Source organism: Eubalaena glacialis, chromosome 19 (genome assembly GCF_028564815.1).
Source record: "Eubalaena glacialis isolate mEubGla1 chromosome 19, mEubGla1.1.hap2.+ XY, whole genome shotgun sequence".
NCBI classification, from domain to species: Eukaryota; Metazoa; Chordata; class Mammalia; order Artiodactyla; family Balaenidae; genus Eubalaena; species Eubalaena glacialis.
The window spans coordinates 56,662,308-56,800,354 of record NC_083734.1 but is presented as its reverse complement, the minus strand read 5'-3'; the positions used below and the strand labels follow the sequence as shown (position 1 = coordinate 56,800,354).

At 47.2% G+C, this 138,047-nt stretch overlaps 9 protein-coding genes, 1 non-coding gene and 1 pseudogene across 26 annotated transcripts in view; 3 read left to right on the top strand and 8 right to left on the bottom strand.

Annotated features, from left to right (window-relative positions):
- ARMC7 (armadillo repeat containing 7) overlaps positions 1–1,434 on the top strand; it is a 16,664-nt gene extending 15,230 nt beyond the window's left edge. The window contains exon 4 of the mRNA XM_061176446.1: positions 213–1,434. Within this exon, the coding sequence (XP_061032429.1) occupies positions 213–574 (362 nt within the window). The 3' untranslated portion in view covers positions 575–1,434. The remainder of the gene's footprint in view (positions 1–212) is intronic.
- Positions 1,435–2,716: 1,282 nt separating this feature from the next.
- Positions 2,717–4,371, bottom strand: NT5C (5', 3'-nucleotidase, cytosolic). Its single transcript, XM_061175762.1, has 5 exons — positions 4,146–4,371; positions 3,692–3,792; positions 3,553–3,613; positions 3,218–3,332; positions 2,717–3,098 (listed from the first exon to the last, which is right to left on the bottom strand). The coding sequence occupies exons 1-5, from the start codon at positions 4,341–4,343 to the stop codon at positions 2,917–2,919; spliced, it is 657 nt and encodes a 218-aa protein (XP_061031745.1). The 5' UTR covers positions 4,344–4,371; the 3' UTR covers positions 2,717–2,916.
- A 2,929-nt stretch (positions 4,372–7,300) lies between these two features.
- Positions 7,301–19,043, bottom strand: JPT1 (Jupiter microtubule associated homolog 1). The gene is made up of 5 exons (XM_061175398.1): positions 18,863–19,043; positions 12,350–12,492; positions 11,558–11,655; positions 10,623–10,641; positions 7,301–7,568 (listed from the first exon to the last, which is right to left on the bottom strand). Exons 1-5 carry the CDS (start codon positions 18,916–18,918, stop codon positions 7,420–7,422), a joined length of 465 nt encoding a protein of 154 aa, XP_061031381.1. The 5' UTR covers positions 18,919–19,043; the 3' UTR covers positions 7,301–7,419.
- Positions 19,044–29,311: 10,268 nt separating this feature from the next.
- Positions 29,312–39,481, bottom strand: SUMO2 (small ubiquitin like modifier 2). Of its 2 annotated transcripts, XM_061174731.1 has the most exons (4): positions 39,285–39,481; positions 37,530–37,661; positions 31,958–32,029; positions 29,312–29,556 (listed from the first exon to the last, which is right to left on the bottom strand). In XM_061174731.1, exons 1-4 carry the CDS (start codon positions 39,303–39,305, stop codon positions 29,494–29,496), a joined length of 288 nt encoding a protein of 95 aa, XP_061030714.1. In that variant the 5' UTR covers positions 39,306–39,481; the 3' UTR covers positions 29,312–29,493. The 2 variants fall into 2 exon arrangements, with proteins under 2 accessions (XP_061030714.1, XP_061030713.1); XM_061174730.1 differs by lacking the exon at positions 31,958–32,029 and having other exon boundaries at positions 39,285–39,395.
- Positions 39,482–45,817: 6,336 nt separating this feature from the next.
- Positions 45,818–45,890, bottom strand: TRNAG-CCC (transfer RNA glycine (anticodon CCC)). The gene has a single exon. It is a non-coding gene; the product is annotated as a tRNA-Gly (tRNA).
- A 1,695-nt stretch (positions 45,891–47,585) lies between these two features.
- On the top strand, positions 47,586–76,271 carry NUP85 (nucleoporin 85). 2 transcript variants are annotated; one of them, XM_061175136.1, is made up of 19 exons: positions 47,586–47,700; positions 50,112–50,205; positions 52,107–52,269; positions 56,404–56,474; positions 57,011–57,054; positions 58,187–58,256; positions 59,431–59,552; positions 63,409–63,543; positions 63,648–63,770; positions 63,981–64,112; positions 64,359–64,465; positions 72,228–72,311; positions 72,468–72,533; positions 72,723–72,874; positions 73,625–73,742; positions 73,847–73,947; positions 75,100–75,251; positions 75,584–75,685; positions 76,090–76,271. In XM_061175136.1, the coding sequence occupies exons 1-19, from the start codon at positions 47,668–47,670 to the stop codon at positions 76,189–76,191; spliced, it is 1,971 nt and encodes a 656-aa protein (XP_061031119.1). In that variant the 5' UTR covers positions 47,586–47,667; the 3' UTR covers positions 76,192–76,271. The 2 variants fall into 2 exon arrangements, with proteins under 2 accessions (XP_061031119.1, XP_061031120.1); XM_061175137.1 differs by having other exon boundaries at positions 76,075–76,099.
- Positions 76,272–76,659: 388 nt separating this feature from the next.
- On the bottom strand, positions 76,660–92,314 carry GGA3 (golgi associated, gamma adaptin ear containing, ARF binding protein 3). 4 transcript variants are annotated; one of them, XM_061175132.1, is made up of 17 exons: positions 92,250–92,314; positions 86,333–86,417; positions 86,128–86,203; positions 84,635–84,733; positions 83,806–83,929; positions 83,483–83,586; positions 83,269–83,349; positions 82,312–82,449; positions 81,651–81,732; positions 81,433–81,549; positions 80,886–81,125; positions 80,428–80,498; positions 79,847–80,142; positions 79,408–79,631; positions 78,924–79,093; positions 78,685–78,795; positions 76,660–78,444 (listed from the first exon to the last, which is right to left on the bottom strand). In XM_061175132.1, the coding sequence occupies exons 1-17, from the start codon at positions 92,287–92,289 to the stop codon at positions 78,334–78,336; spliced, it is 2,169 nt and encodes a 722-aa protein (XP_061031115.1). In that variant the 5' UTR covers positions 92,290–92,314; the 3' UTR covers positions 76,660–78,333. The 4 variants fall into 4 exon arrangements, with proteins under 4 accessions (XP_061031115.1, XP_061031116.1, XP_061031117.1 ...); XM_061175133.1 differs by having other exon boundaries at positions 79,847–80,139; XM_061175134.1 differs by having other exon boundaries at positions 83,278–83,349.
- A 163-nt stretch (positions 92,315–92,477) lies between these two features.
- MRPS7 (mitochondrial ribosomal protein S7) lies at positions 92,478–95,673 on the top strand. The gene is made up of 5 exons (XM_061175151.1): positions 92,478–92,684; positions 93,245–93,436; positions 93,552–93,615; positions 93,979–94,146; positions 95,023–95,673. The coding sequence occupies exons 1-5, from the start codon at positions 92,506–92,508 to the stop codon at positions 95,242–95,244; spliced, it is 825 nt and encodes a 274-aa protein (XP_061031134.1). The 5' UTR covers positions 92,478–92,505; the 3' UTR covers positions 95,245–95,673.
- MIF4GD (MIF4G domain containing) lies at positions 95,561–99,919 on the bottom strand. Of its 5 annotated transcripts, none has more exons than XM_061175147.1 (6): positions 99,753–99,919; positions 98,459–98,590; positions 97,462–97,571; positions 97,105–97,260; positions 96,921–97,013; positions 95,561–96,226 (listed from the first exon to the last, which is right to left on the bottom strand). In XM_061175147.1, the coding sequence occupies exons 2-6, from the start codon at positions 98,544–98,546 to the stop codon at positions 95,840–95,842; spliced, it is 834 nt and encodes a 277-aa protein (XP_061031130.1). In that variant the 5' UTR covers positions 98,547–98,590; positions 99,753–99,919; the 3' UTR covers positions 95,561–95,839. The 5 variants fall into 5 exon arrangements, with proteins under 5 accessions (XP_061031130.1, XP_061031129.1, XP_061031132.1 ...); XM_061175146.1 differs by lacking the exon at positions 99,753–99,919 and adding an exon at positions 99,475–99,580; XM_061175149.1 differs by lacking the exon at positions 99,753–99,919 and adding an exon at positions 99,475–99,580 and having other exon boundaries at positions 96,032–96,226; positions 96,890–97,013.
- A 1,291-nt stretch (positions 99,920–101,210) lies between these two features.
- On the bottom strand, positions 101,211–118,150 carry SLC25A19 (solute carrier family 25 member 19). Of its 8 annotated transcripts, none has more exons than XM_061175141.1 (9): positions 118,064–118,150; positions 117,495–117,547; positions 113,368–113,537; positions 113,030–113,185; positions 112,325–112,353; positions 111,189–111,348; positions 104,899–105,082; positions 103,794–103,924; positions 101,211–102,207 (listed from the first exon to the last, which is right to left on the bottom strand). In XM_061175141.1, exons 3-9 carry the CDS (start codon positions 113,497–113,499, stop codon positions 102,025–102,027), a joined length of 975 nt encoding a protein of 324 aa, XP_061031124.1. In that variant the 5' UTR covers positions 113,500–113,537; positions 117,495–117,547; positions 118,064–118,150; the 3' UTR covers positions 101,211–102,024. The 8 variants fall into 8 exon arrangements, with proteins under 8 accessions (XP_061031124.1, XP_061031126.1, XP_061031128.1 ...); XM_061175138.1 differs by having other exon boundaries at positions 102,026–102,323; XM_061175143.1 differs by lacking the exon at positions 112,325–112,353 and having other exon boundaries at positions 111,178–111,348.
- Positions 118,151–131,792: 13,642 nt separating this feature from the next.
- Positions 131,793–132,149, bottom strand: LOC133080345 (ATP synthase subunit g, mitochondrial-like; annotated as a pseudogene).
- Between the last annotated feature and the right edge of the window lie 5,898 nt (positions 132,150–138,047).

Here is a 138,047-nt window from a genome sequence, read left to right as displayed (position 1 = left end):
ATCGGTGCCCACTTCCAGAAGGTTGGGCAGTGGAGGGCAGGCAGGCCTTTCTGGAATCTTGAAAAGGAGGGCTGAAGATCAGAATAGACTTCGGATCCCTTGTCCCTGGGCCACCTTCTCAGGCCTGGACCGTCCCTGGGACTCAGTGGGCAGAGGAAAGACGGGAGGAGGCCCAGGGCTGAGGCATCCAGACTCACTTTGCTCTTCCCCAGGAGGCCTCTGCAACCTGTGCTCAGACAGGGCCAACAAGGAGCACATCCTGCAGACTGGGGGTGTCCCACTCATCATCAACTGCCTGTCCAGTCCCAACGAGGAGACCGTGCTGTCCGCCGTCACCACGATCATGTACCTGAGCTCGCCAGGCTCCGGCTCCCACCCTGAGCTGACTGCTATGCCCGTGGTCCAGTGCATGCTGCGCTTCTCCCTCTCAGCCAACGCGAGGCTCCGGAACCTGGCCCAGATCTTCCTGGAAGACTTCTGTTCCCCCAGCCAGCTGGCTGAAGCCCGCAGCTGGCGGGCTCACTCTGCCCTGGGGATCCCACTGCCAAGGACTGAGGCCCCACAGCAGCCCTGATCCAAGGAGCCCTCAGGCCGCGGCACCCGCACTGCCAGAGACAAGACCAAAATCCCAGTGGGGACTCAGGAAGTGGGAGTAGCGAAGCTCCCACTGTGCACGTTCTCCCCAAATGGTGCTTTTCCAGCCACTTTAAAGGCGAGTTTTCTCAGTGTGACAGGTGTTTACACTGTGATGAAAGGCACCAGGAGATGAGTGAGGAAGCCAGACTTGGAGACACGTGGAGAAGGAAATCGAAGGGTGCCGTTTTGACAGGCTGCCGCTCTCAGCCAGCTAGAGGTGAAGGTCCTGCCTCCTGGCCCACCCCGCCACCAAGCTGTCACCCTCGTGTGAGAAGCAACAGGTCCCTAGACCCAGAGGCGCTGCAGATGGTGTTTCTCCTGAGGAACAGCTGGGCCTGGGGCTTAGGAGAATTGCCTGAGCTTGAGCAAATAGGCATCATCCCTTAACAGAAGTGTCGGGAGTAATTCTGAGAAATAGAAATGAGAAGCCGTGTTGTTAAAAGTATTTCGGGGCCCTGGGAAGCTGGGGAAGTGTTGTGTCCCCTGCTGGGTACCTGTCCTGCAAGCTCTCCAGGCTGGGTGTTGGGCATGGTGGATGCTGGCCTGGAGAACTCTGTGGCCCAGGATTAACTGTTTATCCACACAGGCCTGTCAGCCAGGCACCATGTTAGGGCTTCAAAGACGAAGATGTGAAACAAATACAGTATGCTAACACATATATATGGAATCTAAGGGAAAAAAAAAAAAAAAGAGGTCATGAAGAACCCAGTGGCAAGATGGGAATAAAGACACAGACCTACTAGAGAATGGACTTGAGGATATGGGGAGGGGGAGGGGTGAGATGTGACAGGGTGAGAGAGTGTCATGGACATATATACACTACCAAATGTAAAATAGATAACTAGTGGGAAGCAGCCGCATAGCACAGGGAGATCAGCTCGGTGCTTTGTGACCACCTAGAGGGGTGGGATAGGGAGGGTGGGAGGGAGGGAGATGCAAGAGGGAAGAGATATGGCAACATATGTATATGTGTAACTGATTCACTTTGTTGTAAAGCAGAAGCTAGCACACCATTGTAAAGCAATTATACTTCAATAAAGATGTTTAAAAGAAGTAAAAAAAAAAAATAAATAAGAAACTTAAAAAAAAAAAAAAAAAAAAAAAAAAAAAAAAGACGAAGATGTGGTCCCTGATCTTGAGTGTCGCAGCCCAGTGACTGTTAACATGGCCGTCAGGCGTTAAGACGGAGGCCATGAGGGTGATGACACATTAGAATACACGCACAAACTCTTCGAGCTGTTGTCTTTTCCCTTCACCACCCCATGGTCCCTGCCTGGAAGCCCTGGCCTGCCTTCTCTGCCATCAGGGTTAGTGAGGGGGTGGGTCCCTGTCCCTGGAAGTCTGTCTCAGGCTGGCTTCAGGGATGCAAGTAAGAGAGGTGCTCGAGGGAGATGGGACCAGATACTGACAGCAAGTGAATGGCTCAGAATCTAGTGTCAGCTGCTCAGCACGGGGGAAGGGGTGTGGGCCCCCTTGGAAAGGTGGGGTTCAGGAGCAGTGGAAGGTCCTGGCCTCCCTTAAGGATGACCTCTTTTTTTTTCTTTTTTTAAATTTTATTTATTTTTGGCTGCGTTGGGTCTTTGTTGCTGCGCACGGGCTTTCTCTGGTTGCAGCGAGCGGGGGCTACTCTTCATTGCGGTGCGTGGGCTTCTCATTGCAGTGGCTTCTCTTGTTGCAGAGCACGGGCTGTAGGGCGCGCAGGCTTCAGTAGTTGTGGCACGTGGGCTCGCGGGCTCTAGAGCACAGGCTCAGTAGTTGTGGCGCACGGGCTTAGTTGCTCTGTGGCATGTGGGATCTTCCCGGACCAGGGATCGAACCCGTGTCCCCTGCACTGGCAGGCAGATTCTTCACCACTGCGCCACCAGGGAAGCCCAAGGATGGCCTCTTACATGGCCAAGGAAAGGCAGATTCGAGAGGAATGGTTTCCAGGTGGACGTGGAGGTGGGCAGACTATGGAACTAATGGACTAAGGAGATGAGAGGGAGGGAGGCGAAGGCCTCCTCATCGGCCTCTGTCCCAGCTGCCCCCGTGGGGCTCCTGTCCCTTCGCTTCCCCCAAATAAAAGGCCTTAAGAGAGCAGTGAGCCAAAGTGTTTTATTAAAAAGGTTCCTGATTTTCCCACCATGTTTCCATGCCAGCTCTGCCAGGAGGGTTCAGGTGGCTGGCACAGTGCTGAGGGGTCATTGCCATGATGCTGCCCTGTCGCTCAGTTCTGCCCGGGTTCCCTGCTGGTCTGCCTTCCCTTCCTTCAGCTACTGTCCACGGCCATGGCCCCTCGCCTTATTCCTGGGGCAGCCCCAGGCCGGTTCGGTCCCGCTGCAGGGCTCCCCGCTTGCTGTCTATAATCTCCTTCCAGTTGTCCCTCCAGGAGAGCAGCCGTCTCCGTGGGGGGGGCAGGGCCAGGTGCTGGTTGTGGCAGCAGGTGAACAAGATGTGCTCCCAGCTTGGGGTCTCCTCTTGGCCTGGGACAGGACACGGGGGGAAGGCCAGGGATACACTCTGTAATCTGGTTATTTTTACTTCCTCTCCCTAATCCCAGCAGGCTAGATGCCTGGAGGTTGCTAGGCAAAAGGGCTCCCACCTTGAATGGTGTCCTTGTCATCAATGAGCAGGTCCCCCAAGACCACCGTCTTGTCCCTCGTCAAGATAATGCGCTCCACAAACTGGGGCCCCAGGTGCTTCTCCACCCAGCGGTACTGTGAGGTGGGCATAGGTGGGTCAGCAGGGCCTGATGTGCCCCTGAATTCAGGGCTAGTGAGCAAGTAGGTGTGAGGGAGGGTCTACAGCAGCTCATGAGAGAGATGGCTCCCCTCTACCCGCCCCCCCCCCCCCGACTTTCTCTGTTTTTGCTGCTTTCTTTAAAAGATCAGGACTTAGGAACCTAAGTCTTCGGGTGAAGTGCTGGGGCAGCCGCACCTTCTCGTGTACACAGTTGTCATACTTCATCAGAGGGCTGGTGCAGATGAAGACCTCGGTGCTGCAGGGAGGGGGGGGGCGCGGTTAGACAGGGTGGTGCCAGCCCCTGCTCCCCACCCCCCTCCCTCCCCTTCCTTACTCCTGCATGTCATTCATCTCCCGCATTGCTTCCAAGGCTCCAGGGATGGGCTCCAAGTCTAGGAAAAAGCCTGGGGCTTCATACACACTGGCCACTTTGTCCTGAAAGGTAAGTGTTCCTGTCCCGGCTCTGATCCCAGCAGACCTCTCCAGCCCCAGCGAGGACTCTCAAAGTGAGGTTCCTGGGGGACTTGGGTCCTCAAATCGGTCTCAGGTAGAGGACTTTGTCCAGGGGTAAGTACTCCCCGGGACTGTCTAGTCCCGGGGTGAACTGTGGATATTGAAGTGAGAGCTTTGTTAAACAGGAAGGTGTCACTGGACTTGGAGCAGAGACAGTCCTGACCCAAGGGGAGGTCTCCCCGCTCCCGGGTGTCCTGTGGGGTCGGGGCTCCCCGCTCCAGGGCGGCCCCGCGCTGCACCCCTCCCATCCCCCCCGCCCCCCACACACTCCCTACCGCCAGGTCTGGGCGCAGGGCTCGGTACTGCTCGCAGGCGAAGAAGCCGCGGCGCTCCTGCAGCGGCACGTGCGGCTCCCCGGGGAAGCTTCGGCGGAAGCCTCGCAGGAGGCCGGCCTCGAAATCCGCCAGAACGCCGTCCATGTCCACCAGCACCCGCACGGGCCGCCCGCGCCGCGCAGCCATCCGCATGGCCATCGCCCTCGCCCGGGAGCCGCCGCGCGGAGCTGGGCGAGGCGACTGCAGCTTCCGGAGCCGTGGGGTGGGCGGGCCCGACCGCGGCTGATTTGCATGGGCGCCGGGGAGCCCCGCCCCGCGGAAGCGCGAGGCCTTCCCCCGTTTCGCGGGGGACCGGCGCGTGGCGATGGCTTGGGCTGCTTTTCTGGTGTGTGAGGACGCACCTACGTGCACATCAGCCGCCTTCCACGCTGTAGCAGACGTCCTCGCTCACCCCGAACGTTACTCGGGGCAGAACTTCCAGGGGCCCGACAGAGGGACTACCCTAAATATTGGGAAGCGTCGTCTAACAAGGAGTCAAGCCTCCTTAAACCTGAGACTCCATACCTGCTCACCTTGCTTGTGGGGACCCGGAGCAGAGCTTCCACCCCGTCAAGGCAGCACCAACCCAAGGCCCGAATCACGGGGACTCCCAGTAACGGTCTGAAGTGAATGAATCTGCTGAAGACAGCTGGTTCGTGTGAGCAGAGCTCCTCAGAGACGAATTCATAAACCAGAGTTGGTTTGAAACATGGGAGCATCTGCTTTAAACATCCAGTTCCACCTGGAAAGAGGCGATTTTCCACCAGGCTCAGGTAATCGGGACTATCCGTTTTGTGGAACTGACAGGTCTCTAGAATCGGCAGTTCCATCCTCCTCTAGAAAATGCTGAGCATTGCTAAGTTTTGTTGACTCTCCTTTTTGTAGATTTCATGCAATTTCCTGACTACATGTAAATATATTTACCTACAAACTAGATTCAGATTTGAGTAAGTGACCCATCTTCCTGTAGTTCCCCACCTCAGCACCCCAATACTTCTAAACCCAATGGAACAGAGCATTAGGAAGGGGAGCCTGGCGATCTAATTTTAAAATGCTCAAGAGGTAGAATGGACATTAGCAGTAAACACCAAGCCACTTAAAGACACATAACTGTGTAAAAAGTCCACACTGTCAACAAAATGCTGATTCTTCTGCCATCATCATCATTTTAAGATCATTCAACTTCATCTTCTAAACCCTAAGCTTTCTAAGTGGAGAATTCAACACCCTTAGCAAACATGTTTACATAGAATTTTCTAAAATCTGTAATAGTACCAAAATGACTGGTAGAACACCTTTAGGCTAGGCACTTACCTTCACAGAATAAAAAACTAAAGCCAAGTTACAAGTTGTGACACAAATCAGGGACCTCTCTTGCCCAGGAGCTCCACCATTACTGAGAGAGAAGGGTGCAGGTTCCCTCTCTCTGAAGTCATGACAGAAACCGTAACTCAGGTGATTGGTAGGGCTAACCTGTTTTAGTGAACCTGGAAAGACTGCGTAGCACAGCTGTTGATTCTCCATTTTGCAAATACTTTACACAGTAAGGGAGAAACACTTAACACCTCCACAACCTATGGTCGCCCTTATTCTTCCCAAAGATATGCCCAGTAAGTCAGAATAGCTGGTGGTTACACACTAGGTTTGAGTCATTTCAGTCATGGGAAGGTTTTTAGAGGTGACCTCATTCAAAAGTCTTACTTTTAAGTTAGGAAACTGAGCTCCCAAATGACAAGCCCAAGGAACACAGCTGGTCAGTAGCACAGCTAGACCTAAAAAGCCGATTTACAGTGCCCAATTTGGACATTTAATGTAGCATGTTGATCTGAAACTTTCTGCCTAGAACCCAATGAGCTTTCTCCCATCTTCTGTCTCCTGTATCACTTGAGAGGACTCAGATGACCCTGTCCCCTTCTATCTGCGTGGACCCTTCCTTTCGTTGGAGCCTTCTTCTCTGACCACCCACCGTTGAGAAGCACCCTACAGGCATGAGAGGACTTGAAATTTTGAATGTTATCACACAGCACAGGAGGGTAGGTGGTAGAAGAGTGTAAAGTGTATTGGCTCATAATTATTTTGGATACCAATTATCCGTATTATTCCTGTATTTTGTTACCAGATAGCCATTAATTTTCATTTTGGCATTCTGAACTCATGCTCTCTGACTTTAAACCTGCTTTCTTTAGAGAGAAGCCCACTTCTCTCTGGGCCTTCCTTAGTGTGTTTTAACTTTAATGGCTCATCAAATCATTGGGCAACAAGGTTGATAGTAACAAAGAAAAAAGCAACTAAGCAGGTAGAACTCCTGAAACAATCTCAAAAAGATGACACAGGACACAGTGTTTCAAAATTTGTACATTGTTTACTTTAAGCAACAGTCCAGGATTGTGAAGTACAACACACGTTTTAAGGATGAGACTTTCTTTCATGGTCAAGCACCAGCATCATGCACACAGCTTCAAGTTATCTAAGAAGAGCACTGCCCCCGGGGGGCGGGGGGGGGTCCCTTCACCAGGAAGTCCCACTTCCATGCGGTCCCCACCCCTGCTTCACCACCTGGAATTCGTCAGTCTGAGTGCACAGCGAAGCCTTCCTCTGCGTGGAAGCAGCAGGCTTTGCTCAGCCAGTCAAGTTAGTATCTGGCTTCAATATTTCTTAAGGTTCAGAAATAAAAGGCAGTTGTTTTTTTGTTTTTTTGCTTTGCAGGCAGCAAGGCATGGGGCACAGGCCTCTGTCGCTCCATATGGCACAGGAAGATGCTTTTCGCAAAGGGCACTGACAAGTTAGGGCAACACCAGGTAGGTTCAGCATCAAGACAACCTTGTTTGGGGGCCTGAAGGGACAGCGCCTGTGGACTGTTTACTGGTCTGTCCGATCCAGGCTTGGTAAACCCTAGTAGAGCTGACAAGAAAAGGGTTTTAAAAACCTCAGTACAAAAGATCCTCTAACACATTTGAAACCAAGTTATCTGTTCTTAAAAACACGGTACTAAGTGTCACAAAGCTTTCCCTCCAATCTACTACTAGAAAACACTCATGCCAAGGCCTATAGACCCAGAGGAATCAGGACAGACAGAGAACCTGTTCTTCCAAAAAAAAAAAAAAGACAGCAGTACATAAAGTGCTTCTTTTTTAATGAAACAAATCCAAAACATGTACAGTCAGGCTCAAGTTGTGCAGTTCACAAGCATGGAGAAAACAAAGAAACGAAACGACAGAGTTCAGGGCAGACGGAGCTAACCCAGGACGAGGCTGGACTTGCCACCAGGGGGGTTTCTCCGGGATGGCACGGGCGCCGGTGCCACTGGGCTGGGCACAGGGGCAGCGGGCACAGGCTTCTCCTCGCTCTGCCCCAGGCTGGCCTGCAAGTCTGTGTCTACGTTTTCTAGGAAAATAGAATGAAATTAAGGCTAATAACTATTCCCAGTGAAGATGAAGAGTCTAAGTTTTTTGGCTTTTGGGGTTTTTTTTGAGGATGGTTCAGACCATACCTAGAGCTATAAAGAAGAAACCAACAATTACCAACCATCTGGCAGCCACTATCCAGAATTCACCACTGTTAATGTTTTGCCATATTTGTCCCCAGCTCTTTTTCTGTGTACGTTCTTTTCTAAATTACAGAAATATATGAAGACATAAATATTTTAAATGAGAACATTAGAGATAAGCTCTAGGTCCATCTTCCCAGGTGGCCCAGTGGTTAAGACTCCACGTCCCCAATGCAGGGGGCCCGTCACACTCTCTGGTCAGGGAACTGGATCCCACACTCATGCCGCAACTACGAGCTCTAGGTCCCTGACCACCGCCCCACCTCCACGTGGGTCTCCTCCCCCTACACACAGAGGCCCTGCTACTAGCTGTGTGTGGTCCTCTAGTCCATTTGTTTCGTGCATATTTTGTGGATTTTATTTCCAGCAAATTACATAGAAGAGTGTTTTTGTTGTATAACATAAATAATATCAATTTCTTTTTTTTTAACTTTTGGACATTTACCCCCACTTACACACGTGGTCATGATTCACCTTGCTTACTTAATTGCTTTATATTATATACAGAGTATACATGATTAAGCCTCTACCGACAGCAAAAAATGGAAACCAATCCAACCATTCCAAAACTGTAACGCGTACACTCTGGAACGTGTGCCCACGGGGACGCGAGCTGTCATCTTCAACTTGAACAGATTGCACACCACCTTCCCCAGTGGCTGTACAAGTTCTTCCCCACTGCCCGTGTCAAAGTACGCTCTCCCTACATCTTTCCATTTCCACCACTTGCTAACCATCTCACCTTAATATTTGCCGAACTGATGGGTGAAAAATATTTTTAAATTCCTGTTATATGTTACATTTTCATGATTAATGGGTGAGGTTGATTTTTTTTTTTAAACCATACAATATCCAGCTGTACAGACATTTATTAAAGAATCTACCTCCCCGCTACTGATCTGTAATATATTAACCCAGTCACTCCCATCATGTTAACCCGGCACTTTCCACATTAAAGTCTTAAGAATTAGTGTATTATTATCCAACATCCTAGATATTGCTTGATTGATTCCCTGACTGATTTGTGAAATTCCCAACAAGCATATATCCTTAACCAGGTAGTTTCCATTGATTCAAAGTCAAGAGTCACTGCAAAAGAAAAAACGCTAGGGACTTCCCCAGTGGCGCAGTGGTTAAGAATCCGTCTGCCAATGCAGGGGGACACAGGTTCGAGCCCTGGTCCGGGAAGATCCCACATGCTACGGAGCAACTAAGCCCGTGTGCCACAGCTACTGAAGCCCGCGCACCTAGAGCCCGTGCTCTGCAACAAGAGAAGACACTGCACTGAGAAGCCCGCGCGCCGCAACTAGAGAAAGCCCATGCGCAGCAACGAAGACCCAACACAGCCAAAAATAAATAAATAAATGAATAAACTTTAAAAAAAAAAATAAATAAACTTCCTGGACCTTCTCCCTCTTTCTTCAAGATTTCCAAAGTCCTCCCTGTAGCCATTCCTGTGTTTAATTACCCAAAAGATGATGGCAATATAGCCAAACAAAATATGTTTGATTTCAGCTGAGCAGGACAGCTTGGCTTTGCAGTGAAACTGCCAACAGAACTGGGGTCGACCTTTACTCACCAGACCTGTCCTGAATGATTATGCCCTTGTCATTTTATGACAAATGAGCTGAAAGTAGCAGCAGTCAGGAACACAGAATAATCAGGTGGCAAAATTGATGATCATTTAAAAAAAAAGGAAGGACGTACACTACACAACTGCATGTGCTATTCACCTGAAGGATCTATAACACTGAGCCGGGGGTGGGGGAGAGAATTAATTATTAGCAAATGACTTATCTTTTCCTAACGTCAGGGCTCTCACTTCTCTCGGCTCCCCAAATTTCTAATTATATCCATTGGCCAAAATTAGTGAAAGATCAGCTGATTCTTGCTAAACAAGGTGTGACATTGGAAGTATTTCAGAATACGAAAAGCAGCAGAATCAAAAAGCCTAGATTTTCTTTGCCTCTGGAACAATCTTTTTAAATGGAACAAGTTGGACAGGAACAATAACTAATACACCTTCAGTCCAGTGAGAACCTCACCTGCCCGTGGAGGGAAAACCCAGGTACCGCTCACAGTGGTTCAGAAGATGCTCCTCCCATCACGCCCAACAAGAAACAATGAGAGGACAGAAGAGGAATGTGATTCTTGTTAAGCATTTCTGTTTCCCTGGAAGACTGACTCGCAAAACGTAATGGCAGAAAAAGGCCTTGAGGAAGCGGCTTCATCCTCCTAGATCAGAGCGCCCTGTGACGGCTGCATGTCACTGAGTCAACTTTAACCTGATTGCTACGGGCCGACATGCGTAAACCTCTCGTCACACGCACCGGCAATTCTCTGGCACTTGTTGAAGAAGTGCCAATGAGTACTTTAAAGGTTTTAAATAAATAAATGATTACAGCTCATTTCCACATGTAATTGGTGATATGGGTGCTAAATGAAAACTTCACCGGCCCGCTAAGTCATCATTCACGAGATCACAGGGTTACCAGTGTCGTGCTGAGTCAGTATAAAATCAAACACATTTTCTAAATTAAATGCTGAGGGCTGACTTGAAATGCTAGAGACATTTACTAAAAAGCTCTCATTGAGTGTAACAAATACCAACCTGATTAACGTCCGTCTGTTCTTAAAGGATTTTCCAGTAGTTTTCCTTTCTAGTACGTTTCTAGCATCGCTCTCACTGCTGGCCGATACCAAATGTGGCCACGCTTGCTAGCTTTCCAGTTTCATTTTGCTTTCCTCTCCACCCTGAGGGTGCTGGCAGTCGGGGCAAAGCCAGGTTCACTCCCCAGTCTCCTTCCCCAAGACATGACTTGAATACAAATTCCAGTCTATTCTAACATTTACAGAACCAGAAATTGTGATACTTTTTCAGAAGTACTCACCATGAACATCACCTTCTCCCTGGAAAAGAAAAAAATTAACAATTTACTTCAGATTTTAATTTTGCCACACACAAAACAGAGTTCAGAGAAGCTACTGTCTATTTGAAGCCAAATGTGAAGTTTTGTTTTGATGTAGTCAAGTTCAGGGTCACGCTGCCATTACAATAAACAACCTTTATTCAACCTGGGACAATGCTACACAGAAATGCTGCTGGACAAATTGTCCCAGTGCCAGTAACATGCCCAAAACACCAAAAAACCTTAACATTTACGCTGATGACCTAATATCAATTAGCATTTCAGAGGATCTTTTATCAGAACAGGAAATTGGTAAACCTATCCTTCCACTCCCCCCTCCTTTCTCCTAATCTAGCTTTTGAAGGGCCTCCATCAATTCCAAAGCCTTTCTACAGGTCTCCCCACACCCAGATGGCTGATGCCTCCATGTGCTCTGAGGTCCCTACTCAGGGGGACATCCTACCAGGCTTTCCAAACACACACCTGGGGCTCACGGGCCTGCAGACAAAGAATGGTAACACCATGGTATACAGCCTCCTGGAGTTGAGCTCAAAACAACTGGGCAACATTTGCCAACAACTAAAACAGTCCTTGAGCTCAGATATGCTACTATGTGTGAGATACACAGGAAGTACGAGTGAGCCAGTTTCAAAAATCAGTACTGAAGGACGGAGACTAATCCTAATGGTAGCAGAGACATACGAACAGACCAAGATCCCATTAACTCACCTTTCTGACTGTCAATCTTCCATCACCAGTATGGTTAGTCCCTTTCCTAATTACCTCTACGTAAAACTCCAGTGGCAGGCCTCAGTACAATGGGGGTGGCGCAGGGCACCACCAGAAATTAATTAGAATTAATTTCTAAACTGTATAAACCTCAAAGCCTGTCTTTCCCCCCATATTGTCACACTGACCTTCAGATCTAAGAAGTCTCCAGGGTTTGCTTCGGAAGAGTTCCTTCTCTGGGGTCCAGATGACTCAGAATCTTCCCGGCCACCACAAGACTTGGCACCTGAATCAAAATATACTTTCTTAAGGAATACAATGGAAAGACCTAAAGCAAAACACTATTTAATTAGGTAGTCTCATACTACAACATGAGCTAACAGTGTTAGGGAGTGACAGCTTAAAATTCTACAGCGGGGGCTTCCCTGGTGGCGCAGTGGTTGAGAATCTGCCTGCTAATGCACGGGACACGGGTTCGAGCCCTGGTCTGGGAAGATCCCACATGCCGCGGAGCAACTAAGCCCGTGTGCCACAACTACTGAGCCTGCGCGTCTGGAGCCTGTGCTCCGCAACAAGAGAGGCCGCGATAGTGAGAGGCCCGCGCACCGTGATGAAGAGTGGCCCCCACTTGCCGCAACTAGAGAAAGCCCTCGCACAGAAATGAAGACCCAACACAGCCAAAAATAAATAAATAAACAAAAACAAAAAACAAAAATAAAAAATGAAGCCCATACTTTAAAAAAAAAAAAAAAAAATTCCACAGCGGGGCTAAATAACCCAGTCTGACGGTTGTCCGTGTTCTGATCCGTTACACAGACTCCCAGCGTTTCCCATTTCTTAGTCCCCGTCTCTCCTCCCATGACAAGCTTTCATTGTTGTCTCTCATGATTAAGCTAGATTTTACTCATCAGCACAAAACCAGCTGTGGTGGTTCTGCTGGGTCCGTCCCTTTGACCAGGGATCACGGATACTGGCAGTACCTGCCGACTTGGCCCAGGAAGGGGGATTTTCCTCAGGTGTCCCAAAGATGCTAGAGGCCATTTTGTTCCGCCTCACAGGTTGTTCTGCTGGTTCATCAAAACCTAATGAAAAATTGGATCCACCACCTGGAGGCCGCAAAACCCTAGGAATGATGGCAAAACAACGATTTCAGATCAGATCAAAACATTTCTTGGCACACGTTTTCAAACACCTTTCATTTCTCTCAACCACTCGTTCCACCTACCGCCCCCCCCTACACACACACAAAAGAGAGCTGCTAATGGGAAAATTAGGAATTGATTTCATCGTGGTATAAATTCAGCGTTGGATGTTAAGGTATGAAATCCCGCTTTGTAGTATCTGTGGCGAGGTTGTGCATCACACAAGGCAGCTGAAATGGCCTGAAAGCACCCATAGCAGGCTGGTCGGCATCCCATTTTAGGAAAAGGCAGAAACCTAATGGATGTTGTCTACTAGGCTCAGCTGGACACATTTGCAAAGAAGTTTAGAAGCACATCTTGTTATTTATTTAAAAAAAAAACTGTTCGGGGGACTTCCCCGGCGGTCCAGTGGTAAAGAACCCACCTTCCAATGCAGGGGACTCGGGTTCAATCCCTGGTCAGGGAACTAAGATCCCATATGCCCCATAGCATAGCCAAAAAAAAAAAAAGGGTTCCATTTTTGTTTTCAACGAAATTTTTAAAATGGAAGAATATACATATAAAAGTTGACCAATTTAGAAGCCCAAGGAAAGCTGGTAATAGTCTCTCCCGTCTCAGCATGACTCACAAGCCCTGTTTATACACTTGTACCTCACTATTCTCACTAATCATCATGACTGATCAGCCACAAGGAGAAAGTCAATGAGAAATTAAGTTTAGGGCTCCACGGCATGCTGTATATCCATGCACCTTTAGATACCATCTACAGCTTTTTTGTTTGACAAGGAAATACAGCACATTCACATTTCCAAATCTTCTTGACACAGGTTGACCAGTTCGTCCCCTCTGTGGAAAAACTCAATTGAATTTGTCTTGTCACCACTCAAAACATAGAAAATGGAGATGGTTTCATGGAAAGATTTTCTAACTACAGATTCACTTCCTTTATTGGTGATCAGAGTGGTCTGTTTTTCTATTAAACCATTTTGAGTAAGAAACATTTTTCTAGGAAGGTGTCCATTTCATTCAAGTTTCCAAATAAATACGATTGTCATTTGTAAACTCAGCTCTGCAAGTTTGCAAACATAAGGTCTTTCTAGTTCACTGATTTCCAGCTTATCATTACAACACAGACAACAAAGTCTGTGTGACATGTTCCTTTGAAATTTGATAAGATGTGCTTTATGGCTTGATATGTGGTCAATTTTGTAAATCTTCTATATGTGCTTGAAAAGAATGTGTATCTGCCAATATTCTATCTGTCTACCAGATAAAGCCTGTTAACTGAGTTGTTCAAATCTACTGATTATTAAATATGGTTTATCAATTACTGAGATTTCTGTTATCAACTTCTACTACAATGGGGGTTTTGTCAGTTTCTCCTCAGGACTCTGTCAAGACAGCGTTCTCTCTCAAAAAGACCACCACTGGGGAACCGCACTTCCACTGCAGGGGGCATGGGTTCGATCCCTGATCGGGGAACTAAGATCCTGCAAGCCACACGGTGCAGGGGGGAAAAAAAAAGACCACCACTGCAGTATTTTATTTAGTTCGGTAGGGAGAACTGCGTTGGGTTAACTGGCTAGTCATTTTGATTAAAGAAACAAAATATATATTCTTAACTCACTTCATTTACCAAAATAAATTCCAGCTAGGTCAAATATTTCAATTTAAAGCCTAAGACAAAAATATTGGAAGAAAACATGTACAAATATAGTCCTAGTCTTGAAGAAAAGGGCTTTCCTTCTAAGCACAACATGAAAGCCAGAAACCATGAAAAATGGAGAGATTAAACTTGGCAAAAATACACATTTGACAAAGGGTAATATAAATGCTTTAAAAAATAATTTTAAAAATCGAGAGAAAAATGGACAAAAGGTAAACAGACAATTAAAAAATATGGATCACGTCTAAACATTGAAAATTCAAATTCACAAGCAAATAAATGAAATTTAAAACAAAAGGATATATTTTTTGCTTATTATTAGGCTGGTAAAGATGAAAAAAATGCCAATTTCCAGCATGAATTAAAGTGTGAGAATATAAATTTGCACAAACTTTCTAAAGAACATTTTGATAAAACGTATCAAATGTTTAAGTTTGCATCTTATATGAACCAGCGTTTCTACTTCCAGAAGTTATCCTAAGTAGATAATTAGACATATGTACAAGAATACTTTCCGACGTAGGCTTGGTTACACCTAAGCAGAACACAAGGAAATCGGGATAAACTTCGCCTCTCCACCATATCTAGTTCTTACCATCTTCTCCAACCCAGTCAGGCCACTTTCTTCACTGTTCTGTGAACTGTTCTGGCTTATCTCCACCTTGGAGTATTTACTCCCATATTTCCTCCTGCCCAGAGCACTCTCCACCCTTTCCTCGGCGACTATTTCAAAATCCAGCCCATTTCTTAAACCTCCACCTCCTCCATGAAGCCCTCCATGACCTTGAAGAATGACAGGACACTGAGAGGAAAGCATGTTAGACACCCTCCTTGTCACCAGCTCTTTCTGTAAAGGGCCAAATAGTAAATATTTTTGGCTTGTGGGTCATTTGGTCTTTTGCAACTATTTAGCTCCATCACGTAGCACAAAGGCAGCCACAGACAACACAGAAACGAATGAGTGCAGCTATGTTCCAATAAAACTTTAGTTCTGGGGCTTCCCTGGTGGCGCAGTGGTTGAGAATCTGCCTGCCAATGCAGAGGACACGGGTTCGAGCCCTGGTCTGGGAGGATCCCACATGCCGCGGAGCAACTAGGCCCGTGAGCCACAACTACTGAGCCTGCGCGTCTGGAGCTTGTGCTCCGCAACAAGAGAGGCCGCGATAATGAGAGGCCCGCGCACCGCGATGAAGAGTGGCCCCCGCTCGCCGCAACTGGAGAAAGCCCTCGCACAGAAACGAAGACCCAACACAGCCAAAATAAATAAATAAATAAATAGCGTTCCCTTTAAAAAAAAAAAAAAAAAAAAACTTTAATTCTGGACACTGAAATTTGACTTTCATGTCCTTTTCACAAGTCATGAAAGATTCTTCTTCTTGCCTTTTTCAACCATTTATCAATGTAAAAATCAGGTGCCAGCTGGGCTTGGCTCTCCTCTATCTAGTACAGCAAATAGCCTCATTTTTTAAGAGAACGAAGTCAGGCCCTGAGAAGTTCTAAATAAATTGCCCAGCATTAGTTAAATGACAGAGATGGGGCCAAACCCCAAATCCCCTCTCCCTGACAGGCACATAAGACGTGCTCAAAGTGCTGAAATAGGGGAACCACTCTAATGCCATTTTTCTCTTTAAACTACATACCTATGTGGTTGGTGCTTTGATTGCTTTTCTTGTTTTCCAGCCTTAGGCTGAAGCTATTTCTTATATACGTCCTCTAGCATCCTCCCCTAAATCTAATATTCGTGTCTGTGTCCATAGTAAAATTCAGTACTCAATTTATACTAAATTAAAATTTCATTATTTTCCCCGTGGGGGCGGGGAAGACCTGCTTTTATAACATGTAAAACATTAAAAACCCCACTGCTTCTAAGTCTCAAATATTAAATATCCACTTAGATTAAATTCATTATATGAATTAAGATAAATGTGTTCAGGCATACCTCTTATAAAGATAATTTTAGGTTTGCTAACTAAATTGTTTAAATCATAATTAAAGGTATGTTATAAATTCTTAATAGTCATTCTCTTATGTTAAAGTTGGAAGCGACTAGGTTTTTATCATTTGTACCTCAAATCAACAGACACTTGAAATACTATAATCAAAATTAACTTGCTTCAGGGAATAACCAGGTGGTCCAGTGGTTAGGGCTCCACGCTTCCACAGGACGAGGCATGGTTTGGGGAACTAAGATCCCAAAACAAAAAACAACATTAACTTGCTTCACTGTCATCCCCTTCGTTCCCTAGAGATTAGAATGATTTTCCTTACTATCATAATTAAATTCTCATGAATTATTTCAGCCAGATGAAAATCTTCAGAACCCTAATGGGCCAGGAAAATTTTGGGGGGCCTTAAAAAAAAAAAGACACTAGAACCCAATCACCAGCTTAAAAAGAAAGTCAAAGCTTTGACCGGCCCAACTTTTTAAAGGTCTGTGTTCCTCTTGCAATAGCAGGTACTACCTACTCCGATGACGTCAGTGTTGGAGAGCCCATTTGTAACAGCGAGACATCCCCAAACAAAGGATTTAGATCATAAGACAGAAATTATTTCAATTTTATTTTTTAAGATCCTGCTGTTTTTTCTGAACTATGCATATGACTAGATCAGGATTACACATCTGAGGCTCAACAAAAATGTGTCCATGTACTGCAGATAGCAATTTTCAAAAAATTACTTTTTCTTTCTTCTCTCTTTAAGTCTCAGAGTTCCTCTATGATCTTTGCAGGTCATTCCCTCAATTTATCAAACTAAATTTATAATGTGTTTATGGAGCCAGGAAAATGTTACTGGAGAAAAGAAGTTTAAGAGAATTAGGTGAGATTTTACAAGAAGGAAAGGTAGGAAGTAAATAAAAGGACAATGCTACAGTCTTCAGATTACAATACTGGAGGGAAATTGATGACAACAGGCGAATTAAAACATTTATTTTGCAGACCCAAAAGTCATTTATGTCTCACATTTCAAAGATACAAATCAAAAAGCTAGTGTGAGGATTCATTTGACCTGGTTACTTAAATTCTTTATGAAGCACTAAACTGCACTCAACCCCAAAGGATAAAACCTCAGATTTTTTAATGTAATGTGTAAATTTTCACATTCCAATCACTACAGTATGACCAGCATAAAGTTGGCCTCATGGCACAAAATGAAAAACCAAGGTTCAATTTGTTCCAGTGTCCTCTGAAAAAAAATTATCTCACTGGAAGGATGACAACAGAAGAGGGAGTGACCAGTGTTTTCGTAGGTCTATCCTACTCAAGTTCCCCTTCCTCCCAGTAACACACTAATTTAGTTTTTTAAATCTTTCCCATTCTTTTCTACATTTTGAAACGGAAAGGAATGAGTTGAAAAGGAATGTCATTTCCAACACTCCCTCCTAAGACTCACTGCTGAGGCCTGCTTTTTGTCCCCAAAGACTCCAACCCTTGTGAGACACTGCTATTTCACGGCTGTCTTCTTAGCCCCACAAAATGGCTCCCTTTGTGCCACTTGCCCAGGACCCCAAGGCTGGCCACACATGACTTCAGGTCATGATCAATGAAGAAGAGATGCTCAGAAAAAGTGGAATCTAAGCTTCCTCCACGCCTTGAGCAGGATCCCTGAGATGCCTGTATCCCACCTTAAAAGAACAGCGTGCATGCACTTAGCCGAGACAATGTAGACATCTACCACCGCATCCAAACCCTTCCACCAAGTTAGGCAAGGGCTTGGAAAAGGGACCCTCCCAGTCCAAACACCGTGCCCAGGGCCCCCTTCCCCAAATGCAGTGGCATGAGTGGCCAGAAAGGCCCCGGCTACGCAGGTGGAGATAGTACGGAAGAGACAATGGATGTCTCCGGCCCCGCCCAAGAACAGGAAACCTCCTCCGGCATGGGAATCTCGGCCAGAGGTGAACTCATTTTGCATACGTCAAAGGGGGAAGCGAAAGAGGTGGGTTGCAAACACCGAGGTCCGAAGGTCTGAGCGCAGAAAACCCACTCGGAACGACTCGCTCCCCCTCCCGTTCGGAGGTGGGCGCGGGAGGGGAAGGAGCAGGGGTCTTTCCTTTGTTAGCAGAGGGGAGGCACTGCGCGGAGGGCTGACGGCTGGGTCCTGAACGGGGGTGAGGGTCGCGACGACCAGCCCCGCCCGAACACAAATGCCACCTGCCGGGCGGACCCGAGTGGGTAGGAGCCCGCCGGACCGATCGCTGCGGCTGCAGGATCTGACCGCCACGCCGGGCGCGGGGCCACCACCTGCCCCGGGCCAGAGGCACGAGCGCGTGGGCGGGGGTGGGACAATGGGGCCGGATCAAGGTGCCCCGCGGGCTGCCCGGGCACCCGGGGCCCAAGACCACCGCCCTGGGGCCGAGCCGGTCGAGCCAGCCACGCCGCAAAAGGGAGAAAGCGAACCCTCTCGGCACATCCCGATTAACGAAAACCCGCCGCGCTGCGAGCGCGAGCGGCCACGGCCCTCCCCAGCCCCTAGCTCCGGGGAAGGAATGAATGGAAGAGGAGCAGGAATCGGGCGGGGCCGGCGCGTCAGGTTCGCCGGCGGCACAAAGGCGGAGCCGGTGGCCGAGCCCCACCGCCCGGCCAAGCGCGAGAGCAGCGCCCCGGGCACGTTACCGCCAACGACCGGCAGACAGACCCGCCTGGCGCCCTGGGCAGCGGCCCTCCCGTCCCCGAGCCCCCGAGCCTCACCGGGAGCTATTCCTGCTGTTGGGGTCGACGCCCTTGAAGGTGGTGGTGGTGGTCATGGCGCCGAGGAGCGAGGTAGGCTGGCGCGGGAGCGGAGTGCTGAAAGGGTCAGGTCTGAGGAGCGTCGAGTACCCCCCGCACCCCAGAGCCGGCGACCGCTGCAAGACCCTCCACCGCTGTTTGCCAGCCGGACCGCAGCCTTTATAGGGCTCACAAATCCCGCCCCCGCCCCGGCGGCATTGGCCAATTCAAACGAGCCTCTTCACTCCTATTGGCTTCCTGGAGTGCCAAGCATCCTGCGGCTTTAGGACGGGCTGAGGCGGCCCCTGCTCAGCCTAAACCCACCCTCTTCCTGGTCAGGGAAGGTCTAGGGAAGTTTCCCCTCCCCCACCCTCAAATCTCGGAGATGATTGGACAAAGGACAAACCTGCCCCGCGCTCGGTACAAGTTGTGCTCGCTGTCACTTAAAAAAGTTACCTTGATAGAAGGAAAAGCTCGCTCTGGGCGAGTTGGAATCCGCAAGCCGAGGGCACGTTTATCTTTACCATTCATTTATTTGCTTTACTCATGGAGGGCAGCAAGGGCATGCTCCTCAAGGGATGAAAATTACTGCTACAAATTGACGTTTATTGAATACCTACTATGTGTCCTGTTTGGAAACCTGACGGTCCCAAAGCAGTAGCACTATGAATCAGCAACAGAAAGCACACAAAGATGATCCCTTCTAAAAGGACTGGAAATCCTTTACATTTTAATGTTACTATTTAGCTGTAACGTGTGGTGCATGCACTAGACCAAAATTACTGTCGTTCCGATTTGAGGGCCTGTTCTTGAGGCTGGTTAATGCCCGGCAGCGGGGAATGGCCACATCCCTTGCTACTAAGACCATGGGAGTAGCCCAGGCCTCTGCAGCTGTTATAACCATTAAGTCATGACTCTTCCACCTGTCTGGGTAAATCTATCCCTGCAACAAATGCAGACACACTTGGAGGGCTCAGGAATGACTGTTTAAAAGACCGTAATAGCAAAGTCTTGGGCAAACAAGAGGGAAGGCCTTCCCTGTCATGCTGTTTCCTCAAGGCAGATCTCTTTTTCAGTATTTCCATAACAAGTGAACTACACTCCTCTTTGTGTGGCCTCCTCCTTCCAGGCAGTTTGTGTTGGTCAACCACTCTCCTGGGCTTTCAGGAAAAGCCAGAGACAAGCTCTTCTCTTCTAGAAGGCCTGGATCATGTCTTTATGTACTTACCACAAAAGCATGAAGCACACTACTTGTTTGGATTAAAATCTTCCCTTTCCTAAAGGCTGAGCTTAAATTTCCAAAACCTTAAAACAAAAACAAAAACAAAAAACTCTTCAGGCCAACCTTAGCTAGTGAGCATGCATCTCCTCCTGAAAAGTCATATAATTAGGAGGTAGTGGAATATGGTGGTTGCTAGCTCAGGGTCTCAAAGGAGAAATCCAGGTTTGAATCTTGACTCTTACCTTTTTCTGAGCACTAGTTTCATTTGTAAAATAAGGATAGACTAGTATCTAGATTCCATAGAGTTGTGAGGACTGGATGAGGTAATGGATGTAAAGTACCTGTCCTGACATAAGTCACCAAAGTGACAGACATTTTTATTATCAGACTTGGAAAGTAGCCACATACTTTTTTTTTTAAACAATCTGCAATTGTTTTTTGTTAAGTTAAATGAGGGGTTTAGACTTGACTCTTAGGGTCCATTTTGGCCTAAACTTTTGAGTTTGTACTGACTTGCCTTATTTCCTCTGGAAACCAAAAAGCCTAGGTTCTGGTTCTGCTCTCTCCCAATTTAAGACACTTCTAGGTCATTTATATCCTTGAGCCCAGTTTCCTCATCTGTAAAATGGGGTTAACAGCACCTATTCTGCTAGCTTGGGAACGAGATAATTGCAAGAATGTTTTACTCTGTAAATGAAAGCTTTCTATTAGAGGTACCACACCTGGCTGCACATCAGAATAATCTATGAGCTTTTTTTTTTTTTTAACCTATGAGCTTTTAAGAAGTACAAATGAACGCAAGGCTCCAGAGATCTACTGAATTGGAATTTCTGCATATAGGGTCCAGTCATGGATGTCTATAATAAGTTAAACAGCCAATTGTCACATATAGCTTGGGCTGAGAATCTTTGCTTCAAAGGTAAGTAATCAGTTCCAGAACGCTTTTTAATTTAATCTGATTTATGAAGAACAGTAAATTTATATAAAACAGACATCTGATTAAGGCCATCTTAGGCAGGCCTGTTTGGAACATTCTTTGTATTTTAAAGTAAATACTGCCAGAAATTTCCAGAATAACTAGCCCTCCTATTTACTTGTTCATGTACTTAATAGTTTTGACCAAATCACTGTACTCCACTTTCTGCTGCAAGATGGAGATTTGGGGTAAAAGATATGATATGTAGCTCTGCTATAACCTTTGCTCCAGATGACCAACTAAGTTGAAAATGGGATATTAATAAAATTATATTTTTCCCAAAACAGTAACACAGATCAGGATCAAAAGATGCAAAAGGATGGGGCAATGTGAACATCTGCTTATAAAATCATGAAGGCCCATCATTATGATTTTTAAAATACACACTAGGGTCTGTATCAATAAGCAATTTGCTTCAAATTCCCAGGTTAACCTAAAAATCTAAAGAAACAGAAGACAGATGAAATCTTATAACAAGGAATGGTCTAACAGCTATTTCATGACCTACAGCAGTGGTTTTATTTATTTATTTATGGCTGTGTTGGGTCTTCGTTGCTGCTCACAGGCTTTGCGGAGAGCAGGGGCTACTCTTCGATGCAGTGCGCGGGCTTCTCATTGCAGTGGCTTCTCTTGTTGTGGAGCACGGGATCTAGGCGTGCAGGCTTCAGCAGTTGTGGCATGCAGGCTCAGTAGTTGTGGTGCACAGGCTTAGTTGCTCCACGGCATGTGGGATCTTCCCAGACCAGGGATCGAACCTGTGTCCCCTGCACTGGCAGGCAGATTCTTAACCACTGCGCCACCAGGGAAGTCCACAGCAGTGTTTTTTAAACTTTTATAAAGCAGAATCCAAATATATAAAACAGATTAACAGAGCAGCTTTGATTGAATCCTGGCCCTCTCTGCTTCCCCCTGTCCTTTGCCACTCTCCACTCGGTCCTCCTCTTTTTGCACAACCTCAGGGTTCCGTGAAATTTTAAAACCACTGCCCTATATGCATGTCCATTTTCACCTGCTTTTTAAATATAGTTAACAGGAAGAGAATGAGCAGTTGCTTCCACTTCCTTAACTTTGTCTTTAAGCAGTTAAGTGCTCTTTAACTTCTCTTAGTCCCACGCTGCCACCTCCCTACTATATCCAAAGTACTATTCTTCCATTTGTAATTCAATTCAGAAAGCCTAGTAGTAATGGCCTTTCCCAATAGGTTTTTTTTTGGGGGTGTGGCGGGGGGGGAACTTCCCCAACCAGGGATCGAACCTGTGGCCCCTGCAGTGGAAGCACAGAGTCTTAACCACTGGACCACCGGAGAAGTCCAATAGGTTTATTGGGTTTTTTTTGGCTGCGTTGGGTCTTCGTTGGCTGCGCATGGGCTTTCTCTAGTTGAGGCCAGCGGGGATTACTCTTCGTAGCAGTGCGTGGGCTTCTCATTGCAGTGGCTTCTCTTGTTGCAGAACATGGGCTCTAAGGGCGCGGGCTTCAGTAGTTGCAGCATGAGGGCTCAGTAGCTGCGGCACACGGGCCCTAGAGCGTGCGGGCTTCAGCAGTTGTGGTGTGTGGGCTCAGTAGCTCCTCAGCATGTGGGATCTACCCAGACCAGGCAGGGATCGAACCCATGTCCCCTGCATTGGCAGGCGGATTCTTAACCACTATGCCACCAGGGAAGTCCCCCAATAGGTTTTTGTAAACCCAATATTCTCAGAATTTCCTTAGAACACAATCTATTGTTCTGAAGCAGGTGGCAAAAAAATCATTATTTAAAAGATGTCAGAAAATGATGAAGGCCCTAATAATTTTTACTTTAATATAGACAGGACTCCTGTTGGTTTTTACATTTGTTGCTGAGTGTGTGGACAGTTTTATTCAAGAATGCAATGTATAACTTAAAATAGAACAATCTGCTAGTTGTTCTTCACTATTTGTGCCTACTAAGGATAATAAATAAATTTTGACCAAACACAAAAAAATGCACTAACATATCAGCTCTTCATTCTCAAGCATGTGTTTGTCTTGAATGTTACCAGCTTTCCACTGCCAGGCAAAGTGTTCTGAGTCCCCCATAATTTCAACCTGCCCCTATTTATTCCAAAATGCCAGAGGAAATGGGCAATCTACATGGCATCCTTATTGGAATTTGCTCTACCTAGAGTCTGCAATCAGGTTTGAACCAACCTCTTAGAACAGTGTCTTTCGCTGTGATCCAATACACACATATTAGGTTGACCCATATGACATGGCAGATATCTGACTATTTTTGACCTACATGTATAGCAGTTACTTATGTTCAACCACAGTTTAATACAGACTCTTAATGTTTTCTATTCCTTATTATTAAAAGAAAATACTGGTCATGTGCTTCTGAACTTGGGTAAGTGACTTAATTAACGAACGGCCCAACAACAAGTATTTCTAACAAGTTTCACTTCTCAACCCCAGTATTGCAGGGTGCCCCGTAAGTACATCACTCACACATACATTCTGCATCCATCACTCTTAGAGCCAAATTTAGTATGCATCTGTCCATTCTTTTCTTAGCTGCATCCTCACCACAAAAAAAAAAAAAAAAGGCAGATCAATGCCACCAAGAGAAAAACAACGCAAGGAGTCTGTTTTCTCTAAAAATTCATTTGCCATTAAATAAATCAAATGAACCAACCTAGATGTCTCAAATATGGAAAATGGCTTTGTCATATTCTTGCCTTCTCTTTATCCAAAGTTAAGATAAACAAAATGGCACATACACTGTACTAAGGTCTGATATGCCCCTCTAGTCACTCTGAACTGCAGAGAGGGAGAGCACGATTCATATTTCCCCATTATTTCCTCCTCCTCTCAGACTAAGACCTGAATGAGATTATGTGATTTAAATTTGTCTTCTTTCCTCAATTCCAAGCTACTTCTCTAATAAACAAGTTAAAAAACAAAAACAAAAAAAACCATCTAACAAATCTGTCCTGTTCTCCTAAGATGAATTTATAACTCTTTTGCAAAAATAGTTACTAAAATTGCAAACATTGGGACTTCCCTAGTGGTCCAGTGGGTAACACTCTGTGCTCCCAATGCAGGGGGCCGGGGTTCGATCCCTGGTCAGGGAACTAGATCCCACATGCATGCCGCAACTAAGGAGTCCGCATGCCGCAACTAAAAAAAAGAGCCTGCATGCCGCAATGAAGATCCTGTGTGGGCTTCCCTGGTGGCGCAGTGGTTGAGAATCCGCCTGCTAATGCAGGGGACACGGGTTCGAGCCCTGGTCTGGGAAGATCCCACATGCCGCGGAGCAACTAGGCCCGTGAGCCACAATTACTGAGCCTGCGCGTCTGGAGCCTGTGCTCCGCAACAAGAGAGGCCGCGATAGTGAGAGGCCCGCGCACCGCGATGAAGAGTGGCCCCCACTTGCCGCAACTAGAGAAAGCCCTCGCACAGAAACTAAGACCCAACACAGCCAAAAATAAATAAATAAATAAATAAATAAATAATTCCCATTAAAAAAAAAAAAAAAAGATCCTGTGTGCTGCAACTAAGACCTTAAATAAATAAATAAATAATTTAAAAAAAAAAAAAGATCTTTAAAATTACAAACATCAAATAACTTTAAAGGGTATGCCCAGAAAAGAATGGGAAAATTCTTAGTATTCCAAATTCTGTAACTTGTTGCAAAATTAGCCACATAATCCGTCTTATAGTATCAAGTGCAAAGAAAAACAAATATTACATGAAAATTCTTGGACTTTAAACTGTTTCACAAAGGCCCTAAGGGTGTAGGAAATCCTAAAATGATCTCATACATAGTCACATGTCACTGCTTACAGGGAAATAACACTCCACATTCCAAATAATAGATTAAATTCCTAACCTGTTTATATACTCTGTTCTAATTATGTTCCACTCTGCGGCACTCTTTTCATTAGTTAACCACTACACACACCAAAGTCTCATTATAAAACACATATATTTCTTACTACATCCAGGACTAACCCTCAAATCATCACCTAGATAATCAAAATGTTGAAGCATCTTGTGGATGGGTCCTTTGCTTCTTAAAGTATTGGAGAATCATTAAAATCCTGAGGCTTGTTTTTCCTTAAAAAGGAAAAAAAGACCTTTCCTTTTTGTTTCTCCTTAAAAAGATTCGTTAGAGCACAATTTAGTATTAAGCATTTATTTAAAAACCTAGGGACTTCCCTGGTGGCTCAGTGGTTAAGAATCCACCTGCCAATGCAGGGGACACGGGTTCAAGCCCTGGTCCAGGAAGATCCCACATGCCGCCGAGCAATTAAGCCCGTGCGCCACAACTACTGAGCCTGCACTCTAGAGCCTGCGAGCCACAACTACTGAAGCCCATGCGCTACAACTACTGAAGCCCATGCGCCTAAATCCTGTGCTCCGCAACAAGAGAAGCCGCCGCAATAAGAAGCCCGCACACCGCCACAAAGAGTAGCCCCCGCTCGCCGCAACTAGAGAAAGCCCGCGTGCCGCAACGAAGACCCAACGCAGCCAAAAATAAATTTAATTAATTAATTAATAAAAACCTAATGAGGGACTTCCCTGGTGGTCCAGTGGTTAAGACTCTGCACTTCTAATGCAAGGAGCATGGGTTTGATCCTTGGTCAGGGAACCAAGATCCCACATGCTGTGCAGTGTGGCCAAAAAAATATAAAACAAACAAACCAAAAAGTTAAAAAAAACCTGAGACGAAGATTGTATTCAGTTTTTAAAATGAATAGAAAATGCAGGCCACTTGGTAGGGATTATGGTATTCAGTTGAAGCCTCGGCATCCTACGGCAGAGCCCTTACTTCATGCTGAAAATAAGTTTTATTTAAAATTAAATAAATTTAAAGAGTTCAGGGCTTCCCTGGTGGCGCAGTGGTTGAGAATCTGCCTGCCAATGCAGGGGACACGGGTTCGAGCCCTAGTCTGGGAAGATCCCACATGCCGTGGGGCAACTAGGCCCGTGAGCCACAACTACTGAGCCTGCGCGTCTGGAGCCTGTGCTCCGCAGCAAGAGAGGCCGCGACAGTGAGAAGCCCGCGCACCGCGATGAAGAGTGGCCCCCGCTCGCCGCAACTAGAGAAAGCCCTCGCACAGAAACGAAGACCCAACACAGCCATAAATAAATAAATAAATAAATAAATAAACTCTAATCTCTTAAAAAAAAAGGTTTAAAAAAAAAAAAAGAGTTCAGTATGTGGCAGCTAGAACATATATTATCTCATTTACTCTTCACCATAACGTGCTTAACTCTTAAGAGTTGTGAGAATGCCTCGCAGAGCTGCTTCTCAATTCCATATTGCTCTGAAAATACATTTCTGGGGGTAAGGCCCAGGCACTGGTATTTTTAAAAAGCTCACCAGGGGGATTCTCATGCAAAACCATGATCCAGAATCACTATTAGTCATACTTAAAAGCAGCAGCACCCTAACTCAGAAATAACCCTCAGTGGCACAGCTGGCCCTCTCCAATACCCTATGGCCCCCACAAAGACCTTGGAAAAACTTTCCAACAGGCTGCCCTCAAATGCTGGGATTCCATTATCTTACTGACCTCCTGGTGTCAATGTCCTACATAATTACACACTTTGACTCAAGTCTCCAATATCTCCTCAAACTATGTTTACTTCTTCCCATGTTCCATTCAACATCATCCCCTTTAGATAGAATGTAATCTGATCATCCAATTAATTTCTATGAGAACATAAACAAGGAAAACAATGAGCCAAATAACCTGACACTCCTATTTCTGGAAAGCTGCTAATACCTTTTGTTTTGGCCTCTAGCAGCTTGGATGACTATGAGAGGTGCTTGAGAATAAAATTTATCTCCCTATACAGATTGGGTTCACTTAGGTACTATTTGCTGCTTTTAAGATACAAACATGTCCGATATGTAAGCACAAACTGAGTTTAGCTAAATTGTCCTAACAGTTAACCAAAAGAGCAGTGTAACTCCCATCATTTGAACCTCCCCTCTCAAGCCAAAAAAATTAAAATGCTACAATTACTTTCAGCATTTTCAACGATCCGCTTATTTTCAAAGCGTTTTTAAAAAAGTTCTCCATAAGCTTTCCCATAAAATATTTGCCTTTTTGGTGGTAATTTATGTGAAATAGGCAAGGGCAACAATCAAAAGTTCACTTAAGAATAAGGTAAATCTTAATTATACACTGACCCAAATATCAATAAGCTACAACATACTATATTATGAAACAGTGCCTTTTCCACACATTTCCCTATGGCTTTTAAAATTCTACTGAAAGTTTTTCTAGTATGAAAGAATTTAAAAGTTCCCCCAACATGGCGAAAGCTCAGATATGACATTAGTTCCCTCTGGTTAAACAAGAACCCAGTTCAAGAATCCTTTCTTAATAAAGTTCTCTGGCTTGAATTTCAATCCTAACTTTAATTTTGGGGACAACAAAATTCCACTACTTAATAGTACCTAGAGCAAGAGAAATGTACTTACCTGATCTCTAAGAATTCTTGGGGGCAGGCTTCTCACACTATTTCACAATATAAATTGTAAAAACAGGTTGGCAGCACTACACATACAGGAAAATAAAACTTCAGTTGACTTAAGATTAACTCACATATACAGAGCCAAAAACCTACGTAATTCCTGCTGTCTCTGGGGAAGCTTCTTCACTACAGAAATGGGGAATGTAAAAAAGACTATATTGCAACAGACGTAGAGTGAATTAAGTGAATGACAAGGCATGATAGTTCATGGGGACCTGATCCAAAAAGGCCACATTGTTAGGCAGTAAGGGTGGGAATTCAGTCTCTTGAAAACCATTACTGGAAAATTCAATTAACAGGCATCAGAAAACCTAACCTCTAAGTTCCAGTTTCATAGCCATCTAACTATGTGACGAATAACCCTCTAGACCTCAGCCTTGTCATTTTTAAAACAGGGGTTAGGGCCTTCCTGGTGGCGCAGTGGTTGAGAATCTGCCTGCCAATGCAGGGGACACGGGTTCGAGCCCTGGTCTGGGAAGATCCCACATGCTGCGGAGCAACTGGGCCCGTGAGCCACAATTACTGAGCCTGCGCGTCTGGAGCCTGTGCTCCGCAACAAAAGAGGCCGCGATAGTGAGAGGCCCCCGCTTGCCACAACTAGAGAAAGCCCTTGCACAGAAACGAAGACCCAACACAGCCATAAATAAATAAATAAAAACATCTGATTGTCTTTTAAAAAAAAACAAAAAAAAAAACGGGTTAGAATTAGATAATCTTTACATATCTTTCCAGCTCCAATATTGTTTATTGGTTCTGTAGTTGTTATCTTTCCCCATACATTTGAATTTAAAAACTGTAGTGATCTGCATATTTAAGGCTGTAAGAATGGGTATATGTAGGTAAATATTTTCTGTCCCTCAACATCCTCAAATAAGGAACAAAAACTCTGTTTTAGGTTAGGGAGTATTTACCATCAGACAAAATGAGGACTAGAATGGTGAAGTGATTTATCAGCAGAGTCAGCAAAATTAGAACTTTTTCTGACCTGCATGTACTAACCCACTCTGCCTCAGGTAGGGGTTACAAAAAAAGAATACATGGGAGTAAATCCACAAGATTATGACCCAATTTTTTTGCTAGTAAAGTTGCATATTTGGAACTGCCTAAACTTTTTGAACAAAGAGGAGGCTGAAACATTCCTTGCTAGTCATTTATATAACTTTGTTATTCTCTGTTTTGCATTAGTCTGTCAAAAATGCAAAGTAGCTTTATTTCTTCCTTGAAATGTTACTTCTAGTAGGCCTATTCAGGTCATGTTTTTCTCTAAGCTTCAACTTTCTATTTAATATTCCTCAGAATAAAGAAAACAGCTCATTTTAAACAAGAAGTTTATTTAAACAACAAGACGCTTGACTTGAAGGGAAAACTATCTAGGATTCATTTCTTTTAGAGTAATTTATCCCTACTTAAAGACAGATTGCCCTACATGTAACAGCTACGTACAAAAAAGTTATAAAATTGTCCTTGGTTTTACAATGATAAATGAAAAACATTAAAATTCTCCAATCGAACAAGGTATGCAAGAATTTTTATGTTGTTCTTTTTTTGTTAAACAGTGAGAGCAAAATAACTTACTGGAATATAAAGATAAGAGCGGATGAGCATGCCACTAATGGAGAAAAGGGGGTATCTTCACAGAACCAGTATTTTTCCCCATTCCATCTCCATTTGATGTCGATCAAAACATACCGTTGGCCATTTAGTTAAAAAAAAAAAATGCAATATGCTTGTGCACATACACCAGTTACTTTATGTACAATAAAGGAATGGGGAAGGGGAAAATGAAAGAATAGAGAAACTATACTGTAGTAGTCAGGATGTGGTGGAACCAAATTGCGGTTTTCTAATTGAGAATGTCTTCTTGGTCTGGAGGAACAGAATTCTGGAGTAAAGTAGCAGGTTCCCTTTTTAGTAGACACCTCCTGTCTGCTGCTGGAACACATCAATTGTATCTTCATCCTCCATTTCCAACTAGCATAAATGAGAAAAAAAACAATCGGCCATTGGTTATTTAGCTCTTAAAATTTATAACTATCAGACTTAAATAGCCTGAAAATCTGCACGAGTTCCACCCAGTTCCAGTGTTCATTATTTTAGATGTCCCACAGCTTAAAGTAGCATCAGACTTAGGTTTAAATAATTTTTCACTTGGTCTTTTTTATGAAGATTACAGAAAATTGAGTTTTTAAGTTAAAAAGCTGAGTATGTCCATAAGTTAAATCATCTCACCTTTAATTACTGAAAATAAAACTGATGTGTATAAAGGCTCTCACTGCAATGTTGTTTAGATGAGCAAAAAACTGAAAATAACCAAAATATCAAAACCTAAAAAAATATGGTACATGCATACATGAAATACCATGTACCTGTTATTAAAGAATAAGTAGATTTACACATGCAGAAATGGAAATATCCCTTAGATACGGTATTAGGCTAAAAAAATTTAAAAACTAGGCAGCAAACAGCTTATAGTATTATATTTGTATGTATATCTTTAAGTTTGTGTGTATGTGTATAATAGGAATATATCTTTGTCTATGCACAAAACAGTGGTTACCACTATGTAGTAAGAAGAGGAGCATGAGCAAAAACAGACTTGTTAAAAACAAAATCAAAATTCAAAATGCTATTAAGGTTGCAAGGTTTACTACCCACACATTATACATAAAACCATATTGATAGCAGGAAGGTCTCGCTACATATGGCAACACTGTAAGGTAAACAAGCTTTGGAACAGTTTATAATGCTGATAATTACCCAAGAAAAATTTTCTAAAAACTGGTAATTTTGAAGATAAAACAACAACCTTGGGCATCTAAAGACAAAGGGAACTGTTTCTAATGAAGTTCAAATACAGTAAAAGTAGGACTAAAGCATTAAAATATTAATGACTAAGTCTCAATTCTCTGTTTGTAAAATGGAATATCATTCAGTTATGAGAACTAAATGAGTCAAAGAAAGTGAAGTACTTAAGAGAATATGAGTATATAACAATTATATTGCTATTAAAATTGGCTGCTAAGATGTTCTAATTTATACAATTCTGCTATTTACTGGAAGAACAATTCTAAAATGAATCAATTTCACTCTAAAATAAATTCAATTCCAAATACTAAAATGAGGTCAATTCCAAATTCAGTTTGAAGATTTTATAAATGCAGTACTGAACAAATCCTTCTCAGGTTTAATTATTTGCAGCTAGCATAATAGACAAGTCCCAGAACTTTTTTTTGGTGGTGGGTGAGGGCTTCAAAAAACAGAAAATACATTACCATCAGAGTTTAGCATAATGGGTTCTTTTTATTCTTTAAAAACCATCAAAACTGGTCTTCAGCCTATCCACTGAAATGAAACTACTGGAATGTTTTTCAATTTTATAGTGAAACTTCAAATGCCTTCAAAGGATACAAGAGCGCTTTTTCTCTCTCTCATTCATCAAGAGAATTCAGCTCCTCCTTGTGGCTACATACTATAATTGCTTCTTAGAGACTCATCAACAGAAATCTCTTCAAAATAGTCTTCCCTCAAGTACAACTCATAGACATTTCAAATTTTTGAAGATTATCAACAAAACCACAATCTGGATTTTCTGCTTCACTCATACCATATTTATCACTTTCTAGTTTTTATGGGGTGATAAAACAAATTCAAAAGGACAAGGGCTCCAATTTAAAATTTCTGCTATCAAAGTTTTTTTCCCCAAAACTGAATGTCTTAAATGGAATTTCAGAAGGTAAAAAGAAACAAAAAGTTTCTGCTAAAGAAGATAGCCCAGCCGATCCCCTACAAAGTGACAGAACAACTGAAGTAATAAGTAAAGAGATTAAGGGATCAGACAACACCTTTTGTAGTAAGGGTTTGGAAAGCCACCTACTATCAACAGCCCTGTGAAACATAAGCTATCAAGAGACTTGCAGTTAGAGCCACTAGATTCTCTTCAGTTCAGAAGTATAGGTAAAGAGAATTCATGAGGGGCTAAAATGGTTAGGATAAACAGCCAACCAATCGCTTATGGGGAACCCTGGGTATGATTTAGAGCTGCAGAAATGAAAACAAAAGGAAAACAACATTCTGAAGTAACAAACAGGAATTTTATTTATTTTTTTCCAAATAATGCTGGCAAGAGGAAAAATATGGATTAAAGTAAAACGACCTACTAGTTTTACTAAGTGATAACTGAATATTTAAAAACCATTGGCACTTCCTGAATCTATTTTTTCATTCTGTTCCCTTTTGGCCATATTTTACACAGCTTTGAACTCTGGTAAAGAACTATATTCCAATGACTAGAAGTTCACAAATTAATAAACAAAGCTGTTGAGAAAATTATAAAAAACATTGGTTTTTCTAGTTAGCACAAAGACATTTTTACCTGTGCAGGTGTGTCTGTTTCATTGATTGGCTGCCCGTCAAATCGGAATCTGATCTGCCTCATTGACAAACCCTGGACAAAGAGTTTAAAAGCAATAAGAATGCAAAGAAACAGTAAGAACTAAAACTACATGCATATTTGGCCATGAATATATTTAAAAGAGAGACCTAAATAAGTGATCAATATGTTAACATTTCTATATTGGTTAAATGATTTGGGGTGATCTTCACTTTCTTTAAACTATACTATGTTTGATTTTCATTGGAAAAATGATTTTTCTTAAAAAGGACTGAAAAAAAAAAAAAAAAAGGCTGTTTTATGCTTTTGAGACCATAGCTACTTCAAGCTTGAATAGATCATACCTTGAGTCAAACAGTGCATTTAAATGAGTTAGATACTGAAAGGAAATTTGAAGCAACAGATGCACACGTCAACATTGCTCAACGCACATTAAAAAGCGCTCCAAAAACAAACACATAAACAAAACCCATTAATAATATGAAAACTGAAGTCACCTAAAAAAGGTGTAATGATTAAAATAAAACTTTGCCTAAAAGCTACCTTCCCTTCATGTCTATCCAAACAATTCCTACCACTATGTAAGAGTAACCTAAGCCCCAGCCCAGCACAATACCAGGCACACCACAGGCATATTCAAGTTCTTATCCTTGGACAGTGAGGACATTTCCAACAGAACACAAGGCAATAACTGGTCCCTAAAACCATCTATAAGACCACAATCCACATACAAGAAAATCCTGGAACAGCTCTAAAGAAGCACCTGCTTTTTTTCTCCTTAGGACTTATCCAAGCCTGCAATTATTAGTCAACCTTGTACTAGAAAATAAGCTCCAGTAGGAATAGAAATCGAGACTTAGTTACATACTGTATATCTTGCACATGGTAGGTGCTAAATACTGATGGAATAAAATGGATGAAAAGCAGTATCTATCTAAGTATGCTTCATTTTCTGTTTTTACTCGAAAATAAACCTAAAGCTAAGTTGAGGAGAAGCTTTATTACAAAAAGGGAGTGTCAAGAAATTTTTATGTGCATTTAAGGAGATAAATGAGCTTAAATACGCCCCTTTCTGCAAAGGGGACTCCATTATTAAGAATTACCTACCTGACATAGGGGTGGGGAGAAGGGGAAAGGAGCAAAATAGTACAGTTGCTGGTAACTGCAACCAAATGAGGACAAGATTTCTTTGGAGGTATGCTGTGAATATTTTAACTCGAAAAATACCTTTCTTGGAAGCATCTTACACAAAGTCATTCCTGTATCATGCTCAAATTACAAACTATAATTCTCGTTACAAAAACTCCTTGTTTTAATAGATATTTAAGAGAAAATTAAACTGAGTTCCTAGGACTAAAAATATTGAAATAAAGTGTTCAATAAACACTTGTTTAACAACTGTATTCCCTTATTTAACAAGGATTCACTGAATTGGTCTTTAAAACTACCTGTCACGTGAAAATCATACTGCTTTCCTTTAAAACTCTCGTCTTTGGGACTTCCCTGGTGATCCAGCGGTTAAGACTCCACGCTCCCAATGCTGGGGGCCCAGGCTCAATCCCTGGTCTGGGAACTAGATCCCGCATGCCATAACTAAAAAGATCCCACACGCCGCAACAAAAATCCCACATGCTGCAACTAAGACCCGGTGCAGATAGATACATACATAGGTAAATAAATAAATATTAAACAAGACAAAACACAACACTCTGGTCTTTGACACATACCACTTCCAGACTAGCTCTTGTCTTAAGGAATACAAGCAATCCCCCACCAGGTAGGTGACAGCCATAACCTAATTCATTCCTCATGACTTTCAAATTTAGTTTGCAATTACACAAAGTAACCAAGAATTCAATGCCAAGCCATTAATACTAAGTATTATCTATTTACAAACACTCCATTGGAGACTCTGCTTCAACAAAACTCTTGGCATCTTCTATATGCTGGGCTCTTCCTTCACTACATCCAATGGTGTGGCCATTCAAAATAAGGGCAAAGGGAAGGCAGGGCCAGTAGAACACAAGCAAATTGTATTCCTTTATTGCCACCTGTTTTTACGCTTTTCCTTATCAATAAAAGCTCTTTTATTTTGCTAGAGATCAAAAGTCCAAAATTCAGGAAACTTGCCTTTAAGATTCCATAAACCATGTAAATTCAAACAATGAATTTGCATTAAACCAGTATTTGGTTTCCTCTTCTGTATAAATCTCATCCCTGAGCTTTAGAGTTGTGTTCCAGAAGAGCTGTGTGAGGTTCTCTCTTCGGGTCCCCATTTCTTCATTTCACAAAAATGAACTGGACTAAACCAATTACTCTGTGCTCTCTGGAACCACTTGACAATCTAGTAAACAATGTTGGGGTAGATTTACACTAGAATGGAATAGTATGCTCTCAACCAGTTGCCTGAAGGATATGTGGCTGATATAAAGTGGGCTAAGTCTAACTCTACATGTGAATGAAAAACTTACTTAGAAACCAACCTACAGAAATACTAGGTTTGAATGTTCTCTATTCTTTTACAAGCATTTGAACACATTCTATATGCCGAGCACTGGTCTAGGCTCCAGAAAAATAGTCAATAAAACAGCCCTATGCTCATGAAGCTTACATTTTAGTGCAGAGACAGATAAATACAGACAATAATCAATGCAAAACAAATCAAAACAAACAAACAAAAAAGAGTGAGAGGACTCAGTGATGGCAATAGGGGCACTTTGAATTAATCAGAGAAGTCCCTGAGGTAGTAGTTAATCAGGAATAGAATAAAAATGATTGAGGGCTCAGCACTATCCAATGTAAACATAATGTCAGCCACATATGGTATTTTAAGTTTTCTAGTTGCCACATTAATAAGGTAAAAGTTTAATAAAAATGTTTTAATTCAACATATTTAAAAATACTACCACTTCAACATATAATCAACATTTAAAAAATTGAGATATTTAACTTTTTTCATACCAAGTTTTCAAAATCTGGCATTCATTTTACACTTTACCGCACATCTCAATTTGGACTAGCCACACTTCAAGTGGTAAACACTCACACGTGGCTTGTGGCTACTGTGCTGGACCAAGTTTAGAGAGAACAGAATTCACTGATGGATTTTATTTGTTATGATGCATCATCAAGGAGGACCCTAAGGTTTGGACAACTAGATGCAGAATGGTGCTATTTACTGAGTGGGGACAACAGAGAAAGATTTCTAGTAGAATCAAGAGTCCTGCTTTGCATATTTAGTTTTAGATGCCTATTAGGCATTCACTGGAACTCCTCCAGAAATCCAATACCAAATGAGTTCATTAGAAAGTAAATATGAGTATTCAATTAATCTTGATAGGAAATCTTTGGTCAAGAAGTCTCACTTGCCAAAAAAACTTTAGCTATGCAAATTCGATCGGATAAATATTTTGGTTTTTTTAATAACCTGTAACTACACTTAAAAAGCAGGGAATCAGCCCAATTAGATGATACTTCAACCCCCTCTTCCTTAGAACCAGAGAAACCACTTGAAAAGTAAACAGGGATCTTGTTTCACTCAAAACTCTGAGGTTATCCCCAATTTAAGAGGAAAATGGGAATAAACATCTTTCCAAATTCTTCCTGGATAATATTTTCATATTTGCATTCCAACAGATATGCAGTGGAATTATATTTTTTATGGATTACCAACGTTCTTTTTCCTCTAGTGCAAGTTAAGAGTGGCCCCAACAAGTTTAGTCAAATATAATCCCAATCTTATGCCTAATAACTGAAAAAAATCAAGGAAAACTTTATTTACACTGGGTAATATAGTAGACTTACTTTAACATAGCAGGAAAACTAAAAAATTCTTGATTGACCCACTAACTAGATCTTATAAGACAATTTCCTATAAGGATAATCTAGAATACACAGGATGTGCTTTACTTTTTCTGGCACACAGTATAATGCCCCAGCACATAGGCATCTGGTGAAAAGAAAAAAAAAAAAAGATAAAAAGCTCCTTTGGGGGCCCTACAAGAAATATGGGAAGTCTTAAATATGACCATTTTAGGATGGACAGAGAGTATCAATAGATGTATATAGTAAATTGGTAACAGTTAATCTAGGCAGTAGACTCATGGGTATTCAATGTAAACTTCTTTCTCTAAGTTCGAAAATTTTCATAGTCAGTGTTGAAAAATATGACCATTTAAAAGCTAAAATTTAATAGTAATTAGAGAAAAGTTAGGTAAGATATGCAGAGAATTTTGTTGAAAGTCACCAAATCTAAACATGAATTTCTATGTTGTATAAGGTTTTGCTACATAAACATTCTACAAAATGATTACCTTTTAAAATTCCCTTGGAACCTGAAGGAGTACTAGTATTCAAATATGGTAGATACCAGTGCAAAAATTCTTTAGCACAATTAATAAGTACATATTTACTAACTGTTAGGGGATTTCACCAGAATTCTTTAAATGAAAGTACACTGAAGGGCGTATCTTTGTAAGGAACTATGAAAAAGTTTATGCAGATAAAAAATTATAACCACAGTACTCTCTTATTATGTTATAAATAAACTAGGCATAAAATAAAGCTTCAAACTCAAAAAGAAGTTTAAATCTTCAGTTTAAGAAGCCCTTCAGTCTCATGGAGAAGGCCCAAGTGTCAACTCAAACTCAATTTCCCAACTTGTAGAGGTTTTAACCTTACTCTGTTTTGAACCTATTTTTAGGAGGTGAATTTGCAATGTAGATAAGTTGTTTTGGTCTAATAAAATAATTTTCCAAACTTTTATATATTATACATCCAGGATTGAACAAGAAAAATACTTCTGCCAGGCTACTGTTGGATTAACTGATCTACCAGAGTTTCTGTTGTACTTGCAAAAGTCATCTTTAAAATTACCTTTGCATTGTTACAGACTCAACATCACAAAAGGAAGCTTCTTTGTCTTAAAGCTTACATTTACCTCCCAGCATCTGTTCATTTCTACTTCCTCTTCTGATGTAAAAAATTTACTATTTTCTGAGTAAAATTCAAATATCCTTATAATACAGGAATGTGTATGCTTGGCTCAGGAGGTTAAATCTCTTTACCTCTACTATTAGTGTAAAAAGAAAATATTACAGTTTTACACCCTTCAGGAAAATTGCAATGTCCTTCTACTCACATTTAATTTTATTTCCAAATTGGTTAAAACACCCAAAATATTGTTTTGACACAAGACAAATTTTAAATTGTTAAAAAAGAGCCTGACAAGAAATTTTACCAAGTTCGTTCTTATTTTCTTATAAAAGTAAAATTGCATCCCCTTGGGAACAAACCACATGTTGTGAAAATAATTTGATGCATTTCTGGCATAGAACTAGAATCATATGTGATATTAACCACCCTAAGGGGTTTTATGAAGAATCAACAAACCAAGTGTATGATAAAACTGTGATATATCAAGTATATAAGTGCATATTCATTCTACCAAAGATAATCTATTGTCATATTATGCTGGTTTCTATTCTCAAGAAAATAAGGTTTGTTTTTTTAAAATACGTTTTATTCAGTGGAAGTATACAAGTCAGTTCCTCACCTGTCGTTCACAATAGGCTTTCATTAGTTTACTAAGTGGTGTATGCCTCTTAATCTTAAACTGCACCACAGAACCATCCTGCCCCGCCACCTTCAAATTAATATGATCGTTGTTCTCAGTCTTGACTCCTTCCTGTTGAAAGAAAAATAAAAGTATAATTTGGAAAATGTGAAGAACAAACACCTTTCAAAGCAGCAGCAGCCCAAGTTGCTTCAGAAATCAACAGGTTTCTCATTCTTATAACAGAGCATACAGCTGTTTGCAGCTGCTGAAATCAATCTGAAACATAAGAAACTCTGAAGCAACAATATTAAATAGCTGTCACAGAAACAAAAAAGCAGCCTACACCCAATACTATCAGTGTCGACAATTGGTTTTTAAAGATGGATCTCCCTCAATTTACTGCAATGCCCTTTGAATCTGAGTTTTTTAAAATGACATCTATTGGATCACTCTCAAAATATGTCTTTCCTCTAAAAAGATTAAAAATAAGCATCCTTTCTCTTTCCAAAGTGCTTTGAGTACAGAATGCAAGAAAAAAATCTAGAGCTTGAAATTCAAAATTCATTACAAATCTCTTGTTAAAAAGTTACCAAATTCAGCTTAATAACAATTCTCAAGCTACATTAAAAAAAACAAAACACCTAATTGAGGAATATCCTTTGATTCTCTCCCAAGCAGCGGTATAACTCAGGACCACTATTATTGTTCGCCTCTATGAGCAGCTTCGTTTTTGTTTATTTTTAGTTATGAGCTTATTCTCCCCTCCCCTTTGTTGTCATGAGTCAAATGCACAGTTTTATTCCTTGTAGACTTATTCCACAAGTCTTCCTTGTAGATTTTGACCCAATCTGAAGTTCATCAAAATCAAGTGTAGAAGGAATTCTGTAGCCCCTAAATCACTTCAGAATGGAAAGAGGGGAGGGTGCCACAAAACAAACCAAAAGGAAGTCCCGTGTGCCAGAAAGAAGTGTGTGCCCGAGTCCTCCAGGGAAAAGCCTCCTGGAGCCTCAAAACCCGCGTTGAAAAGTTAAGCCTTACGAAGTCTCTCTGCTCGTACATCTGCCTCCAACTTCTCGAAACCACATGGTCTCGGCAGGTTAGGGGTTATGTGGCACCCAGGGAAAAGCCCCTGCCCATTCCGACAAAAACTGTGGGAAATACTCCCCGGGAATCCCCCAACCCCGGCCCCTCACGACGGCCGACGGGCATCCGTCTTCCAACCCATCAGTAGCCCATTGATTCGCCCCGAGCCCTCAGCCGGCCAGTGCGGCCCGGGGCAGGGGTCCCCAGACGCCCGCGGCCCCCACCCCGGAGGGGGGAAGCCCGGGGAGGAGGGAACTCCTCGCCACCGCCAAGGCGGCAACACCCGCCGCGGCCCGGCGCGGGGTCCGCCGAGGGTGGGGACACCGCGCGCCCTAACGCCCCTCGTCACGCGCGCCCGGCCGGCAGGGCCCAAGAAGCCCAGCTCGCGGCCGGTGGGCCCGCGGGTGTCCGCGATTTGCCCGCCCAACTCGCGCCCGGCGCGCACTCCGAGGCGGCCGGGGGCGGGGGAGGGCGGCGGGGCCTCCTCCCGCGCGGGAGGGAGGAAGAGGGGAGGGAGGAAAATGGCGCGGAGCGCCGGGGCCTGAGCCGCGGCCGCCCCGTGGGGGGCCCGGGAAGGCGCGGGGAGCCCGCGGCGGGCTCGGGCCGGACCCCGGCCCGCGCCGTGACCCCGGCCGCGCGGCGAGGCGCGGAGGCCGGCGCCGAGCTCACCTTGGGCTTTTCGTCGGCCATGGCGAGCGCCGGAGTCTCCTCAGCTGCCGCTTCACAAAAGAGGTACCAGGTCCGCACCGAACGAGCACACAAGCAGCACCAGGAGCGGCAGAAGAAGGAGGCGGCAGCGGTGGAGGAGGGAGAGGGCGCGCGCACGTCGTGCGCTCCCTCCCCCCATCCTGCGTGCGCGAGCCCGAGCCGCCGGGGCTCCTCATTGGTTGCCGCCTCGCGGGAGCGCGCAACGCTTACATAACCACCGCCACCCCCCGCCCCGCACCGGCCCAGCGTGGGCCCGGCGCCCGCCAGGCCGGCGGGAAGAGGCGCGGACACGCGCACCCGGGCCGTCGCGGGGGCGCGCCTGGCTCTGGGCGGGGCTGTATTGTCCTCCTTCTGTGGTGGAGCTTAATCAAAATGGCTTCCAGCTGGTCCTCGGTGGGGACGAGGAGGCTTGAGGCCTAGACGTGACACACAAGCCGGGGAAGGCCGACTGACTAGACGAGGAAGGGGGAGCCTAAATCAAAGACCCAGCACGAGGTTCTGGGAGAATAACCTCTCATCCGGTGGCCCATATGCAGCTTTCCTCAGGGTCAGAGGAACATCACACTTCCTCTCAGTCAGCCTCTCTTCCCTCGGATTTTAAAGCTTCAGCCTCATCCCGCTTCCCACCAGGCTCTTGCCTTAGTGCCGTGACTACTTCCGTCCTGCTGGAAACCCTGTACTTTGACTAGCTGAGGGAAAAGGTTCATCCTACAAACTCCTTACTCATTGCCTGGCTCCCAACCTCCAAGAGGAAGCAGAATCCATCAGAGAGAAGCACCCGACATCTAGCTTCCAAACCAATCGATCACTTCCTCCTTACATCCGTTCAGAAATAGAAGTAGGTCCCTCTTGTCTTAAGAACAATCCTGACATCTGTGCCGTGGATGTCTCCCACTCCTCTCGGGAGGTTTTATTGATTATGTCCTTTGTCCTTCATTTTCTTCCACTTGCACGTTAGCCGTTACCGTAGAAAAAGACTCTCAATTCTAGTTCGTTCTGAAGTTACCACCGTATCTCTCTCCATTCTTGGCCAAATATCTTGAAAAAAATGTGCACGCCAGCTGTCTCCACTCCCTCACCTCCCACTTACTCCTCAACGCGCTGCAATCTGGTGCACGGTTCCACTAAAACTGCTCTCTACAAGGTCACCGCAGACTTCTTTGCTGAGTCCAGGATGCTTCCCAGTTCGTCACTCCTCTTGAACTCCCTCCCTGTGACTTTGGGCTATGACTCTGGCCTGTCCTTGATCCCTTTGCAATTTCTTTCTCAGCCCTTCCCTTAAATGTTCCTTGGGTTTTGTTCTGGACCGGCTTCTCTTCCCACTCTATTCCCTCTCCTGAGATGACTTCACCCCACTTCTATTACCATCTATTTGCTAATGATTCTCAAGTCTAGATTTCTAGTCCAGATCTTTCTCTGAATTTCCAGCCTATAAATCCAACTGACTTCTGAACATCTCCACTTGGATGTCCTAGAGGCACCTCAAATTCAGCAAATCTCAACTAAAATTCCTCAATTTACTTCTCAGACCTGCCCCTCTCTTTCAAGTTGCCGGGTCACTGTGTGACACACCATTATAACATTGCTCCAGGGACTTCCCTGGTGGTCCAGTGGTTAAGACTCCACGCTTCCACTGCAGGACTGAGATCCTACATGCTGTGCTGCGCAGCTCAAAAAACAAACAAAAAACCAAAACAACAACAACAAATTGCTCCAAGCCAAAAAGCCAGGGGGCATCCTTGACCCCTTCACACACTCCCCATACCGTCAATCTCCAAGTCTGCTCGATTCCACCTTTTAAATACCTATCAAATCTGTCTACTTCTCTGCAGCCTCTGGCCAGTCTTTGGGCTCTGCTCCATTTGCTGGGCTTCCAGCTGGTCCGCCATGGGGAAGAGGAGGCTTAAGGCCTAATTGTAGGACAGGCCAAGAAAGGCAGATTGATCAGGGGAGGCAGTGGAAGCCTAAATTCAAGTCAGGTTTCCCCAGAGCTATTGATCTTTTGGTTTTAAGGTATGTCCCAACTGTGTCTTAATATTTAAGTGAATCAGAATCATCTAAGGTGCTGGGTTTTTTGTTTGTTTTTGTTTTTGGCGATGCCACACGTCATGTGGGATCTTAGTTCCCTGACCAGAGATCGAACCTGTGCCCCCTGCAGTGGAAGCAGGGAGTCTTAACCACTGGCCCCCGAAGGAAGTCCCTAAGGTGCTGGTTTAAATGCATATTCTCATGCAGTGTGGCTCTGAGATCCCTCTTTTTTAACAAGCTTCCTTGGTGATTCTTAAACACACTAAAGCCCGAGAACCACAAACCATTCTAAAATAAAAACAAAATAGAAGAAGTTTCTGGGAATACCCTGGTGGTCCAGTGGTTAGGACTGTGTGCTTCCACTGCAGGGGGCAAGGGTTCGATCCCTGGTCAGGGAACTAAGATCCCACATGCCACGTGGCGAGGCCAAAAAAAAAAAAAAACTTTCTGCCACTCCTTGGTTCAGTGGCAATCCTCTGCCTTACAGGATAAAGTCCAAAATTCATATAAGACCTACAAAGCTCTTTGAGAGCTAATCTGGGCTAACTATTCTAGCTCTTTCTCATCATTTTCTCCTCGAAGCCTCTGCTTCAGTCATAATCAATTACTTGGGGTTCCTGAATGTACCTGCTCTCTCTCAACTTTAAGCTTTTGTGCACTTCTGATGTGTAAAGATTCACTGAATGACTGAATAAATTGAGGCTATTGCTATGCATAAGATCCTGTGCTAGGACTTCCCTGGTGGCACAGTGGTTAAGAATCCGCCAGCCAATGCAGGGGACACGGGTTCAAGCCCTGGTCTGGGAAGATCCCACACGCTGCGGAGCAAGTAAGCCCGTGCACCACAACTACTGAGCCTGTGCTCTAGAGCTTGCGAGCCACAACTACTGAGCTGGCGTGCCACAACTACTGAAGCCCACACAACAAGAGAAGCCACAACAATGAGAAGCCCACACACCGCAACTAAGAGTAGCCCCACTCGCCACAACTAGAGAAAGTCCGCACGAAGGTACGAAGACCCAACGCAGCCAAAAAAAAAAAAAAAAAAGATCCCGTGCTAGGCATTGGGCAGACAAAGTCCCTGTCTCAAATTTGGCGGGGGTGGGTAGGAAGGGTAGGAAATATACAAGAAGTGAAAGGGGAAGAGAACCAACTGCCATGTGTCAGGCACTGAGTGGGGCTTTACTAATTAGTTCTTTTTCTCCTTATACAAACCCTCCAAGTGGATTAGTATTTATTTACTATTGAGGCTCAAAGAGTTAAGTAACTTGCCCATCATCACACATCTGCCAAGTAGTGTTGATTGAGCTTCTATTACATGCCAGGGAACGAACGTGCTGGGTGCTGTGCCAGGTACTGTAGAGAAAGCAAAAGAGATGCTATCCTTGCTCTCCTGAACCCAGGTCTTATGTTGACATCACACATCTTCCCAGGCTTGTAGGACCACAGAACCATCAAAGAGGAATATTGTCATGTTAAATTTACCATCAGTAAAATGTGCGGGCCTCCAATAATCAAATGATTGTTTAGTTGTTAGCTTCTAGGTGACAGGTGTGTCCTACCGTACCCCTGCCCTAAAGTTATGCTAAACTACAAAACCACCTTCGGGCAAAGGAGGAGTTCTATAAAAAGTAGTTAAGTGTATTCAAACGTGTGAACAATATATGTTCCAATGACAAACTGGAATTCTGTGAGCTGAGCCTAGGGAATCTACTGAGAGTCTCTCCAATTTCCAGGAAAAAAATTGTGGAAAAATAGAAATTTCCCAACATTAAGTTTCTCCCGCTATCATTTTCATAGGAGTGGGAAAGGGGGTGGCTGTGCACTGGAAAAGGGTGCTTTGGGAAAAAAAGTGCAAGGAGTAGTATATACAGAAAAGAAGAACAGTGGCAAACATTAACGAGTGATTATTATGTGGGGATTCTGTACTAAGCCTTTAATCCTCACAAAATGTCTATTATTATTATTATCCCCATTTTACAAATGAAGAAATTGAGACATAGAAAGGTCAGGCAACTTGGTCACCCAGCTTGAAGTGGTAGAGCCAGTAGACCTGAGACTTTTTTTTTTTTTAATATAAATTTATTTATTTATTTTTGGCTGCATTGGGTCTTCCTTGCTCTGCAAGGGGCTTTCTCTAGTTGCCGAGAGCGGGGGCTTCTCATTGCCGGGAGCTTCTCTTGTTGCGGAGCACGGGCTCTAGGCCCGCGGGCTTCATTAGTTGTGGCTCGCGGGCCCTAGAGCACAGGCTCAGTAGTTGTGGCGCACGGGCTTAGTTGCTCCGTGGCACGTGGGATCTTCCCGGACCAGGGCTCGAACCCGTGTTCTCTGCATTGGCAGGCGGATTCTTAACCACTGCGCCACCAGGGAAGTCCGACCTGAGACTTTCTGACTCAGAGCCCAGACAGAGCTTAATTACTGTAGGACTGCATCCAGGTTCCTATGGAAGTCCTCAGAGAGAAAACATGCAAAAAAATATCTTAGAATAGTGGTGGAAACACCAGTCAAGTTGTTTTGACTTAATTTTTGTTTGGCTGTCTCTCTGAGCAGAATGGCAGTTCAATTAAAGGAGAGACCTGCCTTGTTTACAGTTTTGTTCGGAGCACCTAGCTCAGTTCCTGGATCATAATGGGAATGAATGAAGGAGTTGTGCATTGAGCTGTTTTCGCCATTAGGGGTTACCTAGGACAAGAAAGGCCTACTTCCTCTAGAAACCTAATTAAATATCAGTATTTGAATAATTAAATATCAATAGAAGTAGAGGGTAAGAATGGGGGAACCAGCAAGAATGTACTCTTCAGGGTCAGGTGCCAAAGAAAAAACATCATTCCTAAAAAGGGCAGGAAAATAAGAATCACAGAGAGAGTCTGTTTAGAGCTTGAAATCCTTGCCAAAAACCCTGAGAAACACATAACTGAATTTATAACACAGACGACTAAACGGTGCAGAGTTTATACCATCAAATTTCCTTCAGTTCTAACAGAGGTTAGTTGAGTACTTGAGCTATCTCTGTGAATACTGCAGGAATACTGAATACTCAATTCCTGAATACTGCAGGAAATCTGGAGACAATCACAGAATCTGTGATGTTCTGGAAAACTTCCAGCTTTCTATCCTTGGGTCATGGCAAAGAAAATGGGACCCAAACTTGCACCAGCAGTCAAACCCAAGAAGCTAGTACATTTCACTTTAAATGTATCAGCTGCGGTATTAAATGTAGGGAAATATCGTTCCATTTCACAATACATTCACTGAACTTTTTTTTATTGAAGTATAGTTAATTTACAGTGTTGTGTTAGTTTCAAGTGTACAGCAAAGTGATTGTTATACATATATATATTCTTTTTTAGATTTTCTATTATAGGTTATTACAAGATATCAAGTATAGTTCCCTGTGCTATACAGTAGGTCCTTGTTGTTTACCTATTTTATATATACATTTTTAGTGTGTATGTTAATCCCAAACTCCAATTTATCTCCGCCCCCCCACACCTCGCCCCCCGCCATGGCCGCTCCTACTATCCTCTTTGGTAACCATAAGTTTATTTTCTATGTCTGTGAGTCTACTTCTGTTTTGTAAATAAGTTCATTTGTATCATTAAAAAAAATTTTTTTATTCTTATTTTTCATTTTTTAAAAACTTTTTTGGCTGCACTGCACAGCTTCTGGAATCTTAGTTCTCTGACCAGGGATAGAACACGGGCCCCGGCAGTGAAAGCGCCGAGTCCTAACCACTGGACCACCAGGGAGTTCCCTGTATCATTTTTTTTAGATTCCACATGTAAGTGATATCATATGATATTTGTCTTTCTCTAACTGACTTAATATGATCATCTCTAGGTCCATCCATGTTGCTGGAAATGGCATTATTTCACTGCTTTTTATAGCTGACTAGTATTACATCACTGAACAGGGAAGTACAATTATGGGTACCAAAAGGTGTACACTTTAAAACTTCTTGAAAAACTTTTCCATTTTCTTACCAGTCTTTGTGATTCTTCTAAATAGGTGGATATCTCATTGATAATATATTTACTTGGTTGTTCCTCTCTTCCTCTGTGGTTGAATATCTATGCCAGTAGCTCTTAAAAGAGGTGATTTTGTCCCCTAGGGGACACTGGGAATATCTTGAGACATTTTTTTTTCTTCCAGTTTTACTGAGATATAATTGACACAACACCACTACATAAATTTAAAGTATACAGAATGATGATTTGACTTACCTACCTCATGAAATAACGGCCACAGTAGGTTTACGGAACATCCGTCATCTTTTTTTTTAAATTTATTTACCTAATTAATTTTAATCTAGTCTTTTAAAAAATATTTATTTATTTGGCTGCGCTGGTTCTTCGTCGAGGCACATGGAATCTTCGTTGCTGCGTGCGGGATCCTTTTTTTAGTTGCAGCATGCAGAATCTTTAGTTGTGGCATGTGAACTGTCAGTTGCAGCATGTGGGTTCTAGTTCCCTGACCAGGGATCGAACCTGGGCCCCCTGCATTGGGAGTGCAGAGTCTTAGCCACTGGACCACCAGGGAAGTCCCCAAACTGGAAATTTGTATCTTTTGACTGCCTTCATCCAATCCTCACAACCCCACCTTCTAGAGACTTTTTTGGCTGTCACAACTGTTGAGGGGTATATTATTGGCATCTACTGGATAGAGGCCACGGGGCATGTTCTGCTCTACACCCTGCAGTGAACAGGAGAGCTCTCTTTTGCAGTTAAATTTATTTATTTTTCTCAGGTTTTCTTTTGAGAAAAATGGTTTTCCTTGCTGGTCTTTCATCCTGTTCCCCAGAATAATTTTTTCTGAAGGAAATTAGGCATGATTTCTATCAATGTCTTACTAAGTTTGGCTTTAACTTCTGCTGCTTGAAGAAGTTTGAATAGTCAGAGCAGATACAATAACCAGTTTTTAAAAACTGATTTATCTGCTACTGAATGTTTATTTTACATTCTGAAAAACATTAGGACTCTTTTTACCCACTAGAAAATGGACACGAATGCATAATTTCTCGTAGCCACACCACTGGTATCAGAAACACTCAGATCAGTAAAACTCTGTGAAACATTTGGAAAATGCAGCCAGACACAGATGGTTGAACAGTGTGGAATTTTGCGCAAAACTACATTAAATTTTATCCTATAGATGGCTGTCTTCAGAGGAATTTGGATGAAATTGTGATAGCCACAGGATTTTTCTTCCTTTACTAAACAGTGTGTAACTCAAAAGAACAAACTATTGGGGTGATAGGATTTTCCTAACCACTCCAACTCATCTTATTTTCACCATTCAAATAGGTCGTTCAGAATCATCTCAGGGAAAGAAGGCTTCCCCAAGAAAATTACTGAAATTTTGTCTTGTTTTCAGATCAAATTTCTTTCCTAAATAATAAAAGCTGCTACATTTTCAGGCACTGTTTCCTAAGGTTTATTTTAAGATTTCGAATTACCTTCCGTTCGTTAAAAAAGAAGAAAAAAACTCGCTTATCTGGGAATTTAGAACCAGTACTATTCTATTCCTTATACGTGCATGTATTTGTAAATATGGCATTTGCAAAATAAATAACTCCTTTAGGTTATTGGAGCACTTCTGTTGAGGTTTTCCATAATAAGACCTGGGATTCCCTAATTTGAGTGTCTTTTCCTGCGTTTCTTTTGTGAGATAACAACCGGTATTTGTGTTCAATTGAACCCAGTGGTCTCAATTTCACAGCTGTTTCAGTTGCATCAATTTTGTCCCCATGACTTTTGAAGCCTTTTGGGGTGGGAGTGGCGGCGAATACCTTCGTACACAAGCCCGAAGAACCGACAGGGCTCTCTTGCCACGGACACTGCTCAGAGAAGCAGCGGCGACGACGCTAACCTGCAGACCAAGAAGCTGAGTGGAAAGCCAGGCTCGGGACAGGTCGTGCGCTCACTCACACCTCGGCCGAGCCCAGCGCTCGCCCCGCCCCGCGCACGCGCAGCCGCATCACCGCCGCTCCCGCCGTCTCCGGGACCTTCTCCCTGCCGGGCTCGGGGTTGTCCGTGGCGGCGCCGGATCTGGCGAGAGCGGTACTGTGTGGATAGGCTGCCGCTGGCGCTGTTTTCCCTGTCGTATTGTCGAGGCCAGGAAGGAGGGACACGTGTGGAGTGCCGCAGAGGGGTGGTCGTGGCCAAGAGGAGAGACCCCTGTGGCGTTGGAGGTTTGGACCTGCAGGCAGTTCAGGAGGTGCTCGGACGGGGTCCTCTCTCGCAGCCGGCTCTGAGAGGGAGGCCCGAGCTGGGAGCGTTGGCTGCCCCACGAGTTCCGGGCGGTGAGGTGCTGCGCTATGGAGGAGCTAGATAGCGAGCCGACAGTCACTGTAAGGGTGCCCCGAACAGTATTGTTTGCCTTCTAGGTCCGAGGATTGGGTCCACTTCGTCCCTGCAGGCTTGTCTATCTCTCTGCCGCCTGCGAGGTGCTCGTCCCCTTCCCTCAGTACAATTGCCATCGTCCAGAAGTCACGTTAACTAGGTGCCCGTGTTTGGGTCGCAGTGGTCGCTGGGTTTCTGCCCCTTTGTATACTTAGAATACCTGGTCCTGGAGGCCCCATTCCATCCCTTTCCGTCCCTTGTCTTCCCGACCTTCCTACTTCTCTGGCTTTTCCTGTTGGGCTAATGCTTTAATGAGCGGGCTTGAACCAAGCACAGGAATTGGGGCTTTTTTCTCCCAGCCGAGCTAAGCTTCACATCGCAACTCCGTGAGCTTGGCTTTGCTTGAGCTGGCCCAAGGTTTACTAAATATAATTATTATTTCGGGCGACTATTCTTGCTTTTATTGCTCTGTTTCCTTTCAGTTGTATTTGAACTCTCAAGAGAGTATGTCAGGTGTGGATGATCTACGATGCTTATAAAGAGATTCAGGGTTGTTAGATAAGAGACACCTACCGTTCCCCCTGCCTGGGATCTCTTCTCTCTTAGGTTTATATCCTGCTCATTTTTTACATACAAGCTCCAGCAGCCTCTTTGTCAGGAAAGCCTTTCCTGACTAGGTCAAATATTTCTGTCCGTTTAGGCTTGTTCTTCATCTCTTAGCTCTTGGTAACCTATAAGCCCCACTAAACTGCAAGTTGCCTGACCTTGTATTTTTGCTTTTTAGAAGGTTAAGATGCCTTCAGTTTTCAGCTAAAGCCATCAGATTGCAAAGCAGTATCTGACAGAACCAAAAACTGAAAATAGAAGTCATTTCAAAGCTAACTGGACAAAAAGAGACATGAGATCTCAAATAGCAGTTAACGTGGGTTGTTACTCTCTATAAAGCTTACTCCTATATGCTATAGATTGTTAACTTTTAATGCATATATAAAGTATGTTAAATATTAAATGTCTATCAAGGACCATGTCAGTGTTTCCAGGGTGAAAAATTAGGCTATCGGAATCACTGGAACTTTTACAGACGACGTGTTACCTTGCTTTTCCCTCCTTCACTTATGTCTGAATCTTTGGATGGGGAAACCTTCCCAGTACCCTGTGCAGCCCAGGAGAGCCACTTTGTTATTGAACCATGACAATGAGTCATGCATTTACAAATGGAATGAAAATGATCTGAGCTTAATTTTGCCCCCAGTAGTGATGGTTGACCTGTGATAACCCAGCTTTACATTGGTGTTGGGGAGACCAGGTAGGAAACTGGTTGGCCTTGTGGACACAGCCTCTCAGGGGGGCATGATCTTGGCAGAACTGCATAGTCTAGAATCTGAACCTCAACTCTGCAAGTTCGAACTCAGTCACGTGGGTATTTGAGAGTTAGTCTGCTCTTTGGGCTTACGCTGAACGCACCCTCAAGAGGCTGATGAATAACCCTGAAAACCATTGTCACCCTGTGTAGCAGTTGTTGTGCCTGCTCTTCATGCAGCTGCTTCCTCTTATCGAGGCACATGAAGGCCAGTTAGTAATTAGCAGATTCAGGCATGTTTAAGTGTAGATTCAGAGAGAGAATAATCTTGAGCAGTTGTTCTAGACCAGTGGTCTTTTTAGGTCAAGGGCTCTTAAGAAATATAAGTTACAGTTCTTGTCTTTCTTTGGTTGTTTCTTTCCAGATAAATACCTAGAAATGGAATTGCTGGGGTATAGGACAGATGCATATTTAGCTAAAATAAACTCAGTGGGTGATGAGGGAAAGCGGGGGATTACAAGGATTGTTCCTAACAGTTGGGAAAGGCTTGGTCCCACTGGGGGAGTGGAATGAGGTTCGGGAATGAGCATCAAGTGTTCCTTTTTTGGTTCTTGACGTTATGGATATAGCTCTAGAGGTTAGATAACTCATAAAGGTGTGGATTAGGCAGTTGGATTTATGAAGCTGAGACTTAGAGGGATTGGTCTGAGTTGGAGTAAAAAAATCAAGTCATAAAAGATGTGACACAGAAGCCATGGGATTGGAGGTCTCTGTCTTTTTAGTGACTAACAAACAGTTCAATTCCTTTTTAATTTTTTTAACTTCCCTTTTTCTGAACTACAGATCACTGAATTACCATACAGTAATTGATTGGGGTGTAGCTTTCCTTTTTATCAACACTTCAGAAGTGACAGGCTGGGTTGAGGTGCCTAGCAAAACTCACTTGTTCATTTAGGGTCTAACAGACAGGGCTGATCTCAGTCACACTCAGCTGTGTTCATAGATTAGCACTTAATAACCTTCACGACCACTGGCTTCTAGGATTATACCTGCAAGTCATTTGAAAGCAAAGCCTTTAGGAAGAATAACAATTTCTGTGCCTTATTTTTTTTTTACTAGTTGATTCCGGGAGTGAATTCCCAGGAGAAGCAAATGTGTTTTGACTGGGGTCCAGGGGAGATGCTGGTGTGTGAAACCTCTTTCAACAAAAAAGGTAGTTTTTTTTTTTTTTTTTCTTTTAGATTATCTATCTTGGCACTTTTTTTGTTTTTCTTTATGCTCTCAGATTTGACTAGCTGAAATATGAAACAGTTTAACTTATTTTGTACCATGTTCATTTTTGGAACTATTTAGCTATTTAAGATTTTCATTGATTTATGAGATCTGGCAGATGTTGAGTCCAGGAAAAAAAGTTAACAATGGTCTTCCAGTGTTAAAGAAAGGTTTTCTTTATATTTAAAAATGTGAAGCTCTTTTTCCTTTTTGTCCAGAGTAACTAATTCTCTTTGTAGTAGTCCCCTCATTGTGAATTTTTGCAAATGTCATAGCCCTTACCTTTATGTTATCATTGTGAACTTGATTGAATTTCGTAGGCTATTAATACATAGCACAAATAAGCTGGAGAGCAAAATGATTTGTCCTTGGCTTTGTTCTCTAAGCTCCATTAGGTATCGGACATGGATCTTACCTTTCCAATACAGATTTCTTCTAGTAGCAAGGTAAAACTGAAATCTTGATATTTGATTTTCCTTTCTCCTTTTCAAGAGAGAAATCTCGGAAAATGCTGAAGGGATTTTCTTGCAATATTTGCAACATTCTTTATACAAATGTGGAGGTTTTCCTCTTACAAGGAGCATTTTGAGCTAATGAAGTTCATATAATTTTGGCAAATTACATGGTATGAAATTCATGTAATTTTTAAGCAATGTAGTTTTTCTTGATTTTATAGTTAAAAATTATCCCTAACGTGGACTTCCCTGGTGGTCCAGTGGTTAAGAATCCTCCTTCCAATGCAGGGGACACGGGTCCAATCCCTGGTCAGGGGACTAAGATCCCACATGCTGCGGGGCAACTAAGCCTTTGCGCTCTAGAGCCTGCGCACCGCAACTAGAGAGCCCGCACACTGCAACTACTGAGCCCGCGCTCTAGAGCCCGTGCCGCAACTAAGCTGCAACTAAGACCCGACACAGCCAAATAAGTAAATAAATAAATAAAAAATTATCCCTAATGTTGTTAAATATTTATGGGATATGTTGGTATTGAAGATCTCAAGTTTGGCAGAGCTGTAGAAGTTGCTCAGAAGAGAAACTTCTGTGACTAGGTCTGGATGGCCTCTTTTCCTACTTAATAGGAAAGCTTATCAACATTTCTGGCTTGTCCTCGATTGTTGGAAACTCAAGGTTTTCTTTCTTTTTTTGTTTATATCTATTGAAATCACTTTCAAGACAAGCCATTGAACATTATCACAACTTATTTGAGAAGCTGTTATATAAGAAATTTCCACAAGTTGGTGGTTAATAATTTATCATTATAGAGCCTTTTCATCACTGTTGCAAAATAGTTTAGTCAGTTCTTGATTCTTTGTTTTAGGAGTAGTGGCAGTAAAAAAGTAATGTAAAAATAATATTTACTTTGATGTTATATAAAACTTCAGCTGTAGGTTTATCTTATTTACTGAATTTTACATAGGCTAATATTAAGTGAGTTTACTTTTTTTTTCTAGTATATTCCAGTTGGTGGAGGTGAAAGGTCATTACAAAATATGCTAGTGAATTGAGGAGTAAAGTCTGAGAGTAAACCTTTGTGTTTAAAAATTCATGTGTGGGGACTTCCCTGGCGGTCCAGTGGTTAGGACTCCATGCTCCCACTGCAGGGGGTACAGGTTCGAGCCCTGGTCGGGGAACTAAGACCCCATATGCCGCGTGGCACGGCCAAAAAAAAAAAAAAAGTAAAAATTCACGTGTGGATAAATGATAATTCATATCATTTTTAATAAATGAAATCAGTAGCAAAGAAGCTGAAGCTTTTGTAATTAGATACTCAAAGTTTTTAGAGTGGGTTCTTTTATGAGGATGATGGTGATAGGTGTTAAATTTTTCTTCTGTTTTGTTTCAGAAAAATCAGACATGGTGCCAGGTTGCCCCTTTATCCATATAATCCGAAAGAATGAAGATGTTTACTCTCAAATCCTGAGAAAACTCTTCAATGAATCCCATGGGATCTTTGTGGGCCTCCAGAGAATTGAAGAAGAGTTGACTGGAAAATCCAGAAAAACTCAGTAAGTAGGCTGCTGATAGGTGCTGCAGCCCACAGCTGAATTGTGGGAAACCGAATGAAATGCATCCTTATCCTTTTGCGTGACGGATGGCTCTCCTGGGGAAATAAGGGACCCCTGGTTCTAGTTTGTGTTCTCTTTACTGGACAGTGTAAGTGGTCATGGATGGAAATGTCTTACAGAGAATGTGCAAATGGCTGCTGATTGACTTACTGGCTGCTTCTTTGTTTCTATTCCTACTTCACTTACCCTCCAAAGAATAAAATTTAAGCCAAATAAGCACCTGAGAGTCATTGAATGAGGCTCCGCTCTTGGGAGTTTTGTTTTGTCTTTGAAGAATTATTTTTAAAGCATTTTTTTTGTGAAGAGACCAGAAAACTTGTATTATTTATAGACTAGAATTGTTTGGAGTGTGGTTCATGAGTTAACTGCATCAGTGTCAGGTACTTGTTCAGGCCTCACCTCATATCACCAAAATTTCTAGGGGTGTATCCTAAAATCTCTAGGTGAGTCTTAAGTACAGTGGATTTTGAGAACCCCTGTGTTAGGTTTTTCTTAGAGTCCATTCATACGGTTAGGGAATGGACAATGTTGGTATCTGTATTGAAAAAACAAAACAAAACAAAACAAAAACAGTTTTTTCCCTCCTGTATTTTACTCACAACACTTCTGACACCAGATGTCTGGGAGTTTTCCCCCACTAAGCAATTCTCTGAAACAAGCTGGGTATCCTACAATTCAACTCAATTCTAACACTGTCTACTTGGAGATAACATCAGATCCCATAAATTAAGGGCTCAGTCCCACAAAACTGTCCCCCATTCAGATGCCAATCACAAATAGTGGGTCCCCAGGTTACCCACAGCTTCTCTCCAACTTGGCTATAAATCAGAGGTTCCCATGACCACCTCAGGTTTGATTAATTTGCTAGAGCAGCTCACAGAACTCAAGGAAACACATTTACCAGTTCGTTAAAGGATATGAGAAAGGACACAGAAAAACAGCCAGATGATGTACGTGGGGCATGGTCTGGAAGGGTCCCAAGTGCAGGAACCTCTGTCTCTCTGGAGCTGGGTTGTGTCACCATCCTGGTACATGGATGTGTTAACCTACCTGGAAGCTCTCCAAACCCCACGCTATTGAGATTTTATGGAATCTTCCTCATGTAGGCGTGATCAATTATTATCTCCATTTCCAGCCCTCTTCCCTCTCTAGAGAAGTCAGGGACAGGGCTGAAAATTTCAAGTTTCTAATTATGACTTGGTCTTTCTTGTGACCAGCCCTCATCCAGGAGCCACCCAGAGTTGGAACAAAAGATGCTTCTAGCACTCTTATCACTTAGGAATTTTCAAAGATTTTAGGAGCTGTGGGTCAGGGACTGGGGATGAAGACCAGTTTTAATTTTTTTTTTTTTTTTTTTTTTTTTTACTTTTTGGCTGCACTGCGCAGCATGGGGGATCTTAGTTCCCCGACCAGGGATCGAACCCTCACCCCCTGCAGGAAGTCCCGAAGACCAGTTTTATATATGTCTTATTATTAACCACAGTGTCACAGTATTTTACTTCCTTGATAAGCATTTTACAAATGAATCACCCTGGAGGATACCCTGGTCAGCGTGTGTGTGTGTGTGTGTGTGTGTGTGTGTGTGTGTGTGTGTGTGTGTCTATGTGTCTATGTATGTGTCTGTGTATGAGAGATCACTGGTGACAAGAGGCTCTGGTACAGAATATTGATAACTCAGAAAAATCTATTATGACTCCAAGGAAAAAACATGTCAAAAGTCCTGTAATTCCTGGAAGGCAGGGACCCCGTCTTATTTATGTGGGCCCTCTGTTCCCAGATCTCCTCGTGCATCTATACAGTAGGTGCTCTAAAATGTTTGCTGAATTAATAAATTAGTTAATATCCTACTAATGGTGGGATGGTAGCTCCTGTTTTGTGCATGGGAGTCAGCATATTACCTTGGTTTTTGGCTGGGTGAGTTATTTATTTGGGCCTGAATCTTGACTGTGAAAGGGGGTAAGGAGTAGCGAGGATTAGGTGAGACAGTGTGTGCAAGTTGCTTCACCTCCTGCTGGCCCCATTGTAGCTTCTGTTCATCTTTAAATGGAGCCAGAAAAAAAATAAATAAGAATGAAAATAAATGGAGCCAGTAGGTGGCCTTTAGGTCTCTTCATTTAGAACTAATGTTTCTTGCTAAGGATCTGCATATTGGTAACTAATAGCCAATTGCTTTCTGTTTGTTTTGTTCTGCTATTTTCTTTGTGTGTGCGTGTGTGTTTAGAGCATGATTTAGGCTTCTTTTTTTAAAAATTTTATTTATTTATTTATTTATTCTTTATTTTTGGCTGCCTTGGGTCTTTGTTGCTGCGCGTGGGCTTTCTCTAGTTGCGGTGAGCGGGGGCTACTCTTCGTTGTGTTGCGAGGGCTTCTCATTGTGGTGGCTTCTCTTGTTGCGGAGCACGGGCTCTAGGTGCGCGGGCTTCAGTAGTTGTGGCGTGTGGGCTCAGTAGTTGTGGCTCGCGGGCTCCAGAGTGCAGGCTCAGTAGTTGTGGCACACAGGCTTAGGAGCTCCGCGGCATGTGGGATCTTCCTGGACCAGGGCTCGAACCCGTGTCCCCTGCATTGGCAGGCAGATTCTTGACCACTGTGCCACCAGGGAAGCCCCATGATTTAGGCTTCTGTTGCATCATTTCCAGAACAAAGACCCAGACTGATAGACCTGTGAGGTCTCTCCTATCTCAAACAGCCTATGGTGATGACGGAGAGATGACCTTGTTGCCACCTGCTTGTTTGTAGAACCCGTCTACCAAATTTTTTTTAAATTAATTTTTATTGGAGTATAGTTGCTTTACAATCTACTATTTCCTTTTCGAAGAACTCTATTTTGAACTAATTTTAAACTTACAGAAAAGGTACAAAAATAATAGATTTCTGTACATCTCTTACCAAGCTTCTCTAATGTTAATATTTTACATAACCACATTACTGGTATTTAAACCAGGAAACTTAAACATTGATGCAGTATGGGGCTTCCCTGGTGGCGCAGTGGTTAAGAATGTGCCTGCCAGTGCAAGGGACACGGGTTCAAGCCCTGGCGCTGGAGGATCCCACATGCCATGGAGCAACTAGGCCCGTAAGCCACAGCTACTGAGCCTGAGCTCTAGAACCCACAGGCCACAACTACTGAGCCCATGTGCCACAACTACTGAAGCCCACGCGCCTAGAGCCTGTGCTCTGCAAAAAGAGAAGCCCCGACAATGAGACGCCCCCGCACCACAACAAAGAGTAGCTAGCCCCTGCTCGCCACAACTAGAGAAAGCCCGCGCACAGCAATTAAGACCCAACACAGCCAAAAATAAAATTAATTAATTAATTAATTTAAAAAAAAATTGATGCAGTATGATTAACTGAAGACCTTATTTGAATTTCACTAATTTTTCCACTAATGTCCTTTTTTCTCTTCTGCAGCCAAATGAGATTGCATTTAGTTTTTTTCTCCCTCATCTCCTTCATGACCTTGACACTTTTGAAAAATATTGACCAATTGTCTTAGAGACCGTCCCTCAAAACTGTCCTGGGTTTGTCTGGTGTTTTCTCATGATTGGACAGAGGTTATGCATTTTTAGCAAGAATACCACAGAAATGGTGTGATATGTCCTTCTCAGTACATCATATCATGAGGTTCATGATGCTGATGTCTTCTTATGTTATTGTTGACCTTGATTGCTTGGTTAATGTGGTTTCTGCTGGGTTTCTGTGCTGTAAAGTTACCATCTTTCCCTGTGTGACGAATAAGTATTTGGGGGAGAAACCTTGAGACTATGCAAATCCCATTTCTCCTCAAATTTCAGCCACTAATTTTAGGGTCCATCAGTGGGTCTCATTTGCAACACTTAATATCAGTGTGGACTCAAGGATATTTATTTTAGTCAGTGGGTTATGTGGTGTTTTACTTATTTTGTCGCTCAAGTTGTTTCAGCTGTGGTCATTAGGAGCTCCTTCAAGTTGGCTCCTGTCTTTCAGCAACTTCTTATCTTTTTTTTTTTATACTTTCTATCTTCACAAGATGTTCCTTACTTTCTATCACCACAAACTGTTCCAGGTTCGTCTTGTATGTCATTTCATTGTTTGTAGGTTGGTTCGAGTGAGTAAAAACTACCGATCAGTCATAAGAGCATGCCTGGAGGAAATGCACCAGCTTGCAAGTAAGGACTTTGTCTGTTTGTATGTGATAATAGTTGAAGGATTTATCTGGCTATAAATACAAGTTAAAATCTGATTGACATTCCAGTTCAAAACTCTTACTTTCCCGTCTTAAATAATCCTTAATTTTTTGGCAATTGTCTTGAGTACATTTTTCAAATTAGAATATATTATATTGACAGATATGAGGCTGAAGGGCCAAATTAAAGATCTTCGATAATCACATTCCCAGTTCTTTGACCTTGGTGATTTAAAGTCATCATAACCGCGAGAGCCATGTGACTCCTAGATGCTGGGTAGAGTCTTGTATAACATGGTGGTCTCTACATTTGCTGTATTGTAGTTGAAAGAGCCACTTGTAATTTGAAGGCCTTGGTTTGAGATCATTCATCTACAACAGAGCTATGAAGCATTTTTTAAAAAATCTATAGTGAAAATGGATGGTCTTAGAAGGCACAAGCCACAGCACTTACATGTGAAGCTATAACAGTAAGACTAAAGTTTCATTGCTCACTTAAAATGTCTTGTGTTTTGTTAGTTGCTGGTAAAGATCCAGCCAGTGGCCGCCAGTTTAGCATCCAGGTAAGGGAGTTTTGTTGTACTGGTACCTCCTTTATGTCCAGCTGCATCCTCAGCACCCACCTGCAGTGGCATTGCAATCACTGGTTTTGCAGAAGTCTCTCTTTCCAGGTAGATAGGCAACTCCTTGGGGTGGTAAGAATCATCTTGAACTTCCCGGTGCCCCCTTCAAGGCCTCACACATTGGAACACAAGGATGTGCTTGATAAATACTTGTATTAGTTTTCAACTCTTATGGGAAATATAAATCCTAACCACATTGTGTCACCTGAGGTAGTGAGCTAAGCTTTTGGAATCACTGGTTAGTCTCATAAACTGTACTCAGCTAATGAATCCAGCATTTTTAAGCTGCCGGTTGTTTAACTTTAGTTGGAAGATGACTTAAAGAATTCTCTTTCTTTGGTTAGAATTTTGATATTGTTCAAACTCAGTAGTGAATAAGGACTGGTGCATTATCTCTGTCATCAAAACATTTATTTTTCCTTATGATTAAAGTATTTTGTGATTTTGCACAGAAGAATGGTGGGGGAGGGAATACTGCATATTCCCAAGGGCAGGGTCTACATCCGATTTATTTTGGTGTCCTATATTGGGTTTGTGTTTTTTTTTTTTTGGCCACTGCACGTGGGATCTTGGTTCCCAGACCTGCGCCCCCTGCGTTGGAAGTGCGCAGTCTTAACCACTGGACCTCCAGGGAAGTCCCGGGTTTGCTTTTTAGTAGACTGTTTCCTAAGTGTCAGTCCCTTGAATACCAACTTCACAGTTTTTGCTGTATCTATATATTGTAATATTATTTAGTGACTATTTTTCTAAAAATCGTCTCTCCCTTTTCACTCAAAGCCTCTTCCTAAACCATAATATTCATCAAGATCATGGGTGTAATGAGCTAGTTATATTTTTCTAATGCACGTTAAACTAAAACCACAACCATTAAAGTAGAAAATATTAGTCTGTGTCCCACCCCCTAAAATTCTCTCACTGGCTGCCTTGTGGGAAACCCTGCCATAGGAATAGTCAGTAAATGTTGAGTTAATGAATGACCATGATGTGTTTCAAGCTCTCCTTTGTTTCTTTGCTTTAAGAAAAAACCTCAGGAATGTTTTCAGTCAAAACTTTGTCTCCATTTCTTCCTTAGGTCTCCAGTCTGTCAGCAATGGAGCTCATTTGGAACCTTTGTGAGATTCTTTTTATTGAAGTAGCCCCAGGTGAGCACAGAATCATCTTGTCACAACATCAAAGGTGTCCCCCTGCCCTTTTCTATGTTGTGATGAGTGTTTTGTTGCCTAGAATGCTCTTTTCATTGCTTTTCATCAACATAACCATCAGAAAGTATTACATGATACCCAAAGAAGCCTGCCGTTTTGTCAGATACTGCAAAAAGAATCAGACAATCTTCTGAAAATCTAAAATCTTAGGCAGATGACCCCTGAAAAATACCAAGGAAACAGATATTAAACTAGCGTGCGAAAGGGGTGGTCGATATTTATATCATGGACTGGCTAAGCTTAAGAAAGTTTTAGGAGAAGCTAGGGGAGGGGCGTGGCACAGGTTCTTCCTTAGCCTCCGAAGGAACCAACCCTTCCAACACATTAGTCTCAGACTTTTAGCCTCCTGAAATGTGAGACAATACATTTCTGGTGTTTAAAAAAGGAAAAAGGTTTTACGGATATGAAGAGGAATTAGGTGGTAGGCGGCAAAGTCACTTTGAGAATTCTTTCACTAGTGATTGGGGCAGGGGCAATCCTACAAGTTAATGGTCCACTCCGAATTATTCTGTTGATCTTGAATTAAATTGTGGTCAGTACAGTATCCTGGCTCGAGTGGGCTCTCTGTGGAGGTGCTACAGGCTTTTTTGCATTCTTTTAATGGTTTTTGTTTACTGTTATTCATAAATGTGTATTAATAGTCTCTGTGTAGTCATAGCTTTTTATTCATACTCCTGCTAAAGCACGGAGCAACTTGAAATTAAAATTAGTTGTTCATCTGCCCGCCTCCTCCAGTAGATTTTGAGGGCTGTCGCTATGTTTTTATCATTGTTGCATACCTGGCACCTAGTCAGTACCAGTCCCTATATGGCCATGACTTACATAGCCAGTGAGTATTGCGTAGTTCTGAAGAATCTGGGGGGTGGTGGGGTGGTGAGGTCTGGGTCTCATGTCCAGCCCTTCCCAGGATTCAGTGAAAGGTGGAGCTGCCTGGCCAGAGGAAGCATTCCATAAAAGTCCATTTGCTAGCTCAGCCCTTTATTCAGGACCACATGTGTGCTCACTTAAGAGGGATAAACCACTTCCTACATAGTCAGCTCGTGTGTCCTACATTCTCTGTACTTCGGGAAAGTGGAATTTACTGCTTTTGTGTGTGACGAGTTTTTCCTTCCAGCCGGCCCTCTTCTCCTTCACCTCCTTGACTGGGTCCAACTGCACGTGTGTGAGGTGGACAGTTTGTCGGCAGATGTTCTGGGCAGTGAGAATCCAAGCAAACACGAGAGATTCTGGAACTTGGTAAGACCCTCGTGCAGGCCAGGCCTCCCTGCCTTCCACCTTATATTCTCTTTTCCCTGTGCTCATAGGCAGGCCTGATGGTTTGCCTGCTGAGCCTGTGTGCACTTGGTTCTTTGAGTCTGCAATTATGGAGACGTGCTTAGGTCTTTTCTCTTTTCTTCCCTGCTCCGTGGGAGAGGGTTGTTTTTTTTTTTTTTAAAATAAGTTTATTTATTTAATTTATTTATTTTTGGCTGTGTTGGGTCTTTGTTGCTGTGCCCGGGCTTTCTCTAGTTGTGGCGAGCGGGGGCTACTCTTCGTTGTGGTGCGCGGGCTTCTCATTGCGGTGGCTTCTCTTGTTGCAGAGCACGGGCTCTAGACGCGTGGGCTTAGTTGCTCCACGGCATGTGGGATCTTCCCGGACCAGGGCTCGAACCCATGTCCCCTGCATTGGCAGGCGGATTCTTAACCACTGCACCACCAGGGAAGCCCTGTGGGAGAGTTTTGAACTAAGTTATCATGTAAGAAAAGTAATGCTTTGTAGACTTTGCAGTGAGAAGGGAATTTTGATTTCTTTGTGGATCTAAGGATTAGAAGACATGAAGATAATACAAAACCAATGGATAGGTGCTGGGGTAGGGGTTTGATATAAAGGAGCATGAGAGTTGTTTTGAGGTGATAGAAATGTTCTAAAACTGGATTGTGGTGATGGTGCACAACTTTGGGAACTCACTAAAATTCATCGAATTATACACTTAAACAGGTGAATGTTTATAATGTGTAAGTTGTAACTCAGTAAAGCTATTAAAAACAAAGACCTTGGGACTTCCCTGGTGGCGCAGTGCCTAAGACTCCACGCTCCCAACGCAAGGGGCCTGGGTTTGATCCCTGGTCAGGGAACTAGGTCCCACACGCATGCTGCAACTAAAGATTCCGAATGCCACAACTAAAGAGCCTGTATGCCACAACGAAGATCCTGCGTGCTGCAACTCAGACCTGGCACAGCCTAAATAAATAAATAAATATTTAAAGAACAAAAAACAAAGACATTGATGATCCCAAAGTCACTTTGGATTATCACTTTGAAAGTCAGCCTGTGTGTATGTATTCTATTTCTGTGAGGGCAGTACTCTCCCAGTCACCTCTACTGACCTGTGATGCAGTTGGGAGGGAGCAGGGAGGAGGTTGCTGGTTGACTTGAATAATGGAGACTTATAAAATCTGAAATTCAAGTAAGGAGTTGTCGCCTTCGAGGCTGTTCCTGGGCCTTTTGGTGCCAGGAGATCTATGCAGGTAAGGGGGAGAGACTTTGCTCAGAAATTATTGGGCCTAGATTTTGAGTCTCTGATTCATTCACTGAGTATTTATTGAGTGCTACTGTTTGCAGGCACTGCGGAAACAGCCATGACCAAAGAGGGCAATGATTCCTGCCCTTACGGAGCTTACATCCTGGGTGAGGGGACAGGAGATAAATACAGAAACAAGTCGAATATGTAGCATGTGTAAAAGTGAAGTGCTGTGGAGAGAAATAAAGCAAGGGAGGGGAATTGGGTGTGCTAGAGTAGGGGTGTCAAGGAAGGCCTCCCTTGTGGGGTGACATGTGAGCAGAGATCTGAAGGAGGCGAGGAGGGGTAAGGGCTTTAGCTTTTAGAGAGGCAGTGTAGCTGAGTGGTAAGAACGTGGCCTGTGGTGCCAAACTGCCCGGGTTAACGTCCCAGCTCTGCCTCTTACCAGCTGTGAGCTCTTGCATGAGCTACTTAACAGCCTTTAGCTCCCTCCTCTGTGCCATGGAGATAATAACAACACCTACCCCACATGGCTGCTATGATTAAATTCGTTGAAGGGCATAAATGTGTGAGCTAGTTGATGGACAAGGTTAGAGCTCCCATTTTACTCCTGAGTCAGATGGGGTGAGGGGGACATTGGAGAGTCAGGCGAAGGAGCACTGTGATCTAACTTAGGTTTTCAAAGGGTCCTCTGGCTAAACTGCTGAGAACAGAGCACAGGCAGAGCAGAGAGACCAGTTTGGAGGCTGAGGTCCTAAACCAGGCAGAGGTAGGTGGTGGCAGCTTGGACAAGGGTAGGAGCTGAGCGGAGGAGATGGTGAGAAGTGATTTGATTCTGGATGCAGTTTAAAGATACAGTGACAGGATTTGCTAATGGATTGGATGTGTAAGAAATAGAAGAATGTGGGTTGGTGAGTTGGAGGTGCTGGGGTGTTTACTCTTAGGCATGTTAAACAAGATGCCTAGGAGAGCCAAGTGGAGACACTGACTGGCAGTAGGATATACACATCTGGAATTCAGAGAAGGAAGTCCAAGCTACAGAGAGGAATTGGGGACTTGTCAGCGTATATATCCTTGGCTTTTTTGAGCGTGGCTTAATGGAAGAACTTTTACTGTGTATGTTTTACATATATACTTGTATGTATATAATGTTGATTCTCATTATTCATGATAGTTATGGTCTATAAAGTTGCCTGGTGCCCTGAGCTCTCGATTACTGAACCATCGCTCTTTGTAGGGGAATTACAGGGTTCTTTCGAGCCTCTGGTCACAACTTTTTTTTTTTTTTTTTTTTTTTAAGTTGTCTGCCCAGCCAGTCTCGCCTTTTCCTGGCATGGTGCCCATAATCCCATCCTTGGGTGTTTTTTTAAAAAATAAATTTATTTATTTTATTTATTTATTTTTGGCTGCGTTGGGTCCTCGTTGCTGCACGCGGGCTTTCTCTAGCCATGGCGAGTGGGGGCTACTCTTCATTGCGGTGCGCATGCTTTCTCATTGTGGTGGTGGCTTCTCTTGCTGCGAAGCACAGGCCCTAGAGCATGTGGGCTTCAGTAGTTGCGGCGCACGGGCTCAGTAGTTGTGGCTCCATGGGCTCTAGAGCGCAGGCTCAGTAGTTGTGGCAGCCGGGCTTAGTTGCTCTGCGGCATGTGGGATCTTCCCAGACCAGGGCTCGAACCCGTGTCCCCTGCACTGGCAGGTGGATTCTTAACCACTGCGCCACCAGGGAACTCCCTGGTCACAACATTTTTGTCCACTGATCAATTTATAATCTTGTTTTGTGTATGTTTGTGTTTCAAGACACCTTATTTAATATGTATTATTGATTCATTAAAATTGAACTCATGGCCAGCAGCACTATAATCCTTGCCTGAACGAACACGTATATCTAACACGTATGTTCTCTTACCTTATCTAACACATACATTCTCTGTATGGCATGTCATAGCCTTCTTTGCAGTTAGGAATCGGGCAGCACTTCAGCACAATGCTTGGGGGCCCAACAAGAAGCACAAAAATGCAAAAAATGTGGCACTAAATAGATCGCCAGAAAGACACTAATTTAGTGTGAGAGCTGATACCAGAATGTAGAGTGCCGCCTTGTTCAGTCTCAGCTGGGAATGTGCACATCAGGTGACTCAAATTTTTTGCCCCTCTGCACATGTCCAAAGATGATGGTGAAAGCACCTCGGATATTGACTCTGGGGTTACAAATAAGTTTTAGCAGGTAGGCATATTCACAAATATGGAATCTGAATAGAAAGAATCAACTGTATTTATACTGAGTGTTTGTATGTATACATATATATGTATTTGAACTGAAACGTTTATGAGCCAATACTTTATTTGATGCACTCTGGTATATTTTATTTTCTATTTTATTTGTTTTTTAAAAGTTGGCCATAACCTGCAATGGGTTACAACGTGCAGTTTGAAAAGCATGGTATAGGTTAAAACTGGGAGATTGGATGAATTGGATTACGTCTGGAGGGAAGGAACCATCACGTTTCTCCAAGGCTAGGAAGCCAGTGTGGGCTGAGGGGAGTGGCTTCCAAGCCTCCCGTGAATGCTTGTGTTCTTGGGCGTCCTCCCAGGTGACCGTGTTGGTGCTGCAGGGCCGGCTGGATGAGGCCCGACAGATGCTCTCCAAGGAGGCCGACACCAGCCCCACCTCTGCAGGCATGTGCCGAATCCTTGGGGACCTGATGAGGACAATGCCTGTTCTCAGCGTATGTGCGAGCAGCCCTGCTCTTCTGGGTCATGGAGGTGGGTTCATTCAATGAGTGTAAGGGGTTTGTGTGGTGATGGCATCTCTCTGCGTCTCTTCCCGTAGCCTGGTAACACTCAGACACTAACGGAGCTGGAGCTGAAGTGGCAGCACTGGCACGAGGAATGTGAGCGGCACCTCCAGGACGGCACGTTCGCCTCCAGTCCTCACCTCGAGTCTCTCTGCAAGGTCTGTGGGAAGCAAGTCCAGGCCAGGGTCTTCCCTGGCTTCCCCCGGGGGCTATGGCATCCAGTGCAGCAACGACAGGTCCTCCTGAGACAGGGCTGTTTATTGGCTCTGAGGGAAGGAGAGAGCTTTCAAACCAGATGCTCCAGTCGAGGTCAGGAGCATTATCGGGAAGTCACCCCCAGACCTCAGGGAAAGCGTCTCTCTTGTCAGATCATGCTGGGAGATGAAGCTGCCCTGTTGGAGCAGAGGGCGCTTCTGAGTAACTGGTACCATTTCCTAGTGACCCGGCTCCTATACTCTCACCCCACGGTCAAGCCCATGGATCTGCACTTCTACGCCCAGGTGAGTCTGAGCGCCTTGGGGTGGGGGTGGGGAGTAGGGATCCTGGGGGCTCTGCTCCCTGCTGGTCATTTTCACCGTGTGGCTTCATTGAGTTGAACCTCCCTGGAGAACAGGCAAGAGCTTTCCTTTGGCCCTTTTTGAAGGACCCCATCACCCTTCTCCAGTGTTCCCCATACAGCAGCTCTGCCTGCCCCCTTGAGTCTCTGCTTCCATCTGGAGATTGAATGGGTCACTACCTTTCCACAGTCCAGCCTTGACCTGTTTCTGGGAGGTGAGAGCAGCCCAGAACCCCTGGACAACATTTTGATGGCAGCCTTCGAGTTTGACATCCACCAAGTGATCAAGGAGTGCAGGTAGGACCTGCTGCACCATGACCATTCTAACCATCTTAGGTGTGCAGTTCAGTTAAGTACATTCACAGTGTTGTACAGCCGTCACTGCCATCCTTTTCTAGGATGTCCTGTTCCTTCTTGTTGGTGTCTTAACCTTCTTGCCACAGACCTGCTTCCCCTCCACAGCCACATTAGGTAGACAGTGGCTTCTCTCTGGACAAGCTTGGGGGCCTTCCTGAGGCTGGAGGGCTACTGTGTCTATAACAGTTTGCATTTCAGGGATGTTTACTTAAAATAACATTGCAGGACATTACTTTGATATTTAAAATCCAGAAACAGCCAGCAGACTTATTTCTTGGAACCTGATGGACATGCAGCCACCTTAAGGGACTTCTCAACAGTCTCACTCTCTGGTGAGCCAAGAGCCACCACACCATTAGGCTCCCGGCTGGGTCTGTTCAGAGCAGGGATTCTGTATCAGCCCTCTCCCCAGACCTCTCCCCGAACCTTCAGCAAGGTAGGAAAGGGAATTTGAAACTGAATCCAAGGTAAAGCTTTCCAGAAATTCCCATGTGCAGTAAGTCAGAAAGAATTTACCCTCTCTTCTTGTACAGCCTGGAAAAGTAGGTGTTGCACCAAAGACTTGGAGAAGGGAGAAGGTTGGGAACTGGAGCAGATGGCCTTGCTCGAGTATCAAATTCACTGACTTTGACTGGATCTTTGTTAGTAGATCTGGGCAGTGGGAAGGTCTTACCCCCTACCTTACTCTTCCTGTTTGGCCGAAAGCAAGCCAGGGCTTCAAGGAAATGGTGTTAGATTTGGAGAAAGGAAAAGGGGTTTTGTGTCAGTATTCTTTGCACAAACCTGTAAAATAGGGACTTTAGTGGAGCCGGAAGATGACTTACAGAATTCAGTTGATGGTGGCTGGGGGCCAGCGTGGCATCTGCATGGAGGGTTAGTGAGAATAACTTCCAGAGGCGCTCGCACATCGTTATTTGGCTTTGTCAGGGACTCTGCCTATAATTCGAAGTAATAGGCATTCCTGAATATGTTGTCTAAACAGCAGTGGGTTATTTCTTCCAGGGCTTCCTTCATAAGCCACATCTGGATTTTTAAGATCAAAACAGATTTGAACAGAGCAAGGAGGAAGGACAATGAAAAGGGAAAGCACCTTGTTCTTTTCAGTGGCAGTAGAAGGAAAAGATAAGGACATGCCAACGAAGAGGAGTGGCTTTTATGAACGCCACAGAAAACGGCATCACTCTCATGCCAGTTGAGGAAGGGTAAGGCTTGCAGCCCCTCAGTCTGGGTGTCTCTTGCTCCGGCAAGCAGGAAAGGATCTGAGGTATTTCTGTTAGCTGTGAATCTAGGAGTTTGGGTTTTTCTGATCAGGAAGCTACTTCCTACCCTATTCTGAAAGAGGCACTGAAAAGCAAGTCCCGGGACCTCATCCACGAATTGGAAGAAGGGTTGAAGTACCTTCGGAGAGAGTAGCACAGTTTTAGACATAATGCCCTCCTGGATGGGGAAGGATTGGATCTGGGGTCTCGTGAACACCTGCTTTCTCACGTGTTGTACCAGTCAGGCCCAAGCTCGGTTCCCAGGGAAGAGGGGTGTGTCTGTCTGGGGTTGGGCCAGTGGGCTGGTGGTATAGGAGAGCCTTGCTGCTTTGGGTGTGATGTCAGCTGGGTTCATGACTACCCTGTGAAAGGGGAATGAGGGGAATCCTTTCTCAAGGCGCTAGAAGGGAGCTTTCTATAGGGGCACCTGATTACCCCCATGTCAACTATGCCAGGCCCTAAGGGGCAGAGAGGGATCCTGAAGCAGAGCATAGAGGCCCTTGGAGGCCACCGTTGATCAGCCCCTGCTGAAGGGCCACGTGTTTGCCTGTTATCCCCGCAGCTGAAGGGCCACGTGTTTGCCTGTTATCCCCGCAGCTGAAGGGCTCGTCTCTTCCCCTCTGGTGTGCAGCCGCTACTTCTTGCTGTCCAGCAAAAGGAGAACAGGAGCTGCTACACACTCCACAGGGAGCTGGGCAAGATGGCATCTTCCTGGCGCTCTTAAAGTCCTCCAGAAGTATCGAACTAAAAGGAGATAGGTCTTCCTTCAAAAACTAAGAAGAGGTCCAGTTTAATGTTTGCCTAATCTAGAATCTTCTTGTCAGACCTTTGGCCCAGCCCGTTACCTTGGCTTCAGGGTAGAGCGGTGTGTACAGACCCTCACGCTCTATTCACAGAGGAAGGTCCACAGCCACTAGATCTTGGCTGGTCAGAGGCAGTGGTTGCTGCAGAGCCACCAGAAAAGCAGGACATGGGGTTGGCATAAGGGGGGGACAGCAGCCCCAGTGCAGGGCACACAGTCCGTTGGAGGGTTACAGTTGTTAACCCAGGGTAGGGCCTTCACCATAGGCCTCCACGGGTCTTCCCGGCTCCAGAGTTCTCCCTTTTCCAGCAGAGGCCACCCCAGCGCAGCTAATTAAGTCTTCCCTGAACATCTTTGAACAGTGAGCTTGTTCACTTGTTCCATTTAGAGCCTGCATTCAGAATTCTCCATTTTATATGTGTGTGAACATCCAAAACCTGTGTTGTTCAGACTTGCACAAGACCCTGGTGTCCGTTTTCATTTAGCACTTCTTCCAGTCTCGGTCACTCAAGCCTTTTCATTAGTTCTTGGCCTCAGTGGTCGCTGCCCTGCAGCCCTGAGGCTGGTGTGCCCTCTGGGAAGACACCCGAGGGCTGCGCAGACTGGCGTGTGTCGTGGCTGCCTTAGCTCCGGGGTCTTCCATAGCCCCCTTGCTGGCTGTATTGCCGTAACCATCAGCTAGAAGTCTAGGTAACAGCAGCTGTTTTGGGAGGCTGAGATATTGTTTCCCCCTCACCCAGCCTACTCCCCCACCTCTTTCTTTTTAAGTGCAACTCGTTCCGCATTTATCAGACATCTGTTATGTGCCTCACACTGTACCAAGCTTTGAGATTACAGCAGTTTTTCTTGTGTGGAGTTTACAGTCTAGACCAGATGTTGTGGGATCCCTTAAAAGAGGACCCTATATCAGATTGGAAGTCAGGAAAAGCTCCTTAAGGAGGCTACACTTAGATTGATTCCTGAAAAGTTTAGTGAAGAACACTAGAAGAGGTCATTTTTGGCAGAGAGAAAGCACGGGAGAAGGCGCAGGCAGGGAAGAAGTGTGGTCTGTTACCTGCTAAAGGAACTACAAACATCTCTATAGAACCAAAAGACTAAATGAGAGGTGGCTTGAATTGGTGACAGAGGTAGGAAAGAAATCAGATTATCAAGGACCAAATAAACTATTCCCCATAGTTCTGACTTTATGAAAATGGGGAGCCACTGAGGATTTTCAGCAGGACAGGGCCATGAAATTTGTATTTGAGAAAGAGCAGTCTGAAGAGTATGAGGACAGCAAGGCTGGTGGCTGGGAGGCCAATCCTAAGGCCAGTACAGGCACCTGTGTACAAAGTGGTAATAATTACAGGAATGGCGATAATAACAGTTCACATTTATTAGCTTTTATGGCGTATTTCATCTTATCATGCAACAAACCTTAGGTGCTATTATTTCATGCCTATCTTACAAACAAGGAATGTGAGGCCTAATAAAGTCACCCTGCCAGCTAACAAGGGGCTCTGTGGGTATTTGGACCCAAAGCCCTTCACCAAAGTCCATACTGTTTACTGAGTTCTTAAGCACTAACCAGTCTATTGGTAAGTCCTATTAGCTCAACTTGAAAACATATCTTGGGGCCCCTCTGGTGGCACAGTGGTTAAGAATCCGCCTGCCAATGCAGGGGACTTGGGGTTCGAGCCCTGGTCCGGAAAGATCCCACGTGCCGCAGAGCAACTAAGCCCGTGCGCCACAACTGCTGGGCCTGCGCTCTAGAGACCGCGAGCCACAACTACCGAGCCCACGTGCCACAACTACTGAAGCCCCCACAGCTAGAGTCTGCGCTCCGTAACAAGAGAAGCCACTGCAGTGAGAAGCTGGCACCACAACAAAGAGTAGCCCCCGCTCGCCGCAACTAGAGAAAGCCCGCACGCAGCAACGAACACCCAATGCAGCCAAAAATAAAAAATAAATAAGTAAATAAATTTATTTAAAAAAACCAAACAACATATCTCACAACCAGCTACTTATCGCTCCCTCCCCAGCCACTGGCATGGCCCAGCCCCGTCACTGTTACCCTGAACTGTCTTTTTAAAAAAATAAATTTATTTATTTATTTTTGGCTGCGTTGGGTCTTCGTTGCTGCGCGTGGGCTTCCTCTAGATGTGGCGAGCGGGGGCTACTCTTGGTTGTGGTGCAGTGGCTTCTCTCGTCGTGGAGCACGGGCTTCAGTAGTTGTGGCTCGTGGGCTCTAGAGCGCAGGCTCACTAGTTGCGGCGCATGGGCCTAGTTGTTACGCGGCATGTGGGATCTTCCGGGGCCAGGGTTGAACCTGTGTACCCTGCCTTGGCAGGTGGATTCCTAACCACTGCGCCACCGGGGAAGCCCTTCCCTGAACTGTTAACAGGTGGCCCCTTACTGGCTTCCCACTATCACCTGTCTCTGTATTGTCCATTATCACAGAAGAGCCTAAGTATCTTTTAAAACTTAAACCATGTCATTCTCCTGTTTACTGTCCCAGTGGTTTATCATCACAAGGCCCTAAGTGAGCTGGCCTCCACCTGTCTTGAAGTTTGAGTCACACGGGCTTCATTATGAAGTGGGAACAAGACAAGCTTACTTTCCACTGCTGAGCCTTCACACTGGCTGTTTCCTCTATTTCAGGAATGCTCCTTTCCCTTGTCTTCCTCTGGCAGGTTCCTTCTCATCCTTCAGCCCTCTGTTCAGACAACCCTCATGACTAATTTTCTTTTTTTTTTTAAATTTTATTTATTTATTTATTTATTTTTGGCTGTGTTGGGTCTTCGTTTCTGTGCGAGGACTCTCTCTAGTTGCGGCAAGCAGGGGCCACTCTTCATCGCGGTGCGCGGGCCTCTCACTATCGCGGCCTCTCTTGTTGCGGAGCACAGGCTCCAGATGCGCAGGCTCAGTGATTGTGGCTCACGGGCCCAGTTGCTCTGCGGCACGTGGGATCTTCCCAGACCAGGGCTCGAACCCATGTCGCCTGCATTGGCAGGCAGACTCTCAACCACTGCGCCACCAGGGAAGCCCTAATTTTCTATATAGAACTTATTCTAGGAGGGGTGGGGGATGTGCGTGATTTTATATGTGAGGAGGCAGCTTGTTTTTACATCTTCTCAGTATACACTTTCTCACCTTATATGATATTTTATTCTTAGGACTGGTCATTTCTGATTTCATCTATTATATTTGAATTTTTCATAACTCTGAAGATAGCTTCAGAATCTCAAAGCACTGTATTGACCATTATAATTCCTTCACTTTGACAATGAAGCCGAAGTTAAAAGAAATGAAGTGGTCAGTCATTGAGTAGCAGGACTGGATTTGAACCAATTTGCAGTGCTTTCCTATGGACACAGCTATGCTTTTCAGCATGTCCGTAGTTGTTGGTAAGCAGTTTAAGTAGAGGACAAGTTATGTGTTAACTTCAAGCTCAGGTTTACTGTTTTTTTATTTATAGAGTACTGTTCAAAAATACTCTTTTTAAAGCAGTTTATATCTATTTTACCACTTTTTTCTTAAAACAGTCCAGGTAGGCAAGAGGTAAAATTACTTCCATTTTATAGATGAAAGGGATACAGAGATGCAAGTGACTGACTGAAAGGGCAGCCTTGAGTTCCAGTTGTCACACTTTGTTAAATCGCTCTCTAGTTAATGAAATAACAGTATTTTAAAATTTTAAATTATTGGGACTTCCCTGGTGGCGCAGTGGTTAAGACTCCACGCTGCCAATGCTGGGGGCCCAGGTTCGATTCCTGGTCAGGGACCTAGATCCTACATGCATGCCGCAACTAAGACCTGGCGCAACCAAGTAAAAAAAAAAACTTGATACACAAAGGACCTATGATGAAATTAGAACAGTTAAGAGAAAAAACATCCATTGAGTCAGGGTTTGTTTAGGGGGCTGTCATAAAGAGATATCGTATTTACTGGGACTCTTGTCTAAAAAGGACAAAATCAAGAAGGAACGCAGCAGAATTACAAAATTATGAAAGTCATCGTTAAAGGCAATCCTTGACCAAGGAAGCACCCTATAAGAATTTGAGCAAAGGGGGTTCCCTGTCGGCCTAGTGGTTAGGGTTCTGGGCTTTCACTGGGTTCACTCCCTGGTCGGGGAACTGAGATCCTTCAAGCGGAGAGGCGCAGCCAGCAGCAACAACAAAAACACATTGGAGCGTGATGCTTTGTATAGCCTGTAATGAACTTACAGAGCTTAGTGTTCGAAGGTGGTAGTAGAAATACAAGCGTTTTTGAAAATTGGCATAGTTTTTTGAATGTCAGATACATATGCATAGCTGTTAGTAAAGTTGGAATATATCTAATATATGAAAGAAATTTAGGGAGGCCAAATGACATTCCATAATGATGGAATTCTGGAGCAGATGAAGTATCATAGTATCCGTATCCCTAAGATGAAGGCAAAAGTTTTAAACATTTATCCAGTAATTCAGTGTAAACCAATCCCCATTCTTTTTATATCCTGAAAGCAGAATTGTTTACCTTAGTGAATGATTACACCTGGGACAGTGTAGTTGCCTTAGTCTGCTCCCTCCACTTTACTTGGGGTTGATCTTGCCTTACAGAAAGAAACCATTAAAGTTTCTTTTCCCTCTCCCAAGATTTTAATAGTCAAGCATTATATACAGATACAGGAAGGCCTACACCAAGTAACAAATGAAAAATATAACTCAAAATGATGTATGCACACTGACAGTAAGTGCATAGTATACTCTACACAGAATGATGCTAGAGAGTTTACAGAAGTTGATGATGTAAACAATTTAATCAGACCTTTAGAGGGCCCTAGGAAATGTCATTTCTAACAGGGGCTACAGATGATTCTAGGTTTCGATTAAAATGTGGTTTGGGGAAGGACTTCTGACTTTTCATTATGTGTCAGATTACATATCCAATAAAATCAAATTACAAATCATGTAACCGAACAAAAAATAATTTCTTTATACAAAGTAGTAATAGATAACAAAGTATTAATAGATAACACAAGATGGTTTTTAAAGTGACATCCTATATATAGTTGTGTTCATAAAGTACACTAATCAAAACTATGAAACAGAAAAATTAACAGCAAATTCCAATGCAAAAGAAGATGTTCTTTTGAATTCCATGTTTCATTAAGAGTCAAAACCCACCAATCTTTCAGTCCTTTTCTATTTTTTTATTCTTTCCCCCACCACTGGCCGCATGGCATGGCATGGCATGCGGGATCTTAGTTCCCCGACCAGGGATTGAACCCGTGCCCCCTGCTTTGGAAGTGCGGAATCTCAACCACTGGACCGCCAGGGGAGTCCCTTTCAGTCCTTTTCTTATATGTTATTCTGTGTCCGCAATTTCTATATCTAATTGGGTTCCTGGATTTTATTTCATTTTCTGTGTGACATTCTCCATTGAAATGTATCATTGGCTGCTGCTTTGGGGGTTGAATGTCCATCTCAGTGTCTGTTACTAGTCCCCACCTGGTGGGCAGAAACTTCTCGCTCTGTGCTCCCAAACGGATTCCAGCTTGCCTCTGTCCCTGCCATCCTTTTTAAGCAAAAGACACGTGGGGTTCCTGCTTACACTCCACTCACGTGGGCCATGCCCTCTCATCCTGACTTTGCGTCTTGCCTTGTGTCTGAACCTGTAGCATCGCCCTGAGCAACTGGTGGTTTGTGGCCCATCTGACAGACCTGCTGGATCACTGCAGACTCCTCCAGTCGCACAACCTCTAGTAAGTACGCCATGGCCACGCCAACCCTCTTCTTGCCGCCATCCACGCTCTTGAGGGTGGGTTGAACCGAGTGCCTAGAAGGGAGGTTGGGCTGCCGAAGGGGGCCCTGAATAGAGCAGGCCCAGAGTCTTGGTCCCGTGTTATGTTTTATTCCAGCTTTGGATCCAACATGAGAGAGTTCCTCTTGCTGGAATATGCCTCAGGACTGTTTGCTCATCACAGGTAGGACGGCCCCAAGGGCGAGGGGGGGCAGTGGGGTGCTCTTAAGCAGGCGGCTGCTGCCAGTGGCGCCCGGACTGTGTTCTCTCCCGGCTGGTTCCCTGAAGGCTGCAAGGTCTGGGGGAGGAGCCGCCTTGGGTGCTAATTCCCAAGCCCCAGGCCCTCACGTCTGTCCTCCTCGGACCTGTGCAGCCTGTGGCAGCTGGGGGTGGATTACTTTGACTACTGCCCTGAGCTGGGCCGAGTCTCCTTGGAGCTGCACGTTGAGCGGATCCCTCTGAGCACGGAGCAGAAAGCCCTCAAGGTGCTGCGGGTTTGCGAGCAGCGGCAGATGACTGAGCAAGGTGAGTCGGCTCCCCTCCCCCCCCCACCCCCGCGCCCGCCGTGCTCGCGCCCGGACCGGAGAGCACCTGGGCACCGGGTGCCAGGAGGCAAGCCGAAACACAGGAACATCATCGCGGAGGGACAGAGAGCTAGGGATCTGTTGGCACCTAGAAGCAGTCGAGCCCATTGCCTGGTCATAAGGGTCCTGACCCGCTTCTCTCACACGTTCGCCAGAGGTCAGGCTGGGGCAGGTGCGAGGTGACTGGTCCCAGGTGGGCTGCAGTTGCTGGCTAAGGCTGGCTGGGTGGGGAAGCAGGACCGGAGGCGGCCCGGGGAGAGCACGGGAAGGAACGATGCTGATGGTGGCCCCTTCTCCTCTCCCTCCCTGTCGAATGATAAAAACCTAAGTTGTTGTTCTTCCCAGAGGTAATTGCATGTTTATGACCATCTCTGAAAGCATATAGCATTCGAGACCCAAAGGATGGTAGGATTTTCAGCATGTGGACAGATAATGGAGGCGCCGATCTGTGGGGAGCAATACAAAGATTTTTACCACCCCTGAAATGAAACCCACTCACAAAGCCAGTCCTGCCAGGAGACGATTTATAAACCTCAAAGTTCCTAGTTCTGCGGGCCAAACTGTATTTGCAGCCCACAGAGAAGCCATGTAAAGCTCAGAAGAGGTGGGAAGCTGCTCCTATCCCAGCAGGGTTCAGGAATGGAGTGATTTGTAGGGTGAAAGTTTCGTCTTTACTGTTTTCCCTGCAAAGTTCGCAGCATTTGTAAGATCTTGGCCATGAAAGCCGTCCGCAACAATCGCCTGGGCTCCGCCCTCTCTTGGAGCATTCGAGCCAAAGATGCCGCCTTTGCCACGCTGGTCTCAGACAGGTGGGCGCAATCTCTGTGTGCTTCCTGGGTACTGCCTGGGCAGTTGGGAGGCTGAGGAGGTGGGCCTGGGACTGCTGCTCTGATCTCTGGGCCGGGCCTTGTAGGTTCCTCAGGGATTACTGTGAGCGAGGCTGCTTTTCTGATTTGGACCTCATTGACAACCTGGGGCCAGCCATGATGCTCAGTGACCGACTGACGTTCCTGGGTGAGTCTCTCTGGGCTCTGTCCCCTGGACCTTCAGCACAGGCGGACAGTTATGGAGACTGGAGGGACTGTTCTAGGCTTCTCCAGTCTAAAACACATAGAGCCCTGTGTACCAGTCTCTGCAAAGGATAGTGTTTGGTAACGTTTCATTTTCTGGTAATTTCAGGCTTAGAAGTTGTGAAAGTAGTGTAAAGAATAAGGAACTCCCATACACACTTTATCCAGATTCACCAGTTATTTATACTTTGCCTCATTTGTTTTATTCTCTCAAGCAGGTTTTTGGGGAACAGTCGGAAAATAAGTTGGAGATTTATATGGAGACTTTCTCCATAAATACCTGAGCATGTATTTCTTAAGAATAAGAACATTCTCTTATTTAACCACAGTTATGAAAATCAGGAGGTTCAACATTGATATAATACTCTCATCTAATCCATATTCTGATTCCATCAGTTGTCCCAGTAATGTCCTTTATTTTGTCTAGGTTCATGAATTTAGTTTTCATGTCTCATTAGTGCCTCTGCCTTTCTTGGTGCTTCCTTAATCTTGACATTTTTGAAGAGTCAGTTCAGCTCTCTTGTAGAATGTTGTCACTTGGGGTTTATCCATGAGCAGCCTCGGATTACATATTTGGGCAGGAATTCCACTGAGGTGATGTGTCCTCCTCAGTGTTGTCCCCTTATTGGTGGAGTTCACCTTGGTCACTTGGTTAAAGATTTTCCCTTTAACAATTTGTGGAGGGATACTTTGGGATTATTTAAGTGTCTTGTTTCTCATCAGACTTTGACCCACTAGTTTTAGTAACTACTGGTGATTTTCTGACTGCCAGTCCTTGTGTTTCATAGTTGGCATTCCACTGTATGGCAGGCTTCCTCTTCGTCCCCGTTTATTCTTTCATTTACATCAGTAATGGCCTTATGGGTTATTTTATTCAATCTGTTGTAATTCATGACTTGTTTATATTGATGCTTATATTCTCCCAGGTTTGGCTCTCTGGAACCCCTTTTAAGCGTGTATCTTGAATCCTTTTGGTCTTCTTGGCCCGTGAGCTTGGAGGCCACTCTGGAAGAATTTCCTTGCTCTTTGGAAAGGCCGGTCTGGGGTCTCTCTTGTTTAGGGTCAGAGGTGACTTAGTGTGCTCTGTTCTCGACAGGAAAGTACCGCGAGTTCCACCGGTTATATGGGGAGAAGCGTTTTGTTGACGCTGCTTCTCTTCTCCTGTCATTGATGACGTCCCAGATTGCCCCCCGGTCTTTCTGGATGACACTACTAACAGATGCCTTGCCCCTTTTGGAACAGAAACAGGTACAGGTTGAGTCCACAGTGATTTTCTTCTGTGCGTGCGTGCGTGCGTGCGTGCGTATTCCCCTATAGCGCCCACTCTGGAAATCCGTATCTACACAAGAAAAACTACTTAATTTGAAATGTGGCATCTGTCTACTGACAGTGCTCAGCCCAGGACCCTGACAAGAGCTGGGAGTGAGCATGGGGGGCTGCTCTACCCTCCCAGGGCTGCATACGGAAAGCACACTTCTCCAAGCGAGATACGAGAAAGGCTGTCTCGGCTTGAGCCCATGCCCGAACCACTGCAGGCTTTGGCTGGGGAGCAGCTAAGCGAAGCAGCGTCTCTCTCCTAGGTGATTTTTTCAGCAGAGCAAACATACGAGCTGATGAGATGTCTGGAGGACTTGACCTCAGGAGGACCAGTGCGTGGAGAGCCTGATGCCCAGCAACTCCAGGTCAGCTGAGCTTTTCCAGTTTGTTGGTACCACAATGGAGATGAGAAAAGGCTCCTTCTAGCTCAGGTGTACCCCCCACCCCCGAGATGTTGGCCCCTTACAAACTCACATGCCTCTTAAGATATCTCTTAACCTGTAACTGTAACACACCAACTTCTTTTAGGAGAAAATGGGGTGATTCTAGTGTTTTCGTCTCTGTTTTTTCTTTCCTGTCAGTCAGTCAGTCAGTCAGTCAGTCAGTCGGAGTGGTCCTTTGCATGCAGCTCCATCTCTTATATTAAGAACTTGCTGGAAGATACTACTGAATGTTATAAGCCTTCTGTCTACCTTTGGATTAGACAGTCTTGGGAACTATAAAGAAGGTAAACTTCCTGCTGTGCCTCATGCAGGCTCTTTGCTTTTAGGATGATGATGTAGAGACCACCAAGGTGGAAATGCTGAGACTTGCTCTTGCACGAAATCTTGCTCGGTCAATTATAAAAGAAGGCTCATTGGAAGGTTCCTGAGGCCGGCTTCAACATGTTATCTTTGTAAGGCAATGTATATACATTTTTAAAAGAATAAATGTTTTCTTTTGCAAATATAAGGCAAGTTCTTATAGAACTTACAGTTCTTACATCTAGGGAGTTTCCATCTACCACCACTGTAAACCTGAGGTAGCTGTCGTCTTAGAGAAAAAGCCACCCCCAGAAGTTACGGTGAATGCAGTGCCCTCCTGCTTGTAAGTAGAAATTTGAACAAGAGCATTCAGTGGTTTACTTGTGCTTCTGAGATTCGGCTTCACCTCACAATCATCTGTTAACTTTTCCGGTTATCTTCTTTAAAAAAGCAAACGGTCTAGGAAGCTTACCTTTCAGCAACAACCACAGGTGGCGCCAGCATGTCCACCTACCTACATTTGGAATTCGTAAGTGGCACCTTCCCCCGCACTGGGGTGATTGGTGTCTGTACTGGAAGGATTCCAACTTGGGCGAAAATGGTTTTATTTAACATGCAGCAAAACAAGGGCAGCAGTTGATATATCCAGTACAGTTTTTTGTCACCAAGCAGTGACCTCAATAGTAACGAGTAACACTCATAAATAATTTTAAAGTCTAAAGCTTATCATAAAGGTACATTTCCATATAGTAGTCCCACAGACCTTCCCAGGGCTTCAGCAGCCCGTCTCTGGAAAGCTCTTCGATTTATTCCTTAAATAGTGAAATTGATTCACTTTTGACTGTCCTAGTGAAGCAGTGAAACCTGCTTGCCAACAGTGGGAGGGAAGGGGAGGTGACCTCTGTCTCGATAGAGTAAGGAAGCCTGGCAAGGAGCAGGGAGGGGTCAGGGAACATGGTTTGTGCCACCTTTCCCCAGAGATGGCTCTGAGCCTGTCCAGCTGAGCTCAGGCGAGCTGTGTGCTCATTCCCCAGCTGGTGGTTCTCTCCCTCCTGTTGCCCTGAGGCCTAGAGTCCCTGGCCCAGTCGCATCTAGTGGGTGGAGCAGCTTGGGCTGAGCACTGTTGAAGCAATAGGGTCTGGTGACTCGATTCAAGCAAGGCCCCTAATCTCACCACCTCCAGACCCAACATCTTGCTGACAGTGCTCCTGGGCGGCTGGGGACAGGGTTTCTGGGCAGCAGGTATGGACATAAATCTAGTGCAACGTGCCTGACCCTGAGGCCTCCTGTTCCCGATCATGTGCCACACCACAGGCCATCTGGTGGGAGGCAGGGGAGGCCAAAGCAGGAGGACACAGGGCGCTGGGAGTCGTCCTCCCCTTCAGAGGCGTGAAGGGCAGGACAGCAGTTTATTTCATGCGGAGCAAGAGGTAGTGAGTGAGTAGGATGGCCTGCTCCCGTAGCAGGAGGCACACTTTTCCCAGAAAGTGCTGAGGACCTGCTTCTGGAGAAGGAGAAACACTGGTTCTCTTCCATCATCTTCTTTCCTTCCTATCTGCAGTTTAGGCTGCCATGAGGCCAGGTTCTACTGTTTCTAATAAATAGCTTGAGTTCCTCGTCCTACTGCGATGTCCATAGGACACAGCCTGCCACCAGCAGGGACAAGCACACAACTCATCATCCAGTGGCCACTCCAGGATGACGCTGCCCATGGAGGGCAGGGTTGGAGATCTGGCAGCACACCAACTCCTTACTCTGGGCCCAGGGCCATTCAGGACCATTGGGCTTTGCCCACCTCCCTGGAGATGGGAGCAGGAGCCTGCCAAGGGGAAGCACGGAGTAGCAATGGGGAGCTGAGACCTCTGGGGATGTGAGGACGTGGTCCTTGAGGGAGGGCCCTGAGTTTGTCTTTGGAGTCCTCCCCCTCTGTGGCATCAGAGGATGCCAGCACAAGGGGAAAAACCTACTCCAGCCCTGGGTCCATGTTCCCAGGGCAGGGGTGCAGAGTCTGGGGCCACTCCCCACCCCTGATGCACGTGGCCACTTCAAGTCACACAGGTAGATAAAAACGGGTCCTTTTAGGGGGCCAAAGGAGGAGAGATCATCACAGCAGCAGCTCGGCTCCTGGCAGCAATGCCCAGGCCCCCTGTTCCACATCGAGGCTCTTAAGCACTGCGGTCAGGACATGGAGAAGGACTGGACCTGGAAAGCCTCCCGTCTCAGGGCAGCCTGCCTGGGCTCCAAAGTGCAGATGACAGTGTCCTCTGGGGTCATAGGTTCCCCCACTGCTCCACAGGAGGGAACTGGTCCACCTCACCCACCTCCGTGCTCAGCTGCTCCCCCAAGGCGAAGGTCAGCCTGTACCGAAGCCTCGCCTTCTCCTGCGGCAGAGGGGCAGCGTGTGAGACGCTCTCTTCTGTGATACCCTTGGGGCCCTTTCTGTGCTGAGGGACAGGCCCTGCTCCTACCACCTCGTCCTCACTCAGCCACTGAACCAGGGTAGAGAAGGGACGCAGGTTAATGGCTGTGGTATCACGACACCCCAGGTTGGGAGGTGATATTCCCGAGCCCTAACCTGAGGCAGCCAGGGCTTCAGGCTGGGATCCCCAGTTCTAGCTCACCTTCAGTGGATTGGCCAGCAGCATGACCTGGGTGATGGCTGCAGGTGGCTGGATGGGGCTAAACGGAGAGAGTTCTGTCCCAGAGGGTGGCTGCAACTTCACTTTCATTGACTAAAGAGAGAGAGAAGCTCCTTTGAAGAGAGACTGCAGGTGCCCCTGAGATGGAACTGGGATTGGACGCAGTGGGTGCAGGGTACAGGTGAATTCTGCCTCTAGAGGCTCCGGGAAGCCGGGGGTACCTTGGGCACTGCAGCCTGCAGCACGATGCCCTTGATAGGCAAGGGAGCCGTGTTCAGCATGGACACTACCACCACCAGCACGTCGGGCCGTCCTGGAGGACACTCCTTGGCAAAATGGAAGAGGATGCGGAAGCCATTTTTATCATAGGCTGTCACAGGAAGGGCGCTGCCTGTAAGAAGGGGGCACGTGAGTGTGGAAGGAGAGGAAGGCTGAAGACAGCCAGCAGAGCACCGCAGCCAAGCGCGAGGGCACGGCGACCCTGCGACAGAGGCTCCCAGGAGTCTGGGGAAGAACTTCTGCAGGACCTCCCGAGAGCGCATGGTGGGAACAAGCACAGGCTGAGACAGCGGTTAGGTGGGCCACGTGCGGCTCTAAGGGACGCCGGCCCGTAGAGCCTGTACCCTCCCACCCCTCTCACGTCCCCCACAACGCTGCAAGTTGTGAGCCCCACCTCCCCTCTTGCCCCAAGCCTCCAACACCTACTAGGCTTGATAGACTCCAGGGGGACGTGGACACTGGTCAGGGAGAGCTCGGGCCCCTGCATGGGGCTGCCCTGGGACTGGAAGGCAGGTGGCTGGAAGAGAGGGCTGCCGGGCCCCGTGGAGAAGGGGAGGAGAGGTCTAGCTGAGGCGCTGGTGGGGAGCAGAGGGGAGGTGGCAGCGCCAGCGAAGAAGCCGGAGGAGATGGGTTTCACCAGGCCTGAGGTCCTGGGAGGCAGGAAGGAGGACAGGGCACGTCGGAGACCAGGCAGAGCTGCTGGGCTGCCCCTCACTGAGGCCTCCCAGGCTAGAGCCGCTTCTTCCCCTCCCTAGCTTCCAGATTCCAGACTTAGAGAGAACACCCACGACCCCTCCAGAGCTGCCTCTGGCTCTGCCACGCCCGGGCCCGCCCTCCCCACCAGCCCCTCTCTCCCACTCATTACGCTTTGGCCTCTTCTAGAAGCTGATCAAGGGCGTCCAGCTGGCGCAGGGTGCTGTCGCCCAAAGCTGAACCATGGTGCCCGGGGGCCGCGGGCTCAGCCTTGGGGGCCGAAGCTGAGGCCAGGCCGGTGGAAAACGAGAAGGAGCCTGCCGGGGGGGCCGGAACGCTGGCTGGGACCACGGGGGCCTGGGAGTTGCCTGCGGGGGCTGCTGAGGGCTGCAGGAGAGGCCCATCTGAGAGGCTACAGGCACCAGTCCCGGGTTTGGGGCTGAAGAAGTCCAGGTTCGACCGTTCCTTCTGTGGGGAATGGAAAGCGTGAGTGAGCGGAGGGCGCGAAGGGCCCTGCGAGCAGCGGGGGATCCGGGCTCTCCACCCGCCACCCCTTTACTGGGGGCCCTACTGCAGCCCTTCCGGAAGAGCAGCCTGTCCTCCAAGGACAGGGCAGGGAAAGCACCATATCCGGCGCGGTGCCCTAAGGGGTCAAGACAGCAGACAACTGCAGCTGAGGCCTAGTCGGGGAGGGGGAGGACAGGAGGAAGGGAAGGCTGTCGAGCCCTGCAGTCATGTCACCTGTGCCCCTACCTGGAACAGGGGCCACTGGCTGTTTCCGGCTGACTCTCTGGGAGGAGCACAGGGGGCTGGGTCGGTGAGACCTGAGAACAGAGAAGATGACTGCGGTGAGAAGAGGCTCTGGGATCGGGCAGTCCCAGCCCCACCTCGCCCGAGGTAGGGTCACGTGACCAGCGGGGCGTCCGTGGGTGACAGGGTGGAGAGGTGTCCCCCAGGCAGCCTCCAGAGGGGAGCGGATCCTCTTCAGTCCTTACGTTGAGGGGGCACCTCCCGGGCAGAGGGGAGCAGAGCAAGACACTGGGTCCGCTGTGTCCCCCCCCGAGGGACACCGCACTTGGCTCTCTGCCTACAGCCGAAGCCTCCTTCCCCACCCCCGCTAAGCACACGGCCCCTCAGACCTCCTCCCGCTCCCACACGCCCAGCTTCCCTACCGGCCCCACCGGAAGCCCTTTCCAGCCCCCAGGACGCACCCAAGCAGAGCAGCTCCTCGTCCAGCAGGCTGAGGGTGTGGCCTGTGCTGCTGGGTCCCGGGGGCGCCTCGGCCTGGCTGGACGAGTGGCTGCGCCCGGGTCCCGAGGCCTGGGGGGGCGGAGGGAGGACAGGGATGCCCGAGGGGCGGGGCGCGGGGGCCAGCACTGGGGACAAGCTGCTCGGCGCGTCCAACTCGGCAAGGTCAATGAGAGTGCCTTGGTTACTGGAGCGGTGCTTTCCTGGATGGACGAATGGAAGGGGACAGGAATAATTAGGGGCCACTCTAGTGGCTGCACAGGGGGAGGGGGAACCCTGACACAGCCTCTGGCCTAATCCCAGAGCACCTGTGCCAGGGAAAGGCTGAAAAGCCAGCGGAGAAGGCAGGCAGGGGAGACCCTGTGCAGACCTCCCAGGGGGACCGCTTGGAGTGGCTCAGAACCCCCTCGGGCCCTGTGGGATGACACACTGGTCAACCTGCACCGCGGCCTGGTGGTGGGGACCGGGGCTGGTCCAGAGGGGTCGGGAGTGGGGACCGGAACACTTTACCTTCAGAGTCAGGAATGGCTGAGGTGACCACCTCACCATTGATGACCTGCCCTTCAACGACTGTTTTATAAGAGTTGATGACCCGGGAGAGGTTGTCACTGGCCTGCAGGATGTCCCCTAGAACGGAGAGAAACTTCTCACTCCTGGCCATGACGGCACCCCACCACACACACACATCCCAGTTCCCAGCTCATCTCCGTCACCCCCTCTTCGCTCACCTAAACTACTGTCGTTGTCCTCTGTCTCGCTGGCTAGTTTGAATAACGTCCGCCTCTTGCTCTCACACCGATCAAACAGCTCCTAGAAGAGACCCAGGCAGAAAAACGAGCTGGCAGGGCTCTTGGAGATCATCTAACTCAGCGTTCACGCCCACTCGCGGGCTCCCCTGGTACCACGGTCAGTTACCGGCAGAGCTGGGCTCGGAGCACACATCTTGCCACCAGCCTCCACCACTCTGTGTCACCCCAGACGCCTGCTCAGGTGGAGAAGTCACCAGGACAGTGTGTCCCTTCCTGCCTCCCAGGCTGGCACATGCCTCAGAATTCAGAGTAGCTATGTGACCGAGGGCTGAGGGGAGCATCGGGCTCAGGGCTGGCCTCTCTGCCCAGAGGTCCCCGAGGCAGAAAGCGAGGCGGAGCAGGGGCGGGCCCCGAAGCGGGTCTGCAGAGTCACGCAGGTGTAGGGGTACGTGGAGCGCACGCACCCTGCGCAAGTCAGCCATGGCTCGCGTGCAAAATGGGGGCGCCACTCCCCTCTACCTGGCTGCTGTGCCGGTTAAGAGGTGAGGGAACACCAGGCGTGCAGCGGCGTCTTAGGGCTGGGACTCGGCCAAGGCCGGCTCCCTCCCCCGGAGCCTGGACCTCCCAGAGCGGGGCCTACCTTCATGAGCTCTTTATCTGCCTCTGAAGAATCCTCTCTGCTGTAATGAAGCAGCATCTCACTGAGCAGCTTTACGTTGTTACTGACCTCCTCCAGAGCGTGCAGACGCTTCGCCACCTTCTGGATGCGCGCCTCATCCTGCGGCAAGGGGATCGAGGAGAAAGAGCTCAACTGGCCCCATCCCACCGCCCCCCAGAATCCCGACAGGCAAGGATCACACCTTCCCAGAGGACGTAAGAGCAGAGGCCAGTCCCACGGAAGCTCGTTTCAATGCACGATTCTTTTCTTTTTTTTTTCATTCCCCCCTCCCCCGGCCACGTTCCCCGCCTTGGTGTCCATACGTTTGTTCAAAACATCTGTGTCGGGCTTCCCTGGTGGCGCAGTGGTTGAGAATCTGCCTGCCAATGCAGGGGACACGGGTTCGAGCCCTGGTCTGGGAAGATCCCACATGCCGCGGAGCGACTAGGCCCGTGAGCCACAACTACTGAGCCTGCGCGTCTGGAGCCTGTGCTCCGCAACAAGAGAGGCCACGACAGTGAGAGGCCCGCGCACGGCGATGAAGAGTGGCCCCCGCTTGCCGCAACTGGAGAAAGCCCTCGCACAGAAACGAAGACCCAACACAGCCATAAATAAATAAATAAATAAACAAACAAACCCAAAGTTTAAAAAAAAAAAAAAAAATCTATGTCTCTATTTCTGCCCTCAAGGCATGATTCTTGGGAACCACTGGCCTCAGACCCCATCTACAGTTTCTCTTTTAAAGCAACAGCCCTCCCTGCCCCCAGACTTGGCCCCAGCTACTCTTGCTCCTCTAGCCCATTCTGCCCCAGAAGCTGCCATGCTCCTCCTCCCAGGCGAGGGCTGGGGAGAGGGCGAACAACAGGCGCAGCACCAGGGGAAGCGACCTCTGCTCTGTGGCCACGGGATCCTCCACCCCAAGGCTCGGGACCCACTCACTTCCTTCACCATGGACTTGATGAGCTTGTTGGCCTCCTGCAGGTCGTCTGGGTTTTTGCTTTTCAACAACTTGGCTAAAAGCTGGAAGAGGAGGGTATGAGAGGTGAAGGGACAGGCAACTCCCCACCTGGGAGAACACAGGACCGGAGCTCCCCACAGCACTGAGCAAGCCCGCACCTCATCTGGGGACACTGCAGGCTGGAATGCACCTTACCTTGGACTTCTCCTCATCATCAAAAACAGGGTTTTTGGGACGAGGTGGCGGAGAGGGGATCAGTGTCCTGTCCATAGGTATCAGCGGGTCAGACTGCACAATGCCTGAAACGGGACGGGGCAGCGTTCGCGCAGGCTGGGCCGCGCTGCTGCCCTTCCTCATGCAGCAAGGGGGCGCTCCCTGGGACCAGGCCTGCAGGCCGCAGCCCCCTCATTCCCTCACAGCCCAGCCCCTCCCGCTGTCTTAGGCAGACACCCCTCATTCTTCCTGGCCTTGGCCAGCCTTCAGGGCTGCTCTGAGGCTGAGGGAAGGCAGGCGCATACCCTGTCTCTTCAACATGTGGTAGGCATCCTTGATCTTTGATTCCTCCGGCAGGGCCAACGTCCAGCTATAAAGCAGCTCAATAACCTTGGTCTTCACTTTCTCAGACACCCTGTCCCCCAGGTACTAAGAGGCAAAAGGAAATGGGAAAACTTAGTAAGTGCGGTCTGGAGGCAGAGACAGAGGGAAGGCTCTCTTCACGGCAATGAAGTGGTCGCTAGTGGGTTATAGCCCTCAAGCTTCCTCCAAACCCGCAGGTGTGAGGTGTGAGTGAGACAGCAGTGGGAGGGGGAGGGCAGGAGATGGCCTGCACACGGCCGTGTCCATCCGGCGTACAGACTGTGGTCAGGCAGGGGGCTGGGAGCTCCTCACTGCGTTTCCACACACAATCTGCCAGAAACAGAACTGCACTTTCTCTCAAAGGAGTTAATGAGAACCTCTTTGCTATGAAGAATTGTTCCCTCTGCCGTAAGTGGGTGCCCAGAGCTTAGGCAACACTAGTGTGCGATGGAAGCCGGGTGACGAGGGCGGCCAGCTGCTCGTGTCCACGTGAGACAAGCGAGGAGAAGTGACTGCTGTCACTAGAAGCCCAGGGTCCAACGCTACCCAGGCCCTCCCCTGACATGCGCACAGCTGCTGCCACATCACCTGTCACGTTTAGGCACAGGAGCCCTGTCTGGACATCCTGCTACTGTCAGAGCCTAGCTGTCTGAGGACAGGACCCAGGGAATCTCAGATCCATGGAGATGCTGGTCTGTGCAGTGAAAGCCAGTAAGATGGGGCGGGGCACGAAAGAAGTTCCTAGAAACGAGGAAACTGCCACTGACTGACCTTTGGAGAGACGACTTTGATCAACTCATTCAAAAACCGGAACTTTCCCACTTCGTTATGAAATCTCCTCCCACAGTTCTTCATGCAGGCCTCCAGCACCTGGACCACACAAAGGCAAGGCACTCAGGCTGGGACCCTGCACGCGGCCAGACCCCACACAGAGGGAGCGCTGAATAAATACTCACCCAAGGAAGGAACTAACCAGGAAAAGAGGCGTGCACTGCCCCAGGGGACATCAGGGCAACAGGATTACTGACGAAAGGGTCCCTCAAATTGTAAACCTCTCCTGGGGAAGCTCAACAGGAACTAAAGTAAAAAACCCTGAGACCCAGATACCAAGACAGATCGAGTGTCCGTCCTGGAAGGTGCCTGCCTGCAGATTCTGCCCTTGTGTTTTACAGGTGAGGAGACGGAGACCCAGAGATCACGTTTCTCTCAGGGTCCAGGGTTCTTTCCATAAGCTGATCAACGTTTTGGGAAGGTGGGAGAGAACTCTGTTAAATTCTGTTTTCTTCATTTTAGATGGCACACTATTTTCCCTCCCCCGGCCCCCATCTGTTTTCCTTCTGGGGCCCATAGGACTGCCTTAAGTTTTCCTCCAAGGAGCAAACCACCCCAGTGCTGCCCCCTTCCCTGGCTCCTGTCTTTGTAAAGCGGGGTTTTTCAACTGCACCGCTGCTGACATTTTGGGCTGGTCACTTGTTGTAGAAGCCTGTCCTGTGCGTTAGAGGGTGCTCAGCAGCACCCCTGGCCTCTACCCACTAGATGCCAGTAGCACCTCCTGACCTGTGACAACCAAAAGTGTCTCCAGACATTGCCCAATGTACCCTGGGGGACAAAACTGCCCCCAGTCGAGAACCACTGTTCTAAGGCCATCGCTCTCCGGAGGACACAGCAGAGCCATGTGCGTGGGCTAAGTGCCTTTTCCACGACCGTTTCCCCTCTCCCGGTTTTCCAGGAGCTGAACGAAGTCAGGAGAGAACCTGGGCCCCCTGGCTTAGGGGAGAGCCTGGGAGGCGCCCGAGTGCCGCACACGGCTCCACATCCTGAACCCCCTTAGTCTGAACAAACGCTAGGATCTGCCTGTTGGTGTGATGCCTTCACTAGTAACCGGCATTATTTTTAGCTACAGGATGAATTACACTGGGCCAACTCTTACCTGGCAAGACAGCTCTGTCAGCCTCTCTTCAAGAAGCCTTCTCTGAGCCTCACCCCAAGCCCAGGGCCCCTGCCCCTGGTTCCCTCCCTCGGCCACTCTGCTTTTCCCACTAGACCTTGTGCCCACACTTCAGCCACCCGTGAAGCTCAGTGCCTGGCACAGGGGCACACACATTTGTGGAATAGCTGACTGAGCAAGGTCCAGGTATGTCTAGTTTGTATTGAGGATGTTCAGCTGGCTTAGGGTGTGAGCCCTGACCCCCTGAGAGATCCCAGCGGGCTCATGGGGAAAGGCCTGGGCTCATGAAGATCCACCGTCAGCACGAAGAACCTACCGTCAGGGCCTGGACTGCCTCCCATTCCTGCGGAGACTGGATCTTATGGGCCAGCAGTCGGACGGCGATCTGTGGCCTGGGAGACAAGCAGACCACACTTTCAGGACACTGACCCGAGGCCATCTGGCTAGCCCTCCTTGGCCACAGTTTTTTGCTTTTCCAGTCAACTACCTCTTACCTGCCCCCTAACAGCTTTGAGACTCACCCTTCAAGCTCTTTGTTGATCTGATCACAAAAGCCAATTATGTATTCCCAGTCCTCCTGGCGGTTGGAAGGATTGGTGGCTTTATCTTGGGACAGAACAAAGAAGAGTACGGTTGTTATAAAGAGTAAGGAGGACAGTATGGAAGGTGTTTCTCACACTTTTAGGCACTGATGTGAAGAAATTTCTTCTCTAGTAGAAAAGACTCAATAGTTCAGTCAGAAAGCAAGTCAAATACAAATACCACTTTCTGTCCAATATTTTAAAAGTCACAAATGAAAGAGAAAACAAATCCTAAGCCTCTCATTTTAAGGCAAGCTAACAACATTTACTGAACCCCTCTAAGCACCAATCATTGTGCTGTCTGTCCCTGGGGTTGCAGAAACAGAATCTGAGCTTGAGTAATCAGCACCCTTAAGTTTTGTTTTGTTGTTTTTGTTTTGGTTTTTTTTTGGCTGCACCGCGCAGCATGTGGGATCTTAATTCCCCCGACCACTGGACCACGACGGAAGTCCCAGCACCCTTAAGTTTACTATTATTTGTTTGTTTATTTATTTTTAGCTGCGTTGGGTCTTTGTTGCTGCACGCGGCTTTCTCTAGTTGCGGCGAGCGGGGGCTACTCTTCGTTGCAGTGCGCGGGCTTCTCACTGCGGGGGCTTCTCTTGTTGCGGAGCACGGGCTCTAGGTGTGCGGGCTTCAGGAGTTGTGGCACACGGGCTCTAGAGCGCAGGCTCAGTAGTTGTGGCGCACGGGCTTAGCTGCTCCGTGGCATGTGGGATCTTCCTGGACCAGGGCTCGAACCCGTGTCCCCTGCATTGGCAGGCGGATTCTTAAACACTGCACCACCAGGGAAGTCCCCACCCTTAAGTTTAAGTGGTCTTCCATGATCAAGGACGAAGACAAGCGTTGAAGAGTTCTCAGAGGGTCACTGAGGGTTTAAATTCCAGGAGCTAAATGCCAAGTCTCCTAATACTTGGTGTGGGTCCTCTCTTCTCTGTTATCCCCAGAACCTGTGCTTATAGAGGATGGCCCCAGCTGAGGGTGGTTAAATGTGTTCCCATCTCTGATTCAGATCTTGGAGTCAGCCTCTTCTAGAAAGCACTCTCAAGCTGTTTGCTAAATTTAGGGCTTCAGGTTCAGAAGACAAAAGGAAGACTGAAGGCGTGTATCCTTTTTTAAGTACCAGGCTCCTCCTGCAGATTTCCACAAGGGCCAAAAGCAGAGTGAAAGCCTGGAAAAAGCCCTTCCCAACAAGGGGTGTTCTTAGACGTTCCTAAATTCTGATTTTTCGTGACTGTTTTCTTAACTTCCTTTTCCCCTAACGTTAAAAGTCACTAGCTCCACGACCAAGTCCTAACAGGGACTCCTAGCCACCCACTACCCCTCCAATAGGAGTCACAAGGATCAGCAGATGCCAGCTGGCAGCAGAGGGAACCCCTGCAGCGCCCAGCGCTGCGCGTGCGTGGCAGCGTTTCTGCTCTGGTCGCAAGAAAATTCTGATGGTTTAGGATCATATTTGGAGGAAAAAAGAGATGTCAGTCCTCAATCTTGAAAAGAGAATTAGCAGGCCCTTCAGAATGTCATGCTTGAAGGGAAGGGAGATTAATTCCATCAAGAGTGGCTATTTATTGCCACAGTGACCTACTAGCTGTTACCCTCCAGAAAAGCCCTGAGCCTCTCCCACCAGGTGTCTGAAATTTTCTCAGGTATCGGCATGGCTTTGTTACTAATCCCTATCATTTGAGATGCTTAAAGTTCTCATGACGTTAAGAGGCTGTAGGATACAAAAAGATGGTCTGAGGAGCCATACCTACACCTGTCACTATCATCATTTTGGGGACAGTCGCATGCCTCGTGATATAAGAAAAAGAAGCCCACTCGCTTCCACTGTTTCCAACTAGAAAAGCATCTTACAGATACAGTGTACAATGTGGACAGCCCCTCCCCACACACGGGCATTCACCAAACAATGTACTCTGCCCGGGGCTGCCATAACTCCTGTAGCATTTCTGCTCCCAAGAACGCTCCCACTTACTTTTCACTTATGTTCAACATCTCTAGAATCCCACTCCCTTTCCCCTTGATAGATCTTTTTACTGCAAACCCGCAGGGAGCTCTCTGCTTACACATGAGCACAAAAAGCCCTGGTTTCAGCCATGGTTGGTCCCACTTCTGAGTATATTCTCCAACTCTCCAGCCAGACAGCAGACCTCAGTCACCCACGGGAACTGGAAGAACCTCTGGGGATGATTCTGGGCGACTCAATCGCGCCATCTGCCCACTGCCTCCCCAGCAGTCTCACAACTGTCACCCCCTCAACATTCTCCTTCACCTGGCACGGAGGTGACACCAGAGCCGCCTCTCAGGTCCTGCCTTCTAGAACTGCCCCTCTGGGCTCCACTCTGATTCAAGGTTTCTATTTTTGAGGCTCCGCTGAAAGCCTTATTCTAGTCTGTGTCTTTGCCTCTACGTTTCCTGCTCTCATTTTCAACTTAGTTCCATCTCTAGCCTTGACTGTCGTGGGACCGTTGGTCAAGTAGGGATGGAAACAGCAGCATTGGCTACGCCTTCCCAACATGGCTCAGATAGTCCAGTGATGACAAGTTCTATGTAGCAAATGACGTAGAAATAAGCAGAGGCAAGGACACAGATGGAAAGGGAGTCAAGAGTCAGCCTTCGGTGCTGTGGTCTTGAATCGAGGGTGACGTGGTCAATCACCAAGTCTTTGTTAAGCAGCCATAGAAGACTAAGTACACAGCGTGGTAGGCCCTGGAGGGACTACAGGGAAAGCACAAGATTCGGATCCTACCCTTGAGGAGGTCACGCTCTTCTGGTGCAACACATGAGAAATAACCAGAGCAAAAAACAAGACAGGGTGTAATTATAAGTGCTAATTTGGTGCAGAAACGAGTCTAAAAACAAACTCACCACTTCTACTTCCTGACTTCCCTGTTTCTATAAATGGTGCCACCATTCAAAAGCTCCTTTTGCCCCACCCCCAGGCACCCAGGTTTGAACACTCCTTCTTCCTTCTCCTCACCCATTTTCATCAGTCAGTCATAATCCCTTACTTCTCGATTTTTTTGGGGGGAGGCATGTCACACGGCTTGTGGGATCTTACAATAGTTCCCCACCAGGGATCGAACCCGGGCCCTCAGCAGTGAGAGTACTGAGTCCTAACCACTGGACCGCCAGGGAAGTCCCCTCAGTGTCTTTTTAAAACTCTCACTTCTTCTTTTCTTATTCCTTCCCCGACCTCCTTACTTCTCACCTGCTTCCAGAACTTCTGCTCCAACCCATCCTTCGTAAAAACACCAACATGAACCAACAAAACACTAATTTTACCAGGTACGGTAGGAATGGGGACCTCCTAACTGTAGACACGTAAACTTCTTGGGCTGGAATTCAAGCTGGTCCGGAATTTGGTTCTAACTTCCCAGCTTTCTCTCCCACCACACTCCCACAGGAACTCCCTGCTTGAACCAGCCAAACAGCTGTTACTGCGTACCCCAGACGTGGTCTGCTCCACATCACTGTCTGGTGTTTTCTTAGCCCATTTTCCCATTCCTTAGGGCCTAGCTCGAGTGCCATCTCCCCACTGGGAAAATCATCTTCCATTCCACTTATTCCCAATTTCCCAAAGAAACTGTCTGCATTTTAGCATTTATGGCTCTTGCTTTTATCTTTTTACTTAAAGAGGCTGTATCCACTCCAGCATCACTTTCATCAAACTGAAGGCAAAGACTGTTTGAACTTCGTAATTTTCATCACACCTCACACAGCAGGTAGTCACTAGACGCTGATCAACTGCTGTAACGCAGGACTTTGGAGAAGGCCGAAATCAAGAGGTGGTTTGCGGGGAGGGAGATTCTGGGGTGCATTTTACAGCATGTAGTGGAGCAAAGCGGAACAGGGCTTTCAGATAAGGAGAGGAATGTGTGTTGGTGGGACAAGAACATACAACTGACCAAAGTAAGGAAGAATATCAGGAAGCCACAGAGAGGCAGCAGGAGAATGACAACTAAACAGAAGTGCTCTCTGGGCGCAGAATGCAGAATCGCCTGATAGGGGGAGGGGAGAGGCCTGAGACAGTGGGCCCAGCAGAGGCTTCTGTAATAATTCCAGCAAACTGGGACTTCCCTGGTGGTCCAGTGGTAAAGAATCTGCCTTACAATGCAGGGGACGCAGTTTAAATCGCTGGTCAGGGAACTAAGATCCCACATGCCGCGGGGCAACTAAGCCCACGCGCCGACAACTACTGAGCTCGCGCACCTCAACTAGAGCCCGCGTGCCGCAACTAAGACCCGACACAGCCAAAAATAAAATAAATAAATAATAAATAAATCTTAAAAAAAAAAAAAAATTCCAGCAAACCACGGAGTGACAAGGACATAGACTAAGATGGTGCTGAACTCCAACCACTGGTTCGTTCAATTGGTACAGTTCACACCATTAAGTCATAAGAACCAGGAAGGTGGACAGAGGGTAAGAATGGAAGGAATCTTACCACTGCCCCAAGTGTCACTCTAAGTAACAGGAAAGGGTCAAAGGCCAGTCTCAGCTCTGGTCTCTACAGATACCATCCCTCTCCCCCGTCACCATCTCCACTCTCCCTCAGAAACAGGTCAGTCTGCTCTTCCAAACTAACGCTAAACCTAGCCTATTAAACTCAGGTCATTTAAATTACTCCAATGTCCCCATTAATATCTATGAATGGAACCAATTCCAGTGTGCTTATATCCAGTTGGGTGGCTCTGGGCAAGTGAATTGATGAGAGTCAGGGTGCCCTCCTTCTGTGAAATTGTGACAGTGGTACCTACTTTGCTGGGATACTTGATAAATGAATTAAATGAATGTCTTTGGAGCACTGAGCTCCTTGGAGGACAGTTCCATATATACAGAAGGCTTTGTGACCTGCCTGCAACTGCAGATTTTGCAAATGTAACTTAAGTTCAACCACCTGAACAGGGTTTCTTGTTAAGAAAAGTCAGGCAATTGGAGGAAACAGGCATCACCTCCAAGAGCCTGCAGGCTCTACTGCACAAGGCAGTATCTAGGCATCTTGCTCGTCTTATCACCCTGTCCAATTTGTCTTCACTTAAAGAGGCCTCCAGGGGTCTCCTCTAGTCCATAGTGAAATCAACGTATTAACTCTGCAGCCAAATACTACCTGCTAAGGTTAACCCGGATTTCCTTAACAGCACTATGAATTAGCAGTCATAGCAATAGGCCGCTGTAACTACACCATCATGCTGTGCCCCTCAGCTTTGCTCTGAGTAGGTTACCAACGAATGACTCTTGAAGACGTGCGGTGGTGGGGGAGGGGAGCGGCCGCCCCCACCCCCCAACATAGCTTTCACCACACTTCGGTCACTGCAGGAAGAAGGTAGAGCTCTGTTCTCTCTGTCTCACTTTGGACTACTCTCACTTCAAACATTCAGCCTGCACGAAGCGGTCACTTCTCGAATACATGGTCACAATTCTGAAGCTATGTGTGTATGCTCAGCGACACCCACCGCTCCCGGAGTTTCAGCCCAAATCCGGAGCTTTTCCCTTCGTCAGGGAGGCGCAGGGGTTCCGGAATCAGCCGCGCGCGGCCCCACAGTCTCCCCCAAGCGCCGATGCATGCCAGCCCGAAGCACTTGGCTGTCGCTTTCCCGGAGCCCGCGGGGCCGGGACAGGACCCGAGCTCACGCCGCTGCTCGCGGGAGCGGGAGGAGGCGCCGCAGCAAAGGGAGCAGGGGCCGGGACGTCCTGCTGGGGAAGGGGCGTGATCGCGGGACGCTCGCGGCGCGGGCGAGGCCAGGCGCGGGCTGCCTGGCGGCGCCACCGCGGGACCCGGGGACGGGGCAGAGAGGTGCGGGTGGGGCGGTACGGCTCCGCGGCTCGAGAGCAAACAGAATCGGCCGCGACTACTCACTCAGCCAGGACTCCAGACTCTCCCCTTCCGCCTCCGCCATATTGCAACCGCCAGGGCCGGCCCAGCGGCCTCAAACCTCGCGAGAACCTGAAAGAGACAAGCCGGGGCGGGGACTGCATAGGGGCCTGAGATTACCGAGCGCCGCCACCGAGGGTCGCGCCAGGCTGCGACGGATAATGGGAGAGCGAATGTTTCCTTTGACTCTTCGCTTTAGACTCCGGAGTGAGAGACTCTTACGACTCAGATTAATAGGGTGATGCACAGAGGACCCTGTAGAGCCTTTTCCCCGTCTTCCGTCACTCGCTCAGGCACGCCGAGGGCAGCCTCTCTAGGGTCCTCGTGGCCAGCCAAGATGGCTGCCTCCGTGGTGACGGCTGCGCGAGGGTGGTCGGGCTTGCTGCTGGGCGTGCGGAGTGCTGTCCTGAGGCTTCCAGGGTGAGAGGGTGGCGGGCAGCTGGGAGGCCGCTTGTGTCTTCACGGAGAGACCTGCTGGGAAGGAAGGGGGAGCCACAGGCAGGCCTCGCGGGTTCCAGGAGAGAGCCTGGGGGCCGGGATATCTGAGTCCGAGCCTCTTTAACCAGCCGCGTGACTTTGAGTCAACCTGAAGGCTTAGTGACTGCTCCCAGCCCGAGGGGTTCTCACTTGTCACTGCAAGTGCGATCTTGGTAAAGAACTCAGAGGTGGGATTTTCTTTGCTGGGAGTTGGGGGAAGAGATGCATAGGCGGGTTGCCTATCCTCAGGTTCAGGAGCCTGTCCTTACCGTTGGCACTTGAGGAGCAGACTTTCCTGGCCTGTTTGGGGGAGGTCCTCCTACCTCTTGGGACAAGAGCCAGAAGTTTTGCGGTTCAGCTTTGGCTGGCGGTCTCCACGCTGCTCTCACTCGGCGGCGGATTGGCACACATGCCTATCGTTAAGTCAAGCCTTTTCACTTGTGGAGTCAGCTTTTGCTCTTTTCTTCCTCTCCCCCCCCCACGCCCCCCCCCCCCCCCGCCAGGCTAACCCAGGTGAGGTGGAGCCGCTATGGTCCTGAATACCAGGATCCCCAGATTGACAAGGAATATTACCGCAAGCCCTTGACCGAGCTGACTGAGGAGGAAAAGTATGAGCGGGAGCTCAGGAAGACTCAGGTTATCAAAGCTGCCCCTGCGACGAGAACAAGCTCTGTGTTTGAAGACCCAGTGATCAGGTTAGAAGGAAACAAACTTTTGTTCTGCGGAGTGGGACTGTACCAGGGAGGCTCTGCAGTAGGGCTTCCCTGACACGGCCTTGGCGAGCTAAACATGTTGCTTTTCTCCTTGAAGTAAATTCACCAACATGATGATGAAAGGAGGAAACAAAATACTGGCCAGATCCCTCATGACACAGGTAAACAGTACCTCTCTTTCTCATCTTTGTTTTCCCCATAGCTTTGTACTTGGCTCTTTAATTTTAACATAAAGAATTCATTCTATACTTTCATTAAAACTAACTTCCATGTACTTATGTGTGGGAATGGGGGCTTTAAGGAAGTCCTGCAGGAGTCAACCACTGCCATTCCCTACCCCCATGTGACAAATCTTAGCCTGCTCTTTCTGTCCTAGTCCAGGATCTTTGTTTCAGAAGTGCTGAGGGAGTAGCTGCACAGCTACAGAAGAACAGGATGATGGGAGTAAGGGGCAAGGTCCTAGCTCAGCTGGGTTAACCTTTTAGGGAGCCTGGGGCAGCCTCTTCCACTGTATCCCTTTGCAGACTCTGGAAGCTGTGAAAAGGAAACAGTTTGAGAAGTACCACGCTGCTTCTGCAGAGGAACAGGCAACCATTGAATGCAACCCTTACACCATCTTCCACCAAGCACTGAAAAACTGTGAGCCTGTGATTGGGCTGGTATCCATCCTCAAGGGTGGCCATTTCTATCAGGTGAGTGGTCAGGGCGGGAAAGCAGGGCTGCTCATGTGTGAAACACGATGGTGGGGGTGGGTAGAGTTGGGCCAAGGTTGATAGCTTTCTAAGGACTGGGGAGTGTCAGGATCAGCTCATCTGAGCCCCATAGTGTAAAGATTACAGGCAGACGATGGAAGAGAGCAAAAAAAAAAAAAAAAAAAAAGTACCCAAGTGACCTCTTTTGAAGGCCCACCCCACCCCCCGTTCTGTTCAGCATTCTGTGTTCTAAACTATAAGCGTCTCATGGTGAGGGACTGTGTTTATGCCTCATGTTTATACACCAATGTCTAGTGTAGTGCTTGAATGATGCTTCATCACCGTTTGTTGAACTGAACTAGGTGTCTCTATCATGCCATTTAATGTTTCATCGTCGTAATCTGGTGTTCCTGTCTTTCCTTTTTCAATGTAAACTTCATAAAGGTAGAGGCTTTTTCATTAATGTCCGTGTCCCTAGGGTCGGCATGGTACCTGGCACATAGCGGGGGCCTGGCAAATGATTCTTGGACAAGAGGGTCTTCTTTCTAGGCACGCATGATCTGTGTTGGCTAAGTCATGCCCAGCTGACAGGGCTTTTTCCAGTGGTGCCTGTATCAACTTGGCTGAGCTCCCTTTAGAGGTGAAAGAGGCCAGTACTCAAGGAGTCTTTGCTCGATGAATGCCTGATGTCTGCTGCACCGAGGTCAGCCAGGGGTGAGAGAGGCTCAGAGGGGAAAAGACAGGCCCCCTCCTCAACAGCCTTGCCAGGGCTGGCCCAGAGCGGACATGTGGCTGCTTCTTAAGAGCTCTAGGAGGAGGGAGGCTGCAGTCCTGGCAAGTTCTTAGACTAACTTGCCCGTGTTCAATCTTGCCCAGGTCCCTGTGCCGCTAGCCGACCAGCGTCGCCGCTTCCTGGCCATGAAGTGGATGATTACTGAGTGTCGGGAGAAGAAGCACCGGCGGATGCTGATGCCGGAGAAGCTGTCCCAGGAGCTGCTGGAGGCTTTTCACAACCGGGGCCCTGTGATCAAGAGAAAGCACGACACGCACAAGATGGCTGAGGCCAACCGCGCGCTGGCCCACTACCGCTGGTGGTAACGGGTGGGCGGAGGAGCTGGGAGGAGCCCAGCACGCTGTTGTAAGAAATGGCGTGAGCCACCGCCATGTTGCAAAATACCTGTGGGTTAAGCGTATACTTGCCTTTGAGGGGCAGGCGGGCCTCAAAAGAAGGATGGAGCAGCATGTTTATTGCTCGCTAGCCCTTTCTCTGGGGCTAGAACTCGCTCTCCCTGCCCCGTCTCCTTGCAAAGAGGGGACGTATCAACTTGGATTTTCCCCAAGAAACTTAGGGCTCATCCAGCCCTTCTCTTCCTTCCGCTTGGGGTGGACCTTTGGGTGATACGAAAGGAAGCAGTTTTAGTATCAGAAAAAGTTTATTAGAAAATTCTCATCCTGAGCTGGTGTAGCATGTGATGTGGTATTGCCATTCATTAAAACCAACTGGAGGAAACGTGCTCGGTTCCAAAGTGGTCCTTGTACAAAATGTATAAAAAGCAGTTTGTGGTGTGACTCTGCTTCTCCCCTTTGATATCCCAAAGCACCCTACCAATGGCTCTGGGTACTCATTTTACAGATGGGGAAACTGAGGCACCAAGATAGCTATTGTACCAGAGGTTACATAGTGCAGTGCTTGTCAGGAGTTGCCCTTCTTTGCCTGGCCCAGGTTGAAGGTGAGGGGAGCGAAACGCTGATGGGACTGTGGGGCAGGTGTGCTTGGTGTCTTCCCCAATCCTGGAATCGGAGCGAAGGTGCTCAGGGCGGGACCACCGCGTAAGTGGGAAACATCTCGGGTGCTTTTGAAAGTCTGGAAGGGAAAAAGTCTGGGAGAGGCAAAGACTCCACTGCCAGGTTGCGAGGTGGGTAGAAGAAAGGCCAGTGCTGCTGGGGAGGAGGCCTGATTTGGAGGCCTAGTCAGAGACCTCGCTGTAGTAATACTTGTGCGCAGCCGGGGTCGTCTTCCAGCCAGCTGCCCGGAACTCGATGATCTCCAGCAGCAGCAGCTGGGCCAGGGAGCTGAGGCCTGTTGGGAGCAGGAAGCCATCCCGGATCAGGACAAAGAGCTCATCCATGCGCTGCCCGTTCATCTTCTCCAGCTGCTCCCCGACCCGGTGCAGCTGCAGCACCAGGCAGTCCACCTGCAGGGGGCAGCAGGAGGTGACCCTGGGCCGGGCCCCCATCCCACAGAGCAGCTATTTACTGAGCGCTCGCCGCCGTGCGCCAGGCACCGGGCTTGGCCCTGTGCACGTGTTTCCCCACCTCATCCTCACCCCACCCAGTGGGCGCGGTCCACGTCTTACAAGAAAGGAAGCAAGTTCAGAGACTTGCTTAAGGTCTCTCACCTGGGCCAGGCTGGACTCAGGCCCTGTTTCCAAACTGCTTCTGAACCCCACTTTCCTGCCCCCTACCCCCAACCCTGGTGTGGTTTTGGGGTCATCTGTATCCACAGCTGGCTGACGCTCTCACCAGTCCTATCATAGGTTGGCTTTCCTACTGGGAAGGCAGCCTCTGAGCCAGGAGGTTTTGGCTGCGCTCTGTTCTGGATAAACTCCAGACCTAGCAGCTTGCCCTGTAACCGTGACAGGCCTTAAATGCCCCCACCAGGCTCCTGCCCCAGCAAGTGATGCCCTTGAAAGTCTCCACGAACAGTGGGCGGGCATTCTGAGTTAAGCCGGAGACAGCCCACCTCCACAGCCTTCTGTGCTAGGGCCACCCACCTCCTCCTCCTTGCTCAGACTGTCGGGCTGGGCCAGCCGGAAGAGGCAGTCGTAGACGGGGTTCACCAGGGCCATCATGGGCATGTTGTTCACCTACAGGGGGAGAGCAGGGGCCAGAGCCCGGCTTAGTGGCACAGGAGACAGGCTGTCTGTGCCGCACAGGACGTGGCTGGCAGGGCCTCACCCTCAGGTAGTCAAAGATGTTGCAGATAAAGGTGACGTAGCAGACCCAGCCCTGCAGGGAGCGGGCTCGAAGCTGCTCCCGAGCCTGGTACTCCTGCTGCAGCCGGTTGAGGAGTCCACGGCGGAAGACACTCTGGCCTGCTTGCTTGCTCTCTGCCTGTGAGCCAGGGAAAGGGTGGTGAAGGGCAGTCACAGGGCCGTCGCAACTCCACCCAAGCTTCCAAGGCTGAGGACCCTGCTGTCCTCCTCTCTCGCCTCTGAGGCCAGCCCTTTGCATCTCTGCCCTGCTGGCCAGGCCTCTGCCCACTCCTGAAGCACCTTCCTCAAAGCGTCCCCTTCTCTACCAGCCCCACCCAACCTGAATGATGGCGTAGCACATGCGTCCTGCTTCCTTGCTGAATACACAGTCCTGCAGAGAATGGTCCACAATCACATTGGCCACTTTCTCCAAGTCCACGGCACCTGGATCTAGGGTAAAGACAGGTGGGGAGTCTAGAGCTGCTTAATTATCACATTTGCCTCCACCTGCTTCTGAAGGATTCAAAATGTTCACAGAAGAGCACTCCCATTGTACGCTTCCATTTAAAGAGACCAGGAAACAGAGAGGAAACTACACACAGGAGCAGCTGCAGCCGTGAGCCTCCTGATGGCCCAATCAGAGGAAACGGGGAGGGTTATGTGGCTGTTAGAGAATCAAAGAATGCTCGTTTTTTTAGGACACATCTTTTCCTAGCCCTAGGTTGAGGATGGAACACTGAATGACAGTGCCTTTGACAGCCATCTCACGGAAGAAAGTGTTCTTATAATACACACACGTGAACCCCTGACAAGAGCGGGCCAGGCAGGGCCTCCCCACAGGCTCAGCTTGGCACGTGATGGGCATTGCTAATCGTTAGCTGAGTCAAACTTCTGTCCTGAAAGTGCCCCAACAAGGCACTGGTCCAGGACAATTACTGTAGCTCCCCTGCCAAGCAGAACACTCCATCCTCTGTCCCACGTCAGGCAGCTCTGCACAGTCAAGAGAGCTGGCTGCAGCAACGCACAAACCAGGTCCAGCGTAAGGACTTAAGGGGCAGGAACTGTGTTCTCTGTGCCTCACTCTCCTCTCATGGGCACCTAAACTTTAAAAAAAGGCTTTACAATCTGAGGGGGTGACTCTATGATTCATACTGCCAAATACTGGCCTAAATGTAGCTTGTCTTCCAGTTCCAGAATTATGTTGCTGACTCCTATTCTCAGAAGGTTGAAGGGAGAGGGCTGGGCAAAGCCGGGCGAAGGCTCAGTGCTCCAGGCCTGTCCCCTTGGCCTCTTCTCTGTAGCTCTGGGCCCAGGCTCAGGGGGCTCTGCGTGCTCACCTTTGAGGGCTGTCTTCAGCAGCTGCTGGGTCTCTGCATCAAAAGACTGGATTTTATACTCCTCTCTCCTGGGCTCCCCCATGACCATCCAGCTGCAGCAACTCTTCCCTAGGTTGGGGCTAATGACAGCACCTGGAGAGGAGAGGCGGCGGGAGAGGCCTCAGGTGTGGCTCACGGGGCCAGGGCTCCCAGCTCTCCCGGCCTGCGGCAGTGCTGGCCAGTGCTTGAGACAGGTGCTCCTGGGCAGTCCATGGCATTCAGTGGTTGGCTGGGTGCCCGCCAAGCTTGGCTTCTGGTGGAGACTGGGCACCAGCCAGGCACCTGCTGCTCAGTTAAAGAACCCCTGTAGCTTCTGGGATTACACAAGAGTAAAGAGATGAAGGGTAAATGCGTCTGCCCTCCGGTCCCAGCAGCAGGCAGGGTTTTTCTCAGCTGATACCAAGGGGTGGGGTGAGGGTGGATATGTGGATATTAAACACTTCCCCTGCCTATATATAAGCCGACCTGGAAGCTGCTGGTCCAGCATGGCTCCTGGCGAGTGAGAGGGCTGGGGTCTCCAAGCTTCGGACAGCTCTGTCCCAGCAGGGGTCCAAGCACCTCTCCGCAACCCTCTCCCTTCAGTCAGAGTCCTCAGCCCAGAAAGCCCACGCTCCTCCTGCCCTCGGGGTGGGGCCGGCCAGAGGGCTGGGTGCAGAAGCGGCTCTGCCGCCCCGACTCCCCTTGTCCTGGCCAGCTTCTCCCCGGGACGGACTAGTTAAACTGGCCTCTCGAGTGGCAGAAACCCGGCCCTGCCCGGTCAGGACTCCCTGAGAGTCCTGAGCTCCATTCTGGATCCCTCCTTAAGAAGGGGAGCGAGGTGACGTGTCCCCCAGAGGTGGTCCCCTTTGGAGTCCCCTCTCCGCACTCGGTGCCTCCCCCATGGCCAAAGGAGAGGACCTTAGGCGTCTCCAGACCTGGGCAGCTTCCCAAACGCCATTCCCGTGGGCTCGAGAGGCGGCGGGAGCGCCGGGACCCACCTGACGCGCCGGCACCGCGCCCGTGTGCCCGAAGGCCGCTCGGGGGGCATGCTGTGGGCGCCTCGCCTCCGCTTAGGTCATTTCCTAGCGCGGTGGCGCGGCGGGACCCGGGGCGTTAGGGCGGCGGGGCGGGGCCTGGGGCCGCATCGCCAGCGCCACCTGCCGGAGCCCCGACGTCGCTGCCCTCGCCGCCCGGCCAGGCCCGCCCGAAGGTTGCTGGCATGGGGCCGCGCAGAACGCCCGCGACACTGCTCCCACCGCCCCTGTCCTCTCCTCACCTGGTTCTCCCAGGGGCTATCCGGGACCACACCGGCTCCTCGGTACTGGGTCGGACCTGCTCCTCAGCCCGCATTAAGCCCTCGGCCTTGAGCGCTAGCACTCTCCCCCTCCCCGCCCCACGCCAGGGCTCAGGTTAAAATGGGGTCAGGGGACTGGCCCGGCCGCGCGGCGTGGGAGGGGCCTGCGGAGGGCGTGGTCCGCAGCCGGGCGGCGGGAGGGAGAAAGGTGGGAGGGCAGAGAAGAGGGTTGGAGGGGCAGGACTTCACAGGTGCTGGCCGTGTGCTCCCCACTCCCACCCCCTCCCCCCAAAGGGGAGAAGGCAGGGAGGTCGTAAGGGCTGGATCAAGTCCCACTAAGCCCCTCTCCTACTCCAAGTACAAACGATATTGGTAAAATAAGTTGAAAATCAATGGGCCAGCCCAAGAGAAAGGATCCCAGTTGCCAACTTGCGGCGCCCAAGGTGTTGGGAGTGACCCTGAGGTTGAGCAAGCCCCTGGATCAGTCCGTCTTGGTCGGGACTCGGGGGGAGGCGCGGGCCCAGCAGCCCAGACAGGGCCACCTCTGAGGTCAGCCCTGTGTTGCAGGAGAGCATACAGAAGAGGCTGGAAAAGAACTGTCTCGTCCCATCGCTTAGACGAGAAGGAAGTGTTGATGGCGGGTTCCTGTATCCAAAGCTCGCTCCTCCTGTTCAAAGAGCTGCCAAAGTGGTCACCAGAAAATGAACAAGAGAATCTCAGCTGCAGCAAAAGAAACCAATGAGTGGGAGAGCTGAAGAGAACAAAGTTTACTTCAGTGGAATTTCATAAAAAATACATCCAGGCAGCTGCCTCCCTGCAGCTGCAAGCCTTGCCTGCCAAAAACCCTGTGGGTGTGGGAGCCCTCCAGCCACAGGTGAACCTTCTTAATCAGCAACCAAGAGCAGGGAAGCTTCAGGATTCTGGGGACCAGACACATCACAAAGCCCCAGACCAGAGACGAAACAGTAATGGTGAGAAAGGGCCCAGGATCCATGGGGACCGAGAGCCATGACACCCACCCAAGACCTGCTCAAAGGCTGGAGCTGGGGCTGAGGCGAGGTCAGGCTCTAAGTCCTGCACGGGGCTCCCCCTGCACAGCCAACCTCTCAGGCCAGGCTTCCCTGGGGCTGGGGAGACTTGAGGTGGAAAGTGGGGGGTGTGTTCTGTAGATTTCCCATCCTCTCATGCCCCTAACTGTGCCTAGATGGGTGTCTGTTGTGGGTTCCTGTGCCCTGACAACTTTCGGAGCACCAACTGTGCACGCACCAGGCTGCCTGCTCGACCCCCTCTTTCTGGGATTACAGAGGATGCACACAGCACCACGCGGGACCCAGGAGGAGCACGCTGAGCGGGCAGCAGATGCTCACCAGCCCAGCTGTAAGCTCCCACCCACCCAGGAGGGCTAACCCAGCCCACAGGGAAAGAGGAGTGATCCCAGTAGGCGGGGGAAAAGGGCTGCTGCCTTTACCGGCGCCCCGTCCCCGTCAGCACATCCCCCCACTGCCTGTGGGGTCGCTGGGCTCTGCTTTCCCTGGAGGCCCACGGGCTGTGACCAGCCTGTCCAGGGAGAGAACAGCCCGAGTGGTGCCTTTATAGACACGAAGATCCGAGCAGGGTGGAGTTTATAAAGTGACTGATTCAGCTGGGATTCTTCCCCCAGAGCTAGAAGCAAAGCTGCCTGAGGGATGCAACTGCTGAGAAAAGTAGAGTTTAGGGAAGGCAGGGATCCCTTTCCTCATACTTGGGGAGGAGGGATGTGATTTGGAAGGGAAGATGGAGGAGACAGATAAGGAATGCGCTTTTAGTTTTAATGTCTATTAAATAATTGGTGGGGTAAGAACCCAGGTGTGGGGACCAGACCCCTGTAAAGGCCTGATCCCAGCCTCACACTCAAGCTGTGGCCCACCCAGATGCAGGAGAGTTCTCCGGGCAGCTGGAGCGAAGGCGTGCAGGAGGGCAGCTGTTGCCCTGAGTGTGCACCACACAGAGGAGAAACGTCCAGCTCCTTCTGACTGGCGGGGCTGGGTCCCCGCAGACCAAGTCCTGCGTTCGCCCCGTGCTCTCCCGTGGAGAACCCCCTTTGCCCTTCGGGTGGAACCCAGGCTGCTGCCGACGGCTCTTCGCGCCCAGGACAGCTGGCCTGGAGGGAGGGGCCGGGCTACACCTCTCAGCGCAACACGGGACGGTAGATCGAGCGTTCTTCAGGAGGGCCCCTCCGGGGAAAGACCTCAGGCCACCCTTCCTGCCCTCGAGGCTAGCTGTCTGCCTTCTTCATGTGGTAGAAGAGGTTACAGAAGAGCTCGTACCAGAAGAACACAAAGCCGGTGGAGAGGGCAGCCTTCAGCAGGCTGGGGGCCAGGCCTTTGAAGCAGCCCTGCGCACCCTCCTCTCGCAGCACCTGCCTGGCGCAATCCAGGAGGCCCTTGTAGCTTCGCACCTGGGGAGAGGAAGGTTCTCCAGTTGAGGAGAGAGGAGGTGATGGCAACATGGGTGTGAGCTCTGTTCTTTTGTCAACACAGAGCCTGGCACGTTCAAGCACCCAATAAATACTTGCTGGACAAAGGAATGAATGCAAAAAAGACAGAATAAGTTAACCTCATTCTTTCTCTTCCAACTGGGCTAATTCAGACTTAACAGATGAAGTGCCTGGAAATCAGCACTGGACAGAGCTCCTTCCTGCCCTGGAGGCTCCCACTGACAGTGGCTCTTAAGGACCCAGACAGAGCTCTGGACCCTCTTCCCAGGGGTGCCTCTGACTGTGCGCCCATCCCTCCTGGTCCCCCTTGGGCAGTAGATCTGAACCGGCCCCTCGTTAGCTCTGAGCCTGACCAGTGCCGCCAGCCTGGCCACCTCCAGTTGACCACAAGCTGCTGCTAGACCCGTGTCCCCAAGGCACAGCTCTCCTCAAGCCTCGCTCCCCTCCCAGAGCTCCAGTAACTCCCAATGATGATGATGACAATGACATTACAAAGAATCAAGTCCAAGCCCCACGGCGTGGTGTTTGGGGCGTTTCACCATTTGGCCTCAACTTCCCTCCCTGATCTGCCTTTCCCCACTGGTCCACCCTCAGTGCCCGCACACCTCCAGCCACACCTGCTCACGCTAAAGCTCTGTGAGGAGCAGGGCCTCCCTTCTCTGTCTTGAGCTCTCACCAACTCTCCCTATCCAAATTCAAACCATCTTTTCAAGACAAGTTGGTAAATGGAAGAAGGAGGTTATAAAACCTTGCGTGTGACCCCATTTTTGTTAAACATATGTTTACTTATGCAAAGGAATAAAACTGCAGCGCGGATGGACCTAGGTGGTGTCATGCTTAGTGAAGTAAGTCAGAGAAAGACAAAGAGCGTATGTTATCACTTTTATGTGGAATCTAAAAAATAAAACAAATGAATGGGGCTTCCCTGGTGGTGCAGTGGTTAAGAATCCGCCTGCCAATGCAGGGGACACGGGTTCGAGCCCTGATCTGGAAAGATCCCACATGCCACAGAGCAGCTAAGCCCATGCGCCCAACTACTGAGCCTGAGCTCTAGAGCCCGTGAGCCACAACTAACGAGCCCCACCTGCCACAACTACTGAAGCCTGCACGCCTAGAGCCCGTGCTCCACAACAAGAGAAGCCACCGCAATGAGAAGCCTGCACACCACGACAAAGGGTAGCCCCCGCTCGCTGCAACTAGAGGAAGACCCAACGCAGCCAAAATAACCCCCCCCAAAAACGTCATTTGATGCACAGCCCTGTGTCTCAAAAAACTTATATAAACTGTGTCTTGACTTCTAGCAGGTGGAACAGTTCTCAGAGCTTTCTGAGATGCTCTTCCCGGGTTATAATCCTCAAATTTGGCTGGAATAAAGTTTTCCGATTCTTTCTTAGATCAACTGATTAATTTTTCATCGACACCAGGGACATGCAGGGGCTGAGAGGGCTATGGGGGCGAAAGCTGCCCAATGGACAGGAGCTGACCCAGTTCCTTCACGCGCCCAGTGAGGGGCTGGAATCAGAGCTCTCTGCAGGGGGACATCTCACCTGGCCAAAGGAGGCTCGGGCCTGCTCAAACCCTCCAACCTGCAGCCGCTTCTTGAAGAGGTCCAGGGGATACGTGAGGGTCTTGCTGATGACTCCAGCTCCACTGCCACAAAGCAGGTTTTTGAAGTTCTCTGAACCAGAGAAGTGGGATGGAGGGGAAAAATGAGAGAAATGCAATCTAGGGTAAACTTCAAGGTTACACAGTCTAATCCTCGACCAGAAAACCAAAACCTATAAGCATCCTCGATCTCAGAAGAATTTAATCCAGGAGCGAGAGAACCAGACACAACCACACTTTCAGCAAGAATGACAACAGACAGGGCTTCCCTGGTGGCGCAGTGGTTAAGAATCCGCCTGCCAGTGCAGGGAACACGGGTTCAGGCCCTGGTCCGGGAGGATCCCACGTGCCGTGGAGCAACTAAACCCGTGAGCCACAACTACTGAGCCTGCGCTCTAGAGCCCGCGCGCCTAGAGCCCGTGCTCTACAACAAAGAGAAGCCACCGCAATGAGAAGCCCGCGCACCGCAAGGAAGGGTAGCCCCCGCTATCTGCAACTAGAGAAAGCCCGCGCGCAGCAACGAAGACCCAACGCAGCCAAAAATAAATAAATAAAATAAATAAAATTTTTAAAAAAAGGAACGACAATGGACTGCTGATTGGACAGGCCGGTGGCAGAAGGGGTGTGAGCCTTTAACAGTAATCACCCCAGCTGGAGGCAATAATGGCCTGCAGGCTCTGCCATGCGACTCAGTACAAGGCTTGGGAGGGAATAGGATGCCCATCCCCCTCCCCAGAGTCCCCAAACGAAAACCAAACCCAACACATAAGCAAAACCAGGCTGTTTGCAAGTTGGACCTTTGACAAAAATGAAAACCATGACTGGTAGCTGGAAATAACAGTGGCAAGAGCCGAAAGAAATAAAGTCATCTGTGAGTGAATGGATTTGTTTTGTTGGCTGTATTACAGAGCTGGGGGTTCAGAGATCTGTGGTGTCTTAGCTTCTGCAGGGAAACTTTATTTCCTACCTGATTCAGAAAGAGATGCTATGGCTTGGGAGAGGGGCGGAGTGGGACCCAGATTCCCTTTCCCGCGAGGCCGGTCTCACCGTTTTTCTTTCCTTTGGCTGGCATGGCCCACTCATACGCGTGCTTCAAGGAGCTGTAGAAGGAGAACTGGAACCCGGCGTAGGGGAAGATGGCGATCAAGGTGGGGTTCAAGCCTTTGTAGAAGACCAAGGGGCCTTCGGTCCTGTACATGGTCACCACGGCGTTTCGCAGGGTTTTATAGACCTGGACACCACAGATGCAATGATGAGCGACGTCGCTTCAGCCCAAGAACCCAGCCCACCAGGTATATTTCCCCTTGTCCAGAAACCAGCTACTAGGAGCATTACTTCTCCTGCCAGGAGGACAAAGAAACTGCTGGACAAAAATTCCAAGGGTGGGACTGTCTGGCAGCTCCCCTTCTAACTATTTACACGACTGAGATATGCCAAGGAGTGCACAAAAGTATGCAGAACAGCAAAAGGTGTGAAGTCCACCCTTGGGTGATCGGTTATATAAATTACGGCACACCTGTTCAAAAGAACATAGTGTAGCAATTACAACAGGAAGATGCAATCTATATGATCGATAGGGAAGACTCCCCCAAACATACAGTTAAGTGAACCCAGCAGGACATGAAGAGCAGGCATAGTGTCTGTGGAGGAAACAAACTGTATGCAGACACTATCCCCCACAAGGATACACAAGAAAGGAGGAACAGTAACATTATTACCTCCACAGCGGGAAACAGGGGGACAGGGGAGGGACGGGGGAAGAAGGAGATTCGCTATCACCATTTTATGCTATTTGGATTTTTTGCCATATGCATATACTTAACCTTTCTGAAACCATCAACAGGTGATGTTTATGCACGAAGAGCCACTGATTTTTTTTTTTTTTTTTTTTTTATTTATGGCTGTGTTGGGTCTTCGTTTCTCTGCGAGGGCTCTCTCTAGTTGTGGCAAGCGGGAGCCACTCTTCATCGCGGTGCGCGGGCCTCTCACTATCGCGGCCTCTCTTGTTGCGGAGCACAGGCTCCAGATGCGCAGGCTCAGTAATTGTGGCTCACGGGCCCAGTTGCTCCGCGGCATATGGGATCCTCCCAGACCAGGGCTCGAACCCATGTCCCCTGCATTGGCAGGCAGATTCTCAACCACTGCGCCACCAGGGAAGCCCCCGAGCCACTGATTTTTTAGTGCACTTCTATTCGACATATATTCTTTGCAGTGGACCAGAGGGGCTGAATCTGCCTGGCTGTGGGTGCGGGAAGCACTGCACTGACAAGAGGGTGACCGAGGGCAAGTCTGTACTGAGCGGGGACAGTACACACTTGGCTCCCAGATGCTGGCAGCCACATTGAAGGCTTTTGCCCTGGAGACTTGCATGAAAGGGCCAGGCCTCAGAGGAAGGTCATCGGGCAACAAGCCTGCCCACGTGCCAGAGTCCCACTCTGCTTTCTGTGTCCCCTCTTAACACCAAGCTGGCAGCCAAGAGTCACCAGACATTTGAGGAAAGCCTCCCCCAAAACAGAGGCCAAAATGATTGATGAGGGGCAGGAGAAGTCATTTGGAAGGAAGAGACAGTATAGATAGCAGAAGAAAACTACAGAAAAAAGAAACCACCCAGGAAATTTTAACTAATATCCTGAGACCACAGAGAAGGCATCACCTTCATGATAAAAGCAGAGGGTCAGAGAAAGACAAATATCATATGATATCGCTTATATGTGGAATCTAAAAAAAATGGTACAAGTGAACTTATTTACAAAACAGAAATAGAGTCACAGATGTAGAAAACATACGGTTACCAAGGGGGAAAGGGGGGGGGGAGGGATAAACTGGGAGATTGGGATTGACATATACACACTACTATATACAAAATAGATAATAAGGACCTACTGTATAGCACAGGGAACTCTACTCAATACTCTGTAATGATCTACATGGGAAAAGAATTTTAAAAAGAGTGGATATATGTATATGTATAACTGATCCACTTTGCTGTACAGCAGAAACTAACACAACATTGTAAATCAACTACACTCCAATAAAAATTAATTTAAAAACATTTAAAAATTAAAAAAAAATAAAAGCAGAGGATCTATTTTAAAAAGAGGTAAGATTCAGACAAGAAAAAGCTCTTGAGAGAAAATCTTTGTGACTCTGAGTTGGGCAAAGGTTTCTTAGGTAAAACACCAAAAGCAAAATCCATAAAAGAACAAATTGATAAATGGAACTTCATCAAAATTAAAAACATCTGCTCTTCAAAAGATACTGTAAGGAAAGGAAAAGACAGCCACAGACTCAGAAAATATTTGTAAAATAAAAACAACAAACCACCCAACACAAAAATGGACAATCTGAACAGATACTTCACCAAAGAAGGTATATAGATGGCAAATAAGCACGTAAAAGGACGCTCAACATTAAAGAAATTTAAATTAACCACGATGAGATCCCACTACTCACACCATTTAGAATGGTTAAAATTTAAAATACAAAACGGATAATACTAAGTATTCGTGAGGATAAGGAGCGGTTGGACCTGCTGGTGGGAAGGCAAAACGGCACAGCCGTGCAGGAGACAGCTTGCCTTTTTCTTATACAATGAAACACTCCTTACCATACAACCAGCAATCCCACCCCTAGGAATTTACCCAGGAGAAATGGAATGTTCACACAATAACCTGTATGTGAATGTTTATACTGGCTTTATTCGTAACACCCCAAACTGGAGAACAACCCCGAAGTCTCTGAGCTAATAAACCACAATCCTTCCACACAATGGAATATTACGCAGCAATAAAAAGGAGCCAGCTACTCACAGGCACCCCACGGACACATCTCAAATGCATCTACCAAGTGAAGGGAGCCAACTCAAACGACTACACAGGGCATAATTCCATTTATGTAACATTCTGGAAAAGGCAGAACTTCAGACAGAAAACAGACCAGTGGTTACTGAAGGCTGGAGGTGAGGAGGGACAAACTACAAAGGGCAGGAGGAAATCAGTGGGTGATGGAACTTTTGTTTTATATCTTGATTGTGGGAGTTGTTACGTGACTGTACGCATTTGTCAAAAGTCACAGAACTGTACACTAAAAAGAGTGGATTTTACTGTGCATGTAAGTTATGCTTTAATAAACCTGACTAAAACAAACAAACCAAAGACAGTTCTTAGGAACCAACATATGTTAGCAGACGTTGTTTAAACTCAATAGAGGGCCCAAATGATAAAAGTAAGGAAACCTCCCAGAATGGTAAATAAAAGATGTCAATCAGAGGATCAATCCAGGATGTCTAGTGTCCAACTGACATGAATTCTAGAAAGAAAGAAAAAGAAAAACACAGAGGGCAGGCAATTGTGAATAAATAATTCGTGACCATTTTCCAGGCATGAAGAACATGTGTCCAGACTAAAGGGCCCAGGAAGTGCCCATCACAATGAATGAAAGAGACCCGCCCTGGGGCACTCCACTGGTAAATTTCTAGAATGCCAGGGATCAAGAAAAGATCCTGAGGGACTTCCCTGGTGGTCCAGTGGTTAAGACTCCACGCTTCCACTGCAGGGGTTGTGGGTTCGAGCCCTGGTTGGGGAACTAAGATCCCACGTGCCGCATGGTGGGGCCACAAAAAAGTTAAAAAAAAAAAAAGAAAAGAAAAGATCCTGAAAGTTCCCAAGAGGGCGAAGTGGATGGCTTCATATAAAGGGTTAGTCATCAGGATGGTTCTGGACACCTCTTCAGCAATACTGAGAGCTACTTAGAATTCTACACCCAGATCATCAGTTAAGTGTAAGGGGAAAATAAAGGCATTTTCTATCAGGCTTCTGTAAGGAAGCTATATCTCAGGATGTGCTCCACCAAAATGAGGGACTAATCAAGAAAGAGAAGACATGGGCTCCTACGTGAGAATTCCTAAGAGAATAGCTAGCCATAGTCCTGGAGCAGACAGTCCAGATCGAAGCCATAGGGTGAAGGGTTCAAGGGTGGGGGGCTCTAGGAGGGGCTCCATAAAAACATGGGACTGATGACCACAGGCTCACCCTATCGGGAGATTGTTTGAAAGTGAATTTGTGATAAGCATGTAGAAAGCGAAACAAATAAAATACAAAGCAATTGCCAACTTCAGGAAAGACAAAAATACAAAAGAAAACATAATCATAATATATTTTGAGGCTCAGCAGTAACATTTACATAATCATAATAGCATAAACACTGAGTACTGATTTAGCCAAAAATCTATTTATCAGTTGTACTGTACTCAGGTGAGGAAGCACAAGCACACCCAAGTGTGATGGTAAAAGAGTTAAATCCTCATCTTCCATAGTAGTAGTCAGTAGTCAATGTCTATAATTTAAAACTGAGAAGGAAAGGAAGAAAGAGAAAGAGCATGTTACTTTGAATTAGGAAGTAAATTATGGAAGAAGCACACAAATATTAAAAGTGGTTGCCTCTGGGGAATAGAATCAGGGGGGAGGCTGGTGTTTTTTCATTGTAATTCATGAAGAACTATCTGTCTTTTTAACCTTTATACACCTTATAGATTATTTATTTATTTATTTATTTATTTATGGTTGTGTTGGGTCTTCGTTGCTGCGTGCAGGCTTTCTCTAGTTGCGGTGAGCGGGGGCTACTCTTCACTGTGGTGCGCAGGCTTCTCATTGCGGTGGCTTCTCTTGTTGCGGAGCACGGGCTCTAGGCGCGCGGGCTTCAGTAGTTGTGGTGCACGGGCTCAGTAGTTGTGGCTCGTGGGCTCTAGAGAGCAGGCTCGGTAGTTGTGGTGCACGGGCTTAGTTGCTCCATGGCATGTGGGATCTTCCCGGACCAGGGCTCGAACCCGTGTCCCCTGCATTGGCAGGTGGATTCTTAACCACTGCACCACCAGGGAAGCCCAGATTACTGATTTTTTAAGAAATGTGAGGATTTACACTATGGATGCTACTAGTCTAAAGAAGGTGGAGAGTTTTGCAATTTTTAAATAAATCTTTTCCCCTCACTTTCACACACAATTTTCCAGCCATTCCAGAATCTAGAATCCAACATCTCAATTGTCTAAGCCTAAGAAGAAATATGCTATTCTTTTCTTAATGATGTTTTCCCTTTTTTCTTCTCATAGACTTGTACTGAAGGTTGGAAAGTAACAGAAGAGGATTATAGCGTACGCAGAACAGGGAACCTGAAGGACGCTCACCAGCCATTCTCTTCATCCCAGCAGCCACCATGTTGCTGAGGTCTGTCCCCTCTATAAACATCCTTCCCCTCCATTTCTCTACTCCGTTCCTAGGACCCCTCATCTCATTTCTCCACCAGGGCAGTCATCCCAAACCTCTATTTTCCACTGCAGGGTCACACAGAGTGACCCAGCTCTCATGTCCCAGTCGTTTTCTTCTAGACTGTTCCTGGGGCACTTTGCATTTCTGAACCAAAAAATTTATCAGAATGTCTCCTAAACAAAAGAGGTCCCCCAACCCAGGATCTCCACCCCAGGCAACACAAAAAACTGGCAGAGCTGAAACCACAGTTATTCTTAGCTGGTCCCAGATCAAATTCTTAAGCAAAATGTCATTCCCCACCAACAGTATCCTACGCTATTCTTATGTATGTCCAGGAAACAGAGATTATGGTGGGCGGAGGGGGGATGGTGCATCTATTTGAGGGTTGTTTTTTTTTTTTTAATTATTTATTTATTTATGGCTGTGTTGGGTCTTCGTTTCTGTGCGAGGGCTTTCTCTAGTTGTGGCAAGCGGGGGCCACTCTTCATCGCGGTGCGCGGGCCTCTCACTATCGCGGCCTCTCTTGTTGCGGAGCACAGGCTCCAGACACGCAAGCTCAGTAGTTGTGGCGCACGGGCTTAGCTGCTCCGCGGCATGTGAGATCTTCCCAGACCAGGGCTCGAACCCGTGTGCCCTGCATTGGCAGGCAGATTCTCAATCACTGCGCCACCAGGGAAGCCCCTATTTGAGGGTTTAATCCCTTGCTTTCACTCAGTCAGTTCTTCCTTGAGTCTGATTCAAGGATCCCATTTCCTCCAATCGATTCTTTCTGGAAACCAAAACCTCCCTCCCAATAATACAGCGATAGGATCTCAAGTCTCACTTTCCCAGACACCTTCCCCGTGCCGATTTGGTATTTGCTCTGTTTCCCCTGCAGGTTCTGTGTCCCCCGTGAGGTTGTGAGCACCTTGCCTGGTGCCAAGCACCATCACGGGTTTCAGGAACAGGCTGAAGGATGGCCTGAAAACCCCAGGCCGCCCCGGCTTTGTTCCCTCTAAGGAAAACAGCCCCCACCCTGGGACGCCCTTCGTCCCTTGGGCGCCCCTTCTCTGGCCCGGCCACTCACCCTGGGCTCACCCTGAGCTGCAAAGCGGGTGCGTAGCACGTCCACAGGATGCACGGCGAGGGTGGCCACACAGGCAGACAGGCCGCCACACACAAAATGCACGGAGAAGTCTCGGGCATCGCGCACGCTGGCCCTGTGCACCAGCTCGGTGAGCACTTCAAATGACAAAAACTGCAAGAGCGTGTGACAGTGTCATGGAAAACACCCCCCGAATGCACCCGTGACCCAGGCGGGGCCTAACCTAGGGACCAGGAGATACTCTTCTTGAGTAGGGTCAGAATACAATAAACACATAACTTTGTGCAAAGCTCAGATGCCCTTTCATACTCTGAGCAGAGCCAAATACCCAAGGGTTAAGAAAATATATGAGAAAATTTTTGTATCAGAAAATTCTACTTGGGGGCCTTTCCTGGTGGTCCAGTGGCTGAGACTCCGCACTCCCAATGCAGGGAGCCCAGGTTCAATCCCTGGTCAGGGAACTAGATCCCACATGCTGCAACTAAAAAAAAAAGATCCTGCATGCTGCAACTAATACCCCAACGCAGCCAAATAAATAAATAAATATTAAAAAAAAAAAAAAAAAGAAAGAAAGAAAAAGAAAATTCTACTCGGGAATTCCCTGGCAGTCCAGTGGTTAGGACTCGGTGTTCTCACTGCCATGGCCCCGGGTTCAATCCCTGGTGGGGGAACTACGATCCTGCAAGCTGCATGGCGAGACCAGAAAAAAAAAAAAAAAGAAAGAATAAAAAAGAAAATTCTACTCATCACTTAGTTTTCTGAGAACTGGGAAAAGATGGCCATTATCTGATTCTAGGCTGGGGACCCCTTTAATGCAGCTGGCAGTGGCCCTGTTTGAGAAACATTCTGCCCTGGAGCTGAAATTCTGTCGGGAGAATCCCACATATTCCATATTCTGTGGTGTAAGCCCTCCTTGGGCTCAGATCCTTCTCCAGCCAACTCAAGATGGCTTGGGGTCCTGAGAGCACATGTTGCTGCATTTACCCATCAGGATACAGCATCTGTGTGCTGGGCGCAGAGATGGCGTGGCAGGGGCTCGTGACCTGAGCAATCACTGTGATGTCATACGAAGAGCAGGCAGGGACGACTCTGCCACTCTCTAGCTAGTGACGTTGGTTGGACTAATTACTTAAGCTCTCTCTGCCTCAGTCTTCTCATCTGTAAAATAAGGATGACAACAGAACCTACCAGAGGACTGTTGTAAGGTGGCAGATGTGAAGTGCTTCACCCAGGTCCTGGCCCCCTGTGAGCACTGTGCGGGGTTGGTTATTTCCATCACCACTACTGTACGGCTACAGACTAGACGCCATGGGGTAAACTGGCGCTCAGCTGAACAAACTCATGAGCAAGAGTCAAGAAGCCTGGATCCTAATCGTAGCCTCGCCACCTACAAGCTGTGTGGCCTCAGGCAGCTCACTCAACCTCTCTGCGACCCACGTAACACCTGCTCCACCTTCCTCACAGTGCTGTTGGGAAGTTCAAAGGACACACAGACGTGAATAATGCTATTTTGAAAAATGAAAAGCATTTGTGTCGCCATTTTCTAAGCCTCTCTGGGCTGGGTGTCAAGACAGTATCCCAGGTGCAGCACCTCATATTCAGTGGGTGCCAAGTCTCCAGGGTTGGGGGACGTGGGGAAGCGGATGCCTATAGTACAGCTCAGTCTGACTATGTCTTCAATTTGTCAGGTAGCTTCCCAGCCAAGCCGAGTGAGCAGTGTGTGACCGCCTCCTGCTGCCCTACCCCGGGCAGCCCGGGTGCACGTCTCACCACCCTGGGCTCCCCCATTGGGCAATGTGACCCCAGGGGCCTGGCCGCTTCCCCTGCCACCTACTTGGACAGCTCCATAGCCTATGGAGAGAAGCTGGGCTGGGATGTGTCCTTTCCAGAATGCTGTTGGGCCCTCCTCTTGCAAAATCTGTCTCCCAGCCTGCAGGATCCCGTGGTATTTCGCGTTGGGGTCACTGCGAGACAGGCGCTCAATCTGAAGCTAGGAATCAAGATGAGAATGGTCAGGATGATGGGGAGGGTGGGGAGGAGGAATTTCAGAGAAGGTAACAAAGGCAACAAAGTGCTTCTCCTTGACAAAATTGCAAGCTCTAGGAACTGCTTTGGCAAAAAAGAGTGAACTTGTCCTCTGGCCCATTACACAGAAAAAGGGGAAAAGGGTACCTGGAAACGGATCTTGATGACATCCAAGGGGCTGATCAGCACCCGAGTGACAAGTCCAGACACAGACCCAGCCACGGCCACCTCGAGATTGGAGACATTCCTGCCGTCTGCTCTGGGGTCATAGCCCACCATCCCTGCCTGTGGCCCATACAATGTCCATCAGCTTCAGGCTAAATGCAAGAGACACGGAGTAAACACCAGAGCAAGGTCTTAGGGTCCCGGCTCACACATCACTCCTCAGAGCAGTCCTCCCGGACCAGGCCCCCAAAGCAGCGCCCACATCTCTTTTCTCTCCTTATCCTGCTTTATTCTTCTTTAGAGCATTTATATACCAGACATTGATTCCATACATTTGTTTCTTGTCTCTCTCCCCCATTAGAATTCAAGCCCATGAAAACACGGCGTTGGTCTCATTCATCCATCCCTGCAACTCCAGTGCCCGGAAGAGAGCCCACCACAGTAACTGCTCATAATATTTGCTGATGGAGTGAATGAACAGGCTTGGTAGGAAACAGTTCACTTCCAGAGATCAGCTGGCTTTCCAAGACACCTGGCTTTATGGCCAGCTCCTGCCTGAGGTGAAATCCCAGGCTGCGTGAGCGTTTGAGGGCAGAGCCCCCTCAAGCTGAGCGCAGAGGGGGAACCTCAGACACACGGGCTCCAGGAACGGGGCCTGGGATTCTCTAACAAGCCGCCATGATCCAAAGGGCCCTGAGCCCTTCTGCATCTCCCTTCTCTATTCTCTGCACACAGTGCAGGCCCACCCACAGCAGTGGAGCCGAGTTACGCTGTGAAATGATGCAGGCCCACCTCTTCAACCTCACCCTGGACCACGGTTCAGTCTCTTCAGCCAGGGTGGGCTCAGTGCTTCTGAGCAGTTCCTAGAAAACGCTGTTCACGTTCCTATCTACCGGCCCATCCCTGGACCTACTGTTCCCATGTCTGAAATGCAGCCCCACTCTTCCCTAGACTGGTTCCTCTCACCTTCCAGGGCTCAGCTAAAGAGCATCCCCTCCAGAAGATGTATTCATGTCCTTTCTAGCATTCACAGCACTTGTTAAGGTGCTGTCCTCCCTGCCCACAGGAGGTAGGCTCCATACAGGTAGGGACTCAGCCTAGTTACAGTGGTATCTCCAGAGACCCGCACGGTGCCTGGCATGCCCCAAAGGCTCTAAAAACAATGACTGAATAAATGATTAAAAACCAAGTAACTGGGACTTCCCTGGTGCTGCAGTGGTTAAGAATCCGCCTGCCAATGCAGGGGACACAGGTTCGAGCCCTGGTCCGGAAAGATCCCACATGCCGCGGAGCAGCTAAGCCCGTGCACCACAACTACTGAGGCCGCGTGCTGCAACTACTGAAGCCCGTGCGCCGCAACTACTGAAGCCCATGCGCCTAGAGCCCGTGCTCCGCAACAAGAGACGCCACCACAATGAGAAGCCCGCGCACCACAATGAAGAGTAGCCCCCGCTCACCGCAACTAGAGAAAACCCGTGCGCAGCAATGCGACCCAACGCAGCCAAAAAAAAAACCCCAAAAAAGACAAGTAACTTAGAGATTATAAAAATAATAGTGACTTTGCAGAAAGAGAGAGAAGAGAGACAGAGGGAAAAGAACCCATCATCTTAACACTTTTTACTTCACATATTCCCTTCTGATTTTTTTCCAGTACATGGCTTTTAAAATGCAAAATGTCATAAGCATGATTCCATGTTGCTACAAGATCTTCACAAATATCATTGTAAATGGCTAGATCATATTACATTGAGTAGCTGTGTCATAATTTTTTGGGCACTGGGGTTTTCTAGAAACTAAATATTTAAAAACTATCTAATTCCAGGGACTTCCCTGGCGGTCCAGTGGTTAAGTCTCCATGCTTCCACTGCAGGGGGCACGTTCGATCCCTGGTTGGGGAACTAAGATCCCGCATGCCGTGCAGTATGGCCAAAAAACCCCAAAAATCTAATTCCATTTTTATCTAGAGCAGACCTCAACACTAATGACATTTTAGAATGGAGAATTCTTTGTAGTTGGGGGCTGTCCTGAGCATTGCAGGATGTTTAGCAGCACCCCTGGTCTCTACCCACCAGATGCCAGTATCCCCACGCTCCCCTTGTGACAATCAAAAATGTCTCCAGACATTGACAAATGTCTCCTGGGGTGCAAAATTGCCCGATTGAGAACTGTTGTTCTAGAGAAATACTAGAATGTATGTGTAAAATGTCATGCATTGCATCACTATTTATAAAACTGGATATAATGCAAATGATTATAAATAGAGGGATGAACACTAAGTCACCTCCATGCAATGGGATACCATGCAGCTATTAAAAGAATGAGCGGACTTCCCTGGTAGCACAGTGGTTAAGAATCCGCCTGCCAATGCAGGGGACACATGTTTGACCCCTGGGCAGGGATGATCTCACATGATGCGGAGCCCGTGCGCCACAACTACTGAGCCTGAGCTCTAGAGCCCTCAAGCCACAACTACTGAAGCCTGTGCGCCCTAGAGCCCGCGTGCCACAACTACTGAGCCCACGTGCTGCGACTACTGAAGCCTGCGTGCCTAGAGCCCGTGGTCCACAACAAGAAAAGACACAGCAATGAGAAGCCTGCGCACCGTAACGAAGAGTAGCCCCCGCTCGCCACAATAGAGAAAGCCCGCGTGCAGCAACGAAGACCCAACACAGCCAAAAATTTAAAAAAAGATTAAAAAAAAAAAAAAGAAGGAGCCAGAGCTAAACACACACTGGAAAAGATGTCCACAATTGACTAAAACATGAAAAAAGCAGGTTTCAGAACAGTATGTCTAGTGTAACCCCACTTTTGCAAAAGAAAAACAGCAAGACCTACATACACCCTCAACAGTCGTATAAAGCATAGCAGGAAAGTCTATAAGGACACACACCAACAGGTTGGTAAGGTTACCTTTGGGGGTAGGGTTGGCAAGGGAAGAGGGAAGGCAGATCTCCTCCCCCCTACTTTATTTTTTTTTCCACGCCTCGTGGCATGTGGAATCTTAGTTCCCCAAGCAGGGATCGAACCCGGGCCCCCTGCAGTGGAAGCAATGCGTCCTAACCACCAGACCGCCAGGGAATTCCCTCCCTTTTTCTTTACACAATTCTACGTTGCTTGAATTCATTGTGGCCCCCCCAAACCCCAATTAAAAGTAAATATAAAATGATTTTAGAAGAGACCTCAGAATTAACCTAGTTCTTGAATACCGTTAGTAACAGGGAAATCAGGGCCCACACAGTGACACCTTCACCCCATTGTTTCTTTTTCTCCTCTCACCCTCCCTGGAATCTGTCCACACCATTCCCTCAGCCCCAAGCCCTCACTTTTCTGAAACTACCAAAATAGCACTCCAATCCATCCTTAAAATTAACAAGACATTTCCATGGGGCTCGATCGGCAAAGTATTGTAAAATAACATTTATTGAAAGTCTAATGGGGGAATTCCCTGGCGGTCCAGTGGTTAGACTCGGCACTTTCACTGCTGGGGCCTAGGTTCGATCACTGGTCAGGGAACTAAGATCTCGCAAACCACGCAGCACAGCCATAAACAAAAAAAGAGAAAAAAGTCTAATGGTATGAAATCTCCCGACTCCCGCCAGGAATGTGCCCATTCCTTGGTAACTTCTCCCCAGACCCTCAAAGGAGGAGATCTCGGCTTTCCCATCAACTTCTCTGTGACATTAACTCAAGCTGCTACTCCCCAGGCACCTGTGAGGAGCAGTTTAAACGTGAGGCAGGTGATTGAGATGCAAAGCCTCTCCAGTGGTTGCCCAGAGAGTGCTCAGGTCACACTGAGCAGTGTCAGATCCCTACTGTCAGGGAGGGAAGGAGGCATTTCTACATATAAGCAGCTCTGCATAGCTGGACATAACCTTAACCTCAGATCAAGAAGCCTGTGTCAAAATTCTGTCTCTCTCATGTACCTTGGGCAGGTTTATTTAACCTAGGCTCAGCTTTTTCTTCTGGAAAATGGGAATGATGGCGGCCCTGCCTAGCCAGATTCCTGGGAGGACCACACGAGATACTGTATGTGATAAGCTCTGTCAAAAAGGTAAAAGTCCTTATACACGTGAAAGGTCTTGTTAAATATAATTCAGTAGTGGCCTTACTTTTTCTGCTTGTTCAAAATTTCCTTCTTGTACCAAAAAGCCTTGATATTTATCTAAAGAGACAAAATAAACATGAAATATGATTATATGCATGATATAATAAAGTACTCAGAAGAAAGGGGGCCGCTGGTGTGAGTGGCAGGGCGGGTGGGTGTGTGTGTGTGTGAGTCTGCCGTGCCACCCCTGTTTTTACTGCGGAAGCCCCTGGGGTTCAGGTATGCGGGTGCCCCGCGGTGAGCGTGTGTGCCCGTGAGCCCACGTGCTCAGCTGAGGGTCTCTGCAGATGTCCCCGCGTGTGGACACAAGTGTCCACGTGTGCTCCAGGATGTGTTTTTTTCTCCCCCAGTCCAAGAAAACGCCCACAAGGTGGGCACCCGCATGTACAGGTGCCCGGGTGTGTCCAGGGTTTTGCTTCCTGCGTCCCTGAAGATGCTTCTCATATCAGACGCGACACGTGTGGGTACAGTCCCCGCCCCCGCGTGAGTACCTGCGCGTGTAGGCGCCCCCGGGCAGCGGGGGTGCAGCTCCCCGAGCTGAGTGCCAGGAGGGCGGAGGAAGAGGTCACTCACCCGGCTCCGAAGGCGCGGCCCGGCTCCCCGAACTCTTCTCTCCCTCCCTCCTCACGCAGTCTAACGGCAAAACTTAACTACGCTTGGCAGTAACTGACGGGCTTGTGGGCCAATCACCGCGCAGCTTCCGACAGACGCTGGACCAACGGTTGTACAGTAGTCACCCGACCAACGCCCATTGCAAGGCGTCGCTGGGTAATGTAGTCCTCCGCTACTGAGGCCGGCCCCCTACGAGGCGCAGAGCCTGCTGGGAGATGTAATCCCTCGGCGTGCGCATGCGCAAATGTTACCCACGCGTTGACAGCAGGAGGGTCCCGAAGCCAGGCTCCGCCGTTGGAGGTTGCCGCGCTGAGTGGCGTGTGCCTTGGATCAGAGTGCTGGCGGGCGGAAGTTTAGGGCGCGATGAACGTGACCCTCTTTCCTCAAAACTTTCATAGTTCCAGTACCCGGATCATCTAAACTTGGAAAAGATGGTGGGAAGTTTAGCAAAAGCCTGGAGGGCGTGGGGGAAAGAATAGATGAGTTTTTAAGACCAGAACGAGAACGGCAAAAATACAGAGGTTTTGTTTCCCCCTAGGGTTTATTATGCATAACTCTCATTATAAGATAATATAAAAATATATAGACACATTACAGAAAATGTAGAAATGAAGGGGGAAATGACTCATCCTACCGCTCTCACGCAAGTAGTATCAGCGTTTTGCAGGACAGTCTTCCCGATTTTTAAACTGCATTTTTCATATTAGTGCAATCATTTTGACGCACAATTTAAAAACATTTTTATTGAACAATTTAAAAACGTTTCAGGGACTTCCCTGGCAGTCCAGTGGTTAAGACTCCGTACGTCTACTTCAAGGGACATGATCCCTGGTTGGGGAACTAAGATCCATGTGCTGCGGCACATAAATAAGTAAAGAAGTAAATAAATAAAACGTTTCATACTATACAAAAGTAGAGAGAATAGCCTGATGAACCACCATATAGTCATTACTCAACTTCAACAATTAACCAACTCCTGGTCAGTCTTGTTTTTCCCGCACCTAAGTGGCACTGTCACTGAGTCCAAGCTCATCCTGGTCCTGCTTGCCACAGGACAGGCCAATAAATTGAGAGAAGAGTTGTTGGGGCAAAGAATAGCAACTTTATTAGGAAAGCCAGCAGACTGAGGAGATGGTGGACTCGTGTCCCAAAGAACAATCTTGCCTCAGTTAGAATTCAGGTTTCTTTTATACTAAAAGGGGAGGGAGTAAAGTCAAACATTTCCTGGTTCCAGTCAGCCTCCAGAGGGGATGTGTTAATTTCTTCCTTCCTGTAGTCATTCACAGGTGGGCCTGGTCAGGATGTTTCCTGTGAGCTAAACAAAGGTATTTTAGCTTAAAGCTTATTACCTGGGAGGCAGGGTTCCCAGAGATGGGCCATTATGTATAATTTAAGCTTATAGGCAACATCTCTTTAGTGATTAACTTGTAGCAAAAGCAATAGAATACAAAGGTTAAAGTAAAAGAAACAGATCCAATATGGAGTCAGATTTGTTCTTCCCTATTACAGCACCCCCCCCAACATTATTTTGAAGTAAATACCAGACGTGATTTCACCAGTAAACATTTCACAGTGTATTTTTAAAAGACAAGCATTCCCCTTTTAAAACATATCCCCCAAACTATCACCCACCCCCCAAAACAATAATTTCCTAATATTATCAAATATCAAATTAGTGTTTACATCTACCTGATTGACCTATAAATGTCATTTTTCAAATACAGTTTGTCTGAATTGAGATCCAGACCATACATTGCAACTGGTTAATATATTAAGTCTTAAAAAAAAAAAAAAAGCTATGGTTTCCCTCTTCCTCTCTTTTTCGCTTGCAATTTCTTTCATTTCCTTTTTGTTTCATTTTTTTTAAAAATTTATTTATTTTATCTTTGGTGTTTGGTCTTTGTTGCTGCGCGCGGGCTTTCTCTAGTTACAGGACGTGAGGGCTTCTCTTGTTGCGGACCACGGGCTCTAGGCGCTCGGGCTTCAGTAGTTGTGGCACACAGGCTTAGTTGTTCTGTGGCATGTGGGAATCTTCTCGGACTAGGGATCGAACCCGTGTCCCCTGCACTGGCAGGCGGATTCTTAACCACTGTGCCACCAAGGAAGTCCCTGGTTTCATTTCTTTTTCTTTCTTTCTCTCTTTATTTGTTTAAGAAACTAGGTGGTTTGTCCTGTAGAGTTTTCTCCAGTCTGGCTGGATCTTGCTGGTGGCATCCCCGTGGTGTTTGAACATCTTCCTCCGCCTCCTGTGTTCTCTACATATTGGTTAGTTAGATCTAAAAGGTTTGATCAGATCAGGTTTGATTTTTTTTTTTTTTACAAGACTGCTTGTCTATTATTGTGTATTTCCATGAGGAGAATTATTATTCCTGCTTGTCTCTCATTTTTTGATGTTTGCAGCCATTGATCATTGCATTGCTTAGGGGTTATAAATGGTGATATCATTTTGGCATTTATTAGCTGGAATACAGATGAAGAGGAATATCCCCTCATCGGCTAATTGATTACATGAGGTACACTTAGTACAAAAAAGTCAGGATACATACATGATTCTTTACCTTTAGCAGTTTTCAAAATAATTAGTTGATTCCCTAGTATCTTCCACAGGATATTGATCAATGAGGTTTTTTATTATTACCATTATGAACACATATTTTATATCTATCATTATGAACATTGTATTTGTTCTTTTTCAATCCACTGTAATTATTATCCCGATTTGATACTCATATTTTTCCATCGTTGGCCAATGGGTTGGCACCCGAATCCTTTAAACAAAATGACTAGTTTCCTTGTTTTCTGGTATGACAAAGTGTTCTAGGCTCATCACAATTTTCCACACAGCTTTACTGAGGTGTAACTGACATACAGTTGACTACATATTTCCAAAGTGAACAATTTTGTGTGAACAAGATAGTGAACATATATATCCATGACCTTAAAGGATTCCTCATGCCCCTTTACTATCCCTCCCTCTTGCCCTCTCTTCTCCCTCCCTCTTCCCCAAGCAGTCTCTGATCTGCTTTCTGTCATTATGGGTTGGTTTGCATTTTATAGAATTTTATATGAATGGAATCAAACATGACATTCTTTTTGTCTGGCTTCTTTCCCTCAGCATAATTATCTTGAGATTCGTCCATGTTGTATGTATTATTAATTGATCCCTTTTTATTGCTGACTAATATTCTATTGTACAGATATACAATAATTTTTTAATCTATTCACCTGTTGATGGACATTTGGGCAGCTTCCGGTTTTTGGCTTTTATAAATAAAGCTGCTATTGATAGGGATAGAATAGGATAATTAAATACTTATTTTAGAAATCCCACTAGGGGATTAAAGACAGAAAGGGAATTTTAAGGGAGTTTGGGAGACTGTTGTAAGCTAATAACTACTCAAGAAAAGAATCCAGCAACCTAGCAACAATCTACTCTACCTCGAAGGAAGACCAGGCGCATTCAAGCCCCAGGCACACTCAAGCCACAAGTCCTGATAGTTAAAACACAAGACAATAGATATGGGGTCTACCTCTTGTTACATGAAGTCAGGGAATTAACGGTCCTTGAAGAGTAGCATTTCTGCATATAGTCAAGACAAAAATAGAGGAGAAAGGGGAAAGAAACTAGGTGAAAGAGGACATGATACCAAAACCTGAGATGAATTACCATATTTTAGTATATGTTACCACCCTTTTGCTAATATACATATGATTTCAATAGAGCCATGACAGTCCTGGTTAGACCACATAGGGTTAAAGGAGGAACTAATGATGTACCCCAAAATGAGGAAGAAGTTGGTCTTCTCCCCTCCCCACTTTTTCTTTGATTATAAAAATGTAGCCCAGTTTGTTCTGGGGGCTGTGCTCCCTTGTCTGCCTGCTTGTATCTCTCACAAGCATCCTATGCTAATAAACTCACTCTTTGCCTGCCACTTCACCTCTCGCCTCTCGCTAGATTCTTTCTGCACTGAGACAAAAGAGCCTGAGCTCCAGTAAGTCCTGAGACCAGGTGTGCAGTTTCAATTAAAAGACAGTGGGTTCGGGACTTCCCTGGTGGTGCAGTGGTTAAGAATCTGCCTGCCAATGCAGGGGACACAGGTTCGAGCCCTGCTCTGGGAAGATCCCACATGCCACGGAGCAACTAAGCCCACGCGCTGCAACTACTGAAGCCCGCGTGCCTAGAGTCCGTGCTCCACAACAAGAGAAGCCACTGCAATGAGAAGCCCGCACACTGCAACGAAGAGTAGCCCCCGCTCGCCGCAACTAGAGAAAGCCTGCACGCAGCAATGAAGACCCAAAGCAGCCATAAATAAATAAATAAATAAATAAATTCATATTAAAAAAAAGACAGTGGGTTCAAGTCCACTCCTAAGTCAGGGATTGTGGATTGAAGTCCCAATCTGAGGTGTGACTGGGTTTGAGTTCCATCCAAAGGAGTGCAGTTTCACTACAAATATTCATATATAAGTCTTTGTACAGACATCTGTGTTAATTTCTCTTGGGTACAGACCTAGGAGTGGAATATCTGGAGCATACAGTCAGTGTACATTTAACTTTTTAAGATACTGCCAAACTGTTTTCCAAAGTGGGTGTACTACTTTACTTCCCCACCAGCAGTATGACCGTTCTAGTTCCTCCACATCCTTGGTAAGGTAATTTTTAATAAATTTAGCCATTTTAATAAATACATAGTGGTATCTCATTATGGTTTTAACTTGCATGTCCTTGATGACTAACGCTGAGTATCTTTTCAAGTGCTTACTTGCTATCCATATATCTTCTCAGTGAAGTATCTGTTCAAATATTTTGCCCATTTTTAATATTGATTTATTTATTTATTTTGGCTGTGCCAGGTCTTAGTGGCGGCATGTGGGATCTATAGTTGCGGCATGCGGACTTTCAGTTGCGACACTGGACTTCTTCTTAGTTGTGGCATGCACGCAGGATTTAGTTCCCCAACCAGGGATCGAACCCAGGCACCCTGCATTGGGAGCACAGAGTCTTACCCACTGGACTACCAGGGAAGTCCCTTGCCCATTTTTAACTGGATTGTTTTGTTTCTTATTATTGAGTTTTGAGGGTTCTTTATATTTTCTGGATATAAGTCCCCTATCATTACATTTGGGGTCTTTTGAAGAGCAGAAGGTTTTTTTTGGGCTGTGCTGTGCAGCTTGTGGGATCTTAGTTCCTCAACCAGGGATCAAACCTGGGCCCTGGAGGTGAAAGTGCCAAGTCCTAACCACTGGACCACCAAGGAATTCCCCAGAAGTTCTTAATTTTAATGAAGTCCAATTTATTGATTTTTTTTCCTTTTATGGATCATGTTTTTGGTATCATACCTAAGAATTCCTTGCCTATCCAAAGGATTTGAACTTTTCTTCTATATTTTCCAATAGAAATTAAAAAAAATAAATTTATGTATTTATGTATTTATTTTTGGCTGTGTTGGGTCTTTGCTGCTGCATGCGGGCTTTTCTCTAGTTGCGGTGAGCAGGGGCTACTCTTCGTTGCGGTGCACGGGCTTCTCATTGCGGTGGCTTCTCTTTTTGTGGAGCACGGGCTCTAGGCGCGTAGGCTTCAGAGTTTGTGGCACGTGGGCTCAGTAGTTGTGGCTCGCTGGCTCCATACTTGTGGCACACGGGCTTAGTTGCTCTGCGGCATGTGGGATCTTCCTGGACCAGGGCTCGAACCCGTGTCCCCTGCATTGGCAGGCAGATTCTTAACCACTGTGCCACCAGGGAAGGCCTCCAATAGAAACTTTAGAGTTTTAGGTTTTACATCTAGGTCTCTGACGTATTTGGGGTTAATTTTGGTGTACAGTGTGTGATATGGAATGATCTCCTCCTCCTCCCAACTCCTCTCCCTCCTCCTCCTCCTTCATTTGGATATTTAATTGTTCCAACACCTGCAACACTGTTTCTGTTGAAAAGCCTATTTTTTCCCCACTGAATTGCCTTTTGCACCTTTGCTGAAAATCCGTTGTTCGTAGGTACACAAAATTTTCACTTTTTTTTCCACTCGACATTAGTGCTACAGTACTGTCCACGTGGGGATAAAATATTAAGGTGGCCCACAGTAGGCAGAACCTGGTACAGAAATCTGACTTCCTGTTCTTGAAAATGTCCCCCACTGTGTCCTCAGGGTCATCTTTGTCATCACTCACTTCCTCTGTCTCCTTGCTTAGAGATTGCTTTACTTCCCCATGAAACCCCAGCCTCTGTGTTATATCTTCATTTTCCAGCAGTTTTGTGGAGTGATCACTAACTTCTCTCCAGATGAGCTCTTTGGCTATTGAAATCTTTGGTTCTATTTTGTTCTCCTGGACTAGAGCAAGCCCACATTTTAGAATAGGCTTCCCAATGGTCATTCGACAGATAAGCCAGCAGGACTTTTGGTTACAGGCTAATTGTAGAATGAGTTAGACTCAGGGAACCACAGACCATCAGAACTAAAAAGACTCATAGCCAGGGTCCAGAGCCCAAAGGGGCTAGGCGATGCACTGAAGGTCTTCCAAGGTCAGATGGCAAACTGGTGGTCGAGCTGAGGTGAGATTAGTGGCAGGTGCCAGTTTTCTTGGGCTTACACCCTGGTTCTAGTTTTTGCATGTTGGAAATCTGGTCATTTCATTTTAAGTTAAATATACTAAATAAATCAAATCATGTGAAAAGAGAAACCGGAAAATAATGGTTCCCGTCAGCTTGGGGAAGTGAATCCTTCTGTGACCTCATCAACATTTACCCCAAATAGACTATGAAAAGTTCCTTTGGACTTCCCCTGCCTCCTCGGAGGGAGTAAACACCTCCTTGCGCTTGACCGAGTTGGTATTTATCAGCTGTCTAAGCAGATGATCCTTCCCATCAGAGGAGAAAGAATCTCTTACTGCCTGAGTGGCTGGTTGGCCATGCCATCCAAAAGAGGCCTGAGAGCCAGGAGGTGACTTGCCGTGGCTCTTTGGCAAGGCATTCTTTTCTCTGGGCTGCAGTTTCTCCATCTACAAAGATTAAGGGGTTGGACAACAGGGTGTGCAAGCCTTGCTGCCTCTGTCCCTCCACAGGTCTAAAAAAAATCTGCATTTTTAGTAAGCATCTCAAGGGTTCTTAACTTCAGCTGATAGACGCATCATCTGGGATGCTTAATTAAAAATGCAGATTACCCTCTCCAGGGATTACACTTGTCCTGATCAAGCAGATCTGGCACATGGCCTGGGAATAAGCATTTTGACTGATGGCCCACATTTGGGGAGACACTGAATTGGGGATACACCTCTTAGCTGATCATCCTAAGTGGCCCTTGTTTCTTTCTCCCTTCTGATGACTCCGGATGAGAGGAAGGGATGCTTTCCCATCTTTCCCCCCACCACCATCAAATATTTATTGAGGGTCTGCATGGCCAGAGCTGAGGATATAGCAATGAACAAATCAGAATTTCTTCCCTCTTGGAGCTGACTTTCTTTCACTTAGTAATACGTATCCAAGTTTCTTCCATATCTTGATAGCTCTTTTCCTCTTAGCGCTGAACAGTAGTCCACTGTCTGGATGTGTCACACAGCTTGTTTATCCGTTCACCTATTGAAGGGCATCTTGGTTGCTCCCATATTTTAGCAATTACGAATAAAGCTGCTATAAATATGTGTGTGTAGGTTTTTGTGTGGACGTAAGTTTTCATTATCTGTTTACTTATTTATTTTTTAAACTGTAGGACTACAAGTTTGAGAAAATCATGAAAAACCAACAACTGTTGGTGGATTCTGGAAGAAGTTCTGACAGGCTGCAGGGGCCAAAGATAGAGACAATTCTGATCCAGTTCCTTTTTTTGTCCTTTCAGATTCACTCAGCAAATAACTCAAACACCAGTAAACTAACCAAGAGAAAAAAAAAAAAAAGAAAGAGGATTCACTGTCCAGTAACTTTCAAGAGCTGATTTCTTATGCATTTCAATTTTCTTCTTTTGTTCTTCTCAGTAGAGCCAAATGTCAAGAGGCTATACGGAGTGTCAATGTCAGCCCAAAGAGAAAGGTCTCCAAGTTTGCTGGAGGATTCTCCAGGCTTCCGGCTTCCTGGTTTTCAGCATTTGATTCCCTCTGACCAGATCATCCACCTTTGTGGTTCACAATCCCTCACCTATCACACATTTCTGAGCTTCCTTGAGAAGGTATTTCCTGCTGTGTCTGTACGAAGCCGGTCTTCACTCACCACCAAATGCACATAAGGATGCAGCTCTAACATGAAGGCCCCATGCCAACCACAGATCACATCTTCTTCCTCCACAACTTCTCATCCCACCAGACTCAGGGGTGACTACTTCTGGGAACCTCAAATCTGAACGTAAAGTTGATAATAAAAAGATGAACAACCCTGGGCTTCCCTAGTGGTGCAGTGGTTGAGAATCCTCCTGCCAACGCAGGGGACATGGGTTCGAGCCCTGGTCGGGGAAGATCCCACATGTCGCAGAGCAACTAAGCCCGTGTGCCACAACTACTGAGCCTGTGCTCTAGAGCCTGTGAGCCACAACTACTGAGCCCGCGTGCCACAGCTACTGAAGCCCACGTGCCTAGAGCCCGTGCTCCGCAACGAGAAGCCACCACAATGAGAAGCCTGCAAAGTGCAACAAAGAGTAGCCCCTGCTCGCTGCAACTAGAGAAAGCCCGTGTGCAGCAACGAAGACCCAACAAAGCCAAAAATAAAAATAAACAAAATAAATAAATTTAAAAATAAAAAAAGATGAACACCCCAATAAACAAATTAGGTAAGAGATTTGAACAGACATTTCACAAAGAAAGGTACAAATGGGCAATAAGCAATTGAAAAAGCATTCAACATCATTAGTCAAAGGAAGTGCACATTAAAACCACGATGAGATACCACCACCCACCCACCAGAATGGTTAAAATTAAAAAGACTGACAACACCAAATTTTAGCAGAGCTGTGGAGCAACTGGAAATCTCAGACATTGCCGGTAGGAGTGTAAAATGGCACAAACACGTGGGAAAAGGCCAGGCAGTTTCTTATTAACTTAAACACCTATACACCTATGACCCAACAATTTCACTTCTAGATGTTTATTCAAGAGAAATGAAAACATGTTTACCAAAAAATTTGTATAAAAATGTTCATTGCAGCCAAAACTGGAAATATTGATGGTTTAGATGTCCATCAACAGAGCACTATATGATGTAGGACTACTATTCAGTGACAATAAGGAAAGAACTCCTGAAACATACCACGACATGGATGTCTCAGAAACATCCATGTCTTTTGCTGTGTTACGTCTTGCTCTATTCATCCAATCCTCTGAGTGCAGCATCAAGTCACCCAGTGCGTGGAGTGGAAGAAGATAAGGTGGTAAGGTGGAAACCAGAACAGCACTGACGTTATGAGAGAAAATTCACGTGCTCCTGCACTCCGCACCCCAGGCCCTGCAGTTTCAGCGGCAGCCATTCCCCTAAAATGCCATTGCCCCTTGGTCCTGTGGTCATGTTTGCTCTAGAATTCAACCTGCAGGAACCCGTGTGCTGTGCTGTGTGTGTGTGTGTGTGTGTGTGTGTGTGTGTGTGTGTGTGTGTATAATATAAAATTTGCCAATTCAATGATTTTTTTTTTTTTTTGGCCGTGTTGTGCTACATGCGGGATCTTAGTTCCCCGACCAGGGAACAAACCCGTGGCCCCTGCAGTGGAAGCGCGGAGTCCTAACCACTGGACCGCCAGGGAAGTCCCCAATTCAACTTTTTTTTTTTTTTTTAATTTTTAAATTTTATTTTACTTTTTTTACAGCGGGTTCTTATTAGTCATCAATTTCATCCACATTAGTGTATACATGTCAATCCCAATCGCCCAATTCATTTTTAAGTGTACAATTTAGTGGCATCAATTCCATTTACAATGGTGTCCAATCACCACTATCACCACTATCTATTTCTAAAACTTTTCCATCACTCCAAAACAGAAACTCTGTACCTATTAAGGAATAACTCCCCATTCCCTCCTCCTCCTGGCCCCTCTAATCTACTTTCTGTCTCTATGGATATACCTATTCTAGATACTTCATATAAGTGGAACCATACAATATTCATCCTTTTGGGTCTAGTTTATTTCACTCAGCATAATGTTTTCAAGGTTCATTCACATCGTAGCATCGATCAGAACTTCCTTCTTTTACATGGCTGACTAATATTCCATTTGCGTGTATAAACCACATTTTGTTTATCCATTCATCTCTTGATGGACAGTTGGGTTGTTTCCACCGTTTGGCTACTGTGAATAGCCAATGCAATGGCTTTGCAATGAACACTAGTATACAAGTATCAGCTTGAATCTCTATTTTCAGTTCTTTTGGGTACATGACTAGGAGTGGAATTGTTGGATTATATGGTAATTCTATGTTTTTAGCTTTTTGAGCTAAACAGACCAGTTTCCACAGCAATTTTACATTTGCACCAGCAAGCCATTAGAGTTCCAATGTCTCTACATCCTCGTCAATACTTGTTATTTTTTACTTTTTTGATGCCATGTGCTTTGGCATATACAATTTTCCCTTCTTTCCCCCAGCGTCTCTCCGAAGCCTTTCCCAACCCGTCCAAGTCTGTGGTCCCTCTCGCCTCACCTTGTCCCCATCCCTGTCCTGGGATAGATCATTGCTCAGTATCCTTCGCAGGTCTTGAGTGGAGATTGCTGTTTGATAACTTTCTTATTCATCTCTTTGTCTTCAGCACCTGGCACAAGTCCATGTTCAAAATGTTCAGTAGACGATGTGGAGAGCAGGAATGGAAGAAACAGGACCCTACTCCGGCTCAGAGTGCAATGACCTCCCTCTCCCACGTCTGCCTTCACCACCTGAAGGTATTTATAGACAGGGAAATGTGGAGGAGAATTATACATGTGGGAGAGTTGAACAGAGAAGACGGTGGGGGCATCTTTGGATGCCTTTCTTTGCTCACCTTTGGGGTGGGATACACCTGCTTCTGAGGTTCCTTGAATTCTGGAGAAAAAGAGATGTCAGGAAATGTGGGGACTGGCCACTTGGTAGACAGGCATGAACGATGGGGTATCAGGGTAAGATTTAGCTTCCGGGAAAGTGACAGAGCCCCACAGTAATTGTGCCTTAAATTCATCAAAGTCCAGTGGCTTAAATTCATCAAAGTCCTGTCCAGGTCTGGATTGGCAGCTGTCTCCACAAACCTCCCAGGGGCATGGACTCTTCCCAGTTCGCCATGCCACCTTCCTCGGGTGTGGTCCTCACTGTTTGACCTGAGTCAGCAGGTGGAATCCAGCCAGAGGATGGAGGATGAATGGAAGGTGGAAGGGGTCCTGGGGAGTTTGCCTGGAACTGCCACCAGAGCCTTTTACTTGGATCCTATTGGTCAGAACTTAGTCACGGGGCCACACCTAAATGCTTGAGTGGCTGAGACAAAAGGTATTTACTCTGCATAGGCAGGTACAGGCTAAACACTGAGCATTCCACTCATATAGAAGAAGAAAGAGGAAGACGGGAAGATGGCAGACAGCCTCTCCGCCACAGATGGACAGATGAAGAGAAACATGTATTGAGCGTGAACCAAACTTCTCGCATTGTGCTTGATATTTTACATATGAGTCACTTCTCCCCAAAACCCTAGGAGGCAGACAATGTGTGCCATCATATGGATACGGAAACAAGCTCAGAGGCGTTGGGTAATTTGTCCAAAGTTACACAACTACTAGGGTGTGGAGCTAGGACTACAAACTTTGTCCTGGACTGAATGTTGGTGTTCCCCAAAATTCATATGTTGGCATCCCCCCAAATTCATATGTTGCAGTCCCCCCAAATTCATATGTTGGAGTCCCCCCAAATTCATATGTTGAATCCCTAACCCCCAAGGTGAGAGTATTAGGAGGTGGGGCCTTTGGGCGGTAAGCAGGTTTAGATGAGGTCATGAGGGTGGGGTCCTCATGGTGGATTAGCACCTCTATTACCAGAGCACTCTCTGTCTCTGTCTCTGTCTCACTTTCTCTCTCCCCTTGTGAGGACACAAGGAGGGGGCAGCCATCTCAAGCGAGGAAGGGAGTCTTCACCAAGAACCAAATCCACTGGCACCATGATCTTGGACTCCCCAAGATGTGGTGTTTTGTTACAGCAGCCCGAGCTGACTGAGACAGACTGCAGAGCGCTTCCCACTGCTTCCAGCTCCCTTGGGAGTCTAAGAGCACAAGGTGGAAGGGGGGGGAGGATGTTCAACCCTCTTTTTCTTCTGTTCAGACCAGCTCGTCAGGCCAGGAAAGGAAACAAGGGTTGGGAGGGAAAACAATTAGTAACTTAAAATATCCATCTTCCTCCTCATTTTTAAGTCTTAGGGTGAGGGGTGCAGATGGAGCGCAAGAAGGCACCCCTGGTCTGGTCCTTGCTGGTCTGGTCCTCACCAGAGCTGAAAACAGGGTGACCGTTCACAAGAGAGGTGAGGCTCTAAGGGCTTGGGCAAGACCCTCATTACTGCTTCTGGGTACCCGTTCCCCCATCTGTCCCATCAAAGGAGGAGGATGGGCCAGAGCAGGGCTCCTCATGCATTAGAATCCTTGCGGAGCTTTGCAAAAAATATTTTTTTTCCTTCACATGGCTATTTCCCACTTTCCTTCTTCCATGAGGTTCCAGAACCAGCTATTATAGCCAATGAGCTTTCTTTATATCTTTTTAATTTTTAACATTTTATTGTGGTAAGAACACAGCACGAGGGGACTTCCCTGGTGGCACAGTGGTTGGGAATCCGCCTGCCAATGCAGGGGACACAGGTTCGAGCCCTGGTCCGGGAAGATCCCACATGCCGCGGAGCAACTAAGCCTGTGTGCCACAACTACTGAGCCTGCAAGCCACAACTACTGAGCCTGCGTGCCACAACTACTGAAGCCCACCAGTCTAGAGCCCGTGCCCACAACAAGAGAAGCCACCGCAATGAGAAGCCCGCACACCATAATGAAGAGTAGCTCCCATTCTCTGCAACTAGAGAAAGCCCGCGCGCAGCAACAAAGACCCAACACGGCCAAAAATTAATTAATTAATTTAAAAAATAATAAAATAAATTAAAAAGAAGAACACAGCATGAGAGCTACCCTCTTAAGTTTTTATGTATACATTATACACATAAAATGTACTAAGCAGACCTTTAGGACTTACTCATCTTGCTGAACTGAAATCTTCTGCCTGTTGATCAATAACTCATTTCCCCCTCCCCCAGCCCCTGGCGACCACCATTCCATTCTTTGATTCTATGCATTTGACTACTTTAGATAACTCATATAAGTGGAATCATCGTTCCGGAACTGGCTTATTTCACTAAAGCATAACGTCCTCAATGTTAATCCATGTCGTTGCATGTTGCAGAATTTCCTTCTTTTTAAGGCTGAACAGTCTTCCTGTGTGTGTTTGTGTATCCTATCTTCTTCATCCATTCATCTGTTGATGGACATTTGGGTTGTTTGTACATCTTGGCTATTGTGAATAGTGCTGCGATAAACATAGGAGTGTTAATATCTCTTCGAGATCCTGATTTCAGTTATTTTGAATAAATACCCCGAAGTGGGACGGCTGGATCATAGGGTTGTTCTACTTTTAATGTTTTTTTTGACACACTGTCTCATTTTATTCAAATACCAGTCTGCTCACACATGGTCCAAGAACACCCAAATAATAAAACAGATATAATCACATGTTAAAGATTGGTCTTCAAACATCATAGCCAATGATGCCACGCTTGTCTATGATCTTGCCAACATAAAACCACCACCACACACCTCAGTGGCCACCAAACCACTGAGCAGAGCTTCCTTAATTGCGAGCTGTTGGAAGCTACCAGTTTGAGCACTACTGACAATTATTTTTCAAGCTCTGAATAGCGGTAGGGAACCCAGCAAGGTTGGAGGAACCAGCTCCACCTAGGCATAGTGCCAAAATGTGGCCAATCAAGGCTTTGAGAAAGTCACAGCAGCGCTGACCAGTGCCGGGACCTTCTCTGCGAGGTTACGGACAAACTGGGCCATGGTTCTAGGACGGAAAGTCCATCGCCCTGACTGGCCGGCTGAATGTCACCACCAGGAAGGCTATTTTTAATTTCTTGAGGAACCTACGTACTGTTTCCCACAGCGGCTGCACCAATTTATATTCCCACCAACAGTGCACAGAGGTTCCCTTTTCTCCACATCCTCACCAACACTTGTTGCTTTTTGTCTTTTTTTCTTCTTTAAGCTGTTTTTCTTTTTAAAATTTATTTGTATTTAATTTATTTATTTGTGGCTGGGTTGGGTCTTTGTTGCGGTGTGCGGGCTTCTCATTGCAGTGGCTTCTCTTGCTGCAGAGCTCGGGCTCTAGGTACGTGGGCTTTAGTAGTTGTGGCACGCGGGTTCAGTAGTTGTGGCACACGGGCTCTAGAGCGCAGGCTCAGTAGTTGTGGTGCACGGGCTTAGTTGCTCCGCGGCATGTGAGATCTTCCCGGGCCAAGGATCGAACCCGTGTCCCCTGCATTGGCAGGCGGGTTCTTAACCACTGCGCCACCAGGGAAGTCCTGCCTTTTTTTTTTGTTGTTGTTGTTTTAATAGCCACCCTGACAGGTGTGACATTTTGTTCTGAGAAACGTAACCTCTCCCCATGGGTTACTTTTCTTAGGCTACAAAATTGTTTGAAAGAGAAACTTCATGGTCAGAAAGTGTTTGTAAAAGGACTTATATCCTTTATTCAGATCAGAATATTTTGAATTGTGTTCAAATAAGATTTTTGAACAGATTTAAACAGATTCCATTATAGGAGTTGTGAAGCATTTCATCTAAGACAGCACCTCCATCTCTTAGCCTCAGTATTTGCTCATTAAACTAATTTTGTCTGCTTGGTTCCACCGCAGGGAGCCCCGGAAGCAGTGGAAGAACCTTCTTGGAGCTTGCCTGGTCGAGGAGTTTAAATGTAAGATTTAGACACAGTTTTGTCTGTAAGATCAACTGCCAAACCGCTTCAAATAATCCAATAATATAATTCAGTAGGGAAGTGAGATCAACATTTACATAGAGAAATCTATACCTTCCCATCTATAGACAAACACCAGTGAGATGATAAGATAGAAGAGATGGCCTGATTTAAAATACCAACAAGAGACGGGACTTTCCTGGTGGCCTAGTGGTTAGGATTCAGCGCTTTCACTGTGGAGGCCTGAGTTCAATCCCTTGTCGGGAAACTGAGGTCCTGCAAGCCTCGCAGTGCAGCCAGTAAATAATTAATTAATTAAACATAAATAAAAAACGACAGTAAAAAAAAAAAAATATATCAACAAAACAGATAAAATACACTGGAATAAACATGACAAGAAACGTGCAAAACCTCCAGGAGGAAAACTTTGAAACATTCCCAGAGAGAATGGAGAGACATACTGTTTGTTGCCTTGGATAGGAAGGCTCAGTGTCATAAAGATGCCAATCCGGGGCTTCCCTGGTGGCGCAGTGGTTAAGAATCCGCCTGCCAATGCAGGGGACACGGGTTCGAGCCCTGGTCCGGGAAGATCCCACACGTCGCGGAGCAACTAAGCCCGTGCGCCACAACTACTGAGCCTGCGCTCTAGAGCCCATGAGCCACAACTACTGAGCCCACGTGCCACAACTACTGAAGCCCGCATGCCTAGAGCCCGTGCTCCACAACAAGAGAAGCCACCGCAGTGAGAAGCCCGCGCACCTCAACGAGGAGCAGCCCCCGCTCGCCCCAACTAGAGAAAGCCTGCACGCAGAAACGAAGACCCAACGCAGCCAAAATTTACAAATAAATAAATTAATTAAAAAAAAAAAACCAATTCTTCCAAAGGTAGCTTATAAATCTAACATGATCCAAATAAAAACACCCAGAGGCATTTTTTTTTTCTGGAACTAGACAAGCTGATTCTAAAGTTTACGTTGAAAACATAAACAAGCAAGAAGAGCCAGGACAAGTCGAGAAGGGAGAGCGATGGGAGAGGAACAGCCCCATCAGATGTCCTAACCTGCTGTGAAGTCTCAGGAAGCACCCCCGCATGCCTAGCATGGGCCCATGGACGTAAAGCGGAGAAACAGGACCCCACCATACTGAAACTCAGTGTACACAATGCATCCTCTCAGATCTAAGAGCTGACAATGGATAATTTTTTTTTTGTTTGGCTGTACCACATGCGTGGCATGCGGGATTTCCCAAACAGGGATCGAACCCACGCCCACTGCAGTGGAGGCGCTGAGTCTTAACCGTTGGACCTCCAGGGAAGTCCCTGACAATGGATCTTTAATAAATACTATCTGAGCAACTGGGCAGCCATCTGGAAACAAAGAGATGGATCCAAGCTCTCACTGATCACCAGGACAGCCTTCAAATTGATCGGATCAAAGATTTAAATTAAAAAAAATGAAAATATTGGATGAATTCCCTTGCCCTCAACAAGAACAAGAGTCATGGGCGGGCACAGGGCTGACCAGGAGTGGGCTGGACTCCTAATGAATTACCAGGTGTGGGAGCTAGCACTGATTAACCCACATTATCCTGTGCAATCCTCAGATGGTTTATCGACCTAAGTTTCTTGACCAGAGGCTTAGAAAGGTAACTTGTTTAAGGTTACCGACCTGGTTACTAACTCTCAAAGCGACCCGTCCAAGGCCACCCCAGAGTCTGGAGTCCTCACCGTGGCCCCACTGCTCCCGGCTGCAGATAAGATTGACCACCACCGGCAAGCGGGTCATGGAAGCAGGGCACCGGGCTTGATGGAGGCCGGAGGCTGGGCTCACAGGACGGGTCAAGGAGTGGTCCTGTGTTCGGGGTTTGGAGACTGCGGTGGAAGCAGCGTTCACGGGGAGCGGGTCAGGAAATTGAGCAGATTGGCCTCAGATCAGAGAGAACGGTGGATGCTGGTGAAAGCCAGGGACCCTCAGAAGGGTTGGAGGCCAAAGCGTTGGAGGATTGGTCCAGGCTCAGACTGTAAAAGGCCTTGAATGCCAAGATCATAATCAGTACCGGTCCCATCACGCTAGTTTGTAAGACATCTACAGATGCAGTCCCGCTGGATCCTCAGGCCAACCCGGTGACATGGGCTTGTTATTTTTTTAAATTAATTAATTAATTTATTTTTGGCTGCGTTGGGTCTTCATTGCTGCACGCGGGCTTTTCTCTAGTTGCGGCGAGGGGCGGGGGCTACTCTTCGTTGCGGTGCGCAGGCTTCTCATTGCGGTGGCTTCTCTTGTTGCAGAGCACGGGCTCTAGGCATGCGGGCTTCAGTAGTTGTGGCTCGCGGGCTCTAGAGCGCAGGCTCAGTGGTTATGGCACATGGGCTTAGTTGCTCCGAGGCATGTGGGATCTTCCCGGACCAGGGCTCGAACCCGTGTGTCCCCTGCATTGGCGGGCAGATTAACCACTGCGCCACCAGGTAAGTCCCAACATGGGCTTGTTTGAAAACAGATGAATGAAGGGATCAGAGGTTAAAGGCCTTGCCCAAGGCCACGCAGCCTGGAATAAAGCCCTGGGTCTCGTGACTCCAAGCTCACTCAGTCTCTGACCTCGCAGCATACCTACGGGCCAGGAGTATGCACTTTGTCCTCTCAACAACCTGGCAGCGGGGGAAGGTCTCTCAGCAGAAGAGGGAAGACGTGCTGGGCAGTCTGGGGACAATCGGGACCTGCAGGGAAAGAGACAGGGTGGAGGTCGAGGGGCCTGGGGGAGTATGGCCACAGGGGCCGTTTCCTGGACGCCCAGCTGCCCCCGTGCTGTGCAGCCCTGGTTTGCCCCCTGCCTCTCTGGCCTCTTCCTCGTCCAGTCCCCAGGGCCCGGCCCCGAATTCTGCCCTCTTCCCTCTTTCGCGGAGAGCGGGTGAGGGCTCACCCAGGGCGGGGGCTTCAGGACCACCTCCACACCCACAACCCTGATCCCCTGCTCAGATTTGTCTCCTGAGCTCCAGGTGAACGCGTTCTGTTGCTCCAGACGTTTGCCACAGACACCAAAGGCAACTGGTCCACCCTCCCTCCCCACCGCATGCCACTCGCCCTCCTCCAGGGCTCCCTGTCTCAGTCGACAGCAACCTCAGGGCCCCTGCTGCTCAAGAAGGATCCGAGGGTCATCTCTACCCCTCCTCTTCCTTGACCCACATGTCTTGCCAACCGGTCCTCCTACATGTGACTCAGATCAACCAGCTTCTCTTCGCTCCCCCTGCCACCCCCCTCGCTCGGCAGGACAACTGCTCATCAGGGGGTCTCTTCCGTGGCCCCCTTTCTCCACTCTTCTAGCCAAACAGGACTGTGTCTGCTCCTCTGCTTCAAACCCTCCAGGGTGTGTCCTCATAAAACCTTGCACGTGAATGTCTGCAGCAGCATTGTTTACGGCAGCCAGAGAGTGGAAACAACCCCAATGCTCATCACTGTACGAATGGATAAAAAAGACAGGGTGTCTCCATACCAGGGAGTGCTATTCGGCTGTAAGAAGGAATGACGTTCTGGTACGTGTCACCCCATGGATGAGCCTTGGAAACATGACGCTGAGTGAAAGCAGCCCGCCACAAAAGGCCACGTATTTTATGATCTCGTTTATGCAAAAAGTCCAGAATAGGCAAATCCATAGAGACAGAAAGTAGACTGGTGGTGGCCAGGCGCTGGGAGGGGCTGGAGGAAGATGGCAAGTAACTGATAATGGATACATGGTTTCTTTTTGGGGTGATGAAAAAGTTCTAAAATTGATCGCATAATCTGTGAATATTAAACACCGTTGAATGGTCTACTTTAAATGGGTGACTTGTGGGACTCCCCTGGCGATCCTGTGGTTAGGACTCTGAGCTTCCACCTCAGGGGGCACAGGTTCGAGTCCTGGTCTGGGAACTAAGATCCCACATGCTGCATGGTGTGGTCAAATAAATAAATACATAAATGGGTGACTTTATGATAGTGAATTGTATCTCACTAAAGCTATCCTTGAAAAAAAAAAAAAAAAACAAATCCCAACTCTCCAGGGCTGCCCACTTCCAGCTCCTTCCGTGGCTACATGGCCCTGCTTCATCTGGCCCCTGCCTCGGGACTTGGTTGGAGGCAGGTGCCTACAGCCCGAGCCCCAGTGTAAGAAGTCTCCAAAGGAACACACGTTCTGCGAGTATGCAACCTCTCCTTGCTCTTCTGTGAAAAACAGATCTATTTTTCTATGTCTCTCAGATCCGACCTGGAGAATTTGCATAACATGTAAATCCAGTATCTTGGGAGTTATTTCCCACACGCATAAATACAATTCCTCGCTCACTGTTCCTAGTTACCAGGCACTTTGGAAAAGCCAGATGTTCTGACTTGAAGGTCACCTACTGTAAGCAGGTCAAGGGGACAAGTGTCGAGGAAAGGCAGACCACTGTGCCCATCCCCTTTCTCCTTCCATGTGCCACCTCGCCAGCCCCAGCGCGGCAGACTGCCTCAGAGCGCTGGGGCGGAGCTGTCACCACCGCCCGTCCACAATCATTCTTGAAGACGAGCTTCTGTTGCAATCTCCCAGGTCACCAAGTATGAAGAATGTCGGAGGGCTGCTCTGAAGAGGAGCACAGGAAGCAGGCCGCAAGGCCACTCACCCACCAGAGCTGTCAGTCGTCAAAGTCGTCAGCTGAGCTGCCCCACTACATCCCACAGTGGAGTCTCCCCAAAGGCACTCCCACCCAGACGCCCTCCCCCACCAGAGATGACAGACCCAGGGCTGGACGGGGACACAGCCACCAAGGAACTTGTGACCAAACTGGTGGTGCAAAAGCAGGCATTTCCCCGTTAATTCTGAGGCTATTTTGAGGCCATGAGTCAAAACAGGGCAAAAAGCCTCAAGGAGGCTGACAGTCACTGCCTGAAGTTTTCACTTCAACGACCCCTTCTGGAAACTTCTGCTGACTTCTGCTCCGCCAGCCTGGGTGGACCCTGAGCCCAGTGGCCTCCAGCAGGGCAGTGCTGGGTCAAGTTCTCTCTCGCGGTCACTGCAGAG

Coding starts and splice junctions, on each gene's coding strand:
- NT5C (XM_061175762.1), bottom strand. CDS start 4,343: ATGGCCATGCGGATGGCTGCGCGGCGCGGGCGGCCCGTGCGGGTGCTG. Junction 3,793..4,145: donor CCCTGCGCCCAGACCTGGCG/GTAGGGAGTGTG, acceptor CTTACCTTTCAG/GACAAAGTGGCCAGTGTGTA. Junction 3,614..3,691: donor GAGATGAATGACATGCAGGA/GTAAGGAAGGGG, acceptor CCCTCCCTGCAG/CACCGAGGTCTTCATCTGCA.
- JPT1 (XM_061175398.1), bottom strand. CDS start 18,918: ATGACCACCACCACCACCTTCAAGGGCGTCGACCCCAACAGCAGGAAT. Junction 12,493..18,862: donor AACAGCAGGAATAGCTCCCG/GTGAGGCTCGGG, acceptor CATCATTCCTAG/GGTTTTGCGGCCTCCAGGTG. Junction 11,656..12,349: donor TTCCTGGGCCAAGTCGGCAG/GTACTGCCAGTA, acceptor ATTTTGATTCAG/GTGCCAAGTCTTGTGGTGGC.
- SUMO2 (XM_061174731.1), bottom strand. CDS start 39,305: ATGGCCGACGAAAAGCCCAAG. Junction 32,030..37,529: donor AAGCCTATTGTGAACGACAG/GTGAGGAACTGA, acceptor CTCTTTGTCCAG/GGTTTGTCAATGAGGCAGAT. Junction 29,557..31,957: donor AAACAGACACACCTGCACAG/GTAAAAATGTCT, acceptor CATTTATGCTAG/TTGGAAATGGAGGATGAAGA.
- NUP85 (XM_061175136.1), top strand. CDS start 47,668: ATGGAGGAGCTAGATAGCGAGCCGACAGTCACT. Junction 72,534..72,722: donor GGACTGTTTGCTCATCACAG/GTAGGACGGCCC, acceptor GGACCTGTGCAG/CCTGTGGCAGCTGGGGGTGG. Junction 73,948..75,099: donor TGACCGACTGACGTTCCTGG/GTGAGTCTCTCT, acceptor TGTTCTCGACAG/GAAAGTACCGCGAGTTCCAC.
- GGA3 (XM_061175132.1), bottom strand. CDS start 92,289: ATGGCGGAGGCGGAAGGGGAGAGTCTGGAGTCCTGGCTGA. Junction 80,143..80,427: donor GCCAGTGGCCCCTGTTCCAG/GTAGGGGCACAG, acceptor CATTCCCCACAG/AAGGAACGGTCGAACCTGGA. Junction 79,632..79,846: donor CTTCTAGAAGAGGCCAAAGC/GTAATGAGTGGG, acceptor CCTGCCTCCCAG/GACCTCAGGCCTGGTGAAAC.
- MRPS7 (XM_061175151.1), top strand. CDS start 92,506: ATGCACAGAGGACCCTGTAGAGCCTTTTCCCCGTCTTCCGTCACTCGC. Junction 92,685..93,244: donor GCTGTCCTGAGGCTTCCAGG/GTGAGAGGGTGG, acceptor CCCCCCCGCCAG/GCTAACCCAGGTGAGGTGGA. Junction 94,147..95,022: donor AGGGTGGCCATTTCTATCAG/GTGAGTGGTCAG, acceptor AATCTTGCCCAG/GTCCCTGTGCCGCTAGCCGA.
- MIF4GD (XM_061175147.1), bottom strand. CDS start 98,546: ATGGTCATGGGGGAGCCCAGGAGAGAGGAGTATAAAATCCAGTCTTTT. Junction 97,014..97,104: donor ACATCTTTGACTACCTGAGG/GTGAGGCCCTGC, acceptor CTCCCCCTGTAG/GTGAACAACATGCCCATGAT. Junction 96,227..96,920: donor GTCTGAGCAAGGAGGAGGAG/GTGGGTGGCCCT, acceptor TGCTCCCAACAG/GCCTCAGCTCCCTGGCCCAG.
- SLC25A19 (XM_061175138.1), bottom strand. CDS start 113,499: ATGGTGGGCTATGACCCCAGAGCAGACGGCAGGAATGTCTCCAATCTC. Junction 113,186..113,367: donor TCATCAAGATCCGTTTCCAG/GTACCCTTTTCC, acceptor CTTGATTCCTAG/CTTCAGATTGAGCGCCTGTC. Junction 112,354..113,029: donor TAGGCTATGGAGCTGTCCAA/GTAGGTGGCAGG, acceptor CTTATTTTACAG/ATGAGAAGACTGAGGCAGAG.